The following is a 144,179-nucleotide window of genomic DNA, read 5'->3' as shown; positions in this document are numbered from 1 at the left end:
CTCCATTCCAGCCAAATGGTCCGGTAAAATACCAGAACACAGTATCTCCATAGAGTAATACCAGTCAGGCTTTTGGCTCTAGACATCTATTCACTGGTGGTTCCCAAACTTGTACATACAAATGCCTATTTGGTGTCTATATTTGGATATCTCGTATTCACATTAAATGTCACGTGTGTTAAACCAAACTCCCCTTCTCCTAGCCTGGTCTGACGCTCTGTCTGTCTTCTGCTCCTTAGTAAATGCCACCACCATCCACTCATGTCACCATCTTCCATCACTTCCCAATCCCTCACTGGACTCACTGCTTTTACTCTCTCTCCCACATTTCAACACGATCCGATGTTGAGTTCTGGTCTGTACCTTCTCATCAGAATAAAGTCTACAGCCTGTAATTCAGGGAGTAAAGCCTTCCGAGATGTAGCCACTCCCAGGACCCCCCAAACTCATTCCTACCCTGTTCTCCCCTTATCCTTATGCCGCAGCCCAGATCTTTTTTTCTGTTCCCTAAACTCCCAAGTTCTTTACTGCCTCAGGGCCTTGGCAACTGCTTATCTCATCCATACTCGAGCTCTTCGCATGTCTTCTTCTTTTCATATTCAAGACCGTAGCTCACATGTCACCCCTCAGATGTGTTTTGCCTGATCATCTTACCCTCAGTAAACTCAACCTTCTAGAACATCCACGATCACATCACCCTGCTAACTTCCTTGATCTCTCATCACTATCTAAACGACCTGGTCTACTTCTCTATTTTCTGGTTGATTTCTTGTGAGTGCGCCCTAGATGTAACCCCCATTACTGCAAGACCATCTGTCTGTCTCACCCCTGCATCCTGGCACCTCAGGCAGCACTTGGCCCATTGTAGGTCCTCAGGAAATGGTTGTTGAATGAATGAATGGTTCTTATCCATCTTGTTTTATTGTGGAAAACACATGTAAAATTTATCATCTTAACCATGTTCAAGGATTCATTTTACTGGCATTAAGTACATTCACATTGTTATGTACTCATCACTACCAACTGTCTATAGAGCTCTTTCATTTTGAAAATTGGAAAATCTCTACCCATCTCTACCCTGTTCCTCCCTCCCCCAGGCCCTGCTAACCATCGTTCTACTTTCTTTATGAATTTGGCTACTCTAGGAACCTCATATAAGTAGAATCATACTGTATCTGTCTTGATGTGACTTGTTTATTTGACTTAGCACAATGTTCTCAAGCTTCACCCATGTAGTGGCATGTGACAGAATTTCCTCCTTTTTAAAGGCTGAATAATATTTCATTGATATCTACCACATTTTGTTTATCTGTCTATGCATCTATGGATATTTGGGTTGCTTCCACCTTTTGTTGTTGTGAATAATGCTGCTATGAACATGGGTGTGCAATTATCTCTTTGAGACCCTGCTTTCAATTCTTTTGGGTATATATATCCAGAAAGGTCATTACTGGATCACATGGTAATTCTAGTTTTAATTTGGGGGAACTACCATACTGTTTTCCATAGCACTGCATCATTTTACATTCCCAGCAACAGTGTACCAGGGTCCCGATTTCTCCACATCCACAACCACATTTGTTATTTTCTACTTTTTTTTTTTTTTAACAGTAGTCATCCTAATGAGTCTGAGGTGATATCTCATTGTGGTTTTGATTTACATGTCCCTAATGATTGGTAATGTTCAGCATCTTCATGTGCTTGTTGGTCACTTGTATATCTTCTTAGGAGAAAAGTCTGTTCAGGTCCTTTGCCTATTTCTAAGTCCGGTTTGTGGCTGCTCTTCTTGAGTTGTAGGAGTTCTTTATATATTGTGGATACTAGACCCTTGTCAAATATGCAATTTGCAAATATTTTCTCCCATTCCATGGATTGTTTTTCAATCCTATGGATTATATCCTTGGATGCACAGAGTTTTTAATTTTTAAAGAGCTTTTTTTTATTTATTTATTTATTTATTTTTGGGACAGAGAGAGACAAAGCATGAACGGGGGAGGGGCAGAGAGAGAGGGAGACACAGAATCGGAAACAGGCTCCAGGCTCCGAGCCATCAGCCCAGAGCCTGACGCGGGGCTCGAACTCACGGACCGCAAGATCGTGACCTGGCTGAAGTCGGACGCTTAACCGACTGCGCCACCCAGGCGCCCCCAGAGTTTTTAATTTTGATGTAGTCCAAATTATCTATTTTTTCTTATTTATTTATTTATTTATGAGGAGGGGAGGGGTGAGGGAGAGAGAGAATCTTAAGCACGCTCCATGCCCAGCACGGAGCCCGATGCAGGTCTCCATCTCACAACCCTGCGATCATGACCTGAGCTGAATCAAGACTGGGCTGCTTAACCGACAGAGCCACCCAGGTGCCTCATCTGTTTTTTTTCTTTGTTGTGTGATCTTTTCGTTTCATATCCAGGAAATCATTGCTGAATCCAAAGTCATGAAACTTTTCCCCTGTGTTTTCTCCTAAGAGCTTTGTACTTTTAGGTCTTACACTTAGATCTTTAGTGTACTTTGAATTAATTTGGCTTATGGTATAAGACAATGTTCCAACTTCATACTTTAGCATGTGGATATCCAGTTTCCCAAGCACTATTTGTTGAAAAGACTGTCCTTTCCCCATTGAATGGTCTTGACATTTTGTCAAAAAAAAGTTGACCATTTATAAGAGGGTTTATTCTGGGCTTTCTGTTTTATTTCTTTGGACTACATACCTTTATGCCAGCACAACACTATTTTGATCACCATGGTTTTGTAGTAAGTAATAGAATCAGAACGTGTAAGATCTCCAACTTTGTTGGTTTTCAGGATTGGTCTGTCTGTTGAGGGTCCCTTGAGATCTCATATGAATATTAGAGTGTACTTTTCTATTTCTTTAAAAAAATTTCAGTAGGATCTTGGTAGGGATTATATTGAACCTACAGACCATTTTGGATAGTACTGACATTTTAACAATATTGTCTGACATTGAATTTTGTTTCACAGTATTGTTTAAAGCATTTTTTTTTCATCAATATTCATCAGGGATATTGGTCTGTGCTTTTCTTGTAGTGTCTTTGTCTGACTTTAGTATTAGGGTAATACTGGCCTCCTAAATTGAGTTTGGGAGTGTTCCCTCCTCTTCAATTTTTGGATGAGTTTGAGGAGGATTCGTGTAATTCTTTAAATGTTTAGTAGAAGTTGCCAGTGAAGCCATCTGGGCTTTGCTTTATCGTGAGGTCTTTGATTATTGATTAAATCTCCTTACCAGTTATAGGTCTGTTCAGATTTCCTATTTCTTCATGATTGAATCTTGGTAGATGGTGTGTTTCTATGAATGTGTCCATTATATCTGGGGTATTCAATCTCATGGCATACAATTGATCACAATGCTCTTATCACCCCTTTTTTAAATTTCTGTACCATCAGTGGTCACGATCCTCTTCCAGTTCTGGTTTTAGTTATTTTAGTCTTCTCTCTTGTTTTTCTTAGTCAATCTAGCTAATTTTTTCTTTTTGTTGGTCTTTTCAAAGAACCAATTCTTGTTTGTTTGGTTTTTTTTCTCCATGTGTTTTAGACCTATTGTGTAAAGGGAAGGGAGGGAACAGAAAACAAATACCTCAAATACCTTTAAGAAAATTCTAAACTTGGCCGTGTAGGGAAGGAGAGATTTGTTGAGCGGGAAGTGACATTGTCAGCGCGTAGGTAGGAACTGGCACTACTTCTGGAAAGGATTTTTGGCATCCAGCCAAGCCTGAAAAAGAGAAGCTTCATTGTGCATTTTGTGCAACATAGATAATAAAAAAATAAATAGCTTATGTTTACATATGTGCTTATGATGTGCCAGGCATTATTGTAGGCACTTTATATATATTAATTCATTTAATCTTCCTAGCAATCCAGTGAGGTAGGTACTATTATCAATCCCATTTTACAGATGAGTAAACTGAGGCATAGAGCTTAAATCATGGTGAGTGAATGTCAGAACTGTGATTCCCCCTCCGGTGGTCTGGCTTCAGGGATGCTACACTGCCTCTACTAATAAGTGCATCCTTTTGATGCTGGCATTGGTGATGGATGAAACAGACACTGCAAATTGGTCTTTCCTTTAAAGTTTGCCGGTGCGTCTGAATACTACTTAGATTCTGCCAGTGAGAAGCTTGGAACATGTTAGCCCCGCCTACAAAGCTTGCGCTCAGGGCTTTTGGAACCAGCTCTTCACTGTTCCAAGCTGAGCTCTATGTATGCTAGCTTTCTTCCCAGTGTCTGGACTTCCATTTTAATATCTGTGATGAACAGATTCACTTGCCAAGACTTTACAGTCGCTCTGACTCAGCTAACGCCAGCATCATGGCCGGCAATGCCAACATGACACCATGCTGGGCACTTGGGTATGAGTGATCCAGGTTAGGTTAGGTACCTACACTTCTGCCCTTCCCGCCCTCTGTGCTATCTGTCCTATTTTCAGACCTACTGTGCTCCCTTCATGTTGCTGCTCTGGGCTCATTACATCTGTCTAATAAAATCTGACTGCCTTCTCTACATTAAGGCGTGGCCGTTTGATACGGGCCGTGTTTTAAAAGATTAATCCTGTGATTTTAGAGACCAGCAGTAACTAAAGCAGAGCAGAGTGGGAGCATCAGTGCCTGGTCAGAAACTTCCCGGGGATTGGAGGAGAAGAGGGTGGATGGAAACCTTCCTTGACACATCGCTGGGTTACAGATCTGATGCAATAATCTGTAAACACACACACACACATATGCGCCGTAGTCACAGCGGGCTTCTCCCTCCTGCCGGAATACGGAGTCGGAGTCGGGGAAAATATTCAGACCCCGAGCTGGGACATTGCTAGTGAAGGGGAGATTTCAGGTGAGAAGTAAATGTGTAGACAGGATGCGGTGACCTTTCTTATTTGCAGTGTTTTCATTCTGCAGCTTGCACGGCAGGGACCCTGACATCAGAGGCTCTGATGGCCCGAGGCTGTGTTGGAGAGGAAATAAATGAGCCTGCCCTACTTCCAGAGGCTCTAGTAATGTGTGTGCGGCACGGAACCTGGGCAGGGCAAGATGTGTGTGGACGAGCGACCTCTAGTGGCTCAAAGTGGGAGTTGCAGCGCCTGCTCTGCCGGGCTCAGGGAGGCTCAGTCAAAACACAGTCAAAACACAGGGTCTACAGAAAAGATCCTGTTTGCCCAGCACCGTCCTGGACGTTAGGGGGGATTCAAAGGAGTCACAAGCAGGCCGACTTAAGGAGCTAATTATCCTCCGACCTGGGGAAATCAAAACAGCACGTTGTTTCTCTATTGACTCGATGCCGTGGGAGTTTCCAAGAAGGGAGAAGATCACATGGCTCAGAGGGAACAGTCCAGGAAGCTGAACCTGGAAAGGCGACTGGACTTCAGATGAAAAGAGGGAGGGCGTTCCGGGATGGGAGAAGAGCACGAACCAAACAAGCAGGAAGAAAAAGCCTGGACGACATACAGCCAAAGTTCTCCAGTGAGAAAATCTGACTGTGTGTGTTGGGAGGACTGAATACTAAGCCATGTGGCGAGAAGCCCAAGAAGAGAAGACCCGGCCCTCCGGGCTCTTTGGAAAGGACCCTCTTCGGGTCCTGTGACGATACCCCCCGGGGACTGCAAAGGCGAATGCTCCCCTGGTCAGAGCCTTGATGGGAATGCGCAAAGCAGACGGGGTGGAGGATTCTGGCATTTCAGAGATGTCAACTTAAGTTTTAAATTTTGCAGTGGTATTTAGCCAGCCTAGAGCCATGAATGCAGTTGGAAGTCGTGGAGCCTGTGGCAAAGAAAAGGGGAGGGCTTGGACCTTCTCACCCCGAGCAGCAGTGACTTGGCCCCCGGCCAGTTGTCGCTGTCAGGAATGTATACCCGCTTGCCAAATATTCCGAGCCTGCGAGGCAAGTACATTATCTACAATTTCGGGTGAAATCTCTCGATGCTGAAATGTTGGGTCAACTTTTTAAAACATTGTAACGGATCGAACAAAACATTTGGCCCTGCAGGTCGTCGCTTGATGAATTAGGGTTCCATTAATCAAGTGTTCTGAAAATGTTTTTAAGACATGGAATTAAACACACATTTTGCTCTAATTCTCATGATTTGGGGCGGGGGGGGGGGAGGCTAAGGACATAGGGGACTGCCTTATTTTTCATTTTTTATATTTTTTTGTGATTATTTTATTTTATTGTATTTTTGGTGAGAAAGAGAAGTGGTTGGGGGGGGTTGTTTTTTTCTGATGGGGGCCTTGAAAGGAGCCCTGTGCTGCTGTATTTCTGCGGCTCATTAGCAAATTGGAGTCACCTTTCTGAGCCGGTGTTTGTTTTTTACTTGAGGTATAATTGACGTATAACATTACACTAGTTTCCCGCGTACAGCATGATTTGATATTTGCATATATTGCGAAATGATCACCACGGAAAGTTCTGTGAACATCCATCACTACACAGCTACAAATTTTTTCTTCTGGTCATGAGAACCTAAACAATTTTTTTCTAACGTGTATTCATTTTTGAGAGACAGGGCATGAGCAGGGGAGGGGCAGAGAGAGAGGGAGACACAGAATGTGAAGCAGGCTCCAGGCTCTGAGCTGTCAGCCCAGAGACCGACATGGGGCTCGAACTCACGAACCATGAGATCGTGATCTGAGCCGAAGTGGGACGCTTAACCGACTAAGTCGCCCAGGGGCCCCTTTTATTTTTTAATATTTATTTATTTATTTATTTATTTATTTATTGGAGAGAGAGAGAGAGAGAGAGAGAGCGGAACCAGGGGAGGGCAGAGAGAGAGAGGGAGACACAGAATTCGAAGCAGGAGGGCAGAGAGAGAGAGGGAGACACAGAATTCGAAGCAGGATCCAGGATCCGAGCCGTCAGCCCAGGGCCCGGTGCGAGGCTCGAACTCACGAACTGTGAGATCAAGGTCATGAGAACTTGAAAGATTTACTCTCAGTCACTCTCAAATGTACAATGCAGTATTATTAACTGTGGTCGCCGTGCCGTCCACGGCATCCCCAGGACTTACTTATTTTATAGTTGGAAGTTTGTACCTTTTTACCCCTTTCACCCATTTCCCCCACCCCTAACCCCCCACCTCTGGCAACCACCGATCTGTCCTCTGGGTCTGTGAGTTCAGTGGTTTATTGTTGTGGTTTTTAGGTTCCACGTATAAGTGAGATCATATGGTATCTGAGCCTCTGTTTTCTCATCAATCTAATTAGAGGTCCTTTGGCTCAACAACGTATGATTCCTAAGGTGCCCCCCAAATCTAAAATTCTATGATTCTTATTCTGTGGTGGAAGAGGATGTGTTTTCCAGCTGACCTCACCTTGCAGAAAGCTCAGAGAGAGTTTCGTTTCTGTGCTAAGCTCCTGTCATCCTTCGAGGGAGGCAGTGAGGTGTACCAAAGTCTTGGTTAACCTTGGCCCCACGTTAGAATGAACCAGAGAGTTTCACAACAAACCCAATGCCAAGCCTCATTCTGAACAGCCAGAAAATTGGAGGGGACCCGAAGGATGGGTCCCAGGCATGGGAAAGCCCACTTCCTGCTACACACCCGTGGTTCTCAGGTCCTGGCTGCACATTAAAATCACCACCAGGCTCTGGGATCTGGCAAACCAAGGCAGTGGCAAACCCATTGGAGCCTGAGGCCGCAGGAAAAATGTGGGCCCCTTTCTACCCTCATCAAAACATCCTCCCCTAGTTTGGGCCAAGTGGGAGAAAAAGTTAATAAAAGCTCTACAATCAGAAATCGTGACTGTGTAAAATCTGCATTGCGCAATGTCTTCACTATTGGCAGCCTTCAGTGGCTTGATGGGGCTCAGTGGCCCTACGATGCTGGAATGGCGGGCTGGTTGGAAGCCACTGTTCCTGTTCCGCGATAACACAACGTTGTAAAACACACCAACATCAGCAATCTGTATTTATTTAAAATCACGGTAGTTCCTGTATCCTGGATATTTTGCAGATGTTAAAAAAATATTGAATTCAAACATCATGTTTTCTTTTTTTTTTTTTAAGTTTATTTATTTATTTTGAGAGAAGCAGAAAGAGAGAGCAAGCAGGGAAAGGGCAGGGAGAGAGGAGAGGGAGAATCCCAAGCAGACTCCACGATGTCAACGTAGAGCCCGAAGGGGGGCCCCGAACCCGCGAGCCGTGAGCTCATGACCTGAGCTGAAACCAAGTTGAGCACTGAACTGCCTGAGCCACCCAGGCGTCTCTTGAATGTGATTTCCCTCTATTACTGATGTGTTTGCCACCCCCTTAAGAAAGTTCTCCACCTGTTCCACCCAATCCCAGATCCGGACCTGGGTTTAAACCCTGCTTCTGCTTGGGTGAGTTACTAATGCAGTCTAAGCCTCGCTTACTCGTGTGTTGGATGTGGTTAATGCCGGCACCTGCTTTACAGCACTGTGAGGTTCAAATGAGGTAATGTACTGACGTGCCTAGCACAAAGTGGGAGTGCCCTCACACGCGCTAATGTGCATCGGCTAATATCACGTGCAAAGATTGTGTAATATCACAGTTACCACGGTTCTAATTTGTCTGCTTATTCCAAGAAATTTGGCTTACCTCGGATTTGTCACTTCTTGGGTATAGGATTAAGGTAGTCTCAACATTATCAAGTGTCTCCAGCCAGGGGCGTTCAAACTCTTCCCTAAGACCCTCAGGATCAAGAAATAACCAGATATTATTTATAGCTGAATAATGATACTACAAATTGCCTGATGGGCATAATTATTTTAATCTATTTTATATAGTTGGCTCTGTGCAAAGTTTATCTTAATCAATTTAAATAAAGCGCTCATAGATTTTATTTGATTTATTTTTAAGTGCTGATTTATTTATTTTGAGAGAGAGAAAGCAGGGAGGGGCAGACAGAGAGGGGGAGAGAGAGAATCCCAAGCGGACTCCACACTGTCAGTGCAGAGCCCTATGTGGGGCTCGAACTCATGATCCTTGAGATCATGACCTGAGCCGCAATCAAGAGTTGGATGCTTAACCGACTGAGCCCCCAACCAGGCGCCCCAAGCTTTCCATAGATTGTAAATGTTTGAGGACCGCTATTCTAGATCATATTTCTCAAAGTTTAATGTCCATGAGATTCACCTGGGGGTTTTGTTAAAATTCGGATTTTGATTCAGCAGGTGTGGGGTGGGGCTTTAGTTCTGTACTGGTTGCAAGTTCCCAAATAGGCTTGGCTACATAATTTGCAGGGTTCACTGCAAATGAAAATACAAGACCCCTTGTTTAAAACCTATTAGCAATTTCAAGATGGCAACGACAAAGCATTAAACCAGGAGCGGAGCCCTTACAAGTGTGGGGCCCTGGGCTACTCCATGGGTCACGCAACCCCATGACGCCTGCCTTGCTCCTGGGTGATGCCTGTGCGGGGACCCAACACCATACTTTGGGTATCAGTGGTGTCCAGCAGAACTTTCTGTGATAAGGGAAAGATTCTATGCGTGTGTTATAGCCACTCAGCCACATGGGGCTGCTGAGCCCTTGAAATGTGGCTAGTGTGAGCAAAACTAATGTTTTGTTGAATTTTAATTAGATTTAAATAGCCCCAGGAGTCTGACAGCTGTCCCATTGGACAACACAATTTGGTTGTCAACTTTCTCTAGCAGGATAGTTTCCTACTCAAGCACATTGCCAGTCTCAAAGTTGGTTACACAACATTAGTCGAGGGAAGTCAGACCAGATCTTTTTTCTTTATGCCTTAACAGATCTATATAATCTTTAAAAAAAATTTTTTTTGATAGGTAATGCTATTCCAAATATTCTCATGACAAAGACCTGGCCTAATCGGGGAAATTATTTTTTTTTTTTTATTTTTTTTATTTTTGGGACAGAGAGAGACAGAGCATGAACGGGGGAGGGGCAGAGAGAGAGGGAGACACAGAATCGGAAACAGGCTCCAAGCCATCAGCCCAGAGCCTGACGCGGGGCTCGAACTCACGGACCGCGAGATCGTGACCTGGCTGAAGTCGGACGCTTAACCGACTGCGCCACCCAGGCGCCCCTATTTTTTTTTACATTAAAAAAGTTCTATTTAATTTACTGCGGAAAATATTGGCAATTCATATGTTAAAAGTTTCTTGCCTCCTTTCATAGGAAATGACTGACAGCTTTCAGTGCTGGCTGCGTCTTTTAAGACTTAAGTGACTGACACTTTTCAGGCAGAAGACACTTTCCTACAGCCTTGAAGTAGAACTTGATTTCCCTGATGTGAAGACAGCTAGCTTTCAGGTGTCTGAGCTGCAGCTGGGACTTTTAACCCTCTGTGGTCGGGCATCCTGTTTCTGGGACTGAGACTGAGCCTGCCCAGGAAGTAAGAATGAGAAAACTTCAGCCGGCACCACCAGGCTTGCTGTTATGAAACACTTCGATCCTGAAGGATTTTATTATTATTTTTTAATGTGGGCTGAGTGAAACCTGCAAATTGCTAAACTGCTAATCTCCAGAGAGGTGTTCTGATTTTCCAACTCTGTTCAAGACTCTAAATTTTCTTTTTGAAACAGGATTAACTGGACACTCAATGAAAGAGAGAGAGAGAGAGAAGGGGGGGAGGGAGAAGAAAAACTAGAAATGCAACTTCTTGAGTCAAAGAAATAGAAGTAAGAAGATGCTACCAGAATATTCACAGCCCAGGAAAGAGGGAAGGAATGTGGGAAGAGGCTCACTTAAGGATAACAGCCTCCCAAACCATAGCTCCATCCATCAGGAATTTGTAAGCACCAGAAAAAAACCAGCCCTTGGTTTCTGTGACTGTTTTTTCTTCAGATCTGCAGTTAGTTCGTGGCTCTTGAATCAAAGCATAAAGCACAGGAGGGATTAAACATTCTCCAAATGGGTCAGTGCTTGGTAGCCTCGAGATACACTGTTTAGAATCCTAACTCCTCGAAACAGACCCAGGAACCTATAAGAAGTTAGTAAGTGATAGCACAGCAGTGGCCTCAAAGGAAGGGGGCATTATTCAAAAGCGTTAAGTCAACTGGCCAACCATTTGGGGAAAATAAATATTGCTCAATACTTATACTCTACAACAAAATAAATCCCAGATGGATTAAATATTTATGTGCTAAAAATAAATAAAAACCCAAACCATAAAAGTGAGAGTAGAAGAGTGGAATTTCGGGGTCAGGAGTGTGTGTGTGCTTAATCTGAGCACAGTTGATTCTCCCACTGGCCATGCACGAAGGGTTCCGGCCGGGTCTGCAAAATCTACACCAGTACCTTTGATTATCTGGTTTCTGTTTTCGCCATGCTAATAGGCATGAAGTTGACTTAAAATGCATTTCTCTGATTACTAATGAGTTTGTACACCTCTTCAAATACTTGTTAGTTTTGGGGGGTTCCATTTTCATAAAGCGCCTGCTTAATTCTTTTCCGAACTTCCACTGGACTTTCTGTATTTTCCTTCTTGATTTGAGAAGGTTCCTTACGTATTTTAGATACGACTTTCTTGTTAATTTAGACACAACGAGTTCCATTTTCTCCCTTGTCATCTAGTAGCTTTATGTCTGTTAGTCTTTGTTGAACAGAAGCCCTTCCTTCTGATGCAATAAATCTGTCTTACACAGATATCTAGTGTTGTTCGTGTGGGACAACTGGAGGCAGTTGGAGTGCCCACTGCTGGGAGAGTGGATGGATTAAATACAGTGCACACGAGGAGGTCTGGGCAGAAAACAGTTAGAAGCAATGGACCAAATGCACACCGAACATCAAGGGTGATCCTTAAAGACATAATGCCGGCCGACACAAGGAACAGAGTGAGAAATATAACACAATACCATTTATGTCAAGTAAAATGGGTGAACATTATACAACACATATTTAGCAAAAGTGTATGCAAACTAAAAGATCCATATTTAACACACTAGAATGAATATATGGGGGGGTTGGAGTAGGACCTGGGGGGGCTCAGTCAGTTACACGTCTGATGCTAGATTTCAGCTCCGGTCATGATCTCATGGTTCGTAGGTTCGAGCTCTGCATCGGGCTCTGCACTGGCAGTGTGGAGCCTGATTGGTATTCTCTCTCCCTCTCTCTCTGCCCCTTCCCTGCTCTCTCTCTCTCTCTCTCAAAATAAATAAGTAAGCTTAAAAAAAAAGGATAAATAAATAAGAGAGGAACCTGGGATGACTCACCCGCTGATAATGTCTTATGAAATGAGGGATAGAATTCCACCTCAGTACCCCACACTCCAATACAGAAGTAGAAAAGACAGAGAAATACTTTTATCATTCTGGGGTAAGAAGGCTTTCTAATAAAGATGTCAAAGTCAAAACCTATACAGGAATAGGATGATAAAACAAATGTAAAAGTATTTTTTAAGTTTATTTATTTATTTTGAGAAGGAGAGGGAGCACAAGCAGGGGAGGGGCAGAGAGAGAGGGAGAGAGAGAATGCCAAGCAGGCTCCAAGCTGTCAGCACAGAGCCCGTTGCAGGGCTGGGACTCACCAACAGTGAGATCACGACCTGAGCTGAAATCAAGAGTCGGATGCTGAACCAACTGAGCCACCCAGGCGCCCCTAATACCAAAAATATTTTTAAACTGCGGGAAAATATACGTAACAGAGTATCTACCGGGGTAACCATTTTTTGAGGAGTACAGTCAGTATAGTATTAAGTACTTTGACATTGTCGTGCAACCGATCTCCGGAACTCTTTTCGTCTTACAAAACTAAAACTCTGTACTCATTAACCAGTTCCCTCTCCCGCCTCCTCCCAGCCTCTGGCAGCCCTCAATCTACTTTCTGTCTCTATAAATTTGACCTATTCCAGGTACGTCACGTGCGTAGCATCATACGGCGTTTGTTCTTCGGTGACTGGCTTATTTCTCTTAGCAGAATGTCAAGTTTCATCCATGTTGTAGCAAGTGTTGGAATTGTTTATCCATTGATGTTGATGGACACTCGGGTTAGTCCCACAATTTGGCTGTTAAGAATAATGCTGCTATAGATGCGAAAGTACAGATGTCTCTTCAAGACCCTGCTTTCACCTCTCCTGGGTAGACATCCAGAAGTTGAACTGCTGAACCGTGAGGTAAAAAGAGAATTACTAATTCTATTTTTAATTTTTTGAGGAACGGCCATACTGTTCTCCATATTCTGCTTCATTTTACATTCCCACCAACAATGCGCAAGGGCTCCAATTTCTCCACATCTTCACCAACAATTGCTTTTTTCTGTTTTGTTTTGTTTTATTTTTTTTTAAGGTTCATTTATTTGGTAGGGGCAGGCATGGCAGGCGAGGGACAGAGAGACAGGGAGAGAGAGAGAATCCCAAGCAGGCTCCATGCTGTCAGCACGAAGCCCAATTCAGGGCTTAATCCCATGGACCATGAGATCGTGACCCAAGCCAAAATCAAGAATCGACTGTTGAACCGACTGAGCCACCGAGGCGCTCCTGTAGGGGTTTTTCAAATAGTCGTCATCCTAACGGGTGCGAGGCACATAAAACATTTTTTAAAAAAACGTGAAAAACTGGGAGAAATATTTGCACAATACATGGTTTACACTCCTGATAAAGAAAGAACTCAATAGTCAATAAGAAAAAGATGAATAAGAATTTAAAATGGACTCTGGACATAACTAGCAACGTAATCAGAGGACAATACACGTAGTTAGCCAACTTGCATACATGTACATCCTTTTCAGTAATTAGGGTCATATAAAGAAAAACAACATGGGGCACCTGGGTGGCTCAGTCGGTTGAGTGGCCAACTCCGGCTCAGGTCATGATCTCGCGGTCCGTGAGTTCAAGCCCCGCGTCGGGCTCTGTGCTGACGGCTCAGAGCCTGGAGCCTGCTTCAGATTCTGTGTCTCCCTCTCTCTCTGACCCTCCCCCGTTCATGCTCTGTCTCTCTCTGTCTCAAAAATAAATAAACATTAAAAAAAAAGGAAAGAAAAGAAAAACAACATGATACCATTTACAGCATGTCAGCTGGCAAAAAATAGGGACAAATGCCAATACTCAGTGATGGTAAAGATACGGAGAAGGATGTGCTCTCATACAACACTAGCTGAGGAAGAGAAGAGAAACTCTGGTTGTCTTCCAATGTTCATTCTCCCCCATTTTCTTTGGTAATAGATTGCTTTTTTTTTTAATGTTTATTTGTTTTAGAAAGAGAGAGAGCAAGAGGGGCAGAGAGACAGTGGGACAGAGGATCCGAAGCAGGCTCTGTGCTGAGAACTCACGAACTCACAAACTGTGAGATCCTGACCTGAGCTGCAACCAGGAATCAGACACTTAACTGACTGAGCCACGCTGGCGGTCCCTGGAAGCGTTGTGTAGGAATTCTGGGAAGGTTCCTTACAAGAAAGGAGCAGGATGTTCATTTTTGCTCTTCTGCTTCTTCCTTTTGCTTTAATGGAACATAGCTGTGATGGCAGGCACTCCAGTAGCCATCTTGGACTACGAGATAACTTTGAGGATGGAAATAGTATGATGGTACTGGGAATGCAAGAACTTGAGCATAGCTTTAGGTGTCTGAAACTTGGCCTCCTTGCTGCTATTAGAGCCACCTACAACTCAAACCAACGTTTTATATTCGGCCTCAAACCGGCAGTGGAAAATTCTCACTGTGTGCAGGTGAGTAGGGGGAGTCACACATCCCTAAAGGAGCTCCATCTCCTCTGAAAATTAGAAATTTAAATAACTGAAGGGGCGCCTGGGTGGCTCGGTTGGTTAAACATCCGAGTCTTGGTTTCGGCTCAGGTCATGATCTCAGGGTTTGTGAGTTCAAGTCCCATGTTGGGCTCTGCACTGACAGTGCAGAGCCTGCTTAGGATTCTCTCTCACCCTCTATCTTTTCCCCTCCCCTTCTCCTCCTCACTCTCTCTCTCAAAATAAAGAAATAAACTTAAAAAAAAAGAAATATAAATAATTTAAACGTTTCCAATGGTGTGTTTTGTAAGATTCTAACAAATGTACTTCTCAAGTTACTAAAGCTTAAAGCTTATAACTTCCGGAACACTCGTGCAATAGGAAACGCTTCCCTTTGATTTTAGTCTCACTTTGGCCCCTTGTACACATGTGTTGGTGATATACTTTCCATTTATTCTCAAAGCCCTTCTTCCCCCTTTTAATTGGTGTTCTCTGTATGAGGAGAGCTGCCCGTGTGAACTCACTCCCTGTTCCCCAAAGTCATGTTTCCAGGAAGCTATAAAAGACATAGTTGCATCAAAACAAAGGCATTGGGATAGGTTTTAAAATGGGGGGAACTGGGGTCATTTAGCCTGCAAAAAGAAGAAACTCAGCGCAGGATAGCCATCTTTAAATACCCCGGGGCCTCCAGAAGCAGAGATTATAGAGGTCGAGCTTTCTAGAATGACAGCTATCCATCAATGAGCCCAACTTCCTTGAGAAGTAGCGAGTTCCCCGTCCCTCAAGTTGTTTCTCCCGTCGAGGACATTGCGCCTGTGGGCTGTGCCAGGTCAAGGTCCCGTGATGCGCTGGGGTTTTGTGGCCGACTAAACACTCACTTGTCTTATCACAAGGTGGAAAGAAGGTCTCAGTGGGAAGTGCGTGTCTGAGGAGGAGGCTTTTAGGGGACATGCCTGGTAGCCCGTGGGGAGCTCAGTGCCCTCAGTGTTCTACTTTCCCGTTGACCATCAGCTCCAGCCAGACGGCTCTACCCACTGTCTCCTGGTCCTTCTCCACCATCTAAACTGTCTTCCTCTGCCTACCCAGCCCTGACCAGTTTCCCGCACCTCACTTCCTCCACAGAACCTTCTCGTAGAACACCTGCAGTTCTCCCCGTGTTACTTCACGCAGGTCTGCTTTGACACCCTGGTAGAGACCACCAGGCTCTACACACCTGCCCTCTCACCATTCAGCAGGAAGACGTAAAAGTTGAGAGAATGGCCTTTGGAGTCAGGCCGGAGTTCGAATTCAGGTCCTGCCAATTAACTACCTATTACCACCACTCAGCTTTGCTTTCTTCACCTGTCCGTTGGAGAGGGTGAAACGAATGACAGCTCTTGTTTGCAGTCGGCACAAACTAAGTGCATCAGGTGAATCATCTGTCCTAAGAGGCGGGTACTCTTTATGTCCTCACTCGCTCACTCATAGGATGGCCGTGAGACACGTGAAATGCTTCACCCCACGCCTGGCACCCTGTTCGCAGACACCTGCTACTCGTATCAGGTTGGTCATGGAATCAAGTGCCATTCTACCAACGGGAGCCCCAAAGCCACCCCTGTCCCCCTACTAACCACGGTGCCCTCCTGTGAGCTCCCGGGTCGCTCACGTGTCTATATGGGTCGGGAGGGTAAGAACCCGGGGGGGTTGCATTTCTGGGCACCTCCTCCAGAGAGCCGTGAGCATCCCAAGTCGGCGAGGTCACGATGAACGGAGACAGGGTGTTGGAGAAGCCGAATCCTAGCTGGGCAGCAACCCCATGTCAGGCTGGGAAGGGAGTTCTTCCAGGTGCCAAACGGTGCCTTGGAGAGAAATGACAGGCTGTGGGCGGGACCTCAGACACCGCAGAGCTCCTGGGGCCTCGCAGCCTCCGAGCTTGCCTTGGCAACAGCTCTTCTCCCTGTTCTCTTTTGAAAGGGAATTATGTGACTGCTGGCACCAGGCAATTATCATTTGCGAGGACTTTTTTTTTTTTCTTGTGTCATGTCAGAGAAAGACGCACACAAACCTTGCCTCCGAACAGTGCATCCAGGAATTACAGGCATAAGCCAATCGAGTTTTAAAAATGATGTTGCCATCTAAATTCTATTAACCCTACAATGCAATCTCCCTGAGACCAAAATATTGCAATTTCCTTCTCTTTTCGCCTTCTTTTTTCCCCATTTAATTTGATTTTTGCTCTCTTTAGAGGATACACAGTAATCGGGTTAAGCCATCGTGTTTTTAGCCTTGCTCCTAGAGCTCCTTCCCCTTCTATTTCAGCTTGTTCTTCGCTTCTCCCTTAATCCACTTTCTGCCCACTGAACATCCTGAGAAGAACTGGACAGAGAGAAATCATTTTGCCTTGGAAACTTATCAGGTTGAAAAAAATAAACAAGCTGCCGCCCTCCAAAGCTCAGAAAATCACGTTAGCCTAAGGTACCGAGTCTGTTTATGTCCCTTTATCTAAGGGATAGATTTCATTATGAAAGCTGGGCCCGCCTGAATGGCCAAAGGAGCCTCTAACACTAAGGAAGTGCCAGCAATAATAAATGAGAGCAGTTGTGATTGAAATAGTCCAATCTGGATTTCAGAAGGGATTATATTTGTTTTTTTTTTTTTTGGAGGGCAGTGAATAATATAGGTTTTAAATAATAATTCTGCGACTTCAGCTCTTTCTGAGGGCATGAGGAAATGCTTGCCAGCTCCTGAAAGCCCAGACAGTAATTGATTTAACAAGACCGAAGTAATATTGCTTCTTATGCAGCTTAAGGTATAAACAAATATTTCCTCTTAACACATTTCTAATGTTCGGGATAACAACATTCATCAAATTAGATGAAAACCGACATAACTTTTTGATGAAGGCTAAGTGATCTCTTTCTGACAAATTTTAGTCACATGCTGCCTTGAAAAGAAGGAAAGGGGCTCTCTGCCCACGAGATCGAGTCAAAATATCGTTTAGGAAAGGAAAATGAAGGAGTAATAACAGTATGGTGATATTCCCATCCTGGCAAGGGGACCCCGTATATGGTTGGTGTAGCTGCGGAGAACCCTATGGTCTGGAATCATTCAAAGAAGCATCTCTGGCAATCGGGAAGCCCCGGTGAGACTCTGCAAGAAAACTCAGGCACTCTTGAAACCAATGGAGTATTGTGCGTCAACTACGTTTCAAACACACGCAGCCAAGAAAGAAAAAAAAAAAACAACTCAGGCACCCTGACCGGTTTGCTAGCCGGCCATCCTCTTTCTGGCTTCACACACCGGCATGCTGGCGCCCTAGGATTCCGCCACCCTGAGACAAGACAGATTTGATGTTGGGATGACCTTAAAAGGCATCTTTCAGGTACCAAGCCTGCCAGGTTACAGACATCCTTGGTCACAGCTCAAGAATGTGGCCTGGAAAATTCTTCCGTCAGGAAGACTAGACATGAATGAACGGGCAGTTTCTGCAGTCAAAGGTAGAGCCTGTCCTCCAGAGGACGATACAAGTCATTTCATCTACAGGCGCAGGAAAAAATATACAAACACCCATTAGCAGAATCTTGGTCTTTTTATCAAACTTAATATTAGACTAGTCACTGATGAAGAGACGAATGGATCTGTCCAGATATAAAGAAATAGGAACTGGGGCACCTGGGTGGCTCAGTTGGGTAAGCGGCAGATTCTTGATTTGGGTTCAGGTCAGGATCTCAGGGTCATGAGATCAAGCCCCACACTGGGCTCCATGCTGAACGTGGAGCCTGCTTGGGATTTTCTATCTCTTCCTCTGTCTCTGTCTCTGTCTTGCTCTCTCAAAATAAACAAATAAACATTAAAAAATTAAACATAAACCAACATGACTGTGTCTATCTGTCTATGTCTGTCTGTCTATCATGCTATATAGCTCCATTTAACGTGTTTTGCTAATACCATATTTTACTTATACAACTTAACATGGCAGAGGCCATGATGTTTACTCTCCCTTTTTAAAATGAACAAACTTAGGGGCGCCTGGGTGATTCAGTCGGTTAAGCAGCTGATTTTTGGTTTTGGCTCAGGTCAGAATCTCAGGGTCATGAGATCAAACCCCATGACTGGCTCTGCACCCATGGAGCCTGCTTAAGATTCTCTCTCCCCCTCTCTCTTTGCTCCTCTCCTTACTTGCTCTCTCTCTCTCTAAAATTAATTAGCTAATTAATTGCTATAAAATGAACAAAATTAAAAGAGGCTCATGCCTCATCCTCAGGCATCGCAACAGGCAAAGTTTTGCTATCAAATCAACGTCAGTGACTGTAAGCAGGCTGCAGAGAAGACCCTTAAAAATGAAAACTGACGGGAAGATTAGACTTGCGCACTTTGGGAAGCAGACACGAACACAATTGCCATTTGCCTCCAAGTGCAGGCAATTTACCTTTGGATTGATGTCAAACGGGGAAAAGTTCAGCCCGAGGACACTTTTCAAAAGAAGCGATCGGCGGTGGAGAACAGGAGAAACAGAGAGAACCAGGGCGGGCGCGTTCAGGGAAGCTCCATCCCAGGTGGGCCTGAGTTTTGATGTGAATGCGACAGTGGAAGGGTCTCATTGAACCAGATCGTTCTTCTCATTCCTATTCCCCTACCATTCATCCTGCCAACCTGCCACTCTTCTAGAGTAGGAACCGCCTCCCTCCTTTCTGGCTTTAGTTGGCAATTCTATCCGAGCACTGAGGTGCTGCTATAATGTACCCGTAAAACGTCCTGCAAGGGAGGCGTAACCGGCCAAGGTCCACGACCACAAAGAATACTTGAGGATTTTCAGTGTAACTGGAGGCCCAGCAGAAAACATACCTCAAGGCAACTTATGCACGACTGGTGAGGAATCTGTGTCCACCTATTTACTTGTTCGATGGAAATGACGTGTCATTAAAGTTACGTGAAACCAACGTATTATTCATCTAAGGGTCCTGCTGAATCTTCTCACCTTTATCCATCCCCATTGTCCAGGGAGGGCCTACATCACGCTGCCATCTGCTATTTCAACAAATAAGCCAGAGAAAGGGCCTTGGGTGAGGCCATAGGATGGGGTGCTTTCGCAGGCACCCGGCACTGAGCCTCTTCTCTTTAGCTCCTGGATTAAGCAGGAGCAAACACAGAGGTCATCTCATCCCTCCTTCCTTTTTTTTTTTTTTTTAAGTTAATTTATTTTGAGAGAGGAGAGAGAAAGCAAGTGGGGAAGGGGCAGAGAAGCCCTCACAGCATGGAGTCAGACGCGGGGCTCGATCCCACAACCAGGACACCATGACCTGAGCTGAAATCAAGAGGCAGACACTCAACCAACTGAGCGATCCAGGCGCCCCCCCCCCCCCCAACTTACTTCCCTTTTTAAAGTGGAAGTCAGATGAAGGGGAAAATTCCACCGGGAAAAGAAAATGAAGGTCAAAGTGATAGAGTGGTGGGATTCTACCTGGGGTTCTCATTAATCCTACCTCCCCCCTCGGGGGCTGTTTCTGTTGTAGTGGGGAGATGGCTTCTCTCCCGGCATTCAATTCATTTCAGTCCCTTCCACACCAATTTAAGTTCTCAACTCCCTACACACACAAATACATCTGCCTTTATCTTCATGTGGGGAAGAAAGGAAAGAGTAACTGGGGTGGGTTAGGCAAAGAGGGGATGAGGAGGAAGGCAAAGGAAGCAGATGGGGCAGCAAGGAGAAGTTTGGACCCCTGACCACGAGCAGTGCTGGTCATGAGAAACTACACATGACTCAGAGGGTAGAACCATATCACAGCCCTTTTATCTGTCCAGCTCGTGGTCTCACTCCCCTCCCCAGGCTTTGTCTTTCTACCTCGCTGGGACCTTGTGCACCTGTACTGGGGTGAGGAGGAGGGGAAGCTGGGCTTGGAGGGGCAGCAAGGGAAATACAAGAAGAGGAATGAACCAAAGGTGGGAAGGGAAGGGCCACGAACAGTTTCCACGATTCTCCACTTTCTTGACTTTGCCTCCATGTTTACCCTGCATAGCGTATGGCTACAAAAGCAAAGATTGCAGATTCAGCAGCCGAGGCATGAAAATTAAAATTGCTCACCTTTGGGGAAGGACACATTTGTGATCGGATAAATGGAATGACTGTGTTCATTCATCAGAGGCTGCTGTGCAATGAATTTCCAACTGGTTAACTTCTAAATAACAGGACTTGGTATAATGAAGGCTGAAGGGTACTTGAGTTTGGTTCTTATAGTGTAAGAAGCATCAGGATTTGCACTTATTTGAAATTCGGTAGGAAGCTCTTGATATAAAGCAATAGCAATTCCTGACCAGTGGGTCTTTATCTATGCGGGCAAATATCTGAGAAATCAATGGCTGAACGTGAAGAGATTATGGCACAAAGAAAAAGAAAAGTCATAGGGACAAACTTTGGTAAGGTTTATCCGAGTGCCACTTAGAGGAGAAGATGCTCTCAGGCTGAGAGGAGCTAGGTCCCATCTTGGCGAGGGATATATCCACTTATCAGAATTCTATGCCATTAAACATTCCAGTCCAGTTTTGATGCCATGCCCGGCAATGCCTCCATGATGATCTGGCTTCCCAGAGAGCTTACCTAAGGGGGAGAGGACACGGATCGGGCCCGTACAAAATTCGGAGCTGTTCCAGAGTTAGATTTTCTATTGTCGATTATACACCTACATGTTGTGCATTTATTTTCATATTCTAATTGCAATTCAAACTGAGTATTCAAACTTGTATTCAAACGAGTCCAAAATGACAATTTACAAAGCTCACTTCTTTCAGAGCCATAGGGAGTAGTCATTATCAAGATCACCAGTTGTTTCCAAATGTGCAGCTCCCAAAAATCAATGGAAGCTAGCATCTACAAGGAAATCAAATTGTAAAAGATGAGTCAATTTTGAAGGCACCTCAAATGAGTCATTTCGCAGGGTTGACTCAACTGGTCATACATTGGTTTTGAATTTACATACTTTACTTCCCATTAATAATTTCATCTTGCTTTTTAGCCTGCATTTTATGCTGATGGCACAAAACATGTGAGTTTGTCCTTCTAGCTTAAAGACATCTCCTTGGGGTAATTATCCAGTCTTTCAGGATTTCTCCCCTGTTTGGTTGATGGGGTCAATCTTTGGGTCTTTCCAGAATTTTGGCCAGCCTGATTTTTCTAGACATCATGCTGGCAACAGTGCTTATGACTCTGAGTCTCGCCATTGCCTTTAGAGTCAAGATCTCCACTCCACCTTCTGTGGCCTACTCGTCTCAACCCCAGCCTTCTGACAGTCAACCAAGTCTCCAGACTATCTATAGCTCTCAAGAAGTCTCTGAATCTTGGCTGCCCGCCCCCACCACAGTTGTTGGTCTTGTACCCTTCCCCACCACAGTAGAGCCATGCCACTTAGTTCAGCTTTTATTCCCATTCAAGATGAGAATCATCTTTGAAAAACTCAGATTTTTTTTCACCATCCCTTCTCACGAAGTTTTTGAAGTCTCACCATTGCTTTCAAGACAAAGTTTTTTTTAACAAAGCCACTGGAGCTCTGCACAGTCTGCTCCTTTCCTATCCTACCATCATCAGGCTCCATATTCTCTTTGACTCTGACCCCTGCTCCAGCCCTATTGGCCCTCCTTTGGGCTGCACTTCTGTTTGCCTCTCAAATCTCAGTTCCACCATTAAATATTCAATGGACTAATGTGTGGCAGGATATTTAGACATATCCTTTTCATGCCAAGGATTTCAAACCTGTTGTTAGCAGCTGTCATCATCTTTTTCCTTAGAGAAACAGGAGCTGAGGATCCAAACTCTGCCCTCGCTCCCTCCTTGCTTTTAGGCATCACCTTAGACCCCGGGACTCTGATAACCATAGTGTAAAAACCACTGATTCAAGCAATAAAGAGTATCCTAAAGAAGAGGAGGACAAGATGACATCTATCTATGCTTCAGGAAGATCACTTTTGCAGCTGTACAAGTTTTCTGAGAGGGGTATCATGCATCTGCCTTGTACCTCTTCAGATCTTTCCAGTCTCTCCTTTCTCTCGTTCCAGCTGCAGCCATGGCAAACAACTGTACTTGGGCTCTGGCTGAGTCAAAGAAGGAACATCCTGATAGTCGTTTGCTTCTCCCAGGGCAACGTGCCGCTGGCCTTCTGCATTAAGACCTTCTTGGACCTTCCTGGTGATAACAAGGTGGGGGACCTCACAGGATCCTGCACGGCACGCGTAAATGCTCACCTTGTACACTCCAGGACATTACCACTCCATGAGGACCATTTGTCCCTTTTTCATTTCAAAAGGATGGTCCCAAGATGGAACTTACGTGGCTTTTCAGAGGATGGTTTTCCAAGATCAAACAATGAGTCACTCTTAACAATAGCCAATACAAGCATGCTTCTTTGTGGTGACTCTCTCTCCCTTCATGTCTTTATTCCTGTCCTTCACTACTGCTCCCTTGGCATGTGCTCCCTAAAACAGCAGTGGCCTCTACCTCTGGCTAAGATGGAGAGCCAAGAGTCCAAGACAGAGGAATTTCCAGCAGATCCCTGTCAGCGGAAGCCCATTCCTGAGTTTGGATAATTGGTGGCTTTGCCAATAATTTCTGGGAGAGATGACTTAGCCCTCATCACAGGGAATGGCTATGAGAATGGAGAAGAAGAGGTAGACCAGAAGATATTTTGAAAGGAGAGAAGGTAGAATGTAATGACCAGTTAGATTTGGTCCAGGATGACCCCTCGGTTTCTAGCGGATGCTCTTGCGTGGGAAGTTCAGTTTTGCACATGCTGTGCTTCAGTAACCTGTGGGGCAATCGTGATGAGATGCCCAGTAGGTGGCTGGAGTTATGGATCTAGAGCTTGGGAAAGAGATCTGAGCCGACCAGGAAGCTGTGCAGCTCTGGGGCATGCCTGAAGTCAAGGAGAGGTTGAGCTGGCTCACCCAGAGCAGAGATGTAGAGTAAGAAAGGAGCCAAGGATGTACCCCTGGCATGGAGTGGGGAGTAGGGTGGGATGAAAAACAGAAGAGCTGTGGAAAAGGAAGGTGAAGTCTGAGATGTACGAATATATGAGTCAGGTGGTGGCTAGCTTATGTGAGAAAAAGACTCAATACATCTTTGCACGGGGAGACGGAAGATTTCAGAGACAAGGCCAAAGAACTTTGTCCACACAAAATGAACATAGTGGCTCCCAGCTTACCTTAAGATATATAGGTACTAGTCAATATAATATGGCCACTAAACTACGAATCACTTTTAAACTTGGAAACTGGAAAGATTAAACAATATGATTTCTACAGAAACCACAATATTTAGTGGAAAAATGCATATTTCAGAGAGGGGGGAAAATTAAGCTGCTGGCATAGATGAGGATTTCAGTTTTAGGAACTCCGGTGTAGGGGTTCTTTGGCTGCATCTAGTCTAGATCCAAATGTCCATTGGAGAGCAGGAGGGATAATTCCTCAGCCTCCTTCTTAGCTTTGTATCCATATTCAAAAACATAAAATAAGCACTTAAAAACAAACAGGCAACCAGTGTAGTAGAGTTTTGAATGATCATTTACAAAAGGGGCTATTATAGACATTTGGGAAAAAATCCATTTTAATCATGTATTCGGGAACAAACTCAAAATTCCATGAAGGCAAAGTGACTCCTTATTAATTCATTTCAGTAAGTTTAATAAAAGACAACCTGAAACTAATCTAATGTTATTTGTCATTGAGACACATTTATATCTCAGTTTAAAAAGAGTTAGGACGTGATCTAGTTTAAAAAGTGAATTTAACTTTTTCTCTGATATTGGCCATGCCAACATTGTCTAGATACATCTCCTGAGGCAAGGGAAACAAAAGCAAAGGTAAACTACTGGGACTACATCAAAATAAAAAGCTTCTGCACGTCAAAGGAAATAATCAACAAAACTAAAAGACAACCTGGGAGAAGATATTTGCAAATGATAGTCTGGTAAGGGGTTAGTATCCAAAATATATAAAGTACTCATACAACTCAACACCAAAAAAACCCAAACAGTCCGATTTAAAAATGGGCAGAAGACATGAACAGACATTTCTTTACAGAAGATATACAGGTGGACAACAGACACATGAAAAGATGCTCAGCATCACTCATCGTCATGGAAATGCAAATCAAAACCACAATGAGATATCTCCTCATACCTGTCAGAATGGCTAAAACAAAAAACACAAGAAACAAGTGTTGATGAGGATGTGGAGAAAAAACCTTCATGCACTGTTGGTGGGAATGCAAACTGGTGGCAACCACTATGGAAAACAGTATGGAGGTTTCTCAAAAAATCAAAATTACCAGATGATCCAGTAATTCCACCACTGAATATTTACCCAACGAATAGGCAAACACTAATTCAAAGAGACATATGCACCCCATGTTTATTGCAGAATTATTTACAAGAGCCAAATTACGGAAGCAACCCAAGTGTTCCTCAACTGATGAAGGGATAATGAAGAAGTGGTGTATACATGATGAAATATTACTCAACCACAAAAAAGAATGAATTCTTGCCATTTGTAACGACATGGATGAATCTAGAGGGTATAATGCTGAGTGAAATAAGTCAGTCAGAGAAAGACAAATGCCATATGATGTCACTTGCATGTGGGATTTAAGAAACAAAGCAAATAGACAAAGAAAAAAAAAGACAAAAAAAATAGAACAACCTGGTGGTTACCGGAGGGGAGGTGGGTAGGGGAATAGAAGAAATAGCTGATGAGAATTAAGAGTACACTTACCAGGATGAGCACCGAATAATGTATAGGAGTAGAAATGCTGAATCACTGTATTGCCCACCTGAAGCTAATACAACACTGTATATTAATTATACTGGAATTAAAAAAATTTTTAAGCAAATTTAGCTTTAAAACACATGAATTCAGGGGCGCCTGGGTGGCTCAGTTGGTTAAGCGGCCGACTTCGGCTCAGGTCACGATCTCAGGGTCCGTGAGTTCGAGCCCCGCGTTGGGCTCTGTGCTGACAGCTCAGAGCCTGGAGCCTGTTTCAGATTCTGTGTCTCCCTCTCTCTGACCCTCCCCCATTCGTGCTCAGTCTCTCTCTGTCTCAAAAATAAATAAAATGTTAAAAAAATTAAAAAAATAAAATAAAAAAATAAAACACATGAATTCAGGAGCTGGCTCAGTCGGTTAAGTGACTGACTCTTGATCTCAGCTCAGGTCTTGATCTCAGGGTCATGAGTTTAAACCCCATGTTGGGCTCCAGGCTGGGCATAGAGCCCACTTAAAAAAAAAAAAAAAACAGAATCCAAATTTCTGGATACCATTTATACAACTTATTGTTCTTTTCATTTTCCTTAAAAAAATTCATCATTTAAAAAACAAATTCAAAGTTCACTTGCTTTCCAATGTATGTTTTTATAAACACACTTGCTATATATGTATATGTGTGTGTGTCTATGCCTGCGTGTATATATGTGAAATAAAACTCTATTTTCTACACAAAAGACGGGGGAGGGCAGTTTCAGCTGCTGGCATACTCCAAGTCATTCTGTTTTCTGAAGCAGTGAATCATACTGTTAAGGCTAAAGCCTCATTGTTCTAATTAAGTGCTCAAATGATAAATATCTCTGTATCTGTCCACTGATATAAGACCAACGAGCTTATTTCCAAGCAGAGAAATTGCAAAGATGTGACAAATGGATCTTGAACTGATTATCAATAGGTCAAACCATTAATAGTAGGTAAGTGGTTGTTAATCAAAGAAGGCTGAGTTATAAGAACCTCGCATCTCAGACGAGGGTGCAAAGGGGGAGCTTTTGATATAGATCCAATTGGAAGAAACAAAACAAAACTTTCAATAAACCTAGAGAAGGTTCCAGTCAGCACGGTGAGCTACCCTAGGAAAAACTCCCTTCTGGCCAATAACTCTGCTTAGGTCACAGCTGTCGATTTGGTAAGCACTTTGGCTTGTTGGTTGGAAAAGTGCCGTGAAAGCAGATGTGAGAGCCCAGTACACGCACACGCACACACACGCACACGCACGCACATGCACACACACACACGTGCTATGTGCAAAAACAAGATTCCAATCACTGAGCCTAAATGAAGAGACACAGATTTTCTTACAAATTGAAAACGAATAAAGCAACATAGCGCGGTATCTGTTCCTGTAATCCAAGTGGCATTCAGGCATCAATTAGGGGCATTTGTTAGCTATGCAGCTTTCAAGGTTAACTCAACAGTAACAACCAGGAATAGAAATTTTAGTAAATGACAGAGGGAAAATGCATCCTCACTGTCGGGGTTCCTTAGAGGATTTCCATCCTCCAGCAGCACCGTTGGTTCATATGTAAAGTTTTATTTATTTATTTTTAAGTTTATTTATTTTGAGAGAGAGAGATAGCAGGGGAGGGGCAGAGAGAAAGGGGAAGAGAGAGAATCCCAAGCAGGCTCCACGCTGTCAGTGCAGAGCCCTATGTGGGGCTTGAACTCATGAACTGTGAGATCATGACCCGGAGCCCAAGTCGGATGCCTAACGGACTGAGGCACCCAGGTGCTCTGGACATGTAAAGTTTTAAAGACGCCGTGTGTCCCTGGGCTCTCTCTGCAGCTATAACCAGTGGGTGAGCACCGCTCCTTTGATAGACGATGTTCCAGCAAATTCTAGCTGGCCATTCCAACTGAACAGGATCGTTGCCAATAGGGGAATGAAATATACATCCTCAGCCCCAAGGGTCTTGTTTGTCTGCGTAGATAGATGCACGTTTGGGTGCACTGTCCAGGTGTGCGTGTTGGATCGATCCTGATTCTTTCTCTCTTCTCCTCTTTTTAAAACTCAAGCGTTAATGTCTTAGTAACAAAGCTTTTCTTGGAAATAGATTTAGAACACATGGAGCTGAGTCTGCACAAGGGAGAAGGACATTAATGTTAATTCAGTGATGTGGGAAATACCCTTGCAATACGCTCTCCCCCAAGAACTCCCTTGTGTTTATTCCGCAAACAGTACGAATGCATTGCTGTAAGTCAGGGGTGTTATTGCTGAGTTTTTCAGTTAGTAGTGGATGCTTCCACTCTGGCTGAACCAACAACAAGAAATAAGTGACTTTTAGGGCCTTGGAAGTCAATGATTGGGCCTACTGAGCCCCATGATGCAGTGTTTTGGGGTCACAACTCCTACATCTATAAGATTACTTCCCACTTACTCCATTTATAAGTCTCATTATTGTAGTTTCGTCTAGACACCATTGCCAGACTGGTTTTCCTAATGATAGCTCTGTTCTTGGCCTTGTCCTCTTCAGAGGCTGCTCTTTGCCCTTAGACCGATGTAGAAATTTTCAGCCACGATTCAGATCTGCTGCTTTAAAATTCCAGCCAATAGTTTCGTCGTTTTTGCCCTGCTAACCCCCTACTTTTGTACTGCACTTGAGCTGACGTGGACTTTCTGTTCTCTGTATATCTTCGCATTGTTCTTCGCCCAGTCTCAATCTTCAAATATCCTTTTTGTCCCCCAAAAGCCATTTCAATTCCTATCTCTTTAAAGAAATTTTTTCCTGGGGTCCCCCAACTATATCTGGCACTCCCTTGTAGTACCTGGTACTCTTCATATTCCTCCTTGAAACGTGTATGCTTACTTCCACCTGCGTTCTCCAGGATGGCTGCGAACTCCTCAAGGGCAGACAACATGTCATAATCTCATCGTTGTGCCACAGCCCAACCCCTACAGTATGGCATCTTGTGAAAAATGGGTATCTATGGGAAGGAACTGAATCAATATCATTTCTATTTATTTTTTTAAATGTTTGTTTATTTTTGACAGAGAGAGAGAGAGAGAGAGGACATTGGGAGAGGGGCAGAGAGAGAGGGAGAGACATAATCCCAAGTAGGCTCCACGCTGCCAGCACAGAGCCCAATGTGGGGGTCGAACTCATGAACTGTGAGATCATGGCCTGAGCCAAAATCAAGAGACAGACACTCAACCGACTGAGCCACCAGGGGCCCCAATATCATTTCTATTTATATGAACAAGCAAAGGAGTGTCAGGTGCTAAATGGGGCTATGGAAGTGAACTGTTAGATAAGAAATGTCCGTAGAGAGGGGTGCCTGGGTGGCTCAGTAGATTAAGCATCCGATTTCAGCTCAGGTCATGATCATATGGCTCATGGGTTCAAGCCCCGGGTCGGCTCTGTGCTGACAGCTCAGAGCCTGGAGCCTGCTTCAGATTCTGTGTCTCCCTCTCTCTCTGCCCCTCCCCCACTCTCTCTCACTCTCTCTCTCTCTCTCTCTCTCTCAAAGATAAATAAAAACAAAAAAAAATTAAAAAGAGATGTCCATGGAGAACTCCTATTTCTTCCCTTTAGAGAATAATGGACATCTTTCCACCCAGTCCTCATCCTAGCCGGTTAGTGTCCTATGCCATGAAATCTCCCGGTGAGCTCAAGAAAGAGTAAAAGAGAAAAATGGGACCTCTGATATCATAGTGCCTTGGGAAGAGAAGGCCCTTCCTTTGTCCCCAACACCCTCTCAGAGAGTCTGTGAATGGTGGGGGGATTGCAGAGAGACAGAGAGAGAGGGAGGGATTTGGGAGGCGACTTATCACTAACAAAAAGCAGGGGTGGGGGAGGGCGCCTGGGTGGCGCAGTCGGTTGAGCGTCCGACTTCAGCCAGGTCACGATCTCGCGGTCTGTGAGTTCGAGCCCCGCGTCGGGCTCTGGGCTGACGGCTCAGAGCCTGGAGCCTGCTTCCTATTCTGTGTCTCCCTCTCTCTCTGCCCCTCCCCCGTTCATGCTCTGTCTCTCTCTGTCCCAAAAATAAAAAAAATAAAAAAAAAATAAAAAAAAAAAACCACGTTGAACAAAAAGCAGGAGTGGGGTGGTGAGTGTAGGGGTAGGGCGAGAGAAGGAAAAATGGGTCGCTAAACTGGAGATAAAAGCCCTTCCTAGAGGTTGAGACCAGGGCTGCTGGGGACCCACCATACAACTCTGCTCTTCTTACAACTTAATCGCTGCCCTTGCCCCCCTCTTCTATGCAATTCTGCAGAGGCGAGGAGCGTCCAAATCCCTGGGAGACTTCTGAGTCACAAGGCACTAGGTGAAGACAAAACATTCGCATTATTATAAGGAACCTGTCGTAGACAGAAACAGACACCACAATGCATAGTTTAAAAAAAAAAAAAAAATACCATGCTGTCAAACTGGAGACTGACTGGCTGTTAGATAATTTGGCAACGGCAGTGGAGCAAATGTTCAGGAGAGGTGAGTATTTTTCCACTATTCCAGAAGGCTGGGAGCATAAACAGCAACAATTTCTGCAATCAATCTTTCAGCGGCGTCCATCAGATCGGGCTTTCAAGTTTAATGCTGAATAAAATACCCTAAAAGCAGCGGAGAGCGAGCCCAGACGGAACATCTTGAAAGTGGCAAAGCCGAAAGGGAGCGCGTGCGCTTTCCACGTGAACGTTTCGCGGCGTCAGAAAATGCAGCACGTTACGGTAATCAGTCTGTGGCTTTCTTCGGGTCGCAGTCCCTTTTCACAGTCCCAGGGGAATTCGCGTTTTCACTGTAAGGACGCACTGTCACAGCAGCTTAGGCCGACGTGATGGTATCAGAACGGGGGAGCCGTTAGCCGGACACCCTGTCCTCCCCGATAAACTAGGACGCCCCAAGAGCAGAGCGAGCCTACGCGGGAGGTGTGTCCCCAGGAAGAGCCAGACAGCCCTTCGTGCCAACCGTCGCGCAGCCCTGTTTGCCTGGATCGGGGACCAAGGGCACAGCCAGGGAGCGTGAGGGTGCAGCGACAGCCTTGCCCACGGGCGAAGGGATTGGCTAATAATAGTTGTGTTTACACCCGGGAGAACTGAAGCCACAGCAGAAGGGGAAACTGAAGACATTAAATTCTAGTAGAGCTAATTTTGGAAGAGAGGGCAGAGTGCTGAGGGAAATGAAACGAGATAAAGCTGTTGGAGAGAAAGCCACGAAGGAAATAGAGAGTGTTCAAAGATAAATTAATGCAGGACCCAAATCACTACAAGCTCCCCGGTCATAAATAATCCGACGGGGGGTGGGGGGGGGGGGGAAGCTGAGATGGATTGAGAGTGAGAATCAACGGTAAGAGAAACAGAAAGGCCGTATATTAACAATTTGTGGAAGTGTAGGCAATCAAGGATTGGCGAAACAGCACTTCCTGAGTGGAGATTAAATGTGGAGAGGTAATTCTCTCCTTGGACAAGTACCTCTGTTTACTCCTCTGTACATTTCCTCCCAGTTCCCTTTCTGCCAGCCTATAAATACTCTTATTAGTGCTTTTCTGTCTGGCAGCCACTGCAAGTCTCTTGATTCAGCTCATGTTTACTCCCATATGCTCTCGACTGAGGGTAGGGAGGCAGTTCATCTGGAGATCGGGGGAGAGCCCACCTCCGAGAAAATTCTAAGGACCTCGGCAATGGCCGCCCTGTGTGTTTGGTGAGAATATTTCCCTCAACATCACAACAACAGGTGAGGGAAAAGCTTCTGAGGAACCTAATGAATGAGTCAAGATGTCGGCAATAGGTATTTAGACCACTGGCTCCTTAGGGAGAGCACAGAGTCACCGATGAAGGCACACCCGTGTGTCTCTGTCCTATTGTTCCCTGAGGGACGCTCCTCTGAACTCCATGGGAAGAAAGCACACATCTATCCGTGTGGCTTTGCACAAGGGTAAGGAAGGCACAGGAGACCTACAGGTTTTAAAGCCTTAATTCCCCGGTAAGTAGGTCAAATGGAAGCCTGCAAATTAAAAATGGAAATCAGGAAGGGGCAAAAATCATACCTCATGGCTAAGTTACCAGCAACTGACGACAACTCAGCATGGCAAAGGAGAAAAATAATAATAATAAAGCAAACCCTCTGATCCGTGGAAATCAAATACACTTACCAGCAAGCACACATATTTGGCAATCCAAAATGGCATGAGTTTTAATATTTCACTTTAATAGAGTTTGGGGGTCTCAGTTTGGTGGAGGGCTTGCATTTGCCACAAAGAACACTCTGAAAAATATGTCTAAACCCTAGTAGTTACTACTTAGAGGCAAGTACTTCCTGACCGTTGACTGGAGGCTCTGCTGGGGGCTGACCACAAGTCAGGAATCCCCAAACTACTCCGCCATCTTGGTGTGAGCTGTGCTTGGAGGAGAGCAGACATGGCTAGACCCTCTACGGTAGAGATGCTAGCATTTCCTCCCTAGGAAATCTGGTGAGAAAGAGTCTCAGAAAACGGAGTCAGGGTTGGAGCTAGCTGAAAGACTGATGACGGCAGGCTGACTCCAGATGCTGGGGAAGGCTGGGAAGGAAGAGGCTATGCTTGGCTATCGTAATGCCCTAGCTCACACATAGTCCATCAGCAACCAGAAATAAGGAGAGTGATGTACCAGGCTGAGTGGAGATCCCCCCCACCCCCCACCTGCAATGTGGCTTCCCCCCCGCCCGCAAAAATGCAGGCCCATCCAAAACCTCAGAATGTGACTTTATTTGGAGATGGGGTTGGTGCAGACGTTAAGATGAGGTCTTACCGGATGAGGGTGGGCCCTCAATCTGCTGGCTGGCATCCTCAGAAGACAGATCCAGAAACACACACGGGGAAGACGGCCATATGGAGATAAGCAGAGATTTGAGTTATGTAGCTACACACCAAGCAAGGCCAAGGAAGGCCAGCAACCACCAGAAGCCGGAAGAGACGAGGAAGGACTCTTTTCTCGGCACCTGCAGAGAACATACGATCCTGCTGACACCTTGATTTTGGACTTCTAGCCTCTGGAATGTCCGAGAATAAACTTCTATTGTTTTAAGCCATTCGGTGTGTAGTGCTTTGTCACGAGAGCTCAGGGAAACTGGTGCAACAGCTATCGAAGGCACGGATTCCGCCGATAAGCGACGAAAGGAATAAAGAAACAGAATGACTGCAGAAAGCTGACCCAAAGACAATAAAAGCACAGCTTCTCAGGACCTTTTGCCACAGAGTAAACAAGCCGGGGTGGCCCACACACATGGTAGGTGGTAGGGGGTAGAGTCAGAGGAAATTTTTAAGGTCAAGTCTCAGGACGATGTTTGTGTGCAGGAAAGGAGCACTTAAACCCCCGCTGGCCGGATACTTCAAAGGGAACACTGGGGCAGAAAAGAAAGCATCTTTTGTTTGCAAGGGGCAGTGTTTGGGGCTGCTTCCTGCTGGAAGCTCACAGCCCAGGGGAAAGATAAATCATCTTCGTAGGCAGGCTACAAGGAGACACCAGAGGGTCTGCTGGAATCTGTATAGGAGGAGATTCGGGCACTGAGAAAAAGCCATGCAAGTCAGGCTGGGCAGGCCTGCGGGGCAATCGCTTCTCAAGTATTCTTCCACTTGGCCGTAGCCAGTCCCTTCTTCTGTTTCTCCAAGCGTGATTCCAAGCCTTCAAGACCTGTCCTGAGGCCCCTGGCCCCCTCCTCCTGTTCTCTTCTTTCTTGGTTTTGTACATCCATGCAGTGCACTTCACAGAGGAAATTCAGGCCCTTCATCACACGTTCCCTCAAGTCCCTGCTCCCGTTCCTGCAAGCGCCGGCCGTGTGCCTTTCCCTCCTGGCCTGAAAGAATAGGGGTCTCCCTCACGTTCAAAGTCAACTTCTCCACCTGTTCTCTGTATCTTCCATGCTTCTCAGGGCCCTTGATCCACCAGCTATCTCCTCTTTCGTGTCCTCAGCCTCTTCTTGTCACTTCAGTAGAGAATATATTCAACCTTTCTCGACTTAGGAACCTCTCCCTGGCTGCAGTGATAGCTCACATCACCCTCAGTAAGTACTCTCTCCTACTCCTTCTGTTCTTGAAGTTTCTTGGAAGGACAGACTGCATTCAGCAGGCGTATTTCCTTTGTACCATCTTGCTGCAGATCTGTCTTTGGCCCCACCATTACACCATGACGCTGAATCCTAGCTAAGGTGGTTGCCCAATCAGGGAACACTTTGTCGTCTCACCTAGTTCAGAGCTCTGCGGCATTTGCCCTTGGCCTCCTTGAAATTCTGTTCTTTGACTTTAATGGCACTCCTCTCTTGTGTTTCTCCTACCTCTGTGGAAACTCTTTTTCTATCACCTTGTCTTGATCTCTTTTTGTTTCCTCATCACCCCACGGTCTTCCAATACCGGCTCGCCACTTTTGTTCTGAACCTTCTGTTTTCTGCTCTAAGAGCAAAATGCTTGGAAACACATTGCCCGCAGAATACCGTCCACACCCATCTCTTAATACATGCTGAAGAATCCCACATACCTATCCACAGCTCTGTTCTTTCTCCTTATGTTCATGTCCCACAGGCCCTCCCGATTCGACATGTCCAAAGTTAAACTAATCATCCTGCTCGATTACTCGTTTGCCCACCACACCCCCCAATCAAATACCTTGTTCTCCTCCCTAGATTCTTTCTTTCACTACAGATAATTCATCTTTCTTTCTTTCTTTCTTTCTTTCTCTCTTTCTTTCAAGAGAGAGCATGCAAGTGAGGGAGAGGGGCACAGGGGAAGAGAGGGAGAATCTTAAACAGTCTCCATGCTCAGCGAGGCTCGATCTCATGACCCCGGGATCATGACCCGAGCCGAAATCAAAAGTCAGGCACTCAATTGACTGAGCCATCCAGGGGCCCCCATCCCCCAACTCAGGTTTCTTGATGTACCAAGTATCTAGGTTCTTGGTCCTGAGTTTAGAGATAAATGAGATCTCAGAGAACAGCGGGAGAAGAAATTCAAGCAAATACATAGGTTGTAATCTAACAAAAGAAGCAAAACCAGAAGTCATGTGCAAGATGTAGAGGCAGCATGGAAGAAGAGAGGAGGATTGTCTGGATCAAGCTAGGAGGGAGATTAGGTCTGCGGTGCCAGGAAATGAATGCTCTTAAAGGTAGATGGGATAGTCTCTTCCCTCCAAGAGCTGTTGGTCTGTCTCAGTGAGTGCCTAACACCAGCAATCCATCACTCGAGCCTGAATCCCGGGAAAATCTGATCAATTTTCCCCAGTTACACATGCAAAGATATCTCAAAACTTATCTCTTGGACAAATTCAGTTTATCTCCTAATTGGTTTAATTTACATTTCACCCCAATCTACCTTTATGAGAGCAAGGATTTTGTCTGCTTTGGCCACTTCTTTATCACACATGATGAGTTGAATTTCTGCCTACGGTGGGTGTTTAATAAATAGCTGTTGAATGCAAGATCGCTCCAGAGTGGTATTCCTAAATCCTAGATCTTATCGTGTCACTTTATAAATCTTCAGGGCTCCTCATTGCAAACGAAGTACCATTGAAAGTGGGCTGAGCAAAAAAAATCCCGTTATATTCCAGTCTCCGCAAATTTTATCAGCAAATTATTTCCTCAGTCTTCTGTGTCTTTAAGTGTACTGTTCCTCTTTTCAAATACATTTACCTTGCTTGTCCTTAAAATGGACTTCTCTCTGACTCTTTTTTATTTATTTGTTTTAGTAAACTTGACACCCAACATGGGGCTCACACTCATGACCCTGAGATCTAGTTGGGTGCTCTGCCGACCGAACCTCCCAGCACCCCAAGATGGTCCTTCCCATTTTTTAAAGTTCAAGCATCTTCTCTTTATTTCTCTCCTTCATTCTTCCCGACCAAACAAGACTATGACTTGTTCTTGACCCTCTGTGCTCTTAGAGTCTCACAATATTTGTCACTAATTATCTCTTTGATACATTTACAAAGCCACTTCCCCAATAAAATCGTGAGCTCCTTGAAGACAAGGCCTGGGAATCAGAACAAAAAAATCAACCTAATTAGCATGTGATGGTGTCACTATTGGGTCCAAGAGAAAACCGTAAGAATAAACAAATACAGGCTGATTTGAGATGCTCCTTCTATTATACGCATATTCCTATCTCCCTGGGTGAAATTATATTACATTTATATAAGAAAGCAATCAAGTGTGTAATATATTTAGAAAGCATTCTATCAAAATGGTTCAGATTTTTAAAAATATTTGGGAGCTTACAGAGGATAAGCTTTAATTATCTAAAGACTCATTGATATGGAACACTTCATTGCCTTCCCAAACTAGATAAATGGATATATACAAAGGTTACAAAACATTCAGCAACACCTTCAGAGCAAACAGTGTGATCCGCACCATTGAGCCCCAAAGGAAAAACTAGAAAGACTAGGATAAAAGCCACAAAACTGGGGAGACTATGAAACATTCAGCAGGAGAAAAGAGGAGGGCTAGGATGCTGCAGGAGGGACAGTGTTCTCCAGGCCTGAAAGAGAATGTTCTTCTTTAAGGCAGGAAGGAAGGCTGCCTCTTATAGAGTATTTACAAAATCAAGATATTTAGCATGCCTGTGACTCTCTTGATTTGCAAAGCACGGTTATGAATATGAACTAATTGATCAACCTGCAAAACACTCTTTAGAATTCGGGGACACTGGATCCCCTTTAAAGGGCAGAGAACACACTTGCAGAAGTCACGTAGCATACTACGGTTGGGTCGGGATTCTCAGGAGCAATGAGGCCACCCCCAGCAGCTGTAACTTGGTCAGGTCTGAGCCTTGGGCCAGAGCTTTCCAAGTCCTGGAACCTCCATAACATGAGTTTAGCTGATAAAGGACACCTTTTTCCCACAGCTTTATTGAGAAGGACACACATTTTGAATTTCGATAGTTGATTATCGAAATCTGACTTTGGAAGGTTTATAAGTATAGTATCTTATTCATGATTTCAAAATGCTTACGATGACTAAAAAAATGAAAAAAAGAAGTCTATTCAAAGAAAAAGAGCAATAGTGTTGACATCACGTGCCTATGGAAAAAGCCACCAGGGTGATTTTATACGAATAACTGAAGTTTGAGAAAATGTTGAATGAGGAAAATGTTCGCTTCCATTGTTTCAAATTTGTGCCAGCTTGATCTCCATGTATATAACTAAATAAGTCTAAATTTGTGAAGTTTTCACTTCTGATGAGGAGTCAAAGGGAAGGAATAGAAATAGGGATTTCCTGTGGGGAAAGGGAGCAAGTAGGAAAAGCCTTGCTGGTTCTAGAAACCAGTTAATGAAACCCAGTGGAAAGAAGTGCACAAAACAGTTTTCATGAAGATGTGGCTCTGTTTTATTTAGGATTTGGCTCTCTTGAGGGCCCTGGGGAAATGGGCATCTCATTTTCTAGAGAGGCCCAGAGAACCAGCACTCACTCAGCATCCTTCTTGCCAGCCTCTCACGCAAACAGCACGCAGCAGTGTGTCAGTCTAACCACAGACAATGCTCAGAGCCCAGCTTTCTTAGTAGAGACGAGGATCCTCAAGGTGTCAACCAAAGAGAAAAAATAGAGTTGGGGACTTATCTTGAAGTTTCCTTTTTCTCTCCTTTTTTTTTTTTAATTACCTACCTCTTCTAATTTTATGCTTGTAATTGATGAGCATTTAACAGAAGAAACAAGACTGAGAAATGTAAGAGAAGAGGAGACACGGAGGCCTATCCCTTCTGCATGGATCACTGAAGCAGAGTCAGGGTCCAGATGGGCCAGACTGGAGGTCTATAACATCACGTGTCAGCCACTAAGGGACGCTCTGTGGTGTCCTATGCAAAGATCGAGTTTCCAGCCCTAGGACATCTCTCTGCCTCGTCTCTGACCACTCCTGCTCAAATAGACCATTCTCTCAACCTCGTTGGTACCTCTTTGTTTTCCAAGACTCAACCCAAGCTCTCTTCTTTCCAAAGACTTCCTTGGTTCCTGTGTTCTGAGTCAGATCCAAATGCTCTAGGCTCCCGTGGTCCCCCTGCCTCCCTCCTGACTCCCCCCCCCCACCCCGCCTCCCCAGCTCTCTTACTGGATCCTTCAGCAGATGTTTACTGAGCACCTAGTGTGCTCCAATGAATGTTCTAAGCACGAGAGCTCCCAAGAGCAACAGCCCTGTTTTCGAGGCATGTACAAGGAAGAGGGGGGAGTGGAAGGGGGGTAGGGAAAAAAAGCACCCCCCAAACACCCCAAAATCATAAACAATATAATTTTTTAATTAAAATTTTTTAACGTTTATTTGTTTTTGAAACCCAGAGAGAGACAGATCATGAGCGGGGAGGGGCAGAGAGAGAGGGAGACACAGAATCCAAAGCAGGCTCCAGGCTCTGAGCTGTCAGCACAGAGCCTGACACGGGGCTCGAACGCACAAACCGTGAAGTTGTGACCTGTGTGGAAGTTGGACGCTTAAACGACTGAGCCACCTAGGCTTTCCATAAACAATGTAATTTTTGATTCCAAAAGTTTTGTGATGCCAACAAAAAGGGTCATGTTGTCGTGACCTGACGAGAGCTGTTTTCTCTACATTGGGAGACAGAGGAGACCTCTCTGAAGAGATCACTTTAAGCTGAGGCCTTAATGACGCACACAAAAAAGTCGTAAATTGGAAGATCTGGAAGGTCCGCAGCAACAGCATAGGAAAAAGTTCTAAGAAGAGGACGAGCTTTGGGGGAGTTTCAGGGATGGAAACAAGGCCAGTGGGGCTCGAGTGGAATGAGTGAGGCAGGGTCAAGATGAGGTCTTGAGGTAGGTAGAGGCCAGGGCCAATGGGGCTTTTTAGGCCGTGGAAGGGATGTGGGTTTTCTTCCAAGGAAAATGGGAAGCTGCCTACAGTGGCCATTTTCAACCCAGGTGGGGTGGGAGGACCTCATTGTAATCACCTGAAGAGCTACTTTTTAAGACACCCCTGTTTGCCAGACATTCTGATTCCTCAGGTCTGGGGTCAGCCAGGCACCACATCTGGTGAACCGTTGACCCAGGTGCTCTGGAGACACCCCAACCTTGATGTGTTCCAAACGGCTCATCTTCTCCCCGCTCACCCTTCCCTTGCCTACACCTGTCCGACCTGCCCCTCCTGTGTCCCATCTGTGACCCTGGCCATCCTTCGTCACCTAAGCTGGGAATCAGAACCCTCCCGAGTTCCTCCTTCACCTTCGCAACCTAATCAGGCCGAAGCCCATCCATTTCATCATCAAAATGTCTCTTGACATGGCTCCTTCTCTCCACTGCCAGCTGAGTCCGTCCAGTTTCCTCCCCCACACCCCCACAGCGCCCTCCCACTCACCAAGCCACGGTCTCCACGTGCAGAGCATCCCCCTGTCCGCAGTCAGCCTTTTCTCTCCAAACCAAGGAACGTGGCTGCCGTAGGCAAGTCTGTCTGAGAGGGAGTTGCCTTCAGGCATTGCTGACCTTCTTGCCTGGTAAACGTCACTGGGGACTCCACGTGTTTCCAGAATCAGTCTCCGTGATGCATCAGACCCTTTTGAATCTGTCTCAACTGATGTCCCCACACCTCCCTACCATTCGATTTCCTACCATCGCTTCTTGCTTCTAGAACATTCCCTGCCTTTTCACGCCTCTCTGCCTTCTCACAAGCTCTTCCCTCTGTCGAGAATGCTCTTCTCCCCATGCAAACTGCACTTGTTTTTTTAAGTTCCAGCTCAAATGACTCCTCCTCCAAACGTGTAGGTGCCCCACATACAGCACTTAGCACTTTGTATTTTCAGGACTTCTCGTTTGGGTTATAAATATTTTGAATCCCCACGAGCCTCTCGAGAGCAGAGATTGGGTCTTACTTATCACTTTATTTCTAGCCCCTACTATGGCATCTAACTGGCACAAAGTGCTCAAAAAGGTATTCATTGAACCAATGAATTACCTTTGCCCCTTACCCCCATTTGCCATATATTTTGGTGCCCAACTCCCCCTTTGCAAGCAAACAAAAACACACAAGGCCCCAAATTCCAAGCCAGTTCTCTTCAATGGCCCCTGTGGATACGTCCTTAGCCACAGCCTTAAATAACGTAAGGTGACGCTAAACTGGAATTATCTTGGCACTGTAACTGCATCTGAGATTCAACTGAGTTTAGGCCAAAAGATTTCATTTTTCGAGTGGTTTGCCAAAATGGCTAAAACAGAAACAGGCAGGCACTGCTTTAAATATAGTTTGCTTCCTCTTCTGTTCGGGGACTTACTGGCCCACTTTGAAACTGGCGAAAGCTCTCCAGGGGAGAAAAGCGGCGATCATTCCTTTAAGTTTAACTACAGGTAGGACAGCCACTCGGAGACACCGGAGCGTTTGAACTATTTGTCCTGGCACTTTTATTTGGGTTTACCTGATATAGTGCTCTGCTAAGAACTTGCTAATGAAAAAGTGGTGTTATTAACGTTTGGCTGTGCTTAGAAGTCTAGGCAAGAAGGTCAGCAAGATCCAGAAAGAAGATGTCAGTCTGCCTCCCCTAGAGGCTTACCCGCTGCAGCCACAAAGCAGAACACAGAAAGCAAAGGCAGCCGTACGGCCGAGCTGGAAGACTTTTGATGCATAATCACATTGAAACACTACCAGACAGAGCCTAGGGATAAGGGGCCACCATTGCACAGAAAAGACCTCTGTTTTGGCTCCTTTGAGTTGTTCAGCTGTATTCATCCTTGCACAAACAATGGCAAGGAGCTTCCTGGAGCTGTGCTCTCATTCTGTACAATGCGTGTTGCCCAACTTCAGGGTGAAGTCAGGTTTCCATTTGCTCGTCTGTAAAATAGAGGAATTTTCAGGTCTAGGAGAGTAAGAGTCTTGGCGGTCAGAGGAGCTGAAGATTGCTGACGAGGAGGCATGTCACCTGTCAGGGAAAGCTGCAGAAAAACTTGGACCGGGACCTGGGAAAATGCGCCAGATGTAGAGGGTAAGAGCGGAGGAGAGGACTGTACTGAACGGGAGGTTGATGTGCAGATCGCAGAGACTGGAAAGGGGGAAGCGTGTCCGGAGGGCAGTCGGCTAATCACTTTGGTAGGAGAGCAAATCCCCCCATATCTGTCATTTAAATCTTATCTGCCAACGGCAGTCAAGTTCCTTCTAGAGGCTGACCGCCTAAGGGCCAGGAAAGGCAGGCAAAAAAAAAAAAAAAAAAAGAGTTTATGTCCCCCAAATAACTCATAGTCTAGTCGAGGAATCAGACTTGTAAACAAGTTTCGAGCAATATGACTGATGCTATGGGAAGAGGTATAAACAAATGCCTGGAAAGCACACAGGGGGGCTGCCTGATTGTCTGGACGAATCAGAAACCTTCGGGGAGGTGATGCCTTTGGGACTGGGTCTTCAAGACAAGCAGGAGCTTGCTAAGCACGGCAGAAGAGAGCTCAGGCAAAGAGGATCTCTCTGAGCCTTTCCTCCTGCTATCGCTCAACATGAACCCTCAAATACTTCCAATTTCCTTAATGTTTCTCACGTATGCCAGACTCATTTTCATCCCACTCTCTCTGCTCATTATCTGTCTCGTGTGCCAAGCCTGGGATGCCCATTCCTAAATGCCAAGGCCCAGCACCCCCCTGCAGCCTTCCACGTGCTCTCTCCCCAGCTATAGTTAGTTGGAGAAATGATATTAATGCAGATACGTCTCAGATACCCAGAGATGAGGCAAGGCAGTGGAGAGCAAGCAGTGTAAAAGCTGGCATAAACGCATACCAACGCATTGCTCATTGGGGTCCTTCAACTCCTGTTCCCAAAAACATCTCGGGAAGGTGCAATGCCAAGTTAACAAATGGCTGCCACTATTCCAGCCTACAGTGTTCTCTCCCTGCTTTGAAATTCTAAAACACTCTTAGTTTGTACTGCCAACTTAGAATATATAAATGTATCATTTTAAAAATAAAGTCATCATTTTAATTGTTTCTCATGTGTCACTAACTAGACAATAGTTAGTCGTATCTCGCTAACTCCGCGACAAGCTCCTTCGTGACAGGATTGGATTCTCACGGTCTTCTGTACGTAAGTAGCACGACCCTGTGCCCCGGGGCACGGGGAGCAATCCCAGTTACACCAATTGTGAGCGTGCCCTGGTGAGAAGGCGCCCAATAGCCAGTCTTGTCCAGGAAACATCCATCCACTCCGTTGTAGGCACACAAAAACCATTTAATGGATTGACATTTTCCAAATTTTCACCATCCACCTGGTCCTAAAGACACAAGGTCTCCCATCATTGCCTAGCCTGCATGAGGGGCTCTGAAGTATCCATTGGATCCAATGGCACCATTTTGTGCAAACGATTCCATGAGATACAACTCTAACCCTGACATGCCGTGCTATTTTCAAGAATCCCATTCTTCCCTCACCCCAGTCACCTAAATTCACTTGGTCCAGAACCCAGCCTCACCACCTCATCCCAATAGCTGCTCTGTCTCTTTCGTTCACTCTCTTGGTGAATGGCATCCATTCTGCTGCTCAAACCAAAACCCTGGGAGACATCTTTTACTTCTAACTAGACTAACCATAAAATTCCCCGTACAAGCTGTTGCACTCGTGAGAGTGAAATAAGGCCACCGCTGGTAATTTCTCTGTCACAACTAAGACTGTTCTGGACAAACCAGAATCTACAGCAACTCCACTTCTTCCTTTCACTGCTTCCTGCCTTGAAATCAATTAATTCACTGAAAAGTCCTGTCTCCTAAGTCTCTCCCAGGCCCTGCCCCCATTTCTGTCACCATTATCTCTTGCTTAGATTATTGTAACAACTTCTGGGGCACCTCGGTGGCTCAGTTAGGCATCTGACTTCTGCCCGGGTCATGATGTCGCCGTTCGTGGGTTCAAGCCCCACATCGGGCTCCGCGCTGACAGTGTGGAGCCTGCTTCGGATTCTGTGTCTCCCTGTCTCTCTGCCCCTCTCCTGCTCGTGCTCTGTCTCTCTCTCAGAAATAAATAAGCATTAAAAATTTTTTTAATAAAAAAAAGATTATTGTGACAACTTCTAAGCACATTTCCCTGCTCACAGTCTTGCAAGTTTCCAGTCTACTTTCCACCTAACAGAGGGATCTTTCTAAAACGTACGTTTAATCATCTCACCCCACGCTGAAAAAACTCATCAATGGTGTCACTTTTTTTTAAAGATAAAAGTTCAGGCTCCCCAGTACGGTCTCCACTGACCACTTCAACACCTTCTCCCATTACCTTTGTCTCTTATTGCCCTTAAAATTCATGCTACAGCCAGACTGATGTACTTTAGGGTCCCTGAAAATGCTGTCTCACCATGCAGTCTTTATACATGCTCTGCCCAGGGCCCCAAACCCTTCTCTTCCTTCACATCTTTCACACGGTGAACTCCTCTTTACCCAGCAGTACCCTTTCAGTCTTACCCACAAGGCTTACAACTAGTTTCCATCCAGCAACTGAACTCACGACTCAGCTGAAACACAAATCTAACCATGTCACTTCCTTGATGAAACAATTCAGTGATTTCCAGTCTATAGCAGGAAACCCAAGCTCCTTGGTAGATCTCTGCAAACATGGGTGTCTCACTGCTCCGTCTTTAGCTCTTACTGTTTCTTGTGCCTCAAAGGCTCCTCTACGTTTTCAGGGGGGGCCGGGTTTGAATTTTGGTTCTAACGCTTTTTAGTGGGTGATATTGGGCAAATTCCTAACCCTTCTCTGTATTAGTTTTATCCTCGATACAATAGGGATGGATAATCATAGTATCTACCTCAGAATCTTTGTGAAGATGAGTTGAATGAACACTTTAATTAGTGCACATAATAAAACTTTCAACAAATCTTAGTCGTCGTCATTAGTATCATTGTTATTGATGTCCTAGACCTCGTCCTCTTCAAGAAATCTTTGTTCGACTTCCGGTTTCGTTCATTCATTTGAAAATATTTTGAAAACCCCTACAGTCTACCAGAGACCCTCTAGATACTAAGCAATAAAGGTGACGAATGTACTCACTGTCATCAAGAATATCATAGTCTAATTCTCCTTCCATATCCCTAGTGGCAATTGTATCACTACAGTTCACAACAGTGCCCCAATGTCACCTGTCCATATGTCACCTTTTCCATGAGACATTGATCGTCAGAGGCCAAAAGGGATGTCTTCACTCTTGGTCCCATGGTGCCAAGTACACTTCCTGGCACAGAGCAGGTTCTCGGTTAGTGTTTGTTGGGCTGAACAAATACCCTCGTTCTGGTCTCACACGACAACTCTTGGCAAATATTCTGTAAGCAAGTCTCAAATTCATAAAAACCAGTTTATACCTGTTCTAAAATTCCCTTTCTTGTTTCTGCTGTGCTGAAAAAAAAAAAGTGCTACTGTACCGTTTGTTTATTATTTCTAATAATTTCAGAAGTCTGCAGACTTTAGATGCAAAATGTGCTAAAGCCTGTTATAAGTTGGGGATGGTAGTGAAACAACACTTATTTTGGCTAACGTTTCTCAGTAAGCTCCATAAAAATAATCATTGGGTACCCTTCCAAAGTAGCAATAACAATCCTGTACTGTGGACAAACTTCAAGATCAGCCAAACTTCAGGCCATCTGTCCATCCCCTTTGTCATCCATCCATCCACTCACCCATTCATTCACCAATTATATCAATTAAGCTTAAACTCTATGACCAGAATGGCGTGAAGGCACTAACGCCTTTCACATTGTGGTATTTCTTCTACAATTTTCAGCATTAAAAGTAGGAGTAAAGGAGAAGACAGTACATGTCTAATTTCTCCTTAGCACATTTATTATTGCCATTTTAAATGTTTATTTATTTTTTGAGAGAGAGAGAGACAGAGACAGAGAACAAGTGGGGGAGAGGCAGACAGAGAGAGGCACACAGAATCCGAAGCAGGCTCCAGGCTCCAAGATTTCAGCACAGAGCACAAGGTGGGGCTTGAACTCACGAGTTGAGCCATGAGATCATGACCTGAGCCGAAGTTGGATGCTCAACCAACTGAGCCACCCAGACACCCTGATTATTGGCATTTTTATTTAACCATATGTATTTTTTTAATCAGAGTTTCTGATAAATATGCCATGTTTGGGGGAAAGTCATCTTTCTAAGAAAGCAAACTATTTTTTAAGCTGCTTTGAGAAAGCTAAACATGAGTAAACAGATAAAAGTGCTGAGAATTTAATAGAACTAGAACCTCAAGGCCTAATGAATAAACGGAGAGAGATGGTCATGTGGTTCTAAGTTAAACAGTGAATTCCCCAGTGCTCCCTTGGCAAATTGTAATCATTACCAGTGCCAAGTGTGCTAATAACATTAATAAATCCAATCTCCCAAACCAAACTTAATTGACCTGGAATAATTGCAAAGGACACCAGTCATAGTAAAAGGAAAAATGATTTCCATGAACTTCTGTGGTGGCACACTCTTAGAAGTAATGCATCAAGCAACAGGTTCTTCTAAAACCCCATAAGAGCTTTTCTATCACTCTAGTCCACAGTTTTCCACACTCTCCAAAGATTTGGGTCTCTTTTGGGTCAAAAAAGTAAGATCTCCAGGCCTAGACATGCCATTTCTTGTGTAGTTATAAAGACTCACCTGCTGAAAAAGGTGTGGACAGCATGCCAAGCCAAGACATCTCGAGGGCGGTAAAAAGATTGGGCCAGATCAACGATGACGAGGACATAATCACACACTTAGTCTTGCAAGAAGAGATACTTTTCAGGAGCCCTGAGCATGCCAACTTTTAACCAAGCTCCGTTAACTTCATTGAACATCAGCAAGCAAAGGTTTTTATGATTACTTTGCACAGTCTATTCCTGTGGAGACAATTAGGAAGCTGGAAGGATTTAGGGCAATTCCCACATTTACCTATCTTCCTTCTGCTGTACATGGGGTCCTATATCACCAAGACAAATATATCCAATTATGATTAACTGATGATAACATCCCAGAAAAGCTTGCCTTTCCTCTCTGTTTCAAAATCACTGCCACATTTTCCAGGTGTTTCCCTTGAGAATGGACCATCAGCACCTCCCACAGTATGCTGGCCACCTACTCTCCCGGAAGCAACAAGCCCCAAGCTCAACAGCAATATCTGAAGTCACTTTCTTCCTTGAGGTCCTTTTATAGCGTGTGTCTCATCTTGAAATCTGAAGAGGCTGGCAAGTAGGACTTCCTCCATGGAGGGACATAGGGAAACATTCTGCCAAAGAACAGCAGAACTTCTGGATTCTTCCATTGTCTGCAAGATCCTAATTCATCATTAGTAATTAGTCAGTGTTTTTTAGGATTTCTTCAGTCTTTCTAGTAATCTAAAAAATATAAATACTGTCTTTTATATCTTATCTATGGATTTTGTTCCTTCGCCTTGAATTCTATTTTTCTGGTTATTTACTTATTCTAGAATCATCTAATGAAATCATCAGCTCAGTAGTTGGATGTTCCTGTCCTCTCCTGTCACCCAGAAGCATCTCTCTGCCTGGACGCAATCAACAACTCACGGACAGACACCATGGGGAACCTCTGAGAGACCAGGAAAATCAGGCCAGCCTTCCCAGGTGCTGGAGTGAGCCTGCAGGAGGCTTGCAGGCAAATGTGTATTTTGGGACATCAGCACTGCATATTTAAAGTTAAATCTCTGGGCGCCTCAATCAGTCGATTGAGCGGCCGAACTTCGGCTCAGGTCATGATCTCGCGGTCCGTGAGTTCGAGCCCCACGTCGGGCTCTGTGCTGACCGCTCAGAGCCTGGAGCCTGTTTCAGAATCTGTGTCTCCCTCTCTCTGACCCTCCCCCGCTCATGCTCTGTCTCTCTCTGTCTCAAAAATAAATAAACGTTAAAAATTTTTTTAAAAAATAAATAAATAAATAAAGTTAAATCTCCCATTACACATTGGTCTGTCTTTCTTTCTTTCTTTCTTTCTCTCTCTCTTACACACACACACACACACACACACACACACAAACACGTAGAAACAAGTTGTTTCTCACTGTGTCTGTCTTTTTCTGTAACTCTCCACTTTTTCTCTGTGGCTCTACCTCTTTATGTCTCTCTTTATCAATCTACTTCTCCAATGTTACTTTCTCCAGTGTATCTCTTTCACTAAAACAAGAAAATCCTATCGTCCAATGGCTGCCACCAATTGGTTGCATGAGCCGGTGCGACCTACCCCATTTTTAGGCTATTTTTCTATAAGACCTGACAGGATAAGTGTTTTCCAGGGAAGAAGGAATTGATGCTTTTGTATTCTCACGATTTGAATGCTTAAGAATGGTCTAACAGTTTGCCAAAAGGTATATAGAGAAGAAGCATGCCTCTTCTCTTTATATGGAATATGGAATGTCTGTCTTCTAATGGTGCTCAGCCAGTTCAGGAATTTGATAACTTCATAAGAAGTGATAAGGAGCTGAAGCCCAAGTCACATGCCATCAAGATTCTTACTAAGGCTATTCTGATGACTTTAGAAAATTGATGGTTTTCAATCCTTACTATAGGAACATTTCAAACCAGCCTTCTACAAGTTTCTGATGAATACAATTAAAAGCAATTTCTTGTATCCACCCCTTCTCCACAATTCTATCCAGCAACTGCCTCAACATCTAACGCATATTCTGAGTGGAATCTTAACCAAACTTCATAACTGGGAGGACGAAATTGGAGTGTTAGCAAGAAAGAGTAGGAAAGATAATCAGAGTACACAACAACACTATAGGAAAGTACCTTTTTAAACTTGGAATAAATATATTCCAAATTGGGAAACGGGCCACTAAAATAAATAAAAATTATGGGGCACCCGGCTGGCTCAGTCAGTTAAGTGTCCGACTTCAGCTCAGGTCATGATCTCATGGCTCGTGAGTTCAAGCCCCATGTCGGGCTCTGTGCTGATAGCTTGGAGCCTGGAGCCTACTTCGGATTCTGTGTCTCCCTCTCTCTGCCCCTGCTCCCCATCTCAAGAATAAATAAACACTAAAAAAATTAAAATAATTAAAATAAAATAAAAATTAACTAAAGTTCACTCATTTCTAAGAACAGACCCAATAAGAGTGTTTTCCACGTACTAAATTGACATAGATTCTAAACTGAGAATACCCAATGCTGTTAAGGATATGGTGAAAAAGGCACTTTTAGGGTACTCATTACAGGATACAAAGGTTCTGGCATTTAGTCTGATGGCAATGTCAAAAAGCTTAAAATTTTTCGTATTCATTGACATAGTAATATAGAATTCTAAGAATATATTCTGAAATAGATTAAAAAAAGTAATGCACACAGATGTTTGTTACAGCATTATTCATCACTGCATAGAGAAAGAAAAACAGCAAGCAATTTAAATATCCACAATTAAGGAAATAGTTAAGGAAAAATAGTTTGCAGATAATTTTAAATATAGAGATCTGCTTACAATAAAATGTTCAGAGAAAAAGAGCAAGATATAAAATGATCTAAACTATGATGATATGAGTAAGAAAAACAGAATGTGGAATCATAAGTATTTTTATCCTTCTGATTTTTTAAGGCCTTACAAAACCTCTACAATATGCAAATATTGCCTTAACAATCATCCTCAGAAAACTGTAGATCCAAAGACAGAAATTCAAACACTTGTATAAACCTCTGACTGGACTCACCAAACTATTCTCTGAAGCATGGCTCCTTGAGAAAAGAAACTGTATAAATGTTTCCTTCTGAAATTCTTAGACTCTCTGATAACTTTCTATATTTATCCTTTATTGAATTAAAATAACCACAGCCCTGATTACCCACCCGCACACAAGATTTTCAGAAATCTTTTGGAGCAGCTTCTCCAATTCTCTAGGGTTTTCTGCAGTTGCAGAGAATTCGGAGGGTTTAGCTAAACTGGAAGTTGCATGAAAATATGGTATTGCGAGTTGGCTTACAAAAGTTCCTGGTAAGATTTTAGTAGCCATATTTTGGTGGATAAATGAAATCATAAGACTGAATGAATCGTGCCCTGAGATTTCTTTGTCTGGGAAAGGCGACTCTTATTTAGAAACCTTTCCCCTGGGATCCTAGGCCTGGTTCCAGCATACCATAAGACTGTCAACAGTACCTACTCCCATCTAAACTTAGTAGGCTCTCAGAGAAACTGTTCACCCAATAATTCAACCTTGTTTTTGATTTGTATATTCTGGATACAGATATATGTACTAGGAATATTTTCTTAACAACGACTTTTTAAAGTTTTGATAAAATCCTATTTGTTATTTTTTCCCTAGCTTTAAGGTTTTTATGTTCTTTCTAAGAAATATTTGCCTACCCCAAGGTCAGAAAGATACTCTTCTATGTTTTCTCCTCGAATATTTATAGTGTTAGCTTTTAAGTATAAATCTATAATCCGTCTTGGATTAATTTTTGTGAAGCATCTGGTAGGTTTCAAAGTTGGTTTTCCTCTTGCATTTGTTCAATTGTCCTGGAACTATTTTGTGAATAAGAACTTTTTTTTTCCTTATTGAATTCTTTAGACAAACTTGCTGAAAATCACTTGACCATACATATGTGGGCTTATGACTAGACTCTATAGTATTCCTCTGCTCTATGTGCCTATCCTAAAACCAATAACACACTGTTTTGATTACTGAAATTTATATTGAGTCTTTAAGTCATACAGTGTAGGCTTTCTTATTTAGTTCTTTCTTTCTTTCTTTCTTTCTTTCTTTCTTTCTCTCTCCTTCAAGATTGTGTTGGCTATTCTAAATCTTTTGCATTTCCAGATATATTTTAGAATGAGCTCTTCAGTTTTGACAAGATGCCTGTTGGGATTTTGACTGAGAGTGTATTGAGTCTACAGATAAATATGAAGACCATCAATATATTAAAAATATTAAATTATCTTATCCATGAACATGGTATGTCTTTCATTTATTAGGATCTTCTTTAATTTCTCACAGGAATGCTTTATAGTTATCAACTTAGAGTTCTTGTATGTCTTTAAATTCATTCCTTAGTATTTTATGATTTTTAAATTCTGTTTTAAAAGAATTTAAACAACTTTTATTCTCCTATTCTTTATGTTGGTTTATAGAAATACAAATGTCTGGGCATATTGATCATTCATCCTATTATCTTGCTAAATTTACTTATTCTAGTAATTGTTTTTTAGAATATTTAGCATTTTCTATATAAATCATTGTGTCACCTGCAAGTAAAGACCATTTTACTCCTCCATTTCCAATCTGAATGCCTGTTTTTTCTTGCAGCTTTAACATAAAATCATCATACAAGAAACAGAACATGCTTAATGCGTACAATTCAGTATGGCTTAACGTAGACCCATAAAACCATTGCCGCAATCAAGATTGTAAATATATCCATTACACTCAAGTTTCCTCATGCCTTTAAAAACATTTTTTTAAATATTTATTTATGAGAGAGAGAGAGAGAGACTGCAAGGGGCAGAGGGAGAGACACACACACAGAATCTGAAGCAGGCTCTAGGCTCTGAGCTGCCGGCACAGAGCCTGATGTGGGGCTCGAACTCACAAACCATGAGATCATGACCTGAGCTGCAGTAACACACTTAACCAACTGAGCCACCCAGGCGCCCCTCCTCATGCCTTCATATTCTCACTCCTTTCTACCTTTCCCCAACTAAATGCTTTTACTTCTTTTACTCACCTTATTGCTTTAGCTAGAGCCCAAATTACAAATATCAGGAGTAAAAGAGAAAACAGTATTGTGGACTCTACCAATATTAAAAGGATAATAAAAGAATGTGTTGAATACCAATATTTGACAACTTAGATAAAATAGACAAACTTTTGATAAATGTAACTGAAATAATACTGAAACTAAAAGAAATAGAAAATCTGCCTTATTCTGTTCTATTAAAGAACTTGAATTCATTTGATTTCCTCATTTTCAAAAACTTCTCCCCGATATTCCCAGTTATTCCATTTGTTCTAATGATCACTTTTACCCCGATAAATTCCAGATCTCTATTTTCAGCCCAAACCTTGAGCCCCAAATCTTATATCCAATTGCCTTATATCCAATTTTACTTCTCCATTTGAGTGTTCAAGTTTGACATACCTCAAAATGAGCTCATTATATTGACTCCTCACTTCCACCCCACCTCATTCTCCCTATTCCTCATCTCATGGCAATGGGAAGTTCAGTTGTGCACATCAGAATCCTGGGAATCATCCCTGACTGCTCTTCTTCTCCAATCGTCCCACATTCAATTGTTCACCATTTTACCAGCTGGACTTCCTAAATATCTCACAAAACCACCCAATTCCTTCCAACCCCACTATATTAGTTTAGCGTGATCCACCACCAATTCTCACTTTGAGTCCACATTCATGTTCTAACTCTTTGTCTTGTTTCTTTAACCCATTCCACACACTGCAACAAAATTGGTATTCTAAAACTGAAATCTTATGGTAACCTCCTCCTGCTTCAAACAATGGCTAGTCCAATTGTCTTAATGTTCCCATGGACCCTACATAATCTGATTGGGTATTGGCCCTTCAGCATTTTGAACTTCCCATCATAACGCTAATTGCATGATAATATCTTGAAATATCAGTCTTCATGCCTTTCTCTCCCCAGCACCCTTGTGCTTTGCGTGACTTACGTCTGTCAGAGAGATTTACTTTGCCTGGAGGAAAAGTAGGATTGTTAAAGCAGGAATTTAAAAAAGCAGGAAACAGTCAATGTTCAGTATTTCTTTTCTTTTCTTTTTTTTTAAACTCTAAACAGGCTTTTGAATATCTGAAAAGAAGTCCTGAGGGAATCAGAGAACAGAATTTAGACCACAAAAATAGAAGTAGAAAGGAGATAAAAGAAAAATGGAACATTGCCTCCCCACCAACGACATATGAATGGAGTGTCCCTTGGGCTGAGTAGCAGGAATATGACAGGGGGGAGGACAGACGTGGCCTTAGAGGAGGTGGGGGCAGGGAAGGAGAGGTCTGACCTGGCAGGACAAATACAGAGAAGTGGGATCAACAGCAGAAGAATTTCTAATGATAGTGAACAGCACCAGAGGTTCCTGTTGAAGCTGAACCAATGCCTGCAGACCACTTATTGCCGTTCTTGGGCATACCACACTCTCCCCAAAGCCATATCACCTGTTCATCTTGTCCTTGACAGCTTCCCCTACAATAGTTAAATAGTTTGTTGCCTTCTGTCTGCAAAATATGGGTAGAAATTGTTCCTCCCCATTTATTGAGAGGTTAGGATACCTAGAAATTCTTCCCCCAACCAAAGGTGATGGGACCCTGACACCCAGAAATGGGATGGTAGCATGGAAGGTCCCTGCTTAGTCCCTGCACTAAGATGTGGGTATCATTGGACAATAGTGAAAAACTTTCCTTTTACACACTTACTACACAGTACTGTAATAACTTCCTTACTTTTCCTATCCTCCACTAGACTGTAAGCTTATGAGGTCAAAGACCATACCAGTCTTGCTCAACATTAGACCCCAGTGCCCAATGTAGTGCCTGGCATATTGCATGTACTTGGTAAACGCTGGTTGGTTAAGTCAGTGATGGAATAAAGAATGACTGATTTTAAATAGACTGATTTTAGTGGTTTCTTTACACAAAGGAAATACCAACATGGCAATGCCTTTTTAGCCTAAGCATGTAAGGCCTAACACTTTAACAAGTTATGTTAAGGAAGTAAACTAGTAATCATTTTTAAAAATTTTTTAAAAATATTTATTTATTTTTGAGAGAGAGAGAGAGACAGAGACAGAGCATGAGCTGGAGAGGGGCAGAGAGAGGAGGAGACACAGGATTTGAATGAAGCAGGCTTCAGGTTCTGAGCTATCAGCACAGAGCCTGATGTGGGGCTTGATCCCACACCCTGGAATCATGACCAGAGCCAAAATCAAAAGTCAGCCGCTTAACCAACTGAGCCACACAGGCACCCCAACTATTAATAACTTTTAAATAACTTTAGACTTTCATGTTTTGTTGTTAAGACTTTTCAACATTGGGGGTCCATTTACAGTCTCCTGTATTCATTCTGCGGGGTCCTGTACATATTCGATGTTTCAGGCAGTAAAGTCATTGAAAGCATGACACCCAGAGAGTTAGAACAAACATGCATGTCACCATGAGCAAACTCCATTCCTTCCATTTGCAAGGAACAGTTTGATGTACAGAAACTATTGTACCTGTGGTAGTATCAGTAATGGGCCTCCAAAAATGGCCATGCCCTCTCGGAACCTGTCACGTTATTTGGCAAAAGGGACTTCGCAAATGTGATTAAGTTCTGGATTTTTTTTTTTTTTTTTTTTTTTGAGAGAGAGAGTGTGAGTGCGGGAGGGGCAGAGAGTGGGGGACAGAGGATCCAAAGCAGGCTGTGCAACGACAGCAGTGAGCCCGATGCAGGGCTCGAATTCACAAACCATGAGATCATGACCTGAGCCAGAGTTGGACGCTCAACCAACAGACACCCAAGCGCCCCAAGTTCAGGATTTTGAGACGTAGAGATTATCCTGGATTTCGACGTGGGCCCCGTATAATCACAAGTATAAGGGAAAGGTGAGAAAGTTAAAGTCGGGGGCGGGGGGGGGGGGTTTGAAGATGCTCAATTGCTGGTTCTGAAGATGGAGGAAGAAGCCAAGGTCCAAGGAATGCAGGCAGCTCCTGCAAGCTGGAAAAATCAAGGAAATGAACTCTCCTTCTACAGCTTCCAGAGGGAGCACAGCCCTGCTGACAGGTTGATTTTAAGACTTCTGACCTCCAGGGGCGCCTGGGTGGCTCAGTCGGTTAAGCCTCCGACTTCTACTCAGGTCATGATCTCACAGTTCATGGGTTCAAGCCCCACGTCGGGCTCTGTGCTGATGGCTTGGAGCCTGGAGCCTGCTTCCGATTCTGTGTCTCCCTCTCTCTGCCCCTCCCCCACTCATGCTCTGTCTCTCTCCCTCTTTCAAAAATAAGCAATAAAAAAAATTTAAAAAAAAGACTTCTGACCTCTAAAACTATGAGATAATAAATTTGCCTTGCTTAAGCCACTAAGTTTCTGGTCAATTATTATGCAACCATAGGGGGTGAATGCCGTTCTATAAACTTTATCAGTTACATTAGGCATATTTGGAATGCTAGCTGAGAGAAGGTGTTTGAGAAGAACTTTGAGGTGATGCTCAATTGAGACAGAAAGGGAATTCTATAAACAGATCGGGTGATGCTAAGGAACTTAAATTATTCATTTATGTATGAATTGCCTTATGAATATTTATAAGCATATGCCTGAATATTATAAACCTATCCAGATTATACACACACACACACACACACACACACACACACACATATATACACACACACACATCACACACAAATACACATATATACACCATCTTGGGAAAGGTGTAAACAGAAGAGTGTGATATAAGAGTACCTAATCCACTTTTAAATTACACATGCCTTACCCAGATTTCCCCCACATAATACTGTACATTACTCAAAAAATAGTGCTGTAAGAGTTCGTTTAAGAGATGGGAGACAGAGTTCTTGGGGGGTAGGTGAGTTAATCATTAGAATGAGTTGTATTAAATTATACAATGACATGCCAGTGTTTCAGGGTGAGGCAGCTATTTACTGCGTTTTCTCTGAGAACGTGAAAAATCCTGATCTTTGAGCAAAGGCGAAAATGTTTTACATCTGTTTTATAAATCACTAGGGCCAAGGTTAAGTGTGTAAATAGAGGCCATGGGTTGCGATGCCAACTTCTAAGCCTGAATTCTACCCCAATTCTGCCACTGTTTCAAGAAGTACCAATGAGACGTTCCTGACCAAAATAATACTCCCCATCTTCATCATAATGCCTGAAATTCAATTAGTAGCAATCTGTTCAATTATGTTAGGAAGACCTTTAGTCTTAGTCTTGTCTTAAAATGTCAACATTCATCGGATAAGGAAGTTCTCCAAGTGGTTACCACCAGTTACCTTAGCAGAAATAATTAGTGTAGATTCCTTTTTTAGGGGAGTAGGAGGCAGGAAGGGAGGGGAAATACTAAAAACAGGAGGCAAGAGGATACCAGAATCTGCCTAAGGCTGGTCATAGCCAATCTAAAAACTGTGCACTCAAAATGTTGCCAAACTTAGCTGCAAGCAAAACTGAAAAGTAAGAACTGCTAACTACATTAACTGCTATCTCACTTATCCCTACAGCAGCCCCATTTATTAGGTGGTAATATGATTCCAAATTTTCAGGGGTAGAAAGTGAGGTCTAGAGCTGGAAGTGAAAGAGTCAGGACAAAGGGCCAGGATTGAGGGACTCATTACCCGGCCTCCATTCATTTTTGAGAGACGGAGAGAGACAGAGCATGAGTGGGGGAGGGGCAGAGAGAGAGAGACAGACAGACAGACAGAATCTGAAGCAGGCTCCAGGCTCTGAGCTGTCAGCCCAGAGCCTGAGGCAAGGCTCGAACCCATGAACCATGAGATCATGACCTGAGCTGAAGTCAGACACTTAACCGACTGAGCCACCCAGACGCCCCCAGAGCCCCCTTTCTAATGGGCTTCAGACTCCCTAGCCAGTCCTTCCCTCTATGGCAGAGTTGGGATTGTTCAAATCAAGGTGGGCTGCAGAGGGATCTGAGAGACTACTGGCAGGACCATCTTGGGCTTAAGAAAGAAGTTCAAGGAGACAGGAAGTTAGCACCAGATAGAATCAGTGGTAAGCGGCAGCCCGTTACCATATGTGCATTTATTCAATGGCCAGTGAAGGCCTACTTTTTGCCGGCTACTGTGGTAGGTGCTGGCCAATTGAAGTCAGAGCTGGGGAAGTCTGCAGGCAGGCATAGACACAATCACAAGGCTGGGAGTTTGGAAGCAAGACTCCAGCATAGGAGGGATTAAAAACCCAAAAGAGGGTCTTGCTCTGGGACCTCAAATAGTGATCCGGCACTGGAATTGGAGCAAAAGATACAGAGCAAGAGCCTGATTGCTAGAATAGGACTCAAGGTGAAAGTCAGCTGAGCAGCAAGTGTGGCTTGACCTTCAACTACGCCCCTGAGACAGGCTCAGCCTGCAGTTGATGGTCATATAGGTTGAGCCACTGTTTCTCAGACTGCAGGTCAAGACCCATCAGTGGCCGCAGAATTGGTTTAGTGGGTGGTAATGGGCACACTTTAAAATAAATAAGACAGACTAGGATGAAATAGAAGGGAAAAGAAGATAATGAAGTACACTGCACTTAGTAATGATTTTGGTTTTAGGTATATGTGTCATGTTGTGATATAAATTACATTCCTCGGGGCGCCTGGGTGGCTCAGTCGGTTGAGCGTCCGACTTCAGCTCAGGTCATGATCTCACAGCTTGTGAGTTTGAGTCCTGCGTCCAGCTCAGAGCCTGGAGCCTGCTTCAGATTCTGTGTCTCCCTCTCTCTCTCTGCCCCTCCCTCTCTTGTGCTCTCTCTCTCTTCCTCTCTCTCTCTCAAAATAAACAGACATTAAATTAAAAAAAAATTTTTTTAAATAAATTACATTCCTCAACGCCACAGGCAAAAGAAGTCTGAAGATTTCTGATCTGAAACTGGAGGATAGAGAACAGGAAGCCAGGTTAGTCATTATGTTTAAAATATCATCTGCTTTCCCCAGATGCCTGTGAACTAATATAATAAACCTACCCAGGTTGCGGTGTGGCTAGATGTGAATGCATTAAATATTACAGCCTCTTTCGTGCAGACTTTCCACAGATGGCCTTGCTTGAGGAAGAAAATTGGGAAATAAAGATGGAGAGCCTTGAGAACTAAATGAACTATGAGTTATTAGTTGTTTCCACACCTGCTGGATTACTTTATGTATCAACGAATGTATCACACAGATCACCAGCTTAGGAGTCACTGAACTGCTCTGCCTCGGTGAGACCAGGAATTAGGACCAGCTTTGAGGAAATCCTTCCAGCCTGCCTGGTGGGACCCTTATGTGGTCGAGTAATGAGGTTTTGATCTCGGTTTAGCTCCACAATTAATGCCAATGAACCTAAAATCTGGATCCCAGAACTTACCGTCATCTCTATTTCCACGTCTTCAGCTACTCACTAGACATTTTCACTTCAGATCTCCTACCCCCATCCAGTCCTATCCGAAAATTGTATCTTCTGTAGCCAAACAAGCTTCATCTGCTACTTTTTGTGCCTTTGTCAATAGCACCAAGACACTGTACTTGTCCGTCCCCAAGAGCTGTTCTAAATGCTTAAGACGTATACTAAGGGGGCGCCTGGGTGGCTCGGTCAGCTCAGCGTCTGACTTCAGTTCAGGCCACGATCTCGAGGTTCGTGAGTCTGAGCCTCACATCGAGCTCTCTACTCTCAGCATGGGGAGAGATCCTCTCCCACTGCGGGTCCTCTGTCTCCCTCTCTCCCACTGCCTGTCTCCCTCTCTCTCAAAAATAAATAAGCATGTAAAAATATATATATTAAGTCTTTAACCTATATAAAAGCCCTGTGAAGCAGATAATGTTAAAACCTCCCATTTTACACATGAGAAAACTAAGGCACAGAGAGGTGTCTTAACCTAAAAACGCCCAAATCCACGTAGTCCATCTCAGTGTTTCCCAGGACTGTCATATTTGCTCCACATGCAATGTTTCCCTCGCCTAGAATGCCACCCCATCTGCCTGGTAGTTATAAAGATCCTACTTATCCTTCAAAGCCCACTTTCTAACATTCTTCCTTTTTTGTGACAACTTATCTTTCCTGAAAACTCCAGGTCTCTTCATAGTTCTCTCTCTTGATTCCTACAATACTCACAGTCTTCCACACGTGAGCTGGCTTTTGATAACCTGGTTAACAATACAGTTGTCTTGTGTCTCCCTAATGTCCCATGTGCGGTCGTCTTATCTTGGAGGCAAGAACCATGGCATTGAACTGTTCGACATCCCTCCCCCTCACTTCTTTTGTTCTTTGCCATTTTTATTCCTCCTTCCCTTCTCTTCAGCTAAGCCTTGAAAACATGGGAGACGTGGACGATACTCCAGAGGTAACGAATTGACAGTAAAACTCATCATGTCATGGGTAGAGTGAGGAGGACTGACACATTCATTCAGGACATCTGCGGAGTAGCTAACAAGACAGAATTAGATGTGCAAGAGATTTCTTTGGCTTAATGTCTGTGACAGAAAAAGAGGCAAGAACCAGTGGAGGTAGGCACAATATCTAAAACGATGTAGGGCTGAGCCTTATGAAGGAGAAGGGGAAGGAAGGAAGGCTGGATGAGGAGAAGCTCAAGTTGCAGTAGAGCTCTAGGAAAATCTTGGTCTGGAAACCATGGAGTCTTCAAGCTAAAGTAGCCGGGGGGGGGGGGGGGGGGGGGGGGCCCTCATCTCACAGCACCAGAGCTGTCATGAGCCAGGTCATTGTCTGGAGTGGCCCAAGGGGAGCATGCCTGGGCATGAACGTAGAGATCGACTTGAAGCCAGCACTTGTGACCATCAGTCCCTTATTCTGGAATACGGGACACTGGATTCTCAATCAGGAATCCTACCTTCATGGGGCACCTGGGTGACTCAGTCAGTTGAACATCCGACTTCAGCTCAGGTCATGGTCTCAAGGTCCCTGAGTTCGAGCCTTGCATTGGGCTTGCTGTTGTCCATGCAGAACCCACTTCAGATCTTCTGTTCCTCTCACTCTCTGCCCCTCCCTCACTTGTGCTCTCTCAAAAATAAAGAAATATGAAAAAAAAGAAATCCTACCACTGCATCTCAAATGTATCCCTCGCTAACTCTGTATCCTCACTAAAACTCACCGCTGTCCCATCATTTGTAAACTGGGAGTAACCAGTAACATAAGAGGGCTACTGTGCGAGCCACATGTTGGCAAGAAAATACAACGTTCAGTCTACACTTTGTGTATTTTGATCAGTTCTGTCTAATCATAGTAATCTGAACTTGAGAAATAGCTCATGGGTCATGACAAGCTCTATTCCAGCCAGTGATACTGTGAGAAAGGCAAGACAGCCAATCTTGGCCATATGTACTGCCCTGTGGCTCTCTGAGGGACAGAATGGCTCTGGAGGGGACACTGAAGTGCCGAATTAAAGTGGGCCCACTTGTAGGTAGGGCCTGGTTAAACCCACGCAGGTGAGGAATCAATTCCTGAGGAAAAAATATGTGTAAAATCCAGTGGGTCCCAGTGACCCAGGTAGATATGACAGCTGGCCTAGGGCATCCGCTCAATTTCGAGACAGGTTGACTAGGACCAGAGTCTAGTACCTCACAGGCTAGAGTACCATCTGCAAACCTGAAACACAGGAAGTGAGTTCTGATCCCAAGACAGACGCTGATTGGCCGATTGACTCTTCCATGCCCCTCAAGTACAGGTAGAAAGGGGGTTTGAGGCAGACCCGGGAGACAAGGAAGCTCCCAGTAGAACTTGAGTCTGTCTAGGTAGGAGCTGAGGGTTCAACCTTCAGGGCCATCCAGCTACTGTGGACCCTGGACACCAGCATCTGCTGAATAACTCCTTCCTTCCCTTATGGGTCCTGGCCCTCAAGACTAGCATCGAGTAAATAGTCACTTTTCTTCATGGAGTAGCATGTGGAAGTCAAAGCCAGGGGAAAGGAAAACTTTTCACTTTTCTATGTGGTACCGGCTTCAAAGAGTACCAAGAACATCCATAATCTTACTCCAGGGTCACCAGAAGTGGCAGCAAATGTGGAAAAAGCATGACCAATGTGCTGGACGTTGTGCATGCATGGGTACTAGAATCAGAAAAGAAATTAAACCTCGGCTCTGTTATGGGTTGAACTGCATTGAAAGATATGTAGGATTCCTCACCCCCACCCCCCACACACCTCATCATGTGACCTTATCTGGAAATAAGGTCTTTACAGAGGTAATCAAGTTAAAAGTGAAGTCATTGGGATAGGCCCTAATCCAATATGACTGATGTCCTTATAAAAAGGGGAAATCAGGACCCACTCACATGCACACAGGGAGAACCCCTTGTGAAGATGAAGGCAGATTTTGGCTGATGTTTCTACACGCCAGGGAACGCCAAGGATTGCCAACAATACCAGAAGTGAGGAGAGAGGCGTGGGCAGATCTTCCCTCATGGCCCTCAGGAACCAGCCCCACTGACACCTCATCGTTGACCTCAAGCTTCCAAAAATGGTAAGACTAAATTTCTGCTGTTTATGCCCCACCCTGGGCGGCACTTTGTCACGGCGGCTCCAGCAAACATATACAGGTTATACGAGAGTGTACCCAAACTGGTGTTCCTGTAGGAGAACAATGGAACATGTCCGGATGCCACTTCTTTACTTCAAGACTAAGTTAAGGGGCATGTTAGAAATAAGCCCATTGACCCAATCAAGAGAGGGATGCAGAGACTCCGAGCACAGTGAAGCCAGGCTTTAATCAAAGTTCTTGCGAGAGCAGGTGTCTGAGGGACAGGCACATTCCAGGCAGTTACAGCAGACAATTTATCTCCTGGCAGGCAAGTCCCTCCCCTGGTTCCTCATTGGCTGAGTACTACAGAGGTAAGTCCCTTCCCTGGTTCCTCATTGGCTGAGGTAACAGAGGTTACAGCCTTACCTGGCTGTCATCTACGCCCATGTAAGGCAAAAAGTAGTCTGATTGGAACAAATGCACATTCCCTGAGGTGACACAGAGAGTTTCAGTCCCTCCTCTCTCTGTTCTTTGGCGCTCATTGCAAAGCTGTGAAAATAAGCCCATGTAACAGAGAGGGGAAGAAGAACCAGGAAGTGAAGCGTTTCAGGGTTTGGAACTCTATTATTGGGGGGGCAGGGGCGACGGGGGGGGGGGGCGGTTCGTACGTATCTCCAATAGGTTGTAAACCTATTGTTAACTAGACAGCACAGATTTTATTTGGTATTTCTGAAAATGAATTCTCTCCCTTACTTCTCACAGGCACCTTCTCGGCCCTCTTCTCTTTCTCTTCACTGCTGCTGGATACTCCAAGGTTTATCCTGGACAGTTGTAGGGCTATGGTGAGGCTGGGGAGAGGTCAGGGTAGGTAGCTGGGCGAGGTATTGCAATTCCCTTTTGCCTACCTCACTTCCTGCCAGGAATTTGAAACAAAACAAAATAAGAACCAAATGCCAATGATCAAGCGACCTCTGTGTCAAAATGCCAGCTTCTGAGGCAAGGCGGGGAGCATTAGAGCTCGGAGTCTTTGAGAACAAAGAGGCCTTCGCTCACCCATTGATTTTCATTAGCACAAATGCAGCCCCCATTTGGGAATCAGAGGAGGAAAAAGCAGATCTGTGGAAGGCGAGGCAAGGAAATCACTGCCTAAAAATAGACCAGAGGCCTCACCACCCGGGAAAATACGGCGCCAGCCCCTGCTGCAAGTGTTCGAAGCCTGCATTCTCTGGGAGTGTGGATTTGCAGTGTAGACCCAAATTGTTCCAGCCTGCGACGCTGCGCCTGGTCTTAAATGGAATTGCTGTCTGTGCTAACTTTTGACAAGAGCTGGCAAGCTGAGCTTTTCTTTGAAATGTAGACGGGGGCGTCGCATTTGCTCTCACACAAGGCTTTCCAGCATGTGTGAGCTCCAGGGTTTGTCCATCATCCGGAGGGGAAATTGCCTGTGGTAGATTACCAACTGGGGGAGAGGGGAGTTACAATCTCCATAGCAGAATGTATCGTGAAGCTCCAAGATTTTGAGGGAAGAAACCATTTTGACATGTCATGTTGTGCAAGCTAACAACATGTCTGTTCAACAGAAAAAAAAAAAAAAATCTCTGGTTTTAAATGATGAGAAAGCCGTGAAACACGATTTGAAAATTATGTCATGCCCTGCTTTGCCTTCCCCTCAAGGCAAATAAAAGTCTTGGAATAAAAAAAAAAAAAATGTTTCCACTTATTTTCAAATCTTTGCCTGGGTTGCATCTTTAGTCATACATTCTGTCGAATATTACTCACAAGCTGCCTAAATGAAAGTTATTAGCATGAATGAATGCTCTTTCTTAATGGCTGGGCTCCGGATGAAGTCAGTGATAAAGCCCAAAACGGTCACATGAAGAAAAGCAATTAATAGAATTTGCCTTCATCTAACGGAAACTTGAACTCTCTGTGCAGTCGCCTGTCGAGGGAAATGAATATGGTGGTTGATTATCAGGAAAACTAGACTGAAATCCTGCCCACGGTAAATTCGCGAGTGCCCCTCGAGCAGAAAGCCCCAAGTCCACAACCTCGAGGAATTTGCACAAATGTGTCACCAGGCAAGATCTGGCCCAATGCCCGGAAGCTGATGAGGTCACAAAGCTCATTACTCGGAAAATAAGCCGGGGGCCAGGCTCTCCTTCGATTGCATTTCACCGAAGAGTGGAGATCCCTCCCCATCATTAGGAGTAAAATGTGACTCCCAGGTGCTTAACCTGCGGAATCTTACAGAGATCCAACCTTCACTTTCATCCCACAGCCTGATTTGAACCGTGGCTCTTCCTGCTCTGTCTGGAGGCATCGCGGCAGTTAATGGGAGTGATTCAAATGATCCTACTCCAATTCCTGCTATTTTAAGAGACTTAGCTTTTCTTAGCTATGGATTTCTTCTGTCTAAATCTGCCCGACTGAATTGGAAGCCGCCCAGAATCATCTTCTTTGGAAATTACATTTGTGCATCTAGGGTTTATTTGTAGTGCCACCCACGCTCAAGCCACTTTTTGAGAAGTGCAGAGCAAGTCATGTGACAGTCATCAGTGTATTTGCACCCTTTTTTGTTTAAAAACATAATCTGCATTACAAATTGCACCAATTCCTGTATGTAGTAAGCCATCATTCAATAAAAAGCACAAATGTATGCCTGTCACATTCAACATAATAAACTGCAAGTAAATACATCTTTTCTTAGTCCAAATCAGTCAGTAAATGATGTCTTTATTTTCTCTGTTATGCACCAAGTTTGCAATCAGCTTTATTCTTGATTCTCTCAGGCCAAGCCCGCACAGCCTCAGAGCAGTGGAAGAACGTCCTTTTGTGAGGCGCCTTTGGACACCCGAGGACAGGAACGCAGCTGAAGCAATCCGCCCCTCCAGTTCGCTTTGCTTTACTCCGTCGTCATGGCGTCAATACCATCACCGTCTTCATCACAGCCACCATCCAAAGATTTCCTGCACGGTGTCTGCATCTGGGCGATGCTACAATACACACGAGACGTTGTCCCCTGCCGGCTACGCCTGAGTTTGCAATTGACAAAGGAGGGTAGAAAACACCTTGTGCTTTGAAGTAGGACAAAACTGCGTTAGAAGCACAGTCTTACCGTATCCATTAGAGACGTGACGTGGGTAGTATTACTCGCCCTCTGAGAGCTTCGGTTTCTCATCAACAAGATGGGGGTGGTAGGTACCCTCCGAAAGATACATGTGATGACTTTCATGACATGTGGGCTGTGCAAGGTACACAGTATCTGCTCCGTTAGATATGAACTGGTAACATGGACGTGTTCTTATGGGAAAAGGTGAGATAGCCAGGCTCTGCTTACTGTGGACATGTTATTAGGAGCTGTGATTATAATCATGCCACCGCTTGAATTCTGTAACAAGTGGGTAAGGCCAGCTGTGTCATCTCCTTTTTGTAGACCAAGAAACTGATACTCAAGTAGTCAGCCAGATTTTTCTGCTTTGAATTAGGATTCCTTTTTCATGAAGATTATGACCATCCCACTCCTCTCGTTTTGTCACTCAAACAATTCCAGCTCTTTGCTGCCTTACGATCCTTGTACTAGCTGATTTCTAGGCCTGGAAAATTCTACCCTGGGATTTTACATGTCTGGCTACTTCTCATAACTTAGGTTTGAATTGAAATGCCCCCTCCTCTGAGACATCTCCCTTGGCCACTCTATTTAACACAGGCTTCTCATCCCAGCCACGGCCTAAGTCCGCCCAGCACCTTTTACCCTCCCTGGACCTCAGGGGCTCTTAGCATGTGACATAATGGCTAAGGATGTGGGCTCAGAATCAGATGGTCTGTATTTAAATTTTAGTTTTACCCCTTACTGGCGCATGGCCCTGGACGACGACTTAATCTTGCTTTCTGTGCCTCCGCTTCCTCATCTATAAAATGGGGACGATAATGATGTCACGGGCAGTATAAAAGTGCCCAGAGGTTTAAGTCAACTAACACACATAGAGCGTGTAGATCAACGTCGGGCACAGAGCAAACCCTCAATAAATGTGGATTGAGCTTTTCAGTTACACGGCACACCTCACTCTCTGAGATTATCTCAACTGTGTGTGTTTGTTTACACTTGTCCCCACCTCCCTGAGGGCATGGATCCTGCCTGTCATGCTTACTACTCTGTCTCTAGTATGTAGAGTGGCACATGGTGGCGCCCCATAGATACGTGTTGTTGATGAATGAAAAGACGTTAAGCGTGTGCATGTTAGACATGTTATTGATAATGCTATCAATAATGCTAATAATAATGCTATCGTATTAGACCTGTAGGCAGAGATGTGATAAGAAAGAGGTGAGGACATGGTTGCTCATGGGTAGGATTGTTTCTGGGGACTCTCTGCTTCCATTTCTCTGTATATGATGCATTTCTCCTCTCCGCGCCTTCCAGGACCCTCTGTTCCCCTCCGGTTCCGCCCTTGCGAGTCAAGCAGAGGTCTCACCTCACCAGCACCTCCACACGTGTGCTCATGACCCACGGGTGTGGCTTCATAAACTGCTACAACTCAGGAAGAAAAAGTCACGTTGAACCCTCTAGAAATCACAGCAGATTTTATGCCAACTCAAGAAAGGCAAGCAGTGAGCCGACCCTATACGAAATCAGCATCACCATAAAAATAGAGCAGCGTCCAGAAAGTGAGCCACAAGGAGGGGGCCTTGACAAAAGCCACTTCCACCACACCCCCTCACACACTCACCCAACTCTCACACCACAAAACAGAGACTCACGCATAAAACGCATAATCACAACCTTGCAGATGCGGTGCTTTGCCATCAGTGATAGGAACTAGGCTTATAGAGGTTGTCCAGGTCAGTTACCCATGCGATGTACGAAGCCCCAGCCCATGGTCATGGTACCCTGGCCTCCATGTCTCCGACCAGACAGTCATGGCCGCTGTCCGCATTCCTCACACATCACCATCTCAGGTACCTGTGCCCTCCTGCTTACTCTCCTCTGGACACTCCAGCTTGCTTCTGACCAGGATGACGTGTGTCCCTGTTTATCCAGGACAGCCCCCGTTTATACAGTGACTGGGGGCACCCCTTTTCGCAAGTTTCCAGTTTGGACACTAAATGATATGGCCCCCTAATTATGCTCAGCTTAACTGTGAGGCTCCGAAGATGCAGAGATCCCAATGGGAGTCATTTCTAGCGCCCCCCGAAAGGGTGCCTGCAAAGAGCCCACTGGCTCTTCCAAATCAACAGTAAGCTAACAATCTCCGGCTGTTCCCTTTCTAAAGGAACAGCAAAGAAATAGAAGAATGTTAAGGTATCAAGGTTATGGAAAAGGGTCAGAAGGCAGATGAAGTGTAAGAAAATGTAATGAACTATAACACAATAGAGAAATCGGTGGCTTACTTCCTTTGGCTTTCTAATGCTAAGTACATAAGTAGGTGTATTTTGCCATTTAAAATAGGGGCAACCCTGGGAAGCTGCCTGTAAAATAAACTTCTGTTTCTGATAACTTATGTTCCTGTTGAATTGCAACTTAAAATATGTCGTTTGGTGCTTATATATTCTCCTGGAACAAAGGGGCTTAAAAGTCTAATAAACTTTCACTTAAGTGTGGCTGGGGTGAATATGCATGTAGTTTGGGACACAACTAATGGGCATCAGTTCTCCCCCAAACTGCACATCCTTGCCCCACGGCACACTTATTTACACACTCACCGTGCACAGCAGAAGGTCCAGAAGATCAGTCTAACACTCTCCACGGTCTTCCCATTTGTGTTCTCCTCTCCTGAATAAGATTCTAATTTTCTGAAGCAGGAAAAAAGTTTTGTAGTTTTCTTACTTTTAATTCAATTTTTTCTATGAATAACACATGAATCCATCCTCAATGTAAAATATTCAAGTAACTCTGTATTTCCCCCATGCACCTCAAAAGATCCTGCTTATACTGGGCATAAAATAGGTGTTTAGGAAAACGCTAGTTTGGTAAATAATATATAGTTGTTCGGCATGTTTGAAAAAGCTCTGGGTAATGTGTAATTTGAAGGATTTTTTTCCACTATGAACTAATTCATATATACAAAAGAGGGTATAAATCGTATCTGTTGAGAGTACACTATACTGATAATGTGTATATTAACTATGCTGATAATATAGATGCTTAAATACTTATCATCCAGCTTGAGAAACAGGACATTACCAGTCCTTAGAACTTACCTTCTCGGCAAGTTTTACGTAAAATCACATTGAAATTTTGTTGGTTCAATATCTACGTATCCTTTTATTGTCAAAATATAGATACAGAAAACCACACAAATGTGTTAGCCTAGTGAATAATTATGAGGTAAAGAAATAGAAGTTGGCCAGTCACCCCAAAGTCTCCCCCACATACTCTATCCCAAACACAGCTACCCCCCCCCAACTCCGAAAGCAACCACGGTCTTAAATTTTATACTAATCATTTTCTTGAGGTTCTTCATAATCCAAGTATAGTCTTACCTATTTGTTTTCATTTGCATACTGCAAAATTAACTTTCGGGGTGTACATGTCATTGAATTTTAACACCTGCATCAACATAGCTACCACCACAATTAGAGAACAGAGCCGTTCTGTCACTTCCAAAATCCTCTCATGCTATTCTTCAGAGCCAAACCCTCTCCCATTCCTAACCCCTGTCAACCACTGATCTCTCTCCTTACACTTTTGCCTTTTCCAGAATGTAATATAAATGGAACAATATGGCACGTAGCCCTGAGACTGGCTTCTTTCACTCAGCATGATGCATTTGTGATTCAGCCATGTAGTTGGTATCCTTTTATGGTGAATCGTATTCCACTGCAGGGATCTCCAGTTTTGTGATTCCATTCATCCGCTGAAGGACGGTCAGGTTGTTGACTCGTTTGAGTGATTATGAAGAATGCTCCCATAAATGTTCACTTACAGGTTTTTGAGAGCACCGATGTTTTCGTTTATCTAGGGTAAATACTTGGGGGCGGGGGGACTGCTGGATCGGATTGTAAGGGTGTGCTTTGCTTCATAAGAAACTGTCAAACTCTTTCCTAGAATGATTGGCCATTTTACATTCGCCCCCGGCAATGCATGAAAGTTCTAGTTGTTTTGTTTCCTCACCATTACTCGGAATTGCAAGTTTTATATTTTGCTTTTTGCTTCAGCCGTTCTAACAGACGTGTAGTTGTATTTCATCGTGGCTTTAATTTTCATTTCCATGATGAGTAATGGTGTTGAACATGTTTTCATGTACTTATTTGACATCCCTTTATCTTAGAGAAGCATCTAGACAGATCCTGTCTTTAAATTGATTTATCTGTTAAGTTTTGAGAGTTTTTTTTAATAAATACTGGATCTAAATCCTTTGATGAATATGAGATTTGAAGATATTTTATCCAGGTCGGCGGCTTGTTTCTTCATTGTCTGCCATTGTCTTTCAGAGAGCAAAATGTTTTCATTTTTAAATCTTGATGATGCTCACTCTATCTTTTTTCTTTTACAGATTATGTTTTCTGTTGCCATATCCAAGAACTCTTCCTGATAAGATCATAAAGGTTTTTCTCCTGTTTTCTTCCAAAAGTTTTTAATTAAAAAAAAATAGACTTAACTATAAAGTCTGAGTGAAATTTTGTATAAAGTGTGAGATATATAGATGCCCAATTGTGTTAGGCCATTTGTTGAAAAGACTATCCTTTCTCTGTCGAATTAGTCTTTGTACCTTTGTGAAAAATAAGTTGACCATATTTGTGTGGGTCTGTTCCTGGATTGCATTTTCTATTCCATTGAACTACATGCATATCCTTATGCAAAAATCACACTATCTTGGTAACTACGAGTGATAAAATTTGGTAATGCGAGTTCTTTGTTATTTTTCAAAATTGTTCTGGCTATGTAGCTCCTCTGACGTTTCATGCAAAGTCTAGAATAAGTTTGTCTATTTCTGTAAAAAAAAATCCTGCTGTGATTTTTCTTTTAATTGGGATCACATCGAATCTATAGATCAACTTGAGAAATATTGGCATCTTTACTATATTGAGTCTTCCAATACATTAACAAAGCATGTCCGGGGTGCCTGGGGGGCTCAGTTGGTAAGCGTCCGACTTCGGCTTAGGTCATGATCTTGAGGTTCGTGAGTTAGAGCCCCACGTCGGGCTCTGGGCTGACAGCTCGGAGACCGGAGCCTGCTTCGGATTCCTGTGTCTCCCTCTCTCTCTGCTCCTCCCCCCTCGCACTCTGTCTCTCTCTCAAAAATAAATAAACATTAAAAAAAAAATTAAAAGAAAAAAGCATGTCCATTTATTTGGAAATATTTCCCTTCTGGCCTTGTGATTGATCCCTGAAGGGAGGGGGTTGAGGGCAAGGCACTCTTGTTTGAGCCCTTCACCTATGGAATCTGACAAGTGTCAGAACTGAGTTGAATTGCAGTACACCCAGCTTGTATCCAAGAATTTCTTGGTGGTGTGGGGAATATCTCCCCACCCCAAACACACACACACACACACACACTGGAAACAGTACTACAAATGTTTTCATTAGCTATAGTTCTTAAAAGCTTGGCACAAAGTCGTCTCCATAGGTAAAATGCATTGTCTCATTACCCCAGATAGGACTGGTCCTGTTTAGATATAGTTGGAAATTGGAATCGATTATGTCTATATGGATGAAGTGCTGAGCGTTCTGTCTGCCCCATTATATCTCTCTCCCCAGACTGACCCAGTGGCTGAAATCTCCTGCCACGACCTTGCCCGAGTACAGCTCAGGTAGCAGGCACGCAGCTGAGGTCCGAACCTGAATCTCTCTCATTCCGATGACAAAATCCTCAGCCTCTGCTCCACTCAGTTGTTTCCACATAGTTTCAGACACACATCAGAACGGCGGTGTCTTGACGGGACATGTTTTCCCAGCCTATCTTGGAGAAAAACCATATATTCGTTCCAAGCACTTTGCCCTTGGTTCCCGTTGCCAATCTCAATAGTCAGTTCTAGTGGTGCTTGAGTTTGCAACAACATGTAACAACTCTCTTAGCTTGAGCTATATTAAACCTGTAGGAATCAATCCCAGGGATGCCAGCACGTTGGCCTGAGTTACCATTTTTGCCTTAGTCCTGTCCCGCTGCTTTGCTCCAACACAAAGAGCCCTCTTGAATGTTTTCCCTGCCAGATTGGCTGGGCTGCAAAGAATGCTACCCAACATTCCGTAGTCAGGCAGCATTGTTTGGTACGACACTCTAGTGTTTGCTTAGAACAAGGGTGGGGACATTTCTCTGTAGAAGGTCACTGACCATGGGAAAGGGTGTTTGGAGACTACTTAAGTGAAAAACAGATAAACATCAACTATAAGCCTCAACCACTTTGCATATAAAAAAATTTTAACAGGAAAACAAGGTAGAAGAAAAAAAATAAAAATGGTGAAGTCTCAGGGCGCCTGGCTGGCTCAGTCGGTAAAGCATGAAACTTTTGATCACAGGGTCATGAGTTCAAGCCCCATGTTGGGCATGGAGTGTACTTAAGAAAAAAAAAAAAGAAATTAAGTCTCATATCATGGCTCTATTTAAAATTTTTTTTTAACATTTATTTATTTTTGAGACAGAGAGAGATCGAGCATGAATCGGAAGCAGGCTCCAGGCTCCGAGCCATCAGCCCAGAGCCCGACGCGGGGCTCGAACTCACGGACCGTGAGATCATGACCTGAGCCGAAGTCGGACGCTTAACCGACCAAGCCACCCAGGCACCCCTCATGGCTCTATTTAAAGGAGAGATTGGCAGACAAGTAGAAGTAAGAAAGAAAATAGTGTTGGAAATTGAAAGAGAGAGAGAGAGAGAGAGATGACGATGAATGGAGTAAAACCCAAAGACTTAAGGAGAGCAATTGAATATACACACGTACACACACATATACATATATAGGTCCATGCATTCATACATACACATATGTATTCAATTGAATAATGTGATGGTTAATTTTTTTCTATTATGTGCTGCTTATAAGAAACATTCAAAACATAAGGATCCAGAAATCTTGAAAGGATTGAAGGCTTGAAAAAAAGGATTGAAAAAATAGTCTGTAGCATTATTGACTGTATCGGTTTCTATGGTGTGTAAGAATTTACCACAAACACAAAGGCTTAAAGAATTTCAAGGTTTCTTGAGGTTGGAAGTCCAGGAACAGTGTAGATGGGTCTACCAAGGCTGCATTCAAGATGCTGGCCACGGCTGCCATCTGGAGGCTTGACTAGGGAAGGACCCGCTTCCAAGCTTCCTAGGTGGTTGGCGGAATTTATTTCCTTGCAACTGTAGGATTCATGGCAGCTTGCTTCTTCAAAAGTCAGCAAGAGAGAAAGGCAGATAGACAGACAGAGACAGACTAGAGGGAGTCTGCTGAGAACATGGAATCTTTTTTTTTTTTTTTTTTTTTTTTTTTAATTTTTTTTCAACATTTTTTATTTATTTTTGGGACAGAGAGAGACAGAGCATGAACGGGGGAGGGGCAGAGAGAGAGGGAGACACAGAATCGGAAACAGGCTCCAGGCTCCGAGCCATCAGCCCAGAGCCTGACGCGGGGCTCGAACTCACGGACCGCGAGATCGTGACCTGGCTGAAGTCGGACGCTTAACCGACTGCGCCACCCAGGCGCCCCAGGAATCTTATATAATATAACAAAACCACAGGAGCGACTTTGTATGTGACTGTCCCCACCAGTGCAGGTGGGTATCCTCCCATCGGTTGAGAATAGAACAAAAGATGGAGGAAAGGTGAATTTGTTCTCTCTGCTTGAGCTGAGACATCCGTCTTCTCCTGCCCTTGGACATCGGTGTCCCTGGTTCTCGGGCATTCGAACTCAGACAGGGACTTACACCATTGTCCCCAGATTCTCAGGCTTTCAGACTCAGACTGAATTACACCACCAGCTTCCTTGGTTCTCCAGCCTGCAGATGACAGACTGTGGGAGTTTGGGCCTCCACAACTGCATGAGCCGATTCCTAGAAAAAATCTCCCTCTCTCTCTCTCTGTCTGTCTCTCTCTGTCTGTCTCTCTCTCTCTCACTCTCCATATATATATATGGTTCTGCTTCTCTGGAGAACCCTGACTAATATAAATACATATATTCAATTGTATATGTTCAATACATATATTCAAATATATACTCAATTGATTATAATATTCAATATGTATATACATACTATGTATACACATATGTATGTATATATGGTTGTACATATGTATATATGTGTGCGTGTAGATAGATAGATAGATGGCGGCAGGGGGAGATGTCAAAGTAGCCATGCCTGTTACTCTGGCTCACTTTGCTTTCTCTGTCTTTCCCCTCGCCAGGTCCTTCAGCTGTCTACAGCCCTACAGACTCCTTTTGGCCCAGTTCCTGAGTCAGTTGTGAGAGGGAAGACAGGATATGCACACCCTCTGTGCTACCAATTGGTGGATGTTGGGATTGAATCTCGGGACCCAGACATGGGTTCCAGTTGCCCAGCCTCATCCACTTGACAACCCTGGTGACTCAACAAGTGTCTGGGACCCCCTAGGAAACCTGGAAGCTCGGGGCGGAGGGGCGGGGGGGCGTGCGGGGGGAGGAGAGGCACCAGTTCCGGGTCTCCACGTCATTCCTGAGCTGAGGCTGTCCTCCCCACCCAGTTACTGTTGACAACATTATTCGACCATGGCCGGAGCATATTCCTGTAGGTAGAGTGGGTTTGCTACATGAGGCAGAGTTAATCACGGGATGGGAGAAGAGGACTTAGCGTTGGTTCTTAAATTGGAGTGAGGGAAAGTGCCCTCCTCCCTGAAGCCTGGAGTCATTTGGGCCCGAGCTCCGAGATCCCGAGCAGGTTGGAGCTTTTCTTGTGGGCACCTGGCAAGGCACCTGGGGGACGGCTCAGGACCTGTGCTGTGTTGCTAAGTTTCGGCCTGAATTATGCTTCCCTTCCATGAGTTCTGAACCTCCAACAAACTCTAGTTAAGGCAAAGGTTGGTGTCAGCCCTGTGGTGGGGAATTAGGGGAAAGGACCTATTCCAAGTTGGTGCCAAGACAGACAAGGGAAAGCAAGGCGCTCTCCTTCAAGGTCAAAGTGGCCTGAGACTCTGTAGGAGCAGAGGGGAGCTGGCCCACATGGCAAACATTCTCCCAGGCAGCGTGGGGGACAGTAACTGTTCGGGCTGCCAAGAGGAGGGTGCTAGGGGGTAGGAACTGAGGGGCCTGCACTTACTCCTGGGAAGGGCCGGTGAACATTTTGAAAGGGATGATTTAAAGAATACAAGGTAGGATGCCAACGTAGCTGGGTTACTCACCATCATAACGTCAACCACTGTTTGTTGAATCTAAAATCCTCTCCATAAATGATCCCGTGTAATCATCCGACGACCACAGAGGGTTAGTATCTCTATTGCTGTTTTGCATATGAGGAAGGCTTCACTAAAGCCCAGAGACAGCAAATGGCACTGGAGGCTTTGATCCAGGTCTGTGACTCTAAAGTCAGGACGCTGTCCACCACCTCACCCTACTCCCTCCTGCGGCTGGCAATTTAGGAAGTCTGGAGAGGACAGTGACAGTTGCAAAGGGTATACGCTAGGCTCAAGTGCCGTTCCCCATCTTGTGGCTTTTAAAGAAGTTGCTGACGGTCTATCATTTATGATTCCTTTGTGCTTGGGTAACCATAGGGTAAGTGAAAAAAATAGTCTCTTGCTCTTTGTCTTGTGCATAGGACTAAAGTTAAGCTGAAGAATGGGTTTGGCTCCAAGTCCAAAGTTCCCCCTATCTGGATCCAAACTCATTTCCTCTCTTAATTCCATTTGTAGACACTTGGCCTCACCGTAACCTGAACAACTCTCGCGTTGCTGTATTTTATCCCTTTACTTGCTGTCCTCTGGATCATGATCATGGCCCTTCCACGATCTCTGCTCAAAGTAAATGATCAGTTACTAAAAGAAATTAATACGCCACAGAGGCTTCCTTTGACAACAAAGAACACACTATGGTCACAGTTCAGTTACAAGTAAGCTTCTAATTCAGATCCATGATATTTAAGCAGTCTTTAAAAGTTGGAACTCGAGGGGCGCCTGGGTGGCGCAGTCGGTTAAGCGTCTGACTTCAGCCAGGTCACGATCTCGCGGTCCGTGAGTTCGAGCCCCGCGTCGGGCTCTGGGCTGATGGCTCGGAGCCTGGAGCCTGTTTCCGATTCTGTGTCTCCCTCTCTCTCTGCCCCTCCCCCGTTCATGCTCTGTCTCTCTCTGTCCCAAAAATAAAATAAAAAACGTTGAAAAAAAAATTTTTTTTTAAAAAAATAAAAGTTGGAACTCGAAGAGCTTATCTTTGGAGGAGAAAACCTAACACAAAAATATAGGTTTTAAAGTATACACATGAGATTCAATATGTACCACTATTTTCCTTTCATTTTACATTTATTTCTGAGCATTTGTGTCAGTTTGACTTGCAATAATTTCATGAGATTCTCGCAGAGAGATATACCACTTTACAGTGCTTATATCTACAGAAAAGGTAAGGGTATTTAACTGCATTAAAATTGTGACAATATTTTACATGTATTAAGCAGATTTAGAGCAGGAGGAAAAGTACTCCAAGAGCTTGGATTGTAGCCCTATTCTCCACACATGAAGCAGAGTATAATCTGGTCACTTGTCCTTGTACCACGGGGTTTTTCAAGGTGTAAATTCATAGAGTATCTGTGTGGCTCTAATCTCTCATATGTCTTGCCCTCTTGTGTTGTGATTCTCTCACACTTAAATGGAAAAAAAAAAATCAAGTCAAACTAAAATCATCCAGGTCCTCGTTATGAGAAGAGTTATTGGTGCTTCATCTGGATGTTATATGGAGTGATAAAAATATCCTGTGGGAGGTCGATGCTCACCACAGGTGATTTGGATGTAGACTAACATAAAAATGGCCCTTATGCCACAGGAACAGACTTAGAAATAGTTTACTAAACTAGTGTATAGGAACTTTCCACCTGAAATTACATTCCCATGGAGAAGGTCTCCCTGGTTACAGTTTTGATTGGTTGGTCGGTTTATATTTGCTCTGTCCTAAAAATAATTTTAGACAGCTGATCGCCGGTGCCAGTCTGATATGGTGTCACATGTATTATTAATAAAAATCTTTCCAGCGTCCACTCTGATGGCTGGCGGATGGGGATAAGGTAAGCATTTTAGAGTTTTCGTAGCATACCATTAAGATATCACCAAAACCTCGCTCTGACCGTAGCTGTCACATCTCATATTTTAACCCATGATATATGGATTTTGAAATACAGATGCTACTGTTTTTACTTAAGTGGCTAGAACTTTTTCATGTTCACAAGTAATGCAAAGCAAAATGATAAAGCCTGATGTTAGCCTGAAAATGGAAAAATATTGATGGAGGCATTCTAAGTGATTTTGTCCCTTGGGTTGATTCATCCCCGGGGAGCGTGAGTATGCATGAAAATAAGGAAACTTATTTACCCAGTTCGTCAAAACCAGACAGTGGTGACTTCCTAACATTGCATTTGCTTTTGTGATAAGCAGCTTCCATTGATTAGTCACATACTCCATCCCAGGCCCTGTAATAGGCAGGGGCTTTACAGACATTTTTCCCTTTATTTAAAAAAATTTTTTTAATGTTTATTTATTTTCGAAGGACAGAGAGACTCAGAGGGAGAGGGGCAGAGAGAGAGGGAGACACAGAATCCAAAGCAGGCTCCAGGCTCTGAGCTGTCAGCACAGAGCCTGACGCAGAGCTCGAACTCACAGACTGCGAGATCATGACCTGAGCCAAAGTCGAATGCTTAACTGAGCCGCCCGGACGTCCCATACATTTGCCCTTTATGGTGATCCTATTATTATCTCCAACTTACAGCAGCGGGGGGCCCTATTCAAGGTGGCTCAACAACGTCAGGCTTCAAAACCAGGTCAGCATGGCTCCAGACCTTTCCTTTTACCACGATTCCACATTCCATCTGATGCTAAAATAACACAGTCAGCATCGTGAAGTCCTTGTCTGCTTTCAAGATGGCTCAGAGAAGCTAGCTAGGTTTCCTCTCACCCACACCGCAGCTAATTTAGACCTCCATTTGGGGAGATGCCGGGATAACTGCAACCCTCTACACTCCGCTGGTTTTCATTTGAATTGTCAAATATTTTGAGCCTCTCAGATGAAGTGGCTAGATCACAGACCTCTTATGGTGCAGGATGTAGTTGGCAAACACTTCCTTTGTAGTTGTCATACATTAGCTGAATTTGCAGGATTAAGATCGAAGGAGTTGGCACTTGGAATATTCGATGGAAAGGAGACGTCAGGACAAGGATCAGAACAACAGCACTGAGAGCTTCTGCCTCTTGCCACAGTCCACCCCTTTGCCTCACCAATATTTTTATATGCCCACAGTACACATTCCCCCCATGTCCATGAAGGTGACCCCAGAGTCTTGTCAAATTATGGCAATAAGCTCAAAGCTCAGTTTCTGGAGTAAAAAACCTTAGGTCTGCTCATCCAGAAACAATGAAGAGAGATGTGTTGGGGCAGCCATAAAGTTCCCTGGGAACATAGAACTGTAGAAAAAGAAGAGAAGTGTGTTAGCAAATGTACACGGTTTCAGGAGGCCAAAGAGAGAGAGAAGAGAGGAAAGAGCGAGTAAAGAAAGGCGAGGCTTACAGCAAAATATGCTGCTGAGTCTCTTCAGGAGCCACGGACCCTCCTCAGGAGGATCACCGTATCCGTCTGCCCATCGACAGGCAACTTTGGGAAAAGGGGGCATTTTTGTTCCAGAACATGTAGTTTGATATATTAACTCAGAAAAGTTAACTCTTTACTCTGCACATTATGCTCTTGGACCCCTTCTTTCTATGAAATGAGAATCTCCTTTACGTTAAAGGGTGAATTACTATACAAGTTCTATTGTTCCCTAACTGAAAGATGCTTTCTTTTGTTTGGGTGTCCATCCTGCCTCTCCAAGGCTCAGATGTCGAAGCCACTTGAGTTGGTATTCAGTTTTAATAGTACCCAAGATTCGTTTTAACCAGGCATGGCAAGACACAGACGTGGACACGATTGCCACGAAGGGAGATGTTCCTATTAAACTCACAGTCCTACAGAGAGCACAGCTTGCCAAGTAGGGCCACAGAGGGAAGCACCAAGGCCAGGTGAGCAGGAAGGGGGACGATGGGCAAGAGTCTTTATTGTGGTTTTCCAAGAAAGGAATGTCTAGGTGAGGTAAGCAGGCTAAGCAAGTGTGGGATTGGCTGGTTTGAATAATTTTCACAGGTTCTGGGGCATGGGGGTGTCTGTGGTTGTCTGGTATCTATCTGGCCCTGGGTTGATTAGGGCAGGTGTATGGTGACCCAGAGTATGAGGGTGGAGGTAGGTATGGGCTCTGGATTGGCTGATTTGTGCCTCCGGACGTTTACTGTCTCTAGAAATTAGGTAACCTTGGGAGGGTCAGTCCCTCTCAGGTCAGCAAGGCCCCAGATGTCAGAGCATCAAGAATATAGAAAATAAAGGGTTCCTGAGCGGCTCGGTCAGTTAAGAGTCTGACTCTTGACTTCAACTCAGGTCATGATCTCACAGTCCGTGAGTTCGAGCCCCTCATCGGGCTCCATGCTGACAGCATAGAGCCTGCTTGGGACTCTCTTTCTCTTCCTCTCTCTGCCCCTCCCCCACGCTCTCTAAATTAATTAATCAATTATTAAACTTAAAAAAAAAGAATACAGAAAATAAGAAACCAGAGTCCATACATATCCAAACAGATATAGTAATTTCCAAAATTTGAGTTAAAAAATTTTTCTAATGTTTATTTTTGAAGGAGACACCGACAGTGTGAGTGGGGGAGGGGCAGAGAGAGAGGGAGACACAGAATCCGAAGCAGGTTCCAGGCTCCGAGCTGTCAGCACAGAGCCCAATGCGGGGCTCAAACCCACAAACTGTGAGATCATGACCTGGGCTGAAGTCAGACACTTAACTGAGCCACTCAAGTGCCCCTCCAGAATTTGAGTTTTAAAAGGGACATGAAAACTTTGTACATAAAAAAGAATGTTTGTTGTACTATTTCAAAGAAGTAAAAGAGACCATTCTGTTTTATCCAAACTTATCTGTTCACATTTCCTCAAATCATTCCGTATAGACAGCCATACATTCTGCCTATGCTTGAGCCTTTGGCAAACCAAAAGAAAGAAAATCAAACATACGGTGGCTTAACCAAATGTCATTTTATGTCCTTTTAGATCACCTATTGCAGACGTAGGAGTCCAAAGCCCAAAGGAAGCTCCACGGTGATATCTTTCTTCTCAGGCATCTTTAAAACATGACTTCCGGGGCGCCTGGGTGGCTCAGTCGGTTAAGCGTCTGACTTCAGCTCAGGTCATGATCTCGCGGTTCATGAGTTCAAGCCCCGCGTCAGGCATCTGTGCTGATGGCTCAGAGCCTGGAGCCTGTTTCGGATTCTGTGTCTCCCTCTCTCTCTGACCCTCCCCCGTTCATACTCTGTCTCTCTCTGTCTCAAAAATAAATAAATGTTAAAAAAAAAAAATTAAAAACAAAAAAAAAACCATGACTTCCAGGGACGCCTGGTGGCTCAGTTGGTTAAGCATCTATCTGGCTCTTGATTTCAGCTCCGGTCATGACCTCACAGTTCGCTCGATCAAGCCCCACACCTGGCTCTGCACTGACCGTGTGGAACCTGCTTGGGATTCTCTCTCTGCATCTCCCCTGCTTGTGCCCTCCCTCTCTCTCTCTCAAAATAAATAAACACTCAAAAAATAAAAAATGAAACATACATAGTGTTTGCACTCCAAGCCAAAAGAAAGGAAAAGGTATCTGCATTCTGAGCCTTTCTCCTTTAAAAAAATTTTTTAATGTTTATTTATTTTTGAGAGAGAGAGAGAGAGAGACAGAGCATGAGTGAGGGAAGGGCAGAGAGAGAGGGAGACACAGAATCCGAAGCAGGCTCCAGGCTCTGAGCTGTCAGCACAGAGCCCAACGCAGGGCTCGAACCCACAAACCGCAAGATCATGACCTGAGCCAAAGTCGATCGCTTAACCGACTGAGCCACCCAGGTGCCCCCTGAGCTTTTCTCTTTTTGGATTAACAGATTAACTTTATAAAACCTAGATTTATGTATATTGTCAGAAAAATAGCTGCTGCATAGATAAGACCCTTATGAATATGATGGGCACAGATTGGATTTGTCCTTCAAATATAGGATTCTACATGTAATTCTAATGGCTGGTAAAATATCAGTGATATAGTAGAACAAAGATGCCCCCCTCCCCAGGCCAAGTTCACCTCTCACTTCCTGGAATTGGTCTCAGCTGCTTTAAGATGCAGAACCAAATGATAATAATAGCAACAATAATTGTAACAATGATAGAAACTAACCTATGTTGAACACTTACGAGGCGTCAGGCAATGTTCTAAGTGCTGTATGTGTATGTATGACCCAGTTTAATCCTTACAGCGACCTCAAGAGGGAGGGGGTACTATTTTTATCTTTTGTTGTGTCATGGTCAAGTCTTGGTAAACTGAGCTGGGCTCAGAGCTTCTTCCGCCAAAGATTTGCTTTGAGGGAAGGAGGTGAGGCGATGGACGCTGTGGAAATTGAGGTGTGGGGAGAGGTGGGGAATGATGGAGCAAGGATGTTTGATGGGGAAGATCCACACGGGTGCCTCCCTCCTCTCCTCCATCCTTCGGGCCCCCCGTTTGTTACCCCTAACACACAGACTCAGTGGTAGCCATCAATACCATTTGTGAAACCGGGGCTAGAAGCTACAAAAAAAGAAGAAGAAAAAAAATGAGTTTGGGAGTTGATAGCTTCCTTAAATAGCAAGGTAGAGATACCACTGTGAGGTGTGTGGACGGGGGCACAACGTTCCACAGAAATTCCAGGTGACCTTGATGGTATGTGAATTGCATCTCAATAAGCAGTTATTAACAGACAAGGATTAAGGCAAAAAAGTAAGTCTGGCTAGGTCTCTAAAATAAAAAACTTGACATGAATACAGAGCCCACGATATGGATCAAATAGCGGTCCAAAAAAATCCAGAAAAAAAAAAAAGAAAAGAAAAAAAAGCATGGGGAAGTGGTTCATAACTAGAGAATAAATAGTGCAATTCTGGCCCAGCTGGGGTTTTGGCTGCACCTACTTCAGACTTACCACGGGATGTAATCTCTAGTCCATAACCCAACACATTAATAATCCTACCCCTATCCTTGAATTGCTAGTTTGACTGTTGGAAGCATCCGTGTGGTTACTCATTCACTCATTAAATATTTGGGGAGTAAGATGCTGAGTTCCTGATCTCTGTTGAGGAACTCTGGCTCCAATGATAAAGTCTGGTGGGCTCCCTGGAGGAGTAGGGTGGAGACAGTGGACTGCTGTAGCAAAGAGGCCAGACTTCCTGAAAGAAGTGGGGGCAGGGCATTGATGACTGACCCACTCTAGGGAGCCTCCCACAGGTCTATCATCTGGAAGGAGAAAGTCTAGAATTGCTTGAGATTGTAGGAGGCATAGATTGGTTACAAAGGGAAGTTGATACCATGCCAAGGTTGGGAATTACTAGCAGCGTTAACAGGTTCAGAGCACCCTGAGGAAGTGGACACGGGGCATGTTAGACACAGACGTGGACTAATGTCATCTATGACACAAACATCACCAACAAACAATGCACGGGTCTTTGATTGGCATTACATTTGCTCCAGTACGAAGCTACTTTGGTGATATGCCGTTAGGTTATGTCGTTAGGAAGACGGAGGAGTCCTTAGATGCAGAGGGCAGAGCTGCCAGAGGTAAGAGGAAGGGTAGATAATCACCAGTGACACTTACTGAACACTTGCTATGCCCCAGGCACTGTGCTAAGGGCTGGAAATGGGTTAATCCTTTTAATCCTCAAGACGACCCGTAAGGGAAATAGTATCACCTGTTTACAGAGGAAGCAAATGAAACTTAAAGGGGAAGAAAACACTTGCTCCGAGGCAGGTAGCAGTGGAGACGTGATCTGAAATCAGTGTCAAACACCTGAAACTTCATTCTTGCACCCCACAGTCCATGACCTCAGGACAATGTGAAGACCAGAGGTTGCTAAATATAGAAATCATCTGTTCTAAAAATGTGACATTCATGTGGGAAGGGAAAGTTGAAGTGAGAGTCAACAAGGCAAAAATGAGTTATGAAAAAGGGAAGTTGGACATGAATATATAATGGGCTTCAGTTCACCGTGACCTAGGTGAAAATGGAAATTTACAAGTAAATTTGACTTACGTTGCAAAACAAGTATAAATTGTCAGATGAAGTAAAAGCAAAGCACTGTGTACCACGAAACACTGTAATTAGCCAAATAAACCGAGTACATGCCATAAGAATTAAGGCACTTATGAATCATTGGCAGGCATGAGTAGGTAAGGGTTTGTGTTGCTGGACAAATCAGAAGTTAGAAAAGAAAATATGCTAATACATTGCTTGCAGGCATATCCAGTTCCAACTACGTTGAATGCTCATTAGGTTCTTGTTTTTTGTTTTTTGTTTTTTTTTTAAGATTTAGCTTCCCTTTTATTGAGCCAGGGTGATGTAGAGCAATAATGTATTTTTTCAGCATGGAACACCAAAACTTTCTTGGGAGGAGAAAGCAGGTTTCCGTTGGCCACAGATGAGCAATAATTATGTGGACCGGGAGTGATCAAAGAACAGACCTGCCTGGTCTGTGGGGAGCTGTGTCTCTCTTGGTGGGGTCACTGCTAACTTCCATACTAAAACTTACTAGGGTCCAAAGAGGTTGAAGCCAATCACGTTTAATTGGTAGCACATCCTAGGAAAAGCCACCTAGCTCCTGGCACACGGGCCCTCCTCTCATCCCGGAGACTGGCATGGATTGCTGGGTTTTCTTCCATCCATTACTTTCCATACCCCGAGCACCTGTTTCTTGGAACGCAACGTCAGGTGTTTTATGTGAGGATTGAAAGCGAACCCTCCAGGTATAGTCCCCGGCCTTAGTAAGCTTTCAGTCCCTTCACTGAAACATAACTACTGGGCATGAAACAAAACAACAACAACAAAGTGTATAATTGAGCAATGAGCATGTTATAGGCTTTAGGAAAAGGAGAAATTAATGTGGACTGCCATCATTTATTGTAGAGTTTGATGGGAAAGCTGGCACCGAGAAGCATTTTAGATACGTGTGGGCTAACGTGTATCCATCAGTTCATATGGTATCTTTTACTGCCTTGGTTTTCATTGTCGAGAAAACGGAGGTAACATTTGTCCTGTCTTATAGTAATAAGGGATCATTGCCAAGGTGCCAGGATGCAGAGATATCTAAAGGAAGGACAACATCAACTTAACCAAAAAGAGAAGGCAAGACAGTCAGAAATCAGCATCAAAACGTGAACAATTGTACCCTTTGATGTACCTAGACTTGCCCAATACTGAACGGCACAATGGCACAATATTGAATGTTTCCTGTGTGGGACTCCTCTAGCATTGTCTCGGCCAGAACATAGCATGTGTATCTCTTTCCCCACATTTCTTATTATTTGGCAAACTTTGGAATCTTCAACAAGAGCAAGTTCTATAGTGCCAGGAGCTATTTCAAGAGCTTTAGAGACATATCAATACACTTAATCCCCTTGAAACAATTCTATGTAGTAAGTGCTACTATTGTTGCCCTGTTTTACTGATAAAGAAGATGAAACATAGAGAAATAGCTTGCCTACGTGTCACAGCCAGTGAAGGGAAGCTGTGAATCTGATTCAAGATAGTCTAACTGGAGCCCATGCACTTAACGTCCAAGCTCTAAGGCAACGCCCCAGGACGCCATTGTGAGGATGGTTGGTATTGCCACAGGAAGAACCAGCAGAAAGCTCTCCTAGACAGAAGGGCTGTGAGAAATACTGTGCGGGTGGTGTCCCCAGACTGCAATGTCCCCAGCATACCAGGAAGGCCAAGAGGCCACATTTACCAACCATCTACATGCCTATCAACGCTTAAAGACAGAGCCTAGGACGGAGGCCATGGCTGGAGATGGTTGGGCAAAAGAGAAACAAGATAATGGGACAGCACACATGGATGCAAAGTGAGAGAAAAGTCTGGGCAGGGCTTTAATGCTCATTGTGTTTCCTCAAAATAACCTGTCCTGGGAACAGATTATCTCAGTATCTCCATATCTCTTTCGTCTGTGCTGAAATGTTAGTGCAATGAGTGTGGTGGCAAAATTGGCGGACCAGCTGCAGAAACTGGGAAACCTTGGCTTATTTAAATTTCTGTGATGGTGAGATTTGACCAGGGTGAGTTTGTGATCCTTGGCCCTCTCGCCAAGGTGTGGTCTGGGTAGTTTTTCTTTATCCAAGTAGCAGGTATTAATACTATAAGCGCTCTGGGGGCAGACATTCTGGACGACACTGGGGAAGTAATTGGAGAGACATGGTTCCTGCCCTATGATCTCAAGGTCATATGTGATCAACGGCAATATAGCAAGTGTGACTGGAGAGGGTACTAGGTGCCACCAGGGCACGGCGGGGAAGAGCCTGACGATTTAAGAAGGTTTCAGGGAGGAGGTACCATGGCTGACTTGTGCAAGAAGGATCAGAGTCTGCCAGAAAGAAGAGGAGAAGGAAGAGGGCACAGCCGGACAAAAGTATGGAAGTATGAGAGAGCATATTGAATCCATGCAATTATAAGATGGTAGTATTCTCTGCCTCCCCGTTTTCTTCCCCCCAGCTTAAACAGCACACGTTTGTTATCATATGGTTTTATGGGGCAGGAGCATACGCACTATTTAATTGGGTTCTCTGCTTCAGGGTCTCTGACGAGACTGCCGTCAGAGATGTTGGCCGGCGGGGGGGGGGGGGGGGGGGGGGGCGGGGGCTGACTTTAAGGCTCGACCGGAGAAGGATGCACTCCCAGGCTCATGAGATTGTTGGCAGAATTCAACTCCTTGCAGGCTGGTAGACTGAGGGTCTCGGTTTCTTGCTGACAGCTGGCCAAAGGCCATCCCTTGCCCTGTGGGTCTCTCCAACACAGCAGCCCGCGATGGGGAGGGTGTGCTAGCAAATTGGAAGTTAAGTTATGTGGTTTAATACAGAAGTGACACACATCCTCTTGATGGATTCCATTGACTAGGCCAGCCCACACTCAAGACAAGACTGCACGAAGACGTGTAGACTAGAAGGAGGGGACTGGGGGGCAGGGGCATCTTAGAGTCTATGTGCCACAGACAGACAGTTCCATGTATGATCTAAGATAGCATTTGGAGAGTCGTGCTCATTACCACCATTTTCCTTTCATTCCCACTTAGGAGAGCCAGTAACAGGCCAGTGGTAAGTGGTGGGGAAGGCAGAACCTCAGACACTTTCAGCCCATATGCCTGCATTGTAAAATAACCCCCCAGTGAAAAATCATGATGGAAAATTCTGGCTGTATCTGTAACCTTCGCCTGATTTGCTTTTCTTTCCCCATCTTCTCAGTCACTGCAGGGAATCGGCGCGCCTCCCCTGTATCCACGAAACCAAGCCCCTTCCCGGGATGACAATGGCACCAGATCCCAGTCCCTTATTTCCTGTCAATGGCAAATTTCTCCCTAATCTGATTACGACTATATCATTAGACTCCATTATCATATTATCCTTCTTAGCATATAGATAGAATTTGTAGTTTTCCTAAATGCTTAAAATAATTTTACCCCCTTAAACACTATTCAAATGCTTTTTCTTTTAATGCATGGTACTCAATACTGGAGAGATTTATTCACCTCTGGCTCTTTTCAAAGGACATAGCATTAAGGAGATAACAGGTTTTGACAAGTTATTAAGGAAGGGTTAAGTCCACCAATTTCATTGTGATTCCTGGCACAAAGTTTGAGGTAATATATTTATTTTGTTCCACGAGCTTTGTCATATAATCTCCCACCAGCCACCACCACCCGAGGACCTTACTATGTAACAGCCTCAGCAACAATATTCAGCTTGTGAGTTGCCTGAAAGAGATCAGAGAGTATCTTAGAAACAAAGTAGAATTTGTCTCTCTCTGATCACGATAACCAGAAATGGAAAAGAACACCGAACCAAAAATAGCAGCACCATTTACTCTGACAGAATAGGAAACTAGCAGCTTCTGCTTGTGAGTTTTAGGATCTCGAGCAAGCAACACCTCTGTGACTCCTTTTACTCATCTGTCAAACAGCAAGGATGATATAGATGTAAATGTATTTCCCTAAACAGAGTCCAGAATTAGTACAATTTGGAACCCAATTTGTACAGCTCTGAATTCTACCGAAAGAAAGACCCAAAATAGTCAGGTAGTCCACCAGCCAAATGACAGGCAGAGATTGACATGGGTTTTAATACCATTCTGTTTACAGCCAGAATCTTGGAGCCACATTCACAATTGTCCATTAAATAAAAGAAATACAAGATTATTGTGTGCATCATCTAGAATGCAGTCTCAGAGAAGATTCTAATGCAGAAATGAGCAACCTTAAAGAACAATCTTTAGATGTTGTGTGGCAAGGTAGAAACATCACACGCTTTTGAGTCCAAAAATATGGTTCCTAGTCTCTGCTTGGCTTCTGTGCGACTTCCTTACCCACTACAGCCTAAGCCATTAGTTCTCAAACTTTTGACCCAGGTACCCCATCTGCAAAGGGGAGCAAACAAGTCGCTTGCCCAGGAATTTGAGGGAGAGCCATCTCTTGCAATCATAACATCCCATTTAAAACATTCTGGAGGCACCCGGGTGGCTCCGTCTGTTAAGTGTCTGACTTCGGCTCAGGTCATGATCTCATGGCTTGTGAGTTCAAGCCCCGCATCAGGCTCTGCGCTGACAGCTCAGAGCCTGGAGCCTGCCTTAGATTCTGCGTCTCTCTCTCTCTCTTTCTGTCCATCTCCTGCTTGTGCTCTGACTCAATCTTTCTCTCTCTCTCTCTTAAAAATAAATAAACATTAAAAAATTTTTTAAACATTTTGATTAACTGTAAAAATCTATTTGAACTTTGTGTTCTAATAATCCATCATATGTGTTCTTGGATGTTAAACAAAAATATTCTAAATGAATTATTATCATGTAAAATTTACCTTCCAGAAAGTATACCATGGTCATCCTTCAACCTTGAGTAGCCATTGGCACGTTACCATATATCTCAGGGTCGGTATGAGGGAGTACACATTCCCTGATTTTAATTCTGGTCAAAGTGACTATATAAATGACAGAATTGATATCACTATAAATTCATGATCCTCATCTTTAAGTGGACACCCATCACCGCCAAGTGTACAATGACAAATCCATCACGGCCCCACTCTCGAGCTCTGACCACCCCCCAACCAACCATCCTTCTGAACAAATGATCCTTTCTCACTCAAAAAAAGGAAAGTGAACCCATCAGAAAGGAACTTCCTCATAGTTTCTCTACACAACTCACCCAGCTACTTGTATCTATCTCAGTCCCTCCTTCCTCCTTCTTGTCATCATATACAAAGTGTTTGTCCTCCTGTTGAAATGGTATGACCCGACTTCCTCTTGCCTTCTCAAGGACCATACTCAAGGTTATCATCTCCCTAATCTTCTGCATGCTTGACCTCCCCATCTTGAATGGGTTCTTCCACACTGCAGGGAAGGAAACATTCTTCCTCTACCCTTCAAGGTCTTTCAATTGGACTAAGAATATGATTTACATAAGACAGGTTCACAGTAGAATAAAACACATTTTTATTGCATACATAAGGAGGCCTAGTATTGAAATTGAGACCCAAGGAAATGACCAGGGAAGGCAGGCAGTTGTCATAAAGACATCAAATTTGTGAGGAATTAATAGGATAAAGAAAACAGATGCTTAGGAGCTATTTTTAGTAAGGAATTCGAAGTGGAATTTGGGTTGAGGTAGCAGATTAAAAAAAAAAAAAGGTAGCAAAACTTGTTTCTACAGCTTTCTCGGCTTTAAATTTCCTATCCCTGTGGTAAGGATGTCTTTTTACTTCTTAGTACAGGGAGAGTATCATATGGGAGATTTATTTTCTGTTCTCAAGGGGACAGAGAAGAGTCTGAGTGTCTTTCTTGCATTGTTGTGCTTAAGTAACTTTTATTTGAAATAATAAATATACCAAGGTGGCACATTTGAGGGTGGCCTGCCCTTGGCCCCTACAGTATGAAATATATTTCATTTTATTTTTTTTTTAATTTTTTTTTTAACGTTTATTTATTTTTGAGACAGAGAGAGACACAGCATGAACGGGGGAGGGGCAGAGAGAGAGAGGGAGACACAGAATCGGAAGCAGGCTCCAGGCTCTGAGCCATCAGCCCAGAGCCCGACCTGGGGCTTGAACTCACGGACCGTGAAATCGTGACCTGAGCTGAAGTCGGACGCTTAACCGACTGAGCCACCCAGGCGCCCTGAAATATATTTCATTTTAAAAAGCAGTCAACGGGCACCTGGTTGGCTCATTTGGCTAGGCATCCAACTTGGCCTTGACTTAGGTCATGATCTCACAGTTTGTGAGACTGAGCCCCGTGTCAGGCTCGGTGCTGACAGTGCAAAGCCTGCTTGGGATTCTCTCTCTCCCTCTCTCTCTCTCTGCCCCTCCCTACTCGTGCATGCTCACGCACTCTCTCTCTCCCTCTCTCTCAAAATAAATAAACTTAAAAAAATAAAAATAATTTAAAAAGCCATCAAAACAAACAACCCTCCCTTGACCCCATCTGCTGTGTCAGCCAACTACCCTCTCCATATTTTCATTCAGATCCAAAGTTGTTCAGAGCTGTCCCTCATAGAAACTCCATTTTCTCACCTCTCCTTGACTTTTACACTTGCCTTTACACTTTTTAATTAAAATAATACATGTACATAGTTTCAAAAATTCAAATATTACCCAGTATATTGAAAATGTAATCTTCTCCACTACTCTCTACACTCAAGTCTGCTGAGAAAGGACAAATACCTTCCATGCTTTTTGCTTTTTCTTTGGATATTGGTATTCATATTTCTAAATAATTTTCTTACACTTGGTCTCACTGGACCCAGTACATAATCTTCTGCACATCGAATGTTTGGCTCTTTGTTACATGTGTGAGAGACACCCATGTAGTTGCAATCATTTTCATTACATGTTGTGATGTGTAACATTTTGTTCAATAAATATACCACAAGTGTACATATCCTTTCTTTTGAGATTGGTCATCAGAACTGTTTCTGGGTTTTTGCTCTATGGACGATGTTACCGTGCACATTCTTAAACATTTCTCTGGGCCCGTGGGCAAGATTTTCTCCACATTCCTAAATATGGAACACAGGAGGATCGTGAGATATGCAACTTGGTTTTTTGTATTCTTTACGAAGCAGGGTTCTTAATGTTCAATTAATATTAGAGTAATCAAATTTGTCAGTGGTAACTTTTATGGTTTGTGCTTTTTTGTTTATCGTTTGAGAAGTTGTTTCTCATTCTAGAATCATGAAAATAATTCCTCCACATTCTCTTCTCAAAGTTTTTAGTTTCTCCTTTCACATTTAAGTCCCCAAACCATCTATAGTTTACTTTGGAGTACTGTGTGTGCCCATTTCTTCAAATACTCTGATCTGGCTTCCATTTCCATCACTCAACTGAAAAGTGCTCTAGGGAAGGTAACTGATGGCTTCCATATTGCTTAATCCAATTCTCCTTTACAGGCCTTATGTTACTTAGTAATCACTCAATAGCATATGACCCAGTGAATTACTCCTTCCTTCTTGGAAAATCTTCTTGCCTTGGCTTCCATGATACCATATCCTCCTCATTTTTCTTGAGCATATCCAACACTCGCTTTGTCATGAATCCATTTCCTGCCTCACCTCTAAATGTTGGCATCCTCCTGGGACTCCCCCTGGCTTTTGCCTCTTTCAATGCTGTTTTCCTATGCAATCTCGTCTACTCTCAGGGCTTTATGCTGATGATCCCAAGCCTACGTCTTCCTCCTGAGCTCCAACCTTATATCCCCATTTGGATATCTCGGCAGTCCAAGGTATCACATCTAAAGCTGAAAGTTGGCCTTCTGTTCCTCATCCTGCCTTCCCCAATTCAGTAAATGTCACCTATCTGCCCTGTCATACGCCACCTCTCTGAGGGTTCATCCTTGATCCATCCTTCTCCCTTCACCCTGACATCCAAGGCAACAAGTCTTACCTAGTCTCACACCTGGAATCTGTTTGCTTCTCTGTATTGTCACTATTAAGCATTTACTATTTATCACAGATGACTGTAATGGCCCCCTAATAATTCTGTCTGCTTTAACTCTTGTTCTCTTTCAATTTATTTCTCCAAATGGAAGCCAGACTGTTCTTACAAAAATGTAATTGGATCCATGTTAATCCTCTGTACGAAACCTTTCAACACTTATTATCGTCCTTAGGATGAAATCCCAATCCCTGGACGTGGTCGACAGGGTACTGGCATGAAATGGCCCCCACCTCTCTCTATATATAATCCAGTGTACCTTAGAGTCAGCCTGGAATACTCTTCTCCAGGTTTGTGGTTTGTGTTTTCTTCCCTCACTTCTCAGGATAAGTGTCTAGTTCTGACACCCTACCCCCATTACATGATCTCACACTAACATACTTTCCTTTACATCATCTAACGCATTTTGAGATGAGATGTTTGTTTGAGCACTAACTCATTATCTATATTCCCACCAGACCCTGAGTTCCTGGGAGCAGGGATTATGTCTATTATTATATGTACGTTGGTGCCATTATTATTATTATTGTTATTATTATTATTCCCCCCAGGACAGCCCAGGCCAAGCACAGTGCCTTGCCCATACTAGGAACTCAATAAGCTCATGTTAAATGCTAAGGGCCCATGGAGGAAATGATGCCCCTTTTCTCACTGAGAAGGCTGCATAGTCTTGTGGGGTTCCCAGTGGATGTGACTCATGATCTCTGGGGGCCCTCCTCATGTTTCTAGGAGGCTGATGTTGGGCGATTCACTCTCTCATGCCTCTGGCCCTCGTTTTCATCATCTGGAAGCTTCCCTGCTCTCGTCCATTACAGCCCCCCGCTCCACCCCCATGATTCCCACTATAATCTCTTTTAAAGCTAAGATCTCTTTCTAAGGGGGAAGGTAGCAGAGAGGAATAAAAGTTTTCCCCCAAAAGAGCCTGCCCAACTATACAGGTTGCAAAGGCTGATTATTATTGTTACTTCATTGTTTTTTAATGTTTATTTTATTTTTGAGAGAGAGAGAGAGAGAGAGCAATCAGGGGAGGGGCGGAGAGAGAGGGGAGACAGAATCCAAAGCAGGCTGCAGGCTCTGAGCTGTCAGCACAGAGCCTGTGGCGGGGCTCGAACCCACCAATTATGAGATCACGACCTGAGCTGAAGTTGGAGACTCAACAGACTGAGCCACCCAGGCGTCCCAATTATTGTTACTTTAAAGCAGAAATGTAATTAGTATAGCAGTACTTAATCGTGTCCAAGACCATGAGTAGCATATAATCCATTCACCTAAGACTACTCTTGATGATTTGGACACAACAATGCCAAGTTTAATACTATTCCAGCATCGCTGTGGTGTTATTGCCCCCTGGTGGTGATGATAATTACATAGCTGTGTATGTTTGAAGAAGCTGCTGTTTAAGAGAGGTGCACAGATTTTCCTGGAGATGCTGGTAGTTATTTCTCTCCAAGTTAAACTAGAGACGAAAGCATCAGAGTATGTTCTTGATAAAAACTTCTGTGTTGACTCCACCCATACCTCTTTTTAGGACCTACCAATCTACTCGTTTTGCTCCCCATCCCTTAGGAGACATTTTGTCCCGTCTTAGGAAGGCAACCACCAGAGCCATGAAACCATTTGGTCTCAAAGAACAAAGGGGACCCCCATTTTAGAGAATATCTATGCAATATTCAGTCTGGTAGGAGCTCGCTTTTCCATGGGTCTTAGACATTCAGGAACAAAAATTTGTCAAATGTATAAAAGTATACCACTGCTGACAATCAGACATGAAGTTAGGTACATTCATTGCATATAATAATTGCATGCTAAGGCAGTGTCACCTGTACACGTTTTCATGTCTCCGTGCATTTTCACTCCCCAAATCAGAAACTTACTCATGAAACACAATCCAAATGCTCACAACTATGCAACCTGGTTCCAGCCTTTAAGACAAAGTAGGGGAGAGGTGGGTATGGGGAACAATGTTTCCAATTGATAGAAAACGGTTTGGCAAAGTTGGAATAGACATACACACACGTATACACACACACTTACACACTGGTAGATATACCAGTTTTTGCTATATGTTCTTTCCAACGAGAACATTTCCCAAAAGCTGAAGACGGCTGCATTTATCCTTAATGGAAACAATTCAATAAGAAATGACAAGCTGTTCAAAAAGCTGAATTAGCAGTGGAAACACAGATTCTGCTGATATCTGCCTTCCCATTTTTTTTTTCTCCAGAGCACTGGATTTAGAATTAGCTCTGAGTCTGAGGTGCCTGGGTGGCTCAGTTGGTTAAGCATCCAACTCTTGGTTTCGGCTCAGGTCATGATCTCCCGGGTTCGTGAGTTCAAGCCCCGTGGTGGGCTTTGTGCTGACAGTGCGGAGCCTGCTTGGGATTCTCTTTCTCCCTCTCTCTCTGCCCCTCCCCTGCTTGCTCTCTCTGTCAAAATAACTAAATAAACTTAAAAAAAAAAAAAAAAAGGAATCTGGCAGCTCTGGGTCCGAATCTTGACTCCTCCCTTACTAGCTGTGTTACTTACGGCAAGTTATATAAGACTTCTAAACTTCAAAATCTTCTCTTTATCTGTAAGATGGGTATAATAACACCTGCCTCATATGCTTGTTGTGAAGATCTAATGTGATATTGTGTGTAAAATACTGTGCAAAATGTCAGGCTTAAGCATTCAAGAAATGGTCGCTGTTATTGTTACTATAATTATTCTTAAGATTATTCAAAACCTTCTGAATGGTCTCGAGGAAGACAATAATATGAAGCCAATCAAAGCTAATTCTTTGCATCCAGGAACAATATTCAGTCACTTACAAGAGATTATGAGTAACCAACGATTGACAAATCATATCCTTTCCTATGCTGCCCCTCAGTGGGGCAGGCAGAACTCTAAGATGGCCCCTAAAATCCCAGGACTCTGGTGGATACCCCTCATATCATCCCTTCTCCTTGAATGTGGTGGGCTCTGTGATTATGATGGGGTGTCGAGGTCATGATTCAGTTATGTAATACGACAAAGGTGAAGAAGGCATTTGCGGATATAATTAAGGTTCCACAGTGGTTGATTTTGAGCTCCTCAGAACAGGAATTATCCTGGGTGGGCCTGACCAAATCAGGTGAGCCGTTTAAAGGAGGGTCTATGGGACAGAGATAGACGTAGTAGCACAGTCTTTCCTGTTAGCCTTGAAGAAGCAAGGTGAAATGAGTTCCACAGCTGCCAGGAAGTGAATTCTGCCAATAACCACATGAGTTTGGGAGAGAATCCTGAGTCCCAGGTGAGACCTCAGCCAATACCTTAATTACAGTTTGTGCGATCCTAAACAGCAGATCTAGCTAAGGCATGCATGGACTCCTGACCCATGGAGACTGTGAGATAACAAATGTGTGTTATTTAAAACCACTAAATTTGCGGAGATCAGTTACAGAGCCATGGAAAACTAACACACTCCCCAATTACTGTTAATAATTACTTGCCCAAAATACTATCATGATACTCACTGATGTTTTAATTTCCCAAAGAACTGGGTAAAGAAACCAGATGTCAAGCATCTTTCTTTTAGTTCTTTGGTTGCCTCTTTGACTCAGGGATTACTTAGAAGAATGTTATTTAGTTTCCAAATATCTGGGGGCTTATCCAGAGACCATATTATCAGTTTTTCCCAAATGCACCCAATATACTTCCGTTTCTCCCCTCCTGGCCTTTGAGCTATTATTGCTGTCATACATGGTACTTTTACATACAACATAAACCCCACACGGCATTGTTATTATTTTTGCTTAAACACTCAATTATACCTTAAAGAAATGTAAACAGTAATAAAATCTCTTACCTGTTTATGCATGTAGTTACCATTTCCTTTGTGTAGATGCATATTTCCATTGGGTTTCATTTGCCTTCTTCCTCCAGGACTTCCTGCAACATCTCTACAAAGGGGTCTGCTGGTGATGAATTCTTTCAATTTTTGTACACCTGAAAGGTCTCTGTTTTGCCTTCGTTTTTGTTTTCTTCTTTATTTATTTTGAAAGGGTGAGAACACAAGTCGAGGGGGCAGAGAGAGAGCGCGACTCCTTAGCAGATTCCACACTGTCAGCAGCGCAGAGCCTGACACGGGGCCCGAACCCATGAGCCATAAGACAATGACCTGAGCTGAAGTCAAGAGTCAGACACTGGAGCGAACAAGCCACACAGGCGTCCCTTTGTTTTTGATAGATATTTTCACAGGGTATAAAATTATAGGTCACTACTTTTGCTTGCAATATTTTCAGATGCTTTAAAAGTACTTCCAATATACTTTAAAAATTCCTCTGCACATAGTAGGTTTTCTTTCTCCATCTGCTATTAAGATTTTCTCTTTATCACTGCTTTTTTAAAGATTTTATTTTTTAAGTAACCTCCACACCCAATGCGGGGCTTAAACCCACAAACCTGAGATCAGGAGTCCTATGCTCCACCAACCGAGCCAGCCAGGTGCCCCGTCTTTATCACTGGTTTTAAGCAGTTGATTATAACATACTTGAGGGTAGTTTTATGTTTCTTGTGCCAGTTTCTTTGAGCCTCTTGGATGTGTGGATTTATAGTTTTCATCTAATTTGGAATTTCTTCAGTCATTATTTTTTCAAATATCCTTCCTATCTTCCCCTACGCCCTTCTCTTTCCTCTCCTTTGGAAACTGCAATTACAGGTATTTTAGGTTATATGAGGTTGTCTCTGATGTTCTGTTTATTTTTCAGTCTTTTTTCTCTGTATGTTTCATTTGGGATAGTTTCTATTGCTATGTTTTCAAGTTCACTAGTCTTTTCTTCTGCAATGTCTAATTGCCCATTGCAATAGACTGAGTGCTTGTCTTCAAGTTCACCAGTCTTTTCTTCTGCAATGTCTAATTGCCCATTGCAATAGACTGAGTGCTTGTCTTCAAGTTCACCAGTCTTTTCTTCTGCAAAGTCTAATTGCCCATTGCAATAGACTGAGTGCTTGTCTTCAAGTTCACCAGTCTTTTCTTCTGCAATGTCTAATTGCCCGTTGCAATAGACTGAGTGCTTGTCTTCAAGTTCACCAGTCTTTTCTTCTGCAATGTCTAATTGCCCATTGCAATAGACTGAGTGCTGACATTCCCCTCTCCCACCCACCGCCTGCCCCAAATTCATATCTTGAAACCCTAACCCCACGATGGGATGGTTTTAGGAGGTGGAGCATTTGGGAGGTGATCAGGTCATGAGGGTCGAGCCTTGTGAGTGGGATTAGTCCCCTATACAAGGGACCCAGAGAGCCCTCTCACCATCTTTCCACAGTGAGGACACAGCAAGAAGTCTGCAACCCACAAGAGGGCTCTCACCAAAACCCAACTACGTGGGCACGCTGAGGTCAGACTTCTAGCCTCTAAAACCACGAGAAACAAGCCTCCTGTTCTTAAGTCATGCAGCCTGTGATGGTTTGTTACAGCAGCCTGAACAGACTAGTCCTAGCAGTAACCGCATTCAGTTCATTAAAAAATACCTCTCAGGGGACCCTGGGTGGCTCAGCCGGTTAAGTGTCCGACTTCAGCTCAGGTCATGATCTCACAGTTTGTGAGTTCAAGCCCCACGTCAGGCTCCGTGCTAACAGCTCAGAGCCTGGAGCCTGCTTTGGATTCTGTGTGTCTCCCCCTCTCTTCCCCCGTCCCCACTCATGCTCTCTCTCTCTCTCGAAAATAAATAAACATTAAAAATTTTTTTTAAAAAAACTCTCAGACATTATAGTTTTGTTTCCAAAAGTGTAATTTGGGTCTTTTTAATAACTTTCATGTCTCCACTTAATATGCTGTCTTTCTTCTAGCTCTTTGAACACACAGAATGCAGCAACCCTAAATTGTAATGTCCTTGTCTGCTAATTCTAACATCTGCATTCATTTTAAGTCAGTGTGGACTGATTTATTTTTCTCCTAATTGTGGATCATATTTTCTTGTTTCTTTGCATGCCTGGTAAGTTTATTATTATTATTATTATTAGATGTCTGGCATTATCAGTTTTGCCTTTTTGGGTCCTGGGTAGTTTTATGTATCCTGTAACCATTCATTGCGACCAGAAACAGAGTCTCCCAGGACGATGTTACATCAGGAAAAAGGGAAGATGGTGATAGATATCATTTTCCAAAAATTCTTAAAGCTATCTAGGTATAGGATAATCATACCATTTTTCTGTGTCTCACTCTGTTTCCTTTTATAGAACAGATTGAGGAGAGAGGACAGGTGAGATTCCTCTTTTTTTTTTTTTTATGGCAACTTTGAAACATTCTTTCCTTTTTTTTTCCCTAACAGAACAGAAACTAAAAGAATTTTTAAATTGTTGCTTAATTTAATTCAACCAGCGCCAAAATGATAAGAGAATAACAAGCTGAAAATTTCCTTCTAGCAGTATTCAGTGATATCACATCTATTCCGAATAATTGAAAGTGCAATTTGACTACGTTGCTTAGTGTCCTTTAAAAGTAAGATTCTCCTGGGACGCCTGGGTGACTCAGTCTGGCAAGCATCCGAATCTTGATTTTGGCTCAGGTCATGATCTTGTGGTTTGTGAATTTAAGCCCCGCCTTGGGCTCTGTGCTGACAGCGTGGAACCTGCTTGGGATTTTCTCTCTCTCTCTCTCCCTCTCTCTCTGCCACTCCTCCATTCACGCTCTCTCCCCATCTCAGAATAAATAAGCTTTAAAAAAAAGTGTATCTTGGGGCGCCTGGGTGGCTCAGTCGGTTAAGCGTCCGACTTCAGCTCAGGTCACGATCTCGCGGTCAGTGAGTTCGAGCCCCGCATCTGGCTCTGAGCTAATGGCTCGGAGCCTGGAGCCTGCTTCCGATACTGTGTCTCCCTCTCTCTCTGCCCCTCCCCCGTTCATGCTCTGTCTCTCTCTGTCTCAAAAATAAATAAATGTTAAAAAAAAAAAATTTTTTTTTTAAAGTGTATCTTTGCTAATGTCACCAAATATCTCTCTCACTGTGGACTGTTCAGCACTTAGCTGGTAAATACTCAGTCTAATTAATAGTCAGTTAGGATTAACTCTAGAGGCGAACAAGAATAAGCTCACTGGGAAGGTTTTAGGCCTGCCCATCATGGATGGCTATTCAATTACTCCTTTTTGGTCTTCAGACACTGTGCTCAAAGGGGCCGATGGTGCTGTTAGCTGTAAAACCTGTCAGGGGAGAAGAATGTTCCCTGCTGCAATGTTTGCTGGGGCACATGCCTGTCTGAGCAGCATCCTGGGTGTGCCATTTGCCCTGAAATACAGTATCATCCTCCGTTTCAGCTCAGGGCATGATCCCAGGGCCATGGGATCAAGCCCCACACTGGGCTCCATGCTGAGCATGGATCTTGCTTGGGATCCTCTCTCCCTCTCTATCTCCCTCTGCCCCTCTCCCTGGCTCGTGTTCTTTCTCTCTCTCTCTCTCTCTCTCTCTCTCTCTCAAATTTAAAGATTTTGTTTAAAACGTAAAAAATTAAAAAAAATATTGTCCCCCTTTCTGACCCTCAAGCACTCCATACAATGGGTGTAATAATACACAACCACCTCTAGAACAAGGACTAGAGTGCATGCCTCTCAGAGGGTGCCACCCAGTCCAAAGAGCAATGCTGCTGACATCAGGTGCCTCTCTGACCTTGTCCCTCTCTTGTCTCCTCGGCAACCACACCAGCCCACACCCTCTCCTCCATACGTTCCAAGGATGCTTCAGCACAGAGCATTTTTGTTTCCTGTTCCCTCTCTACCCACCTACATCCCTAAGGGTCATTTCTGCTCTACCTTTCCAGGTAGTTTCTATTTCTTTCCAAGTTTGAGTTTTGTTTTTTTTTTCTGCATAGCACTTTCCACCACCTCCTGTGGTCTATGTCTACTTATCTGTTTGTTCTGCTGACCCTCTGTAAGCTCCATGAAGGCAGGGACTTTGTTTTGGTCTCTTCCTTATCCCTGGCATGTGGGACAGTGCCTGATGCCCAATAAATGTTTGTTGAATGAATAAATATGCAAGCATTTAGAACAGAAGCAGGCTAACTAGTGTGAGTGGATCTTTGGAAAATTGGCTTGACTAGACCAAAGTAGCAAGTGATGTTGGCCGTAAATTAAAATGTAACACGTCAGGCAATTGGAGATATTATAGGGATCCGTGGGTATGGGGGGAGGGGCATATCTAGATAGCAATCTAGGAAGGTGATGAGGGAGGATTCATAACAATGGGGCAGGTGGGGCCTGAAAATCTCCCGAAAGAAAGGATTAGAAACAAGCCTTCAGTTGGTTCGGCGGCCCACCCTTGGTTTCCGCTCAGGTCATGATGTCTCGAGTTTGTGAGTCAGCACAGAGCCTGCTTGGAATTCTTTCCCTCCTCTCTCTCTGTCTCTGTCTCTCTCTCTCTCAAAAATAAAATGAATAAACATAAAAAGAAAAAAGAATTAGGGACTCCTGGGTGGTTCAATCAGTTAAGTGGCCGACTTTGGCTCAGGTCATGATCTCGGGGTTCACGAGTTCAAGCCCCGTGTGGGGCCCTGTGCTGACAGCTCAGAGCCTGACACCTGCTTCAGATTCTGTCTCTTTGTCCCTCCCCCGCCCACACTCTGTCTCTCTCTCTCTCTCTCAAATAAATAAATAAATAAATAAACAAACATTGGGAAAAAAATGGAATTAGAAACAAAAGCCGCTGGAAGAACAGAGCCTCAACCGCAGATACCGCGAAGCGGCCCGCAGCGGGCTGCTGTCGGCTTCCCAGAGAGGGGGCCCGCACAGCCTTTCTGTGACTCACACGGTTAGCCAATATAGCACCTGGAAGCATGGCGACAAGTCACATAGCTAATCAAAAGCTATCAGCTGCCCCTCGGGACGACTTACAAACCTGAGCTAGAGTTTGGCATTAGCACATTCCCCTTCCACGCTGGCATTTCTAACACAGACTTTCCAAAGAATGCCCATGTTGTCATTAGGTCCACAGCCTCTGCCCGAGTCCTCTGTTCTAACGGTCGGGACTATGAGAACTCCACCTGCAACACAGCCAAGAGGTGAGGCCTGACACCGACATTTCCACGGGCCAACCATGGGCCCTGCAGAGCGCCTCACCCTTTTACAGGTCCCCAGTCCACGAAATGGAGCCATTTCGGCAAGCGATGACGCGGGTGCCCTCCTGGAGGAAACCCGTTCAGGCCCAGGAAGGTCGAGGCACTGAGTCCCTCTTTTCCCAAGGGAGGCCGACCGGGGGCACACCCAACACCTCGTCTGTCTGGGAGAGCTGTGCCTTTATAAACAGGCTCAACGATCCCTCTCCCTGTTTCTCTCTCCGTCTCCATCTCTCTCCCTCCCTCTCCCGTCCCCAACGGCCAACGACTGTGCTTGTGCAGGAGTCTCAAGTCTTCACAGCAAGAGAGAGAAATCCACAGCAGCCTCCCCGGGATGGTTCTCCCGGCAAGACTCAGCAGACTCCTCGGGGAGAAGAGCTATAATTTTGCTCCAGGTGATTCCGCGAGGCCCTTGCCCTCTCTCTGTAAGAGAACAGAGAACAGGCAGCTTGCTGTAGGGGCTATAATTGCAGAGCCTGTCGAAAGGAAGACAGAGGGCGGGAAGGCGAAGCCGGGAATCGTGGGACTCACGTGAACCCCCTCTGTCCATGCTCAGAAGGGCCTTCGCCACGGGAAAGAGCAGGGACGACATCCACAGCAGCCATGCTTGCATCTGGTTCGTGGTAGGTGACACGTGACCCTTGTACTCTTTGTTCAGTTTTTCTAGAGCTTTGGGGGCCTGATGCGTCAGGTGAAGGCCGGCTGAACAGTCCTCACTGGTGTCAAAATGAGATGGAATCAAACTCGTGGTTAAAAAAAAACAAAAAAAATCAGGGGCGCCTGGGTGGCTCCGTCGGTTGAGCATCTGACGTCAGCTCAGGTCATGATCTCACCGTCCGTGGGTTCGAGCCCCGCGTCGGGCTCTGTGCTGACGGCTCGGAGCCTGGAGCCTCCTTCGGATTCCGTGTCTCCCTTTCTGTCTGCTCCTCCCCCGCTCGTGCTCTGTCTCTCTCTCTCTCTCTCTCAAAAATAAATAAACATTTAAAAAATAGGTCAACCTTAACTATTAAAATGTCGCCAAAGTCCTCTTTGCTCCCATTTACTGCACAATCACGGCAAGTACATGAAGAACTTCCCATGCCTTTTTTCCCTCAGGATTATTTTTTCCCAGGAAAAACTTACGGAGGTAGGTACCATTGCTCTCTCCTATTTTAAAGATGAGAAATAATATCCCAAAGGTCAGAGGTCGGTCTCTCCAGAGCCCAGGCTCCTCTTGCCCTTGCAGGGTGGCAAGCCTTCCCGTACACGTGAACAACCCAAGAAGATTCCTGAAAATACAGATTCCGGGGCAGCCTCTTCGGAGATTTCTGATCCCGTGCAGGTGTCCCTGTCGCCGGGAATCTGCATCGATGACCGGGCAGCAGCCTGCATTCTGAGACAGGTGCTACGGTACCTTACTTTGAGAACCAGGGCTCCAGGTAACTACTCAGCATCTCCTGGTCCGGGTCCTTTATTAGGAGAGTGAGAGCCCCCCACCCCACTCCCGCCAACAATGAAATAACTTCCTGGAGGGTGGTCCACTAGCCCGGAGAGGGACCCGGGTCAGAACGGAGCCAGCCCGCCCAGCATTCTTTCCACCGCATTCCAGTGGAGAAAATAAATCCCAGTCTCTTAGCAAGCTTTGTTCTCCGCCTTGTCTTTCAGTGCTGCCAGCAGCCGAACTCCCCTGGAGCGTCAAACAATACGTTCAAGGCCAGCACGGAAAAATCACACCGCCAATCCGAGAAATCTCAGGGCTCTGTGCCCACGTCCTGCCAAAATTGGAAGCAGTGAAAATCATTTAAATATTACTTTTCTTTACTTGTGAGAATATCAGTGTGTGAAAATTGTCTCGGGTAACCTTAGGAGTTGTTACAGCTTTCTAAAAAGCAAGCTCTCCTTTCCAACTGCCATTCAGTGAGTATTGTTTCTACTTTGACACATCCCCGTTAAGCTCTCAGCCCCGTATTAGATCCACATAATACCTAAATGTGCTCCAGACCTGGTTCTTAAGGTGGATGTAAATGGACGTCTTATAATTCTATGAGGTTATTACTGTTAAATTTACTGTTAAGGGGCCGTTCTCTGAGCCAGTACCCTGAGATTGGTGTTTTCTCTCTGTTTTTACCCAGTTTGTGTTGAACGAGCAAACGTCAGGATCGTTGGCTTAATGTCAAAGTTTGGCAAACAATTCTTCCCCTGTTTGGGGGCTTATTTATTTATTTCTGCATGCACTCTGCAAGAGTCTGTCATACCAAGTCCTTTATTTTTTTTAATGTTTATTTTTGAGAGAGAGAAACAGAGAGAGAGCATGAGCAGGGGAAGGGCAAAGAGAGAGGGAGACACAGAGTCCCAAGCAGGCTCCAGGCTCTGAGCCGTCAGCACAGAGCTGCACGTGGGGCTCGAACTCATGAACTACGAGATCATGACCTGAGCCGAAGTCGGACACCCAACCGACTGAGCCACCCAGGCGCCCCTCACATCAAGTCCTTTAAAGGATCCCTAAGATGTGCCTGTCTTCAGCACTTTGGGGCAACTCGGTTAGTTCATTGTTGGCGTTATTACAAGCATCCGTACACAGGTAGCAAAAATCTTGATTATGCAAATGTGTTGCTGCGTCTTTTTTGTGTGTGACGATCTTCTGGTCCAATTCTTTCTCCTTTCCTAGTGGTCGTTTTCTTTATCACACAACTGTTCATAGACAGGTTCATGAGGTTTCTAAATGTGCTTGGTACTGTTACTGAAGCAACCCGTCCCAGCGGACGCCAGAGGTACAAACTTCAGAGGCCCTTCACATCTGAGTGACACGATGTGTGTATAAAAGAGGGGACTGTTTTCCAGATACACAGGGTTTGGGTTGGAGTGTCTGACAAAGGAGCCCACAAAACCAGACTGATATGGGGTTTTTGAATTAGGTCTTTACATTCCAGAAGACGCTCAAAATGCCGCCCCTCGTTTCTGACAATCTGGTGCTCTCTTTCCTTTTTCCAGAAGCCGCAACACTCCCTGTACTGCGTCCCAGGATACGAAACAGCACGTCAACACAGCGAGGTGGTGTTCCCCGCCTCACAGCCTTCCTGTTGAACAGGGTGCTCCGGGCGAAGCATGGGGGGTGGGGGAGCGGGGGTTAGCGGCCCAATGAAGCCACTTAACAAAATGGTTTAGAGGCCTGGGAGTTCTGTTAGCTAATGAGATAAATTCCCCCGGTGTGGCATCTACTCCCCCTGGAGATTTTTGTCCTTCTGGAAGGGATACAAAGTCTTCCAGGCCATTAGGGTTCCACACAGTTATTTCAGACCCTTGTGGGAATTACTTTATCATTTTAAATCATAGACCAGCAAACATTTTCCATTAAAGGCTAGATAATAAATATTTTCAGCTTCGCAGGCCGTATGGTCTTTGTCACTCATGGCACAAAGGCAGCCCTAGATAATATGTAAACAAATGGGGCTGATTATGTTCCAATAAAACTTTATTTATGGACACTGAAATTTGAGCTTCGTATAATTGTCACAAATTACTAATTAATGTTCTTCTTTTTAAAAATTTTTTCCCATATTTTTTTCCACCGTTTAAAAGTATAAAAGCCATTCTTAGCTCATATGTCTGATAAAGACAGGCATGTCTGTCTTTATCAAGATCTGGCCTGTGGGTCATAGTTTTCCAATCCATACTTTAAGCCAATAACTGACTAATAAAATAGCAATAAAATAGAAATACCAACGGAGCCATCAGCTTCCCTCTCTTAACTAATTCTTAGCAAGCACTCAAAAATGTCAACCATGGGGCTCCTGGGTGGCTCAGTTGGTTAAGCATCTGACTTTCAGCTCAGGTCGTGATCTCATGGTTCATGGGTTCGAGCCCCCTGTGGGGCCCTGTGCTGGCCATGTGACGCTGGCTTGGGATTCTCTCTCTGCCCCTCCTCCACTTTCCCTTTCTCTCTCTCTCTCTCTCTCAAAAATAAATAAGTAAATCTTTTTTAAAAATGTCAGCGGCGCCTGGGTAGCTCAGTCAGTTAAGCGGCCAACTTCAGCTCCGGTCACGATCTCATGGTTCATGGGTTTGAGCCCCACATCAGGCTCTATGCGGACGGCTCGGAGCCTGGAGCCTGCTTCGGATTCTGTGTCTCCCTCTCTCTGCCCCTCCCCTGCTCACGCTCTGTCTCTCTCTCACTCAAAAGTAAATAAACATTAAAAGAAATCTTTTTAATGTCAACTATGATTATACTAATCAGTCTTTGGGACGTGTTTGGGAATGAAGGTCCGCACATCATTTTTCTAGTCACTGCAACCTGAAACCTTGCAGCCACCTGGTACCGACCCTGCCCTCATGCACTAATGCTCTGAGTGCCACAGAGAGACACCTAACTCTGCTGTCTGGTTTACCCACCATCCCTGGAAAGGTAACTATCTCAGAACGAACAGAAGAGGAAAAAAAGCTAACTCCAGAGCTTGGGTGACAGCAAGTAAGGATTTTCTTTTCTCCCTCACCATAACCCAGTTACTCACAGACACCCATCGTGCACTGGAAAAGAGGGATGAGAAACAAGCTGGTCGTGTTCCTAGTTTGTAACTTCATGCGTAAAGGTCCTTCCCAGATGGGAGTAAAATGAACTATGGGCTTCGTTGTCACTGCCTCCATCCTTTTCCTCTTCAATTCTTTCTCCTTCCTTCCATTGTTCCTTTCTGTCTTCTGAAGTAATGGCTTAACATCCACATGTGTTCTATACCTTTCCTACTCCAAGGGCGACCCTCCATCAACAGTGGCCCGGAAGCCTGTTAGAAAAGCAGTCTTTGGGCCCTGCCCTAAACCTACTGAATAGGAATCTGCATTTTTGACAAGGTCTCCAGGGTGTGCACATTATAGTTTGAGAGGCACCAGTCCTTCCAATATCCTCAACACCCCAGAGAAGAAAGAGCTCAGGTCAAACCTCAGGCTTAAATTCCGTAAAGAAATGGAAAGCTGGCTGTCTTGAGATTATTTAAAACTGAAGAGGAAAACCAAGGCTGGTGGTCAAACTTTAAAATGGGCAAGTGATGGGGCACCTGGCTGCCTCAGTCTGTGGGGCATGTGGCTCTTGGTCTCGGGTGGTAAGTTCAAGACCCACCTTGGGGGTAGAGCTTACTTTAAAAAACTGGGCAAGCGATATGGCCCTGTTTTGTTGAAGATCAAAGGCTTTCTCACACGGCCTTCAAAGTGGAAACAAGTTATCCAAGACCAGAGAATGATCATTATGGGCCAGCAGCACAGAGCCTCAGTGCAGAGCTCCAGGGTGAAGGGGGACAGAGAAATGATATCCACATACCTCCTGTGGCTGGGGCTGGGGGTGACCGAGGTCACTTCACTGCAGAAATCAGGGAAGGATAAGCAGAGCAGAGCTATTCCTTGGTGTTCTGGAATATAAGGGGAAAGGCAGTGGTGTGCTGATAGATGTTTAATAGCCAACTCCAGGGGCCGGAGGTGGGGAGGCAGAAAGCCCTGATTGGTAGCTTTTATCAGTTTTCACGGTGTCTGTATTCTCACCTTGACTGATTTCAAACTACGGAAGTGATGTCACCGGACGTGGAGTTGGAAAGAGACCCACAGTAGCACAGCACACAGATATGACAAATGCATTCAGAAGCGTAAGAGTAAATAGGTTTTTTTTTAATTTTTTAATGTTTATTTATTTTTGAAGGAGAGAGACACAGAACATGAGTGAGGGGCAGAGAGAGAGGGAGACACAGAATCCAAAGCAGGCTCTAAGCTCTGAGCTGACAGCACAGAGCCTGACACGGGGCTCAAACTCACTAACAGCGAGATCATGACCTGAGCCGAAATCCGATGCTCAACTGACTGAGCCATCCAGGTGCCCCTGTTTTATTTTTTTAAGTCTATCTATTTTTTTTGAAAGAGAGAGAGAGAGAGAGAGAGAGCAAGTGCATGCAAAGGGGAGGGGCAGAGAGAGAGGGAGAGAGAGAACTCCAAGCAGGCTCCCCACCATCAGCACAGAGCCCAACATAGGGCTTGAACTCACGAGCCGTGAAATCATGACCTGTGCCAAAGTCGGACGCTTAACCAACTGAGCCAGCCAGGCGCCCAAGAGTAAACTGTAGTAAAATAATTAGGAACTGGTGAGTTGTGATCGTTACCTTCATTTTGAATACAACTAATTTAATTGTATGCATTACATATTATTATTGTATTACATAACTTCATTTTTAATAATGATCATATTTTAACAACTAGGCCCAAATATTCCTGACAATCAGCTCTCGTGAGGCAGCTCACGCAAGCTCTAGCACATTGCTAGAAAAAGAGAATTTTCACAACTGTGGACCGCGGTTAGAGGATGCTTCCAGACACACTTGCACAACACATGTGGGTTCCACCCCACTTATTCACACCCATGTCCTATCAAGTCTCTGTTCACAGGTTGCCTTAAAAGAAAAAAAAAAAACTCACACAGCTCATCCTGTAAACTTTCACTAAACTTTCTCGAGAACATTTCTTTGGTGTCTTGTGTTGGCTTATTCTAGTTGAGAGTTTTTCAGTTTCCAGCTGGAACGTTTCATGTGACTTGTTACACCCATGAGTTCATTCTTTCAGAGAAAGAACCCCAAATGCCATCTGAGCCTTGTTTCAACTCTTCATTCACAAATCTGTAATGCTCCTTGCTCGATAATCCTAAGGCTTTGACTTGATTTTCATCCCATATTTCCTCTTTTTTCTCAATTTTAGCAAAAGGAAAATTGATGGGCAACATCGTCCAACCAGTAAAGAGAGGCAGCGAAACGAGTTTAAACGCTATAACCCAAAGAATCAGGGCCTGTAACAGAACGGACCAGTAATTTCCCTGGAAGGATCCAGGATTTTTACATTTCCAAAAATTCTTACTAGGATTTTCCTGGTGTTGCTGATTCATGGGACTGAGTCAGGCTGTTGTAGGGAACCCTCCCTAAGGAAAGGAAAAAAAAAAAAAAAAGACCTCAAGGCAACCTGGTTATATGCATATGTGACAACATCCATCACGACCCTGTAACATGAGACCACTTAATCAGACTACATATTTGTGTGTTACCGTACATGGGAGACAAAGAAGTAAAATATATATTAAAAAAACTAGCCACCTGGCTGTTGGGGGCTCAATTCTTAGGGTAGGAACCCAACGGAGCGGTGCTGGCTCAAATAAAGTTGCTTCCTGGAAAGAAAGGCCTCCGTGTCCCGACTCCCTGTGTCAGAATCCTGTCACCAGGCCACCTGGTTCCTGGTTCCAGATCCCTCGTTGACTAGCCTCCCCACCCCGATCTGAACCACTCAGCCTCTCTGAGCCTAGGTTTACAGCCTGTAAAATAGGGAGTTGGTAGATGATGTCTAAGATCCCTCTCACTTTTTTTTTTAATTATTGAAAATTGAAAAAATAATCAAAAATAGGACAAAGGGGGGAAGGGGGTGGGAAAATCCAGGAGAGGACCTGTTGCTCAGTGCGGCAGTCTTCCTGGTCCGCCTTGCCTGGTGGGTTACGGCATTTTTTATTTAGTTCTCTGAGAACGCACTTCTTTACCATGTAGCATCTCACAAAATGTGGCTTCCATAAAAACGATTTGCATGACCCATTTCGGGGCCGCTGAGCTGTGAGGGTCCTAATGCCCGCTCTTCTTCACTGTGCGGGTTTCTGTTTGTGTGACCGTCCTTCCCGAGGTGGGCCCGTGACACTGTCGTCTGGGGCTGTCCGGCCAGCTCCGCGGCCCCCCTTCGCTCAGCAGCGGCTGGCCACACAGTCCCCAGCCTCCGCAGCACAGAAGCAGGAGGGTCCCACGGTGCCTTAGAAAGGGACAAATAACAGGTCCCGCAGGATGCTTAAGACTACGGTTCTCTAAAGACTAATCGCCCGGCAGTGAGCGCCCCTCACCCTTCGCTTTTCAACGGAGAGGGCTGCAAGTTGCGTCCTAGGTGTGATTTAGACGCCTCCGGCCTTCCAGTTTCCAGTTACAAAAGTCCCAGGTCCGCTGATGCGGTTTATTGTGGCAACAGTTCCCGGCAACTGCCCAGACGCCGAGCGCCTCCACCCCAGGCTTTCAGTGCGGCAGGTGGGAGAGGCGGAGAGTGCTGGGGCGCAGGGGCACGGGCGCAGGGTGCAGGGGCACGGTGCAGGACGCGGGGCGCAGGGGAGGGGGCGGAGGGGTGAGGTTCAGGGGCGCGGCAGGGAGCGACCCCCGGGGGCGCACCTGGAGGCCCGGCCGGAGGTGGAGCGCGCGGCATGGGTTGCGGACCTTCCCAGGCTGCTGAGGACCAGACACGCGTCCCCGCGCCCAAGAAGGGCTGGGATGAGGGATTTAAGGTAAAACCAACAAAACAGACAAGCAGGCACAAGGCCTTTTGCCACGCTTGGCGGGGGGGGGGGCGACTGGAGTGGGCTGGAGCTGGGTCCGCAGGGGCCTCGCAGCCCTCCCGATGGGTGGGCACAGGGTGGGCGGGATGGGAGCAGCTGTGCCGGTCTGTGTTTCACTGCTGTCGTGTCCAGGGCCCCGCTGCTGTAGGACTAGCTTTGAGAGCCTTTTGTGTGTCAAGAACTTGCGAAGTTGGTCACACCCTAAAAAGTAGAGCCATGCGATCCGCACAGAGCTGGGGCCGGCGGGGATTCTCAGGGGAGGGTGGGAGATCCTGGGAGGTGCCTTATATTATCCGCTTCCGGAAAGTGGGCCCTTTGAGAATTACTTAAGGGCTCAAAGACACGGTAGAGGCCTTCCATCTGGCTGAGCCCTCTTGCTGCCCACCTGAGGACTCTGGGGCCCAGAGACGAGGACGCCTTGCCTGAGGCTGCACAGCTTGTTTGGGGGCAGAGCTAGAGATAGAATCTAATTTTCAGAGTCTCATTCCAGTACTCTTTCTGCTCCCTCTCTCAAGGTTGCCATCCCGGTAATTCTTCTGCCGGCATGAAGGGGAATTTTTTCCAGGGTGGGGCATGGAGGGATGGGTTGGTCCAGACAGAAATGAGGTCCAGGATTTCGTCCCATGCTCACCTCGGTCAGTATTCCACAAACCGAGCTGGGAAGGCACAACGGTACCCCTTGGAGAGGGGTCACCCAAAGGTAGTAATACCATATAACTGGTCTCCAAAAGCAGAATACTTTTAGGAGCGAAAAGGAATGCTATTAATAAATTTTCCTGGTCTGATTTAAGCCCATATTGTTGGCAGAAAACCAGGATTTACGGTCACCCTTCCTAGAGGGCATTTTTGGAGCTACTGTCTCAAGAGCACACCTTTTTTTTTTTTAGCAGACAATGTGCAAGGTGCCATTTGGTGCCACTTACAGCACCTACTGTGTGTGTGTGCGTGTGTGTCTGCACGCGTGCACACACCCCACCCCCCCCCACAGCACACCTGCTGGGCTCTTGGAGTACATCAAAAAGCAAACTGGAAGCTGGTAAAGGCTGAAACTCAGGCTTAGGACCTGGCGCCCTTGTGGATGCCTGTGCCCAGGTGCCTACCCATCTTGACACTGTTTTCTGCTTTTGTTGTTGTTGTTGTTTGCTTACTTATTTTGAGAGAGAGAGCACAAGCAGGGGAGGAACAGAGAGAGAGGGATAGAGAGAGAATCCCAAGCAGGCTCAGCACCACCAGCGCAGAGCCCGAAGAGGGGCTCACACTCACAAACAGTGAGATCGTGACCTGAGCAGGTGCTTAACCCACTGAGCCACCTGGCGCCCCTGTTTCCTGCTTTCTGTTCCAGCCACCTCTGTCTGAGTTCAGGGCCCTATTCCCTCTTACTGGGTCTTCCTGCCTCCCCCGTGAGCACAGGGTATTCTCTGCCTCCCACACTGCCATCTGTCTTCCTAAGAAAAAATTCTCCGGAGCACGCAAAACCCTCTACCCGCGGTCCCACCAGGCTTTGTAACGTCGCCCTGTCCAGCCCTGCACACTAGAGGACTCTCGGGTCTGCCAACCCGAGAATCTGCAGGGTTCGGTCCCACCAGTCACGGACACAGTCCATGCTGTTCCCCATGCCATTCCATCCTCCTGGAATGCCCTCCTCAGGCCCCATTCCCAGGTCCCCTGATGCAATTCCTGCTTGTCCTTCAGCACTGAGCCCAAACACCACCGCTGTACCACTCGCTTCTCACACGGCAAATGTGTGTTTAAAGCTCCTCCTCCCTCATAGATTTACGGGCTTCTTGGAAACAACTTGGTCCTCTTACTTGCTCATTACTTCTGCTTTGATTAATATGTAGGAATACATTTTTCTCCCTTTCTCCAAAAACTGTATGAATATGATTTAAAATGTTAACCCATTGCGCTTTTCTCTTTTTTGCGCGAAAAAATCTTTTTTATTTACTTGACTGGAGTGATTACACATGAGACTTCCAGAGAAGGACATTTTCACCATTTGTGTTTCTTATCTGGCCATTATAATTTGTTTCATTTCAAGGTTATTACTGAAAATGACTGTTGCACAGAGCAGGAGAGTGATGAAAAGCAATCCTCTCTGAGTGTCAGATATGCTGGGTCCCTGGAAGCCAAGCTTCCCTCGGTTTGGGAGGGTTTCTGGGTCTCTTCCTGAATTCCCTGGGCATGAAAGTCATTGCCTATCTCCTGGGGTTTTGACAAGTCTCCTAACTGGTCTCCCTGGATCCTTCCTCCTCTGCCCACCCCCACCTGTGCTCCAGCTCCCGGCTTCGCATGACCTCCAGAGCCATTGTTCTAAAATCTGGTAATGTCATCCTCTGCTAAAAAAAACAGTTCCCAAATCATTAGGTAGGCACACACACCAGGGGTCAAAGAATGTGACTACCTCAGTTATGATTTCTGGGTTCACTGTTTGTTTCAGCTGTGTGACTTTGGTCAAGTTATTTAACATCTCTGTGCTTTGATTTCCTTATCTGTAAAATGAGGGCAATAATAAGAATAATAGTTATGTTACAGAGTTGTCACAAAGATTGATGAATTCAATTCACGTAAAATGATCAGATCAATGCCTGGCACAAGAATAAGTGCTCAATATGAGTCAGTACAATTGTTATTGCAGTGATTTATGTAAGATAAAGTCCTGACTCCTTAGCACATCTTACCAGCCATCTTTTTTTAAAAAAAAATTTTTTTTAAACGTTTATTTATTTTTGAGACAGAGAGAGACAGAGCATGAACGGGGGAGGGGCAGAGAGAGAGGGAGACACAGAATCGGAAGCAGGCTCCAGGCTCTGAGCTGTCAGCACAGAGCCCGACGCGGGGCTCGAACTCACGGACCGCGAGATCGTGACCTGAGCCGAAGTCGGACACTTAACCGACTGAGCCACCCAGGCGCCCCTGTTTATTCATTTTTGAAAGAGGAAGGGAGAGAGAGAGAGAGAGAGAGAGAGAGAGACAAAGTTGAGCAGGGGAGGGGCAGAGAGAGAGGGAGACACAGAATGGGAAGCAGGCTCCAGGCTCTGAGCCGTCAGCCCAGAGACTGATGCGGGGCTCGAACTCACGGACCGCGAGATCGTGACCTGAGCTGAAGTCAGACGCTTAACCGACTAAGCCACCCAGGCGCCCCTTACCAGCCATCTTTGAGCTGCCTCCTGGCAAATTCTCCGGCTTCGTCTCTTCCCACACTCATTGCTGGTCAAACCTCACTACTCGTGGCTCCCCAAATCCATTCCGTTTCTATCTCCATGCTTTTGCACCTGCTGTTTTCCCTCCTTTCAGACCTTTCCCCATCCTCCGTGCTGGGCCACATGCAGATACGTATTCATCTTTCAAGACAACTCAAGACCACTTTCCTGACCCTGCTCCCCACCCCACTAGGCTACCACACTGGCAGAACTTATACCTTCTCCTACCGTATTTCAAAACATCTTATTGTATTTATTCATGTCTGTGTTTGCTTCCCATCCTGAGTTGTTATTATCTTCTTGAGGACAGAAACTGTTCTTTGTCTCTGCAATCCCCCCTGTTTACTACAGCACCTGATAAAGACCAGGCACTAATGACCATTTCTTGAGGGACCCGGTGTCCCTCCCACTCCCTCCGATCCTTGGTATCTTCTCGTCTCCTAGTTGCATAACTAGACCAACAACAGTCAGCAAGGAGTAAATTCAGTATTAAAATCACCTGAAAATAGGGGAGTCTGGGTGGTTCAGCATCTGACTCTTGACTTTGGCTCAGGTGGTGATCTCAGCTCAAGCCCCATACCTGGCTCCGTGCTGACTGTACAGAACCTGCTTGGGTTTCTCTCTCTCTCCTTCTCTCTCTGCTCCTCCCCTGCTCGCGCTCTCTCTCCCTGTCTCTCTCTCTCTGTCTCTCTGTCTCTCAGAAATAAATTTAAAAAAATAAAACTTAAAAAAATTATTAAAATAAATAGCCTGAAAATAGACTCAGAGTCGATTCACGCATATACCTCCTTCCCCACCCCAAGTGGTAGACTTTGGAAATCTGATCCAGCCAAGGCGTAATCACTAATGAAACGCTCTCTAGCTACCATACAGTGCTATTTTTGTTAACTTCCTAAATGTACAGGCTGAACGTTCAGTGGTTCACCAGTGTCTTTAAAATGAGATGTACAGGTTTGCTTGCATGAAATATTTATGTTTCTTAGTGGCACAACTTTTAAAATATTCCGAATCAAACTTGTCAAGACTACTGACTTTGTCTTCACTTTTACCTTAGTCTAACATGGCAGATAGACATGGTAATAAAATAATGCATAATAAGAAAAGCATGGGGAACTTTTCTCAATGAGGGAAATGTTCTGTATGATGAACTCCGAGTTTCTGTCTTATTATGAAAGGGAACAGACTAGATTGGAATAGACAATCCCTAAGGACCCCTCACAGTTTCCCCCTAACCTTTGACAAGAAAGTTCTGGCTTATCATCAGTAAAAGGGACTAAATGACTTCTTCAAGTCCTGATTTTTAAAACAGGATATTTTTTAGTGTTTTTGGAGGGTTGCTATTTGTTACAATATTCGTTAGACATAAACTAGAAAATCAAATGCTGAAGAATGCATTTTTTTCCTATATGTCTACAGACAAATATATTTATAAAATACACCTGCCAATAATGTGATTAAGGTTTCAGTCCAAGGGAGACATGACAGATGACTCCCTCCAAACTATTTGGCAAATGTGTTTCCCAAAAGCTTTAGAACAGAACCTATAACACTTCCAGACCGAAAACAAATATATGAAACACAAACAAAAAACAGCCCTGTCTGTAATTAAAAATAATACCTTTTTTGGAATGCTGATGATTCCCATGCATAACTGTTAGCTTAGAATTCACAGCTTTTCAATTCTAAAACTAATAAGATTGTATCCCCAAGACAATGAAGCATAAAATAGAATTGACACAAAATATAAACATATCGAATCTCTACTTCTTTTTTTTTAATGCTTATTTATTTTTGAGAGAGGGAGACACAGCACGAGCAGGGGAGGGGCAGAGAGAGAGGGAGACACAGAATCCGAAGCAGGCTCCAGGCTCTGAGCTGTCAGCACAGAGCCCGACGTGGGGCTCGAACTCACGAACCGCAAGATCATGACCTGAGCTGAAGCTGGATGTTTAATCGAGTGAGCCACACAGACGCCCTTCGAATCTGTACATTTGCACAACTTCATCTCCAGGAAACAAAGTCAAACCTCCCACCCACCTCCTGATCCCCTCCACGGCAGATAGACTTCTCATTGGTGTGAAAATATAAACCCTGCATGCATAGAAAGAATAAGAAAACTGTTTTTGCGATGCCCCCGAGAGGCATAGGTATAATTAATTTGTCAATATTTCTGGCCTTTGAACTGTGTCTGTTCTCAAGTCTAGATTATGAAATTGGGTTAAAATTTCCAGAATGTGTTGCACATAGATAAGATATTTGAAAGACATGCTTAATTTTTCAGAGAGAAAAACCTTAAATTTCTGCTCTGGAAACTGAAGGCTGGTATATGTTATCTTATGCCCAAAGATTGTGCTTCATTTGCTGCCATTTAAGCTTTGGTCACTAACAGAGCTTGAAGGCAGACGGGATCTAAGTTAGAATAAAGGGGTTGAGATTCTTGGTAAGGCCTGGATTCCTCACTTTGATGAAACCAATGAGGGTCACATAATTAAATGTGGAATTTAAATATATTCTGACTTGTGGGGTGCCTGGGTAGCTCAGTCATTTGAGTGTCTGACTTCAGCTCAGGGCTCGTGAGTTCAAGCCCCACTTTGGGCTGCTATCAGCGAAGAGCCTGCTTTGGGTCCTCTGTCCCCCTCTCTCGCTGCCCCTCCCCCCTAGCGCGTGTGCTCATGCTCTTTCTATCTCTCTCTCTCTCTCTCTCTCTCTCTCAAAAATAAATAAAAATTAAAAAATTAAATCTATTTTTCTGGTTTGTAGATGACAGAATATCTTTGTGAAAAGCCGCCTTTTAGATTGAGAATATTCGTGTGTGCTCTCAGCTTCAATATGGACGTGTTTTTGTTTGTTGTTGCTAAATTTTCCAAGGTCTCTGGTGGGAAATGTTAGATGGCAAAACTCGTCCCTATGTGTAACTCAGTGCCCTGCTATGTTCAACAAACGAAGGCCTGCAAGACACAATGAGCTTGTGAAATTGCCTGCTTCACCGCCATTGCAAATATCGGTTTTCTTTTTTTTTTTTTAATTTTTTTTTTAACATTTATTTATTTTTGAGACAGAGAGAGACAGAGCATGAGCAGGGGAGGGTCAGAGAGAGAGGGAGACACAGAATCCGAAACAGGCTCCAGGCTCTGAGCTGTCAGCCCAGAGCCTGATGCGGGGCTTGAACTCACAGACCACGAGATCATGACCTGAACCGAAGTGGGACGCTTAACCGACTGAGCCACCCAGGCACCCCGCAGATATCGGTTTTCAATAGTTTATCTGGAAAGGAGGTCAAGAATACCTAACGTGATCTTTGCTCTTAAAAAAAAAAAAAAGTTTCTTTATTTTTGAGAGCAAGAGAGAGCGTGAGTGGTGGAGGGGCAGAGAGAGAAGGGATCAGACAATCTGAAGGCGGCTCTGCACTGACAGCAGTGAACCAGATGCGGGGCTCGGGCTCATGAACCGCGAGATCACGACCTGAGCCACAGTCGGACCCTTAACCAGCTAAGCCACCCGGGGCCCTGTGATCTTTGCTCTTTCCCATCAGCATGGACTATGAGCACCTGAAAAACAACCATCAGTCTCCTTGTCCTTTGTTATATGTAACAACATATATTTTTATATATTATATATATATATAATAACAATATATATTTTATATATCTGTAAATGTGTGTGTGCACGTGAGAGAGACCCCGTCTGATATAGTAAGAGTATTATTATATAATAAAATAATAGCACGTAATATACATAAAGACTTTTCCTGGGTCGGCTTACCGTACAGGGACTACACGGCAGTAACTGTGTCTATGAAGAAAGACAAATGGAGAGAGATAGAAAGAGCACATTATAGCTCTGATACTTTCTCCGTAGGCCATTAGTATTTCGGATCTGTCGACTTTTTGTTGGCCGACTTGTTTGTTCAGTTGGTCGTGTTTTCATACTTTCCCATGTAGCCCTGAAGCACAGAACTAATTAACCCCCAGCACAATGAACTGATGTTGATTAGCTGCAGCCAGCATGTTATGTAAACACAGTGATAAGGAGCTACGTGAGTCTCCCCATGAACATTCGAACACTCGAGAAACCGTCATTGAATGACAGGAACCTGAGGGTGGGTGTTGGAGCCGCCAGGACCTGGCTACTGTGGTTTCTACTGAGCCTCTGAGGGATTTCACAGCTCTTTGGAGAGCTTTCAGAAAGTGAACAAACGTGCTTAGGTGTTTAAAAATCTGTGTGATTTTTATTGTGAGATTACCAAGGGTTTAATGCTGATGTCCTATTTGTCCCTCCTTTAAATGGAAGAGCTGTGGGGGAGAGGGTGTCTGCTGTCTTCCTTTCTAATGTTTCTTCCATCTCTTTCCCCCAGTTTCACCGCCACTGTCCTAGGTCACGTTCAATCAGAGCTCACCTGGACAATTGCAATCATTGTAATTGGCCACCCTGCTCTGTCCCTTGCTTGTTTCCTTCAGCCCCCCTCATTTAAATGAACCCCAGTGATCTTTCTAAAACACATGACTGATCATTTTATTTTACTTCCATACACAAAAACCCTACAAAGGATTCCTGTTGCATTCAAAACAAAATCAAGCCCCTTTACTCATCACAAAAGACTTCCCTTTCCCACTCAGCATCTACCCCGTTCTACCTCCATCTTTCTGCTCCCCTGGAATAATTCAAGTTCATATGCTCACAATATTGTTTCGTACCCGTCTTTGTGTGTGCTTAACCTCTCTGTCTACAATGACAATTTCTCCTTGCCCACTGGAAACTCATTCATCAAGAGCCAATTCAAGCATCTTCTTGAAAATCTTCTGCTGCCCCAAGAAGCTACAACCTGGTACAAGTGTACCAGGGAATTACTGGGAACCGTGGGGCCTTGGAGGTACAGTCCTGGGGACCTTCCAATACTCAGGGGAGAAGAAAAGCACCCCTTGGACCAACAAACATGAAATCAATAGACATGAGAAGAATAACCGGAAGGCGAAACTCTGTAGAAGCTGCTTATGTGCCTAGGTCTCCTGGGGACACTGAGGGGGCTTCACTGGTATGTGTGATGGAGAAGAGGTTGGCTGATCAACCCAATCAAGGAAGGAAAGGCCAGCACTAGGAGAAAGGGGGCAGGGGAGTTAGCGAGGATTGGAGAAAACTTTTCCTGAACATACCAATATTTAGAACACGCTGCCTCTCCAATAAATGCCAACTCTTTAAATTGAATTAATTTAACTTTTTGGAACACTCGCTACATTTTTCTTATTTTTCTTCTTTTGCTGGGGGACTATGAAAAATTTGACATGGGTCAGCATTTTGGAGTCAGTGGTTTCCTAAATCACATATGGACCCTTTTTACAGTGTATTGACGTATTTACAATCAGTGGAACTGGTATGGAAGAATAGAGATTCATAAAAGGAAGGGGTGGGATTGTAAGCCAGTGCAAGATTTATGGAGGACCCTCTGGAAACACATATGAATAGAAAATGTGTACATCTTTAGATGTAGGGATTTATTCTCATGGAATGATGGGGTGAATTCACACTGATATATATATGCACATATATTATGCCAGCATAGTTCATTATATTGCAGACATATACAGAAACACATATAGAAGCATATATAGAAACAACCAAGATGGCCGTCAGTAGGAATTGGTTGAATAAATTATAGTATGTTGTATAATAGACTACACTACAGTCATCAAATAAATGACTACTCCCCACCGTTAACTAGAATGAGGTAGACCTATATATATTGATGTAAGCAAATATCCCTGACATATCCTTAATGGAAAAAACAGGTTATGGAAATATTAAATACCATTTAATATAGAACTTGATGTATATTATTTATATATAGCTTTCTTAAAATATAATCCACATATTATACAATTCACAGTTGTCACCACAATCTAATCTAATAGAACATTTTTATCCCGCCCACAAAAGAAACCACTACCCATTAGCGGCCATCCCCTACTTCCTAAGCAACCACTAAGTCTACACTCCGTTTCTATTAATTTGCCTATTCTGAGTGTTTGGTAACTGGAACAGTCTCCGCGTCTGGCTTCTTTGACTCAGCAGAATGTTGTTAAACGTCATCTCTGAGCAGCATGCAATAGTACTTTCTTTCTTCTTATTGCCAGATAAAATTTCCTGGTCTGGACACATCACATTTTATTTATCCATTCATCAGTTGATGGGTGTCTGGGTTGTTTCTACTTTTTAGATATTTTGAATGTTAATTCTGAACATTTGCGTGCAAGCTTTTGTGTGGATGTATGCTTTCATTTTGTGTGGGCGTATATACCTAGAAGTGGAATTTGGGGGTCATATGCTATCGCTCTGTTTGATTTTTTTTAGAAATTCTCAAACTGTTTTCCAAAGTGGCTGTACCATTTTACATTCCCACTCCACTGTACGAGGGCTCTGATGTCTCCACACCCCCGCTCACACTTCCTGTGTGTGTGTGTTTTTTTTCATTATAGTCATCCTGATGAATGAGAGGTCGTATCTCATTCTGGTTCTGCTTTGCATTTTCTTAATGTCTAATGATATTGAGCATCTTTTCATGTGCTAATTAGCCAATTCCAATTTGTTTTTAAAGATTATATTTCTTTGAGCAAACACATCCAAGAAGTAATATACTAAGATGTTATTAGCGTAGACTATGGTACTTATTGTTTACCGTGTTCCTGTATTATTCAGGGTTCCACCAAAAGAATAGAACCAGTATAATGGTTGACTGGATGGATGGACAGATGGACAGATGGATGGAGAGATAGATAGATAGATGTATGCAGTTATGGGAGCTGGCTAGCCAAGTCCACAATTCACACGATAGCACAGATAGACCATACTGGAGCTGAAGGTACAGTCCACAGAAAAAACTTCTTCCTCAGGGAAACATCAATTGTACTCTTAAGGCCTTCAATTGATTGGATGAGGCCCATCCAGATTATCGAGCATAATCTCTTACTTAAAGTCAACAGATTGTAGACCTGAACCACATCTACCAAATACCTTCACGGCAATGATTAGATTCACGTTTGATTGGATAACAATACCATAGCTTAGTTGACACAAAACTGATCAACAGTTTCCTTTTACGTTATTTATTTCTTCAAAGAGTCTCTATTGCTTCTTTAATCAGCATAAGCAATAAAGACAGTTTCATTTAAAGAAAACTTTTTTAGGGGAGCCTGGGTGGCTCGGTTGGTTAAGCGACTGACTCTTTGTTTTGGCTCAGGTCGTGATCTCATAGTTCGTGGGTTCGAGCCCCACGTCAGGCTCTGTGCCGACAGCGAGGAGCCTGCTTGGGATTCTCTCTCTGCCCCTCCCCCACTGTCTCTCTCTCACACACAAAAGACAAAAAAAATTTTTACACAGCTGTATCTTTACTCTTCATACTTGATGAACATGTTCAGCTTGGCGTCCTCTGGGGTGCTCAGCATAGTAGCTCGTACCTGATAGATTCCTAGTAGATAATATATTAACTTCTATTGCTGCTATAACAAATGATCACAAATTTGGTGGCTCACTACCACACAATTTTATTCTCCTCCAGTTCTGGGGGTCTGAAGTCCAGAATCAGTTCCACTGGGCTACAGTCAGCTGCGCTGGGGATAAAGTTGGTGGGTTGCCTTCAGGAATGAGCTTTGGGGAAAGAATCCCTTTCCTTGCCCATCCCGACTTCTAGAGTTACATTCTTTCATTCCTTGGCTGGTGACCCTCCCTCATCCGCTGCTGGTAACATCCTCGAATGTGTCTCTGCTTCCCTGGCACATCACCTTCTCCACGTCTGTAGCCACATCTCCCTCCGCCTCCATCTTTTAAGGACAATCATGGTTACACATAGGTCACCTGGATCATCCAGAATAATCATGCCATCTCAAGGGCCTTAAATTAATCATATCTGGGGGCAGCTGGGCAATTCGTTTAAGCATCGGACTTTGGCTCAAGTCATGATCTCACGGCTCCTGGGTTTGAGCCCCGCGCCGGGCTCTGTGCTGATGGCTCAGAGCCTGGAGCCTGATTCAGATTCTGTCTCCTCCTCTCTCTGCCCCTCCCCCACTCACCCTCTGTCTCTCTGTCTGTCTCTCTCTCTCTCTCAAAAATAAACACACACTGGGGCGCCTGGGTGGCTCAGTCAGTTGAGCGTCCGACTTCGGCTCAGATCATGATCTCGCGGTTTGTGGGTTCGGGCCCTGCGTCGGGCTCTGTGCTGACAGCTCAGAGCCTGGAGCCTGCTTCGGATTCTGTGTCTCCCTCTCTCTCTGCCCCTCCCCTGCTCATGCTCTGTCTCTATCTCAAAAATAAACACACATTTAAAAAATTAATGATATCTGCATGCGTGGTAACATGTACAGGTGGCTGGGGCTAATCAGCCTACTGCAGATACTCGTAGGCTAAATAATTGCCAAGCAGACCTTGTGACATTGTTTTCATTTTCCAAGAAACTGTTTTCTAAGAAATCTTGACTCTCATGGAGCCGTTCCCTCTTCACAGGCTGATGTCGGTGTGACTTATTCCGGGGAGAACCTCGGGCCCCAGATTGGAGCTGAATTACCCAAGGACGCTTTGAGCAGCCCCGAGGGCCTGGAAATACAGGCTCGGTTGGGAAGTTTACCTGGAACCACAACAGAAAGTCCCCCATTTCTTAGTGAAAGAAACAGAGGAATAAATTCAGGTAACAGCCCCCATGTATATTAATCTCTACAAAACACTATCTGTCTACATATATTCTAAAATGTAGGGGCGCCTGGGGGGCTCAGTAAGTTAAGCGTCTGACTCTTGATTTACACGCAGGTCATGATCTCACAGTTCATGAGTTCGAGCCCCACATTAGGCTTTGCACTGACAATGGGGAGCCTGCTTGGGATTCTCGGTCTCCTTATCCATCTGCCCCTCCCCCACGTGTGCTCGTTCTCTCTCAAAATAAATAAATATTTTTTAAAAACACATATATACGTTATATAAAGTATGATGTATGCTAGCAACCCCTTTATCACAGTTTTGTGGGCGAGGCAGTGCTCCAAATAGCAAAATCCCTATTTCTGAGACATTAGGATGTAGCCTTAAGCCTTCATTGTGTGCATACATAATGCTAACCATTACTCTTCTTGTAGATCAAGTAATTAAAACTATCTTACTTTTTTTTTTCTCTCCCTCCCACCCCCCCTTTTTTTAACTAAGAGCCCTTACTGGTGGTTGGGAACAGGCCTTAGGAGGAGTCACACAGGCTTTGGTTAAATTCCTGTAAACTTCCACTGTTGTTAACATCTTTCCAAGAGAACGTTCTACATTTGAAAAAATAAATAAAACCTATGTCAAACTGTTTCCCCTGTGTCTCCCATCCAAAGCATCAGCGAATATACAAAACAAACAGCTTTCAAAATCATAAAAGAAGTAATCATGACCTGATGTGCTCCTTGGAAACTATTTTGATTTTTCCTACGGTTGTTTCTGCTTTACTTGAGTTACCCACCCTGGTGTTGATTTGAGAGCTCCCGTTTATATTTCATCAGCCTCTGAAACCAATTGAGTTCAACAGAACTCGAGCAAAAGTGTTCTGTTTTATTTGGGGGGAAGCCTCGTGTGTCATTCCTCGCGGCTGTCATTTCTTCCCTAGCTACAAGTTAGAGCTGGAAAAGAGATGGGTTAGTAAGTGAGATTCTTTTCCTTGGACTTGGACGGCACAGTCTAGTTATGATAGTTTTCCTATTAGCCTTCGTCTTGTGCTTCTGATGTGAGGTCTTTGTGAGGTCAGAGAACGAGGTAGGAGGCTGGGGATAGAGCGGGGCGCCTCTCCTCCCTCCGTGTGTCTCTCTCTGATGATTCTGTGGACGGGAGCGCCATGAATGCTCAATGTCTGTGGCCCTAGCAGACTGCAGACTGTCGGGCGGGAGGGGACACCTGGGTGCACCCTCTGTCAGTCCAGCCAGCAGGGTGGAGCCAAGAGACACGAGCCTGGGGAGGGAGTGAACCAGCAAAGCAGTGTTCCCCAAATGTGTTGTCGATTAGTTTCCAGAAAAGACCTTGCCCCAGAGTGCTGAACCAATGCCCCGAGGCTTAGATTTGTCCTCTGTCCTGTTCCTCCTGTGTCCTTTCTGCATCCTTGCCCTGCCCAGCTACAGAACGCAGTCGTTTAAAACTTCAGGTTTCGGGGCGCCTAGGTGGCTCAGTCGGTTAAGCGGCCGACTTCGGCTCAGGTCATGATCTTGCGGTCAGTGAGTTCAAGCCCCGTGTTGGGCTCTGTGCTGACAGCTCAGAGCCTGGAGCCTGTTTCAGATTCTGTGTCTCCCTCTCTTTGACCCTCCCCCGTTCATGCTCTCTCTCTGTCTCAAAAATAAATAAAACATTAAAAACAATTGTTTAAAAAAAAAAAGATAAAACTTCAGGTTTCACTCTAACACTTCTCAAGTTACTTTCTTCTTAAAAAAAAAAACTTATTTTAAATAACTTCAGATATAAGTAAAGTTGCAAAAACAAAGAACGCCTATATTCTTTCCCCCGGATTTCCCAGATGCTAACGTTATACCACATTTGTATGTGATACAATTGCACATATCATGGTCCCCCCCACACACACACAACACACACTCACATACTCTCACACACGCTCTCACACATGTTCTCTGTCTCTGTCTCTCACACACACTCTTTCTCTCACACACACTCACACACCCTCTCTGGCACACTCTCTCTCACACACTCTTTCTCTCACGTAAACACACATACACACTCTCTCTCTTACACACACACACACACACACACACACACCCCTAGATTGTTTCTAAGAGCAAATCGCAGACATAATGACACTTTACTCCTAAGCACAATATGTGTTTCCTAAAACAAGGATATTCTTTGCATAATCACGGTACAGGGATCACAATCAGCAAATTACCCCTTACGCAGTACATTGTCTCATCTGCATATTCAAATTTTATCAATTGTCTCACAAATGTCCTTTGTAAATAAATTTCTGGTTCAAGATCTAATCCAGAATCACACGTTTAATTTAGACATAATGTGTTTTTCTCCTTTAATCCAGAGCCAGTCCCACAGGTTTTCTTCGTCTTTTATCGGATTGATATTTTGGAGATATAAGCCATTGATTTTGTAGAAAGTTCCTCAGTTTGTGTTTGAGAATTCCCCATGATTAACTTCAGGTTATGCATTTTTAGCAAAAATACCAAAAATGACATTGTACCCCATTTGTACATCAAATCACAAGCTACATGGTATCTATATTTGACATTTATTGCTTTTTTTTTCCTTGCAAACACTTTTTAATGTAGTTAACATCAAAGATTTCTCAATCTTTTCTTTTATTGAATCTGGATTTTGAGTCATGTTTAGAAAGTTTTTTCCTACACCAGAATTTAAGATGAATTCACCTACATTTTCTCATATGACTTCGCTTTTGACACGCTTATGAAGAGTTTCCGATCTCGTGAAAAAACGCTAGTGTATATGTTGACTGCATAGGAAACATAACTATGTTCAGTATGGTGTCTGAATTTTAAAAGTAAAATTTGATATATTAACAGTGGTAATCTCTAAATGCTAAGAGTATGGGCATTTTTCTTTTCTTTTTTCATTCTTTTCTATCCAAGTTTACTATGTAACCATGTATCACTTTCATGATCAGAAAAAAGCATAATGTCATTTTCACACATTTCCCCAATCGTCTTCAGCATCCCAAGAAATCATGAGAACTAGTTGAAATGACCATGATAGCTCAGGGTTCTCTTTGTAGGCTAGCGACTGTCAGTGTCAAGCCAAATACTTTGGTGGATTCAGAAAAATAATGGATCATGCAGTGGACCTCCTTCCATGACCTTGGGAAAGGAGTGGGGGGGGGGGAGGGTGGCAGAGAACACAGATGTGGAAGTCGGATATTCTTGAGTTCAAACCCTAGTTGATTCTCTTCCTACCCATGTCACCTTAAGCAAGTTAATTCGCCTCTCTCATATAGTTTATTTGTACAATAAGGATAACAGTACCTCTCTCGCAGAATTCACAGTGTTATAAAGTATATAAAGTACCTAATATGGTGCCAGGCACATAAATGCTCAGTAAATAGTAATTGTTATTATTTTGGCCCTTCCAGGTAAATCCACCTTCTAAAAAAAAATCCATCTAATTCTTTACCTCTAGCTTTAACTTTTCTCTGTGGTTTCAAGCTTCTAGATTACATACTTCAAAGACATGCTTTACGACTCTGTACCAAAATCTGTATATAGCTCTTTACAGTGGGAATCAAGTCTATTCCAGACACATGCGAAGGTAGAAGGAAGACACAACACTGGACAAGAAATGAGATTGTAGGCAATTTGTTGAAGTTACCCGCAGTGGTCAATTAGAGAAGTCTCGCGTAACAAGAAGGCAAATATTCTGAAGTAAGAGACATCTGGCTCGTGTGTATGTGTGCGTTTTTTCTCTCTTCCCACTGCAAATTCACAAAAACTGTCTTTGTTAACCAGTGAGGTTAGAAATTTTCATTGCAAGACTCCGTCCACTAGACGGAATCAACGGGGTTACAGTGAGCACTTCATGATGATTACAAAATAGAAAATAGCTCATTTCTGAAGACTCATTGCACCTTTATTTCATGAGGTGAGTCCGGAAAACAGATGCTTGCTTATTTGGAGCACTGGGCGACTTGTAATGGGGGGATGGGATCTCTCTCATTAGTGCAGTTTATAAAGGCTCCCGGAGACACCGTTTCGGTGCCATTTTTAGAATCATTAATAAAAATTTAGCTGACATCACTTCACTTCAGTTCTGATTTGGTTCAAAGACTCTTTTCAGAAAGGCATTACTTTTACTTACATAGATTTAGCAGATGGCATAATTGTAAGCTCAAGGTTGCGGAACTAGAAGTCTCTTGGCAACATCGCACTGTTTATCCTTTGTATACAAAGCATAGAAACCAAACTGCAACTCACAAGAGTCACTGAAAGAAGATCTCCTTCCTTGCTGTGCTCTAGCTTGGTAATTAGTGTCGAGAACCCATGTAGTCCTACCCCAGTGTATAAGTGTTGTTACAACAAAAAAAGTAGTACATAGCAGCACATGAAAGACTTTTTGTTATGTTAATATGGGGCTTGCTAAGCAAACCGTATATTATGGTGATGTGTATCCTCTAAAAGAACGTGAAGACTTTCAACTTCAAAGGATTCAAAGATTTATAATAGAAACAGATATGTAGGTAAGAGTGTTCACCCAAGATTTAATGAAGCAGCATGATTTATAAGGCATCCATTTAGCATCCGATTGATAAAATGTTCATGCTTAAATTCCTATTTCTTTTTTCTTTTCCTTTGGAAGACCTAGTGACCGGTGGATTAATCCATAACCCCCAAGCCCCCGAGACCCAAGAGCGACAAAAGTCATCAGACATCCTGGAGGAATTAATTGGTCAAGGAATAATACAAAGCCACAGCAAAGTACTTAGAAATGCAGAATCTTATGATGTCATGGCAAGTATTCCTTAATTAAACATTAGCTATAAGCTAATAGTTATAGTTTAGTTTGAAAGTAATAGTAATAGTCTAAAATAGTAATAGAATATGATTGATCATGAGTTACGATTTCCAAAGTCACAATGCAGATTATAGCATTTATCTAAGCCAGGTGTCTCTCCCATCAATTCCTTCACCCATCTCCACATCATCCTTTTCCACGGACTCGGGAATGGCCCTAATCATTTTTTTTTAAGCTTATTTATTTGCTAACTAACTTGGATGTAAATTTAAAAAATAAATAAATAAATTCATAGAAAATTTTACAAAAGAGAAGTTTATTTATTTAAGCAATCTCTACTCCTAACGTGCGGCTCAAGCCCACGACCCTGAGAGTAAGGGCCGCATAGTCTATGGACTGAGCCAGCCAGGCACCCAGCAACTGCCCTAATCACTGATGATAAAGGAATCCAGTAAAACCTATCTTCGGTCTTACTGAAATTGAGGGACAGCAAGCCCATTGAATAACACGCCTTCGTTCTTTGAAGAATTTTTATTAGGCATTGCCTGTGGACTAGGTATTGTGAATATAAAACTGAACTCTGATTTATCTAATAAAAAATAGGCCTAAATGCCAAAGCTAAAACAGATATGCTTACACATTTACATATGCACCTATATGTACACATGTCGATATTGACCCTAAGGTCAAACAGGAAGAAATGAATACGGTCATAAAACTCCTCACACTCTTCTTTTTCTTTGTTGATTCATCTTGACTAATCGGTTGTAGTGTTTCCCTAGCGTGAGCAGAATTTTCACTCTGATTTTAACTGGTTGTGGCTGAAGTCTTGAGTCCTTAATTTTTTTTTTTAAATTTTTTTTAACGTTTATTTATTTTTGAGACAGAGAGAGACACAGCATGAACGAGGGAGGGGCAGAGAGAGAAGGAGACACAGAATCGGAAGCAGGCTCCAGGCTCTGAGCCATCAGCCCAGAGCCCGACGCAGGGCTCGAACTCGCGGAACGCGAGATCGTGACCTGAGCTGAAGTCGGACGCTTAACTGACTGAGCCACCCAGGCGCCCCAAGTCCTGAATTTTTTAATAAGTTCTGTCTAAACCTGTAAAGACGATGGCAGGTGTTGTTTGTTCTGCTTTCTCGAGTGTTCGTTTGTTAACAAAGCTCCCAAGCAACCCCATCGCCTAACGAAGGTGGAAAGAAGAATTAACAGAGAAAAGAAGCCTAGGGAGAGATGAGTCGGAAAGACAAGAAAGACACAGAAAGGATGGAAATGGGGACCAGAAATAACATTGAAGGCTCCTCAATGGTCGCCCATCCTTGTCTTGTAGGGAAAACAATCAACTGCGGACAAATAGACACATTATTTAAATCAAGTATGCCACCTAGACCAAGTCACTTAAGTGTTTGAACAAAGGTAATTTCCTTCTCTGCGTGTAGGAATTGCTTAAGACTCATGAATAAAAACCAAAGTGGCATTTTCTCTTGAAGAAGAAAATACATCCTGCAGAAGGTATTTGGGGAAAAGAGAGGAAATCGCTAAACCTCACGAATGATGTTATCAGGCTGCGAATAATCAGAGGGTGTCGGGGACAGGGGAAGGTAAAAATAGATTATATAGTGGAAAAGATAATACCAATATAATGACAGTTCACTTCTGTGAGATGCATGGCACTTCAGAGTACAGTATCTTATTTGAAAGTACTAGAAGATGGGTCTTTAACATGGAAAAGGAGGGGGAGAGATTCTTTTCCAGCTATAGGTGAGTCTCTGGGGGTCAGAAAAAAGGAAGGTGTGTCAAAAGAAAAAAGACAAGAGAACAATTTGGAGGAGGATAAATTGTGGAAACTTTCAGTCCCTAAGCGATGCCTTCTTCAGGGAAATGCTATAGAAAATTGATGCTAACCGCAATGGGGATAGCATTAAAATATTTTCCGGTGATTCAGACGCCAGAGATGGAGTCCAGACTGAGACCTTACAAGGGCACGACAAGGTGAATTAACACAAGCCACCTCGTGAAAGAAATGTATCTATGTAAAAAACGAAACTACAGGCTTGACTTTCAATACCATCATTAAGTGAACCAAAGATGATGAGCGTGTTCATATTCTGTAGAAATGGAACAGTTGTCAGGAGCCTAGTTGGACTGTTCTCAAAAGGATTTCAGTGTGACAGGACCACAGAGGTAGGTGAGAATAACACAGCTCTTTGCTTTTGTTTTTTGCTTTTTGCTCTGCACTTGGGCCACGATGTCCCAGCATAATCTAGATTTGCAAAAAGCCAGCGCAGTAACACACGGCTGTATGTTTTATCACCTAGAGCATTGGTCCTTAACCTGGCTGCACATTCGAATCACCCAGGAAGCTTTCGAAAACCCCAGGGGCGCCTTGGTGGCTCAGTCGGTCAAGCATCCGACTCTTGGTTTTGGCTCAGGTCGTGATCTCACAGTTTGTGAGTTTGAGCCCCACATGGGGCTCTGTGCTGACAGTGAGGAGCCTCCTTGGGATTCGCAGGGTGCCTAGGTGGCTCAGTTGGTTGAGCGTCCCACCTCGGCTCAAGGTAACAATCTCACGGTTCGTGGGTTCGAGCCCCACATTGGGTTCTGTGTTGACAGCTCAGAGCCTGGAGCCTGCTTTGGATTCTGTGTCTCCCTCTCTCTACCCCTCCCTCCCTCGAGCTCTGTCTCTCTCCCTCTCTCAAAATTAAATAAACATTTTAAAAAATGTGTTTACAAAAAAGAAAAGAAAGAAAATCCCAGTGCCTGGGCCCCCCTGGGACCAGTGGTTGAGGATGGGCTCTGGCCACAGTGCTTTCAAAAGCTCCCAGGTTATTCTAGTGGGCAGCCCAGGCCAAGAATCACTGCCCTGACTTTTCTACCAATATACACAAAGCCCTCAAATTCATTATAAAGCTGGAAAGTGTTAAATCTTTTGAAATGAAATCCCCCATGTGTAAGAATTCTAAAAGATTCCTGAAAATGTAACATACTTCCAGGAAGAGGACAAAGAGTATCCCCAGGAACACAGGGAAATGAGGGAGAGGTATAATTGCTTAGCGTCACAGGTAAAGTCTCTTACGGTTCAGCTGTAGCTGAGAACATGCATATATCAGACACCAGGTGCCTTCATATTTTGGCAAAAGTTTTGAGCCAATGTGAAAAGATGAGTAGTGAATACTGAAAAGGGAACATACTAAGAACGGAAGTATTATTGGATAGTTCATGCTTTTCCTATCCAATATTTAATAATATTTTTAGAAAAAAACAACAGATGATAAAATTGGCTAAAAATGCAAACCAAAGGGATGTTAGTAATGGCAGCAGTTATACAATGTGATGAAGCCATGTAACACGGTTTCTTCATTGGTCCCCCAAAATCTTTTAAATCAAATATTATGGGGGAAAAATAGAACAATAAATGTGAGAATACTTTAAAAACAAGACTTCTAACATATACCATTAGTATAAATACCAGGGAATGTTAGATCTGTCCCCTTCTTTTTTTTTTTTTTTTTAAGTTTATTTGTTTTGAGAGAGAGAGAGGAGGGGAGGGGCAGAGAGAGAGGAAGAGAGAGAGAATCCCAAGCAGGCTCCACCTTCACAGCCTCTGCAGTGCTAAGCCCGATGTGGGGCTCAAACTCACAAATGGTGAGATCATGACCTGAGCGAAAATCAGACAATTAACTGACAGAGCCACCCAGGCGCCCCAGATCTGTCCCCTTCTTTAATTTAGTTCTCATGTAGAGTGAAAAATAAGATAGGATGCTGAAAAGTGAGGTCCTCCATTCATCTGCTGAGTTGGGGGACCCCCCTGTGGGTCAGCCTCTCCTTGGAGGTCCAGGGAAGTATCTATCCACAGGCCCCCATTCGTCTTTTTTCTTAATTGTTATCATTTGCTTCTTGGCAAGTACTACAACAATTTCACAGTGCCCCTGGGGTAACATGATTTCAAACAGAGTCATACTAATAGAATTTACTCTGAGTAACTCAGAAAGAATTAGATTGATATAATTAATTATAATATATAATGATATAATATTAACCTAAGTATCAGACTAAATGAAATTTTTAGTATATTTTTAAATATTCTAAAGAGACTTAAGTGGCTGTATCATAAATGTGTATGGACTTTATATGCACATGTCGTTGTGTGTCTGGATTGGTACAGATCTCTACAAGAAGTGTAATTGGCTCTCATTTATCCACATTGGTATTATCCACTTGAGGTGTCTTTTATCCCAGACTCGTTTTTTCCTTGCCCCTTAGCCTCCATACACAAGACTCCGATTTCTCTGTTGACTCATTCTGTCTCTGGCCAAAGTGTATCCCCTTCTCTGGGCAACTTTTGCCCTTGGTAACCTTCAGTGCAATTAGAAAGTTCGTCTCTCTTGCATCAGAGTCCCTACCATTACTCGTTGAACCTCACGGGGAGTTTTTTAGGGAGGAGGAAGTGGGCCGGGTAAGACTAATGTCAGCTGACACTGTGACCTTGCTGGGAGGTCTCACGGGGCTAGAGCAAGAATGGCAGGTCTCCTGGAAGCTTTGACCCGTTCTATGCACAAGACTTTGGGGAGGGAACATAGCGACAGTAGGTTTACCTGTGGATCAACAGCTAATTAGGGAAACTCCGAGGGCTACATGGTGGCCACAGGAAGTAATGTATACAAGCCACGTTAGCTGGAAACAAGATCCAGACTTCATCACAGCATCTTTGGGTGGGACAGTCTTCGGATGGTATTCTTAAAGGAAATAATTGAACTAGTAACTTCCACAGGTTTAGGGTTTTTATAGGGAGCACCCTCTCTAAGCATCATGCAATTATTGTTATTTTTAAGTGCCAACAGTTGGTAACGCCTGACTTTATAAAATCCAGTGGGAAAGAGTACAGATGTTTTCCCTCGGGGCTTCCAAGGCTTTTACTTCAAATGTCAAACTCGGGAAAGGATGAGGGTTGCCCAGGTTGGATTAACTTCCGGAAGCGGGAGGAAGTACTTGATTTCCTAGGCATCATTTTGAGCTAAAGCCACAGGAAGAGTCCACCCAGACCAGAAATCCCAAGTCTCTCAGAACCACTCACCTCCTCCTCTAGTTAAGATTCAGACTCCTGTGTCAAGCCTCATGGAGCCTTTCTTCACTGAATCTGGGATTACCATTTCACGTTTTTAGCCTTCTGTGAGTGAACTTCCCTAAAAAACTGTTTTCATACTAATTTCACAGTATCTTTAGTTGAGCCACTCCAGCAAGTACGTCCCTCTTTGCAGCAAATGGCTTTTGCCAGGAGGGAGCCTAACAGCCAATTGTCATATAAATAATACAGTGATGGGGGAAGGGGAACTTGCTTTGACAGACATTCCACAGTTTTCGTGTAGTGAAAAACTTCTCACCACATAAAACTGTCTGATGGCTGTAAGTGAGCCAAAGCTTCAACAAATGGTTCCCTCTAAACGGCTTTCTGAGAAGCATGGTTCTTAAACCTGGAGGGAACCTTAGCGGTCCTCAGCCCCCTCACTACTTTTACATGTAAGAACATGAAGTCCGAAGAGTAGAGGTGTCTTGCCTCAGGGACACCATGGGTATTAGAGGTCGACCCGGATTAAAGCCCAGGCTGCCTGCTGGCCCATTCCTGCCCTTCAGGACAAATACTCTATCTTGGTGATGATTCTGTGTGCTGTCATTGAAAAAAGTCACTGCTTGGGGACACCTGCGTGGCTCAGTTGGTTAAGTGTCTGACTTCAGCTCAGGCCACGATCTCGTGGTTCATGAGTTCAAGCCCCACATTGGGCTCTGTGCTGACAGCTCAGAGCCTGGAGCCTACTTCGGATTCTGTGTCTCCCTGTCTCTCTCTCTGCCCCTCCCCAGCTCGTGCTCTGTCTCTCTCTCAAAAATAAATAAACATTAAAAAAGAAAAGAAAAAAAAAATCACTGCTTGAAGACATTCACAGACATTTCTCCAAAAAAAGACATCCAGATGGCCAACAGACACATGATAAGATGCTCAACATAACTGATCATCAGAGAAATACAGATCAAAACCACAATGAACTATCACCTCAAACCTGTCAGAATGGCTACAATAAAAAACACAAGGAACCACAAGTGTTGGTGAGGATGTGGAGAAAAAGGAACCCTCCTGCACCATTGGTGGGAATGCAAACTGGTGCAGCCACTGGGGAAAGCTGTATGGAGATTCCTCTAAAAGTTAAAAATAGAACTACCCTATGATCCAGTAATCACACTGCTGGGTATTTACTCAAAGAATGCTAAAACACTAATTCAAAGAGATCCATGCACCCCTATGTTTATAGCAGCTTTATCTACAATAGCCAAACTATGGAAGCAGACCAAGTGTCCATTGATGGATGAACGGATAAAAAAGTGGTAGGGTAGGGGCGCCTGGGTGGCTCAGTCGGTTAAGCGTCCGACTTCAGCTCAGGTCACGATCTCGAGGTCTGTGAGTTCGAGCCCCGCATTGGGCTCTGGGCTGATGGCTCAGAGCCTGGAGCCTGCTTCCGATTCTGTGTCTCCTTCTCTCTCTGCCCCTCCCCCGTTCATGCTCTGTCTCTCTCTGTCTCAAAAATAAATAAACGTTAAAAAAAAATTTTTTTTTTAAATTCCCTTTAAAAAAAAAGTGGTAGGGTATATAATATTATATATATATATAGATGGATTGTTACATATGGAATATTATACAGCCATAAAAAAGAATGAAATCTTGCCATTTACAATGACATGGTTGGAACTAGAGAGTATAATACTATGCAAAATAAGTCAGTCAGAGGAAGACAAATACCATACGATTTTACTCATGTGTGGAATTTAAGAAACGAAACAGACGTGCAAGGGGAAAGAGAGAGAGAAGCCGAGAAACACACTTAACTATAGAGAACAAACTGATGGTTACCAGAAGGGAGGGGAGGGCATGGGAAAAACAGGTGATGGGGATTAAGGAGGGCACTTGTGATGAGCACCAGGTGATGTAAGGAATGGTTGAATCACTATATTGTACACCTGGAAAGAATATTACACTGTATGTTAACTCTACTGCAATTAAAATTTAAAACTTCATTAAAACAGTCACTCCTTTCATTGAATGAAATGTAATTACCATTTCCCGAGTTATTATGTACAGTCCCTTAAAAAAGAAAATCCTGGGGCGCCTGGGTGGCTCAGTCGGTTGAGCGTCCGACTTCAGCTCAGGTCACGATCTCGCGGTCCGTGAGTTCGAGCCCCGCGTCGGGCTCTGGGCTGATGGCTCGGAGCCTGGAGCCTGCTTCCGATCCTGTGTCTCCCTCTCTCTCTGCCCCTCCCCCATTCATGCTCTGTCTCTCTCTGTCTCAAAAATAAATAAACATTAAAAAAAAAAAGAAAGAAAATCCTGTGAAATAAGTATCATTAAACCCACCGTTTAAGTGACAAAAGCGAGTTCACAGAGCTTAAGAACTCACGCAAAGCACACCTTGGCCAAGTCAGGACTCAGACCGAGGTCTGTCTGAGTCTTGACCTGGCATCTTTTTCTAACATGCTAAACTGCCTCTCTGGTGTGTTTTCTCGGGACCAGCAGGCTTGTAGCGTAAAGAGACTCTTTCAGATATTACAATGGATATCAGTGGCTCCTTTGCCTTTAAAAGTCTTTGGAGAAATTACCTAGAACAATCAGTTTACTTTATCATGAACTGGAAAGATGTCATAGAACTAGAAAGATGTCCATAGCAAATTAAGTAAAGAAGGCAAACTGCACAGCCTGTAGAGGGTATCATTTCATTTACGTCTGGTTTAGCGTTACAGTTGTACTGCACATACATATGTCCATAAATATATGTGCGTAGAGAATGCCTGGAAACACACATACCGAATTCTTTCACATAGTTCATACTGATGAGTAGGACTGGGGGCCAGGGGGTTCAACAGAAGACTATGCAGTTATTTACGTGTCACGTTACTTTTTCCTAACTGATGTACGTTATAGAAAACTAATTTTTAAAAAGAAAAAAATGTACATTAAAACTTTCTTCATAAACCCTTCACGACACTTTTCCTTTTTTATAACTAGAAGTTGTCATCAGAAAGTCATTATCGCTGCTTTGAACTTTGGAAAGGGTAGTCAGTCACATGAAATAGTTGGGGATTTTTCCTCCCGTCCTGAAAACATTCACAGAGTCCTGACGGCAAAGGCCAGCCCGAGGTTGCTGCTCTGGTTAATTTTCTCCTGCATGAGACCCAAAGTACTCAAAACCAATCTCGATCCCAAGGGAAAGGCGTTTCTAGCTGTGGCATATTACAAAATTATCAGGTTTCACTTTTGACCTTGAACTAAGCATTCACTCATCACTCGTCTGCCACCTTTTCCCACCTGTGTTCATTCTCCAGAACGTTTTCTTCTCATGAGCCTTCTTCCAGCTCCAGAACGTTGTTGCGTTCTTTAATGCGTTTTAGAAAGAGCCTGTCTTTCCTTCTAAGCATCTAATAGACCTTTTTTTCTCTTTTCGAAGAATTAGTTCTGTGGTGACCAGCGTTCACATCGTGATCTTTAAATCTGCCAACGTATCTGTTCAGATTTTTAGGATCGACAATGTACACTGTGTTGATTCTACCTCTCCCATCTCTCTCCTCCACCAGTGAATGTCTGTTTCTCCCTTTTGTTGTTTTTTCCCTTTTCTTCCTCCAGGCAAACACGACCGAGAGGCCTCTGAGAAAGCCTCCAGCCAGGCTGAAAAAACTTCAGCTCAAAAAGGAAGCAAAGGCTTTCACAACGAACGATCTAGAAGAGAAGGTGCGAGCGGTGGAGACGCACAAGAAGGTACCTGAGCTCTTGTGTTAGTGTGTGCTACCTGCTGAAATGAGCCCACGTAGGCCTTTCCTACCTGCAGCTTGAAGATTCAGATCCAGTGTCTTAGTGATCTGTGCTTCCGAGGCAGGATGCTTAATTTTACTTTAATTCTCTTTGTGTGGTGAAGGAGGGAGGCAACATCTTGAAGCTGGCTGAAGTATTGTCTCATCTGAATAGCCTAAGGAAGCATTGTTCAATTCTCAGAATGAAGTATGGAGCTTTCTTCTTTGGAAGAAGAAAAGCTTCATGTGGGGTGGGGATGGGAGGGGGGCGTGGGGTGGAGGATAGAGGCCGAGAGGAGGCCGTGCAGACCATTAGACCAACACCTGTTCCATCACCGCCCCGGGTCCCCATCACCCTCTGTCCCCCATCCTGCCGGGAAGCAGCTTTCACAGCTGTGGTCTGACAGCCTTTGTCTCCATCCCTTTACCTGGCCTCTCGGGGAGCAGGGACTCCCCATTCAGCTCCACTAAGGTAGGGAGTGTGCGTGTGTCTTTAATAGTGCAGTCAAACCTCGGATTGCGAGTAACTTGTTCTGCCAGCGTTCCGCAAGACGAGCAAACGTCTCTAATGAACTTTAACTTGATAAACAAGCCATGCCTTGCAATATGAGTCGTACCTGAAGGTCACACGATCACAACTGAGCCAGTGGTTCTGAAATTCGCTTTGATGTACAAGTGGATTACCAGCCTGTTTCCGGAACGAATTATGCTCGCAAACCAAGATTTTATGTAGTTCCTCAACACATGTTTGTGAAATGACTGAAAAATGAAATGGAAAATCATACAGGTTAATTTCAGGCATATTAATGAGAACTCGGAGGAAGTTATTGGGGCTCATTTTCATTCTTTTTTTCAGACTAAAGAAGAAGAAATAAGAAAAAGGCTAAGGAGTGACCGACTTTTGTCCCCAGCCAATCATTCAGATGCAGCTGAGCCGGACGGGGCTGAGGTTCTGTTTGCCAAAGGACCTCACGCTGTGAGTTCTGCTGTGTTTGAGTCTGAGCCGTCTGACCCGCAGGGAGGAAAGCCTTTGAAAGGGAAGAAGAGTCCTACAGCATCGAGTGATAGAAACTTCAATTATGAAGGATTTGGGGTGGTGGAGTCAGATGTGTCTTACAACCAAGCAGATGATGTATTTGAATAAGCCATCTTATGTGGATTTCATGAAGAGACATCCATTCTCCCTGACTGTGACAATTTTAGTCTGTCTCGTGTTTTTCTGGAGGCCTGATCTCACCCCACTGGGATTTGCCATGGTTTAGGAACGATTGTATAATCTGCATGGGCTGAACTTGGCTGAGTCAATTCAATATCTATGCTAGCTAGCAAAAGGGGGGGGGGGGATACCCAGGAAGATCTGACTGGCTTCCACATTATAAAGTTGGCATTCTCTTCCAGTGAGGCTTCAGACGCTATGAAGACATCTTCATGAATACTTTCCAGCTTACGTTAATGTGTTTGTGCCAGATGAAACCCTTCTTTTTTGCTCCTGCCCCTTGGCCATGTCCACCCTCTGAGGGTCCCTTCAGACAAACCGCACAGATTTGTATCACGTGTTTGAATGCTTATCTGTGTGTTTCGTTATTTCTTCTCATTCTGTGTTGTGAAGGATGGAAAGCAGTATCTTGAAGCTGTTTGAATTACACTTTCATCCATACAGCTTAAGGAAGCAATATCCAATTCAGAGAATTAAGTATGAAAAAAGACAAACTTCACTAGGCTCTAGGGGTGGGGGATGTCCCGGAGGGGGGTACAGTGACAGGAGGCCCTGTGCCTAATTCCCCCATGGGAGTCTGACAGGTTTATATTCTTTTTTTTTATTTATTTATTTGTTTATTTATTTTGAGAGAGAAAACGTGTGTGCAAGCAGGGGCGTTGCAGAGAGAGAGAGAGGGCGAGAGAGACTCCCAGGCAGGATTCCCAGGCCCCATGTGGGGCTCAATCCCATGAACCGTGAGATCATGACCTGAGCTGAAATCAAGAGCCTGGCACTTAACCGACTGAGTCATTCAACTGGATCTCTACAAAGGTTTCCTTGGTCCCTCTACCACAGTCCTCTGATCAAAACCCTTTCCTGGGTGCCTTTCATGGTCAAAACGGAGTCCAGAACCCTTTCTGTGACTGGTAAGGATCTCTGCTTTCACAATTCACTTGTGCTGAACTTGAGCCCCTCAGACTCATCACACAGCTTCCCCTCCGCTTCAGGGTCTTTGCACGTGCAGCTCCCCTCTTGCCCTCTCTCCCTCTCGCTGCTGGAGCCGACTAATGCCTTCTTGTTGTTTGTGTCTCCACTCAGACCTCTTAGTCCAAAGCTCCCGGTCTGGGTTGGTGCCGCTCTCTTCCAGTTGACTTTCGGCACCCTGGCCCACTCACCTCTGCACTTGCCACCCACTTGAAATCGCCTGATAGGTTTTCAGCTCCACCACGAGATATTTCGGTTTTAGCAGAACAGGAGATGAGTGTCTTGTTCACAGTTGCATTTTTTTGTCCCTCCGAAGGTGAATGGCACATCATAAGTGCCGTGTAAATATTTTGTTAGTGGATGCGTCGGTGTCCCCACACATCTCCCAGAAGCAGGACAGCCCCCAAAGATGGGAACCGGTGGCTGGGGACAGTGCAATTTGACTGGAGGGCCACGAGGCACCTGCTGCTTATGCATTCCCTTTGGGATATTGTAGGATTCGGGATCCGGTAGCCAGGTATGATGGTGGTATGATGGAGGGACTTCTTTCAAAACCCATTCCGGATCCCAAACCTTTAAGAACCACGATCTCCTTCTTACAATGTGACCTGCAGAGCCCTGGTCCAGGGCAGTCTGTGTCTCCATTACCTTATATGTTAATTTGGGATAACCGCTTCCATCAACCCAAATGAAATAATGGGTCTAAAAGTACTGTGTAAACTAGAATATGCCATAATATTATAGAATGCTATTTATGTAAAACCCCAGGTGGCCAACATGATGTTTTCCATATTGTCCTGAGATTTTTTTTCTGGCAGCTATCTTGTGGTGACATGTGATATCTTACAAAATATTACAGTAGCTGAAATGATTGCAGTAGGCCACTTCGAAAGGATTTAGGTATCATTCAGATCTCTGTAAATAAAAAAATTTAAATGGTCCAAATATACACGGAGTGCAAATGTGTAGTAATTGATTTGTTTTGTTTTTAAAGTTTTTTGTCTTTAATTTTGAGAGAGACAGAGAGAGAGCACACGTGCGGATTGGGGAGGGGCAGAGAGAGAGGAAGAGAAAGAGAATCCCAAGCAGGCTCCGCACTGTCAGTTTGGATCCCAAACCCTGAGATGATGACCAGAGCCGAAATCAAGAGTCGGACGTTTAACCAACTGAGCCACCCAGGTGCCTCTATAGTAACTGTTGTATATTAAATCCCCCAATTTGATAAATATCCCACTGATACTTTCTCTTGAACTTCTATGCCCTTACTTACAGTGGCTTGGGTGACACATTTGTTGAGTTCAGATATATGCACTACAGATGTGAACATCATCGCTGATCACCTGGCTTGGAAAGCTTTCTACATAGAGAGAGTTAAATACAGCGGAGTAACACATCCAGAATGACTAGCCATGTATTTTCTTAGCAAGAAACACTTTAACAGGGTGGGAAGAGAGGTGATGAAAATAGACACCTGGATACAAGGAACGGCTCTTAAGCTCTAAGTATGTTATTACTCACCAAACAGACCGAGGCTTTACGGACGAAGAAACAGGCTCAGAGGCTCTAAGGACTTTTCACCTTCACGAACCCTGGCATCAAGGGGGTCCGGCTCGGGTTTGAATCCTCCCATTGCCTCCAGAGGGGTCAGCCCATCCCGGCAACGTACTATTTTTTAACTTCAAATGTAAATATGACTTTTTCCCATGATCCTCTTTTTGTTTTCATTTTTTTTTTTATTTAAAAGGATGATTTATACTGAAGAGTAAGAGAAAAGAAAGAGATTTCTAAAATATAGCCTCTGGGATCACGTTAATTTTATGTGTTGAGAATAACCTAATTGGTTTTCTCATTGCTGAAGCAGAAGGTTTTGAACAGCCGCCAGGGTATTTCAACTCAAATCCAGCTACAACCTTCAGGAAGTTATGAGTCAGGAAGACAAACTTAGGTAAATGTCCCTATAACCATTTTAATTGGGTGCAACAGAAAAACGCCTATATCGAGTTCCTTGTGAAAAATGGTCTGGTCCAGTCTCAGAGGAGGTAAACTTGATGTTTAGTAAACCCTCCAGTTTAGGGGGGGTGAACAAAAAAACCCTTATGGATAATTTATACCTAAACTAATATTTAAAAGGTATATTTAAGGGGCGTGTGGGCGGCTCAGTCAGTTAAGCATCCGACTCTGGCTCAGGTCATGATCTCGTGGTTCATGAGTTCGAGCCCCACATCGGGCTCTGTGCTGACAGCTAGGAGCCCGCAGCCCGCTTCGGATTCTGTGTCTCCCCCTCTCTCTCTCTGCCCCCTCCCCAGCTCGCGCTCTGCCTCTCTGTCTCAAAAATGAATAAACATTAAAAAAAAGTTAAAAAAAATAAAAGGCGTGTTTAAAATATTTCACATATGTTGAAAGTAATACACGTTGTAAGATTCTTATTTATGTTAGATCAATTATTTTAAAATAAACTGTGGGAGATGACCATTATGGTCTCTCTGTGTCACTTGTATTTGCTGCCTCCCCCGCCTCTTTCTTTTAAATTACCGAAGCAATATGGCCTTACAAACACTGAAAAAGCTAAGACGCAAAAAAACCGACAAAAAACAAAAACAAAAAACAAAAACAAAAAAACACCAGGAAACCAACGTGCTTCCCTCCAGCTAAGAAACTGCTGGGAGCATTTTGCTGTATGTATTTCAACACGTTTTTCCTGGCAAAAGTGGACTCATGCTACATAAACTCTTTTGCAACTTGCTTTTTTTCACTCAACAACTTCTCATTCTCATTCGTAAACACATCTACTTCCGCGCTGTCGTTCTTAATGATGCAACACTGTATAGTTTTCCTCTTAGGTTTCTAAGGGTTCCCATAGCTAAAGACGGGAAGAACGCATGCTCAGTCTCTGTTTTTAAAAGGTGGAGAAGTCAAACATCTTGAACATTTCCCCTGTGAAGACAACACAGTCTGAACACCTTGCAGGGCAGAAACTGCCCTGCTGGTTTCCCTGGCTCGCGCTCTGTTCCACGCCCTTCCCCGCAGGATGGTCAGTGCAAAAGAACACAAGATCAGATGAAACCAGTGTTACAGACCCACCTTCAGACTCCACCCCCGACTTCGCCTCATCACAGATGCTGTTCAGCACACGGAGACCTCAAGTCTGCTTCAAAAGCCCGTGTGCTAAAGAGAAAACAAGACTGACAATTACATCTTATATCCGAGTTGGCTTTTCGTGGATCAGGAATAAAGATGAGCTGCATTTGCAAAGTGTTGTGGACAGAAGAGTGTTTGCAGCTAAGGGTCTGAAACTTTTTCTCTCATCATTCAGAACCAAGAAATTAGTCTTAAAAATAAAGCGACTGGCTATTTTAAGCACAGAATGCATTCATTCCAAACAGTAAGGTCATGAAAGCTGTGCTTCAATTCCTAGGAATTTCTAGTAACTGACACATAAATTTTCTCTCTGTGTCACACAACTCAATCCCTAAAGCAAACACAGTGTATCGTCTAAAATGCATATGAAAACAATTCATGCTTTTTCCTTGCTTAAAACAAACAGCAATGCTCACATGCTAAGTGGGAGAAAGATGCTAGGGAGATTTGTTCACCAACCCTCCAGACGGGTTTATGCCAGTGATTTTCAGGGTGTGCCCCTTCCCCACCTTGTAATAAAGGCAAGTTCTCAGGTCCCACCCCAGCCCTTCTGTATCAGATGGTGGGGCCCAACGTTCTGGGTTTGCTCAAGCCTTCCAGGTAGTTCTGATTCTCACCGAAGTCTGCCCTGTTCTTTCACTCCCTTGTAGGCATTCAGTTCAGGCCACTTTCCAGCAGGCTCAAGGACCCCTACCCTCTAGCATCGAGTTAAATACTTAACAAGTCAGGGGTGCCTGGCTGGCTCAGTCGGTGAAGCATCTGGCTCTTGGTTTCCGCTCAGGTCATGATCTCACCGTTTGTGAGTTTGAGCCCCACGTGGGGTTGCGCGCTGTCAGTGTGGGGCTTGCTTGGGATTCTCTTTCTCCCTCTTTCTCTGGCCCTCTCCCACTTGTACTCTCTCTCTCTCTCAAAATAAATAAATAAACTTAAAAACAATACTTACCAAGTCAGTGATATTTCTTCTAAAACCTACTAATGCCATTTGTACTGGTTATTATATTTAATTTTTAATAGCTTCTCTATTTTAAATAAAAATAGTCTGTAATAAATAAATAAAAATAAAAATGGTCTGTAAAGGAATAGATAAGATTGTAAAAAAAAAAACTTCAAAGGTTCTATGCTCACATCATTTCATAAAATGTACAAATTTCACCCTCCAATTAAAACACCTAAAACTTTGGCTCTAGACAATGCATGACAGGTGTGGTTCATGTTAAGAATTCCAATCATGCTTTGTTGGTGTTATGCCAAAATATTTTCAATGAAAATTTATGTAACTGTTTTAAGTTAAAATAAACTGCTTACCGTATATATGCATTGTTTCTTAAGACTTTCTGTCAAATTGACTATTTTTTATTAACTAATAATCTTCCAGACCTGACTGCATCTATTATATTTCATTTTTTTAAGTTTTTTAATTTGTTCTGAGAGAGAGAGAGAGAGGGAGGGGGAGCAGGGGAGGGGCAGAGAGAGAGGGAGAGAGAGAATCCCAAACAGGCTCCACACTGTCAGTGCAGAGCCCGATGCGGTGCTTGGACTCATGAACCAAGAGATAATGACCTGAGCTGAGATCAAGAGTCAGACGCTCAACCAACTGAGCCACCCAGGCACCCCTATATCTATTACATTTTGAAGGAATTTTATAACACAGCCTTTAATATATGGATCAAAACTTTTTTTAATATTTTTTTATTTAAAATCAGTTCATTCTCACATGCCATTTAAAATTGCTGAAAATATTTTTGCTGAAAATATTTAAGGGGATTTGCGTTTCCAAAAAAGCTGGAAGATACTGCTATTAATTAATTAATTCATCCCTGTTATAGGAGGTTTGGGTTAGTTTCAATTTCTCGCTTTTATAGGTTATTATAAATGATTCTGCAGTCAACATACAAATGCTGGTTTATGAAACTAGTCTTGAATATGCCTTCAGTTTTATCTCCCAAGCTCTATAACATGGGAATGTTTGTTTTGCATCTTGTGTCTCCCATTGCAGAAAACTTGGCGATGCAAGAAATTGCCATTTGGACAGAAACACCGTGGCACTGACTGAGTGCTTGATTAGTTCAGATGGCTTGGAACCATTTGGGTAACTCTCCTAGGAGGGACACTTATTCCTTTATGCCTCCACATTGCTGTGACCTGTGCGGTTTACATGCTGGAAATCCGGACCAGAAAAAACAATTGAGTGATCGCCAGTGGCAGCAGCCGAGGTAGAGAAGTTCGTGTGGACTTGAGTCCTCGGCCCATGGGGAACAATTGCTGGCCTGCGAATCGGTTGCTAGAAAGACTAACATCTCCAGTGTGATGTGCTGTAGGGCGAAAAGGAAGAAAGTGAAGCCCTGGGCAGATGGCCTTGGAGTATTGGCTTGGCTGAAACATTACATTCCACTGTCTGTAATAGAAAACTCAGAAGTTAAATATGGTCCATTCATTGGCAATTTCATGCTGCTCAGCCTGATAAAAGTCTGCTATTTCATATGCTCAAGGGGCAGAGCAGGGTGTGCACAATGTTCCCAGCTCAGTGGGGGACACCAGGACCTTCATGGTGCCCCCTGGAACCTCCCAACAACCAGCCAGCTTGAGCCCTCCCACATCTCCAGTATAGCCCCACATCACCTCAACAAGATCAGTGAATACTTTTCAATATGCTTTTCCTCCTTCTTCATCTGTTCTTTTTTATTATTATTATTTTTTAAAATTTACATCCAAATCAGTTAGCATATGGTGCAACAATGATTTCAGGAGTAGATTCCTTAACGCCCCTTACCCATTTAGCCCATCCCCCCTCCCACAACTCCCATAACCCTCAGTTTGCTCTCCATATTTATGAGTCTCTTCTGTTTTGTCCTCCTCCTTGTTTTTACATTTTTGTTTCCCTTCCCTTATGTTCATCTGTTTTGTCTCTTAAAGTCCTCATATGAGTGAAGCCATATGATTTTTGTCTTTCTCTGACTGACTAATTTCACTTAGCAGAATACCCTCCAGTTCCATCCACGTAGTTGCAAATGGCAAGATTTCATTCTTTTTGATTGCCAAGTAATACTCCATTGTGTATATATACCACATCTTCTTTATCCATTCATCCATCGATGGACATTTGGGCTCTTGGCATACTTTGGCTATTGTTGATAGTGCTGCTATAGACATGGGGGTGCCCGTGTCCCTTCGAAACACCACACCTGTATCCCTTGGATAAATGCCTAGCAGTGCAATTGCTGGGTCATAGGGTAGTTCTATCTTTAGTTTTTTGAGGAACCTCCACACTGTTTCCCAGAGTGGCTGCACCAGTTTGCATTCCCACCAACAGTGCAAGAGGGGTCCCATTTCTCCACATCCTCACCAGCATCTGCTGTTTCCTGAGTTGTTAATGTTAGCCACTCTGACCACTGTGAGGTGGTATCTCATTGTGGTTTTGATTTGTATTTCCCTGATGATGAGTGATGTTGAGCATTTTTTCATCTGGTTGGCCATCTGGATGTCTTCTTTGGAGAAGTGTCTATTCATGTCTTTTGCCCATTTCTTCACTGGATTGTTTGTTTTTTGGGTGTTGAGGTTGAGAAGTTCTTTATAGATTTTAGATCCTAACCCTTTATCTGATATGTCATTTTTGAATATCTCCTCCCATTCTGTCAGTTGCCTTTTAGTTTTGCTGATTGTTTCCTTTTCTGTGCAGAAGATTTTTATTTTGATGAGGTCCCAGTAGTTCATTTTTGCATTTGTTTCCCTTGCCTCCAGAGATGTGTTGAGTAAGAAGTTGCTGCGGCCAAGATCAAAGAAGTTTTTGCCTGCTTTCTCCTCGAGGATTTTGATGGCTTCCTGTCTTACATTGAGGTCTTTCATCCATTTTGAGTTTATTTTTGTGTCTGGTGTAAGAAAGTGGTCTAGGTTCATTCTTCTGCATATCACTGTCATTTTCCCAGCACCACTTGCTAAAGAGACTGTATTTATTCCATTGAATATTCTTTCCTGCTTTGTCAAAGATTAGTTGGCCATATGTCTGTGGGTTGATTTCTGGGTTCTCTATTCTGTTCCATTGATCTGAATGTCTGTTTTTGTGCCAGGACCATACTGTCTTGATGATTACAGCTTTGTAGTATAGCTTGAAGTCTGGAATTGTGATGCCTCCTGCTTTGGTTTTCTTTTTCAAGATTGCTTTGGCTATTCGGGGTCTTTTCTGGTTCCATACAAATTTTAGGATTGTTTGTTCTAGCTCTGTGAAGAATGCTGGTGTTATTTTGATAGGGATTGCATTGAATATGTAGATTGCTTTGGATAGTATCGACATTTTAACAATATTGGTTCTTCCTATCCAGGAGCATGGAATCTTTTCCCATCATTTGGGTCTTTCATAAGCTTTCTATAGTTTTCAGTGTATAGATTTTTCACCTCTTTGGTTAGATTTATTCCTAGGTATTTTATGGGTTTTGGTGCAACTGTAAATGGGATCGATTCCTTGATTTCTTTTTCTGTCACTTCATTGTTGGTGTTTAGGAATGCAACCAATTTCTGTGCGTTGATTTTATATCCTGCAACTTTGCTGAATTCATGAATCAATTCCAGCAGTTTGGTGGTGGAATCTTTTGGGTTTTCCATATAGAGTATCATGTCATTTGCGAGGAGTGAAGGTTTGACCTCCTCCTGGCCAATTTGGATGCCTTTTATTTCTTTGTATTGTCTGATTGCAGAGACTAAGACTCCCAATACTAGGTTGAATAACAGTGGCGAGAGTGGACATCCCTGTTTTGTTCCTGACCTTAGGGGGAAAGCTCTCAGTTTTTCCCCATTGAGGATGATATTAGCATTGGGTCATTCATATATGGCTTTTATGATGTCTAGGTATGCTCCTTCTATCCTTACTTTCTTGAGGGTTTTTATCAAGAAAGGATGCTGTATTTTGTCAAATGCTTTCTCTGCATCTATTGAGAGAATCATATGGTTCTTGTCCTTTCTTTTATTGATGTGATGAATCATGTTAATTGTTTTGCAGATATTGAACCAGCCATGCATCCCCGATATAAATCCCACTTGGTCGTGGTGAATAATTTTTTTAATGTATTGTTGGATCCGGTTGGCTGATATCTTGTTGAGGATTTTTGCATCCATGTTCATCAGGGAAATTGGTCTATAGTTCTCCTTTTTAGTGGGGTCTCTGTCTGGTTTTGGAATCAAGGTAATGCTGGCTTCATAGAAAGAGTTTGGAAGTTTTCCTTCCACTTCTATATTTTAGAACATCTTCAAGAGAATAGGTGTTAACTCTTCCTTAAATGTTTGGTAGAATTCCCCTGGAAAGCCATCTGGCTCTGGACTCTTGTTTTTTGGCAGATTTTTGATTACTAATTCAATTTCCTTACTGTTATGGGTCTGTTCAAATTTTCTATTTCTTCCTGTTTCAGTTTTGGTAGTGTATATGTTTCTAGGAATTTGTCCATTTCTTCCAGATTGCCCATTTTATTGGCATGTCATAATATTCTCTTATTATTGTTTTTATTTCTGCTGTGTTGGTTGTGATCTCTCCTCTTTCATTCTAGATTTTATGTCTTTGCGCCCTTTCCTTTTCCTTTTTGATCAAACTGGCTAGTGGTTTATCCATTTTGTTAATTCTTTCAAAGAACCAGCTTCTGGTTTCATTAATCTGTTCTACAGTTTTTTTGGTTTTGATAGCATTTAATTTCTGCTCTAATCTTTAATATTTCCTGTCTTCTGCTGGTTTTGGGTTTTATTTGCTGTTCTTTTTCCAGCTCCTTAAGGCATAAGGGTAAGTTGTGTATCTGAGATCTTTCTTCCTTTTTTAGGAAGGCCTGGATCGCTATATACTTTCCTCTTATGACCGCCTTTGCTGTGTCCCAGAGGTTTTGGGTTGTGGTGTTATCATTTTCATTGACTTCCATATACTTTTTAATTTCCTCTTTAACTTCTTAGTTAGCCCATTCATTCTTTAGTAGAATGTTCTTCAGTCTCCAAGTATTTGTTACCTTTCCAAATTTTTTCTTGTGGTTGATTTTGAGTTTCACAGCGTTGTGGTCTGAAAATATGCATGGTGTGATCTCGATCTCTTTGTACTTACTTTGGGCTGATTTGTGTCCCAGTATATGGTCTATCCAGGAGAACATTCCATGTGCACTGGAGAAGAATGTATATTCTACTGCTTTAGGATGAAATGTTCTGAATATATCTGTTAAGTCTATCTGGTCCAGTGTGTCATTCAAAGCCATTGTTTCCTTTTGATTTTTTGATTAGATGATCTGTCCATCGTTGTGAGTGGGGTGTTGAAGTCTCCTATTATGGTATTACTATTGATGAGTTTCTTTATGTTTGTGATTAATTCATTTATATATTTGGGTGCTCTCACATATGGCACATAAGTGTTTATAATTGTTACATCTTCTTGGTGGATAGACCCCTTGAGTATGATATAATGCCCTTCTGCATCTCTTGATACAGTCTTTATTTTAAAGTCTAGATTGTCTGATATAAGTATGATTACTCCAGCTTTCTTTTGTTGACCATTAGCATGATAGATGGTTCTCCATCCCCTTATTTTCATTCTGAAGGTGTCTAGGTCTAAAGTGATCTCTTGTAAACAGCATATAGATGGATCTTGTTTTCTTATCCATTCTGTTACCTTATGTCTTTTGATTGGAGAATTGAGTCCATTGATGTTTAGAGTGAGTACTGAAAGATATGAGTTTATTGCCATTATGATGCTTGTAGAGTTGGAGTTTCTGGTGGTGTTCTCTGGTCCTTTCTAATCTTTGTTGCTTTTGGTATATATATATATGTATGTATATATATTTTTTAGTCTTTTCTCCCCTCAGAGAGTCCCCTTAAAATTTCTTACAGGGCTGGTTTAGTGGTCACAAACTCCTTTAATTTTTGTTTGTCTGGGAAACTTTATCTCTCCTTCTATTTTGAATGACAGCCTTGCTTGATAAAGAATTCTTGGCTGCATATTTTTCTGATTCAGCACACTGAATATATCCTGCCACTCCTTTCTGGCCTGCCAAGTTTCTGTGGATAGGTCTGCTGCAAACCTGATCTGTATTCCCTTGTATGTTAGGGACTTTTTTTCCCTTGCTGCTTTCATGATTCTCTCCTTGCCTGAGTATTTTGTGAATTTGACTATGATATGCCTTGTTGATGGTCGGTTTTTGTTGAATCTAATGGGGGTCCTCTGTGCTTCCTGGATTTTGATGTCTCTGTCTTTCCCCAGGTTAGGAAAGTTTTCCACATAACCCTTTTACCCCTTTTTCTCTCTCTTTATCTTCTGGGTCCCCTATGATTCTGATGTTGTTCCTTTTTAATGAGTCACTGATTTCTCTAATCCTTAAAATTTTTTCAATGTTTATTTATTTTTGACAGAGAGACAGAGCGTGAGTGGAGGAGGGGCAGAGAGAGAGGGAGACACAGAATCCAAAGCACGCTCCAGGCTCTGAGCTGTCAGCACAGAGCCTGACGTGGGGCTCGAACTCACAAACCATGAGATCGTGGTGACCTGGGCTGAAGTCAGACGCTTAACCGGCTGAGCCATTCAGGCGCCCCTGATTTCTCTAATTCTTAAATTTTGCTCTTGTGCCTTAATCTCCCTCTTTTTTTCCACTTCATGATTCTCTATAAGTTGTCCTCTATATCGCTGATTCTCTGTTCTGCCTCATCCATCCTTGCCGCCACTGCATCCATCCATGATTGCAGCTTAGTTATAGCATTTTTTATTTCACCCTGACGAGTTTTTACTTCTTTTATCTCTGCAGAAAAGGATTCTAATCTATTTTCTACTTGAGCTAGTATTCTTATTATTGTGATTCTAAATTCTGGTTCAGACATCTTGCTTGTATCTGTGTTGCTTAAATCCCTGGCTGTCATTTCTTCGTGCTCTTTGTTTTGGGCTGAATGCCTTCGTTTTGTTATTTTGAAGGGAGAAAAGGAATTAATGAGGTAGAATAATTAAAATTAAAAAAGAATTAAAATTTTAAAAAATTAAAATTAAAAAATTAAACACACAAATCTAATTAATGATGTTAGATCTTAGGTGTGTTTTTGGTCTGGGTGGTCTGGGTGTTGAAAATGGCTTGACAGATTAGAGAAAAAAAGGGGGGGAAGGAAATTGTTTGAGAATTTGAAAAAATGAATACACTGAAGTAGACTAAAATGAGATGATGGGAGTAAAATAGAATTTGAGAAAATTTACACAAAAGTAAAGAATATAGTAGAAAAAAATTAAAGAAAAATATTTTTAATAAAAATTAAATATAAAAATGATGTTTTCTCTTTCTGTATTCAAGAAAAAGAAAAGAAATGAAAAAGAAAAAAGAGAAAAAAAAGAAATCGCTTGAAAATTTGAAAAAGTGAGTACAATGTAGAAGACTTAAATAAAATGATGGAAGTAAAATAGAATTTGAAAAAAATTTACAT

At 43.8% G+C, this 144,179-nt stretch overlaps 1 protein-coding gene, 1 long non-coding RNA gene and 1 other non-coding gene across 3 annotated transcripts; 2 read left to right on the top strand and 1 right to left on the bottom strand.

The window, feature by feature from the left end:
* Window positions 1-62,072: 62,072 nt before the first annotated feature.
* LOC125939542 (uncharacterized) lies at window positions 62,073-68,507 on the bottom strand. The gene is made up of 3 exons (XR_007463087.1): window positions 68,064-68,507; window positions 65,060-65,149; window positions 62,073-62,391 (listed from the first exon to the last, which is right to left on the bottom strand). It is a non-coding gene; the product is annotated as an uncharacterized LOC125939542 (long non-coding RNA).
* A 265-nt stretch (window positions 68,508-68,772) lies between these two features.
* On the top strand, window positions 68,773-68,845 carry TRNAK-UUU (transfer RNA lysine (anticodon UUU)). Its single transcript has one exon. It is a non-coding gene; the product is annotated as a tRNA-Lys (tRNA).
* A 35,796-nt stretch (window positions 68,846-104,641) lies between these two features.
* On the top strand, window positions 104,642-133,579 carry STMND1 (stathmin domain containing 1). The gene is made up of 5 exons (XM_049655013.1): window positions 104,642-104,895; window positions 116,637-116,817; window positions 121,467-121,618; window positions 130,284-130,415; window positions 131,304-133,579. The coding sequence occupies exons 1-5, from the start codon at window positions 104,815-104,817 to the stop codon at window positions 131,589-131,591; spliced, it is 834 nt and encodes a 277-aa protein (XP_049510970.1). The 5' UTR covers window positions 104,642-104,814; the 3' UTR covers window positions 131,592-133,579.
* The last annotated feature ends 10,600 nt before the right edge of the window (window positions 133,580-144,179 follow it).

Source organism: Panthera uncia, assembly GCF_023721935.1.
Source record: "Panthera uncia isolate 11264 chromosome B2 unlocalized genomic scaffold, Puncia_PCG_1.0 HiC_scaffold_25, whole genome shotgun sequence".
Taxonomy (NCBI): Eukaryota; Metazoa; Chordata; class Mammalia; order Carnivora; family Felidae; genus Panthera; species Panthera uncia.
Note: the sequence above shows the minus strand (reverse complement) of the source record. Positions and strands in the feature narration are given on the sequence as shown.

Bases quoted from the DNA above. Each gene is read 5' to 3' on its own strand.
- STMND1 (XM_049655013.1), top strand. From the start codon at position 104,815: ATGGGTTGCGGACCTTCCCAGGCTGCTGAGGACCAGACACGCGTCCCC. The intron at 104,896-116,636 runs GTAAAACCAACA...CCCTCTTCACAG, and splicing joins GCTGGGATGAGGGATTTAAG to GCTGATGTCGGTGTGACTTA. The intron at 130,416-131,303 runs GTACCTGAGCTC...TCTTTTTTTCAG, and splicing joins CGGTGGAGACGCACAAGAAG to ACTAAAGAAGAAGAAATAAG.